The 104,631-nt window shown below is 42.4% G+C and overlaps 1 protein-coding gene across 1 annotated transcript; it reads left to right on the top strand.

The window, feature by feature from the left end:
• The first annotated feature begins 43,021 nt into the window (after positions 1-43,021).
• On the top strand, positions 43,022-104,136 carry LOC148012457 (protein ROOT HAIR DEFECTIVE 3-like). Its single transcript, XM_087669630.1, has 23 exons — positions 43,022-43,240; positions 44,082-44,234; positions 79,749-79,815; positions 79,909-80,011; positions 80,454-80,524; positions 80,624-80,687; positions 80,791-80,856; positions 80,952-80,999; positions 81,090-81,152; positions 81,256-81,312; positions 81,402-81,560; positions 81,672-81,740; positions 87,074-87,165; positions 88,158-88,236; positions 101,595-101,760; positions 101,879-102,003; positions 102,074-102,336; positions 102,415-102,511; positions 102,605-102,742; positions 102,878-102,982; positions 103,065-103,159; positions 103,390-103,486; positions 103,572-104,136. Exons 2-23 carry the CDS (start codon positions 44,084-44,086, stop codon positions 103,848-103,850), a joined length of 2,454 nt encoding a protein of 817 aa, XP_087525756.1. The 5' UTR covers positions 43,022-43,240; positions 44,082-44,083; the 3' UTR covers positions 103,851-104,136.
• Positions 104,137-104,631: the final 495 nt, after the last annotated feature.

Raw genomic sequence — 104,631 nt, 5'->3', positions numbered from 1 at the left:
CCTACACATGTTGAGGGAGGATAAGCTCATAGTCTTGGTAATTAATGTGCATATGAGGGCCTTTGTGTAGTTGAAGCACGATGGTCTTTGCATCAGGATGCATTGAGGTTGTCTCCCATGGGAGGGCAAGGAAGGCATTGAGGCATAGGTTATGCACCATGGGCTAACAAGCTCCTTATTATCTAGGGTTATATGGAAAACTCTTTTGAGGCAAAGGATGGAGGAGAGTGATGCACTTGGTGGTGAGAAATGAGTTATGGCAAGGAAATGACAAGTGTGATAGGGTGTTGGGAGCAAAGAGGGTCAAAAATAGAAGTCGGTGGGTGGTTTGAATGTGGCCAGTGCGCCTGTTTGCCATGTCAGCGGGGGCCACGAGGAATAATGAGAGAGGCACCATTCTCAATACATTGTACAGCCTCCTATGATAAAGATCATGTAATGGTATGATAAGGAGTGATTAATAAGAGCCATGCCATCGTAAGTGTTGGTATTGGAATCACTTTTAACTAGATTCTGATGATCATTGAGGATTCAAAGCTAGGTGAACAGCTTATGGAGGCTTATGCTAATTCTAGTGTGATGGGGTTAGCATGCACTTTGGAGGAAGTCGAAAGGGGCACACCAGCCTCTATCCACATAGTATTGCCACAAGTGGAATCCATTGATGGGTTGTGGAAGAATATTGACTTGCAAATCAATGATGTACAAAGAATTAGTGGGTGTTGTATGGGAGATCCAAAACAAGATACTCCACCTTGTATTCAATTTGCCAAGAAGCTTGCCTATCTGAGTGTCCAAAACTAGGATAGCTTGTCCCACTCGAAGTGCCACTTCTTGGAGAGGTGATTTGCTTAATACGTTTGCTTGGATTGGGGAGGTAGAAACTCCTAATTTGGTCCTTGTCAAGTTGTGCCAGGTTTTTAGAATGGGAGGGATTCCTAAAGACGAAGATGACCTTCAACAATAATTGAAAAACTCTGAACTACAAATTTTAGAGGCATAATTGCCTTGATGCCAAAGGTAAGTTTATATTGGGTGAGACATGTAGCCACTTTGAATAAAGTATGATAAGCCCAAGTGTTACTGGGAGCTTGGTATCCCAATCTTTTTGATGATGCTTGACTAGGTTGCTAAGTATTTTGCATAGGGTTTTGCTGATAGATTTGGCCAAGCCATTAGCTTGCAAATAGTACAATGATGATTTCTTGTAAATTACTATGAAGGTGAAAGTCATATGTTTGATTATCTTATTTACAAAATGACTTTCTTGGTTATTGATAATTCAATTGGACAACCATAGTACGTTAAGATGTCCTTGACATGGCACTTGGTGCGACGAATACCTTTGCAAAATTGTTGGGTAGTGCCCATGCTTCAACCCACTTGATGTAGCAGTCTCTTGCTATTAGGATATACATGTTTATGGTATAGGATGCCACACATTTGATAGGGCTAACAAATAGTCCCCACTTTTAAAAGGACTCTCGTGGCAAGAGTCAGTGGAAGGGTACTTGTTGGTCTCGGTATGACCAAGCCGCTATGGCAAGCATCACAGACAAATTAGTAGACATATCCATGCATAGTATGCCACCATAGTTTGGCTTATTGGATCTTCTATATTGTGACATTTGTTGCAAAGTGACCTATAGCAATGCCATAGTGAGCTTCTTTCATGATTGTATTCTTTTCCATAGGTAGAGCTACATGTTGCATCACTCTGAAAAGTGTTCTGTGGTAGAGCTGAAGATAGATTCAAAATACAGACTTTTGAGAGCCAATAGCTTGCATTGGTCCATAAATATGTGATCTAGGACTTGTCTTGAGTCAAGGAAGACCAACAATTCTTCATACCACGAGGATTGGGTGGGTCAGTTTCTTGGTTCCTCGATAGCTATATGGAATAGTTGGGCATTTAGAAAGTCATCATCTACTCCAATCAGGGCTTTACTGGAGCCAGGACAAGAAGTCAACAATCACATGTAGAAGTGGGCCTTCCATTAGCTATAGTTAGTCCCATCCAACTTATTAATATTAAAGATAGTGCTATCAGCCGAGCCACGAGCCATAATGAAGGCAAACAAGTGCACAAACTAACAAAACAAGCTACTATCATTACTACAAAGAGCCCTGAAACCACTACCAAATCAAGCTGAAAACAAAGAGTACTGACCAAGTAATGAATTTTCCACAAACTCAATGCAAAGAACTGTCAAATGAAGGTGACTACTTGCATAAAGAGTGTATCAAACTGCAATTACATCATGTTGAAAATGGAGCACATCAATAAGAAATCAATGCCAAAGAGGGGCAATCACTGATATAAGGCAAACTACAACTAGCAGTGAGTGTATGAGAAACTGGCACTAAGCACTATCAATGAATCAGTGTGTAAGATTGAGATACATCCCATAGACATAACCATCATGTAGAGAGTGGGTCTCATGGGTAACAAAAGAGACCAACCAAAGGTACAATAATGGACTGAGCAATGTAACAAAAGCTCTATACATAATCAACCAACATGCATACATCATTGAAAACATCATGAATAGAGATAGGTGCCAGCCCAAAACTAATATCAGATTAGTCCACTAGGCATCAACTATGTACATAAAGCGTGACAAGAGCATGTACATGTCACCAAGTCCCACGGTCTCATTGTAAGACCCTCAATCTCAACTACGTAACCAAATGCTCAATGTAACATCCAAGTGTTAAGTAGCATCTCCCATTGGAACAAAAAATCGAATGTCAAATGATAAAACAAAGCTCAAAACATCATGTGGAAGGCATCCATACATCCAAAATCCAAGTAGCATACATCTGGGAGCATTTGACCCAAGTATCTTGCAAAGCTCTTATTGGATCATCAAATAACCATATATAATAGTGAATGATATCTAATGTCAAGATTCAAGAGGCTTCAATCTCAGCTCAAAGGCAATCTAGAAGCATAATCAAGCATGGAACATGGGCCATAAGCATCAATATATCACCTAGAATAATCAATAAGCACATGGCAGCAATAGGCATATGCTTTCGCTGATAAAACGACATTCAACCTTGTTATAAATAACAATGAAAAACCTCTCTAAAATTGAGCAAAAGAGTGCTCAAATCATTCCAAAAGCATCCAAGACAATGTCATTACATCCCTTAAGCATCCGGGTACCATATGAGCATCGGTAAACATAAATAAGAGCTCCAAACTTTAAGAGTATGCTATCCCAGATGTTATTATAGCAAACTATCCTATATGACAATCAAGAACGGAAGAATGGAAGCTCAAATCCAATTCCACATGCTCAATATCAATATCAAAATTTTATGTCAGACCTTTGCCTACCTAATGCTTAAGAGTGTCGGAGGCTATAAGAGATGATTGGAAGCAGGCTAAGTCAGGAAGAGAAAACTAGAGGAATTCACACTAAATTTTTGCACTTGTTTTATTGATGCCTTTACTAAACACAATGCTAGTGCTATTGAGGGTTGGAAGGTTGTTGATGGTGCTTGAGATATCCCCCAAAAGGCCTCTAACAAGTGTAGAGAGGAGCATTAATGGTTACCTTAATGGGATGAAACCATGTCTGCCATGAATGAAGAGCTTAAGCATTTCAAATCTGGGCTGAAGTAAGCTAAAGAGAAAGAGATCCTCAATGTTGATGTAATGGATCTGATATCAGTTGAAGGGTTTGAGCTTTGAAGTGAGAGCATGGAGTGAAAGCAAGAGCTATGGTGAAAGGAGCAAGAGCAAGAGGGAGAGAAACACAATATGTGGAAACTCCAATAGTCACAATGTGTGACCAGCCTTCCCTTTATTCAAATGTCACTGAAAGAATAAGAATGAAGTGACAGTGATGGGCACCCACCACCTGCAATGTACAAGTGTGCAGTTATTATCAGTGTAATTAATACATGGGTGGTTGGGCACATGCACCTTTATCCCCGGTAGGCTATAAGGTGTAAGTGTCATCTATGCCAGTGGAATTGCCCTAGAAATTGTAGTATTGTAATGAGGCAATTGAAAATGGGGGCATGCATGATTGCAGGTACCTTGTTTGGGTTCATAGCAATGCCATTGCTAGAGATTATATGACCCAACAAGACACTACCTTGCATTGCAAAGACACATTTCATGGGATTCAAACTTACATTGACTTCCTAACATCTAGTAAAATATAGCTAAAGATGGTGCAAGTGAAGTAGGAGTGTTTTGAAGACATTAAAGACATCCAAGAAGACTTGCATGAATCCTATTAGGTAGGGCCCAGATATTTCTTGCATATCCCACATAAAAGAAGCAAGGGTATTCTTCACTCTAAACCACATTATTGTACATACAAACACACCCCAAGCTATGATGAAAGTAATTTTAGCTTGATCCTCTGGGGCAAGTCTAACCTAGTTGTAACCACTAAATCCATCTAGAAATGAGTACATTTCATGACCAACAAGCTCATCAGGAATATTGTCTAAGTACGAGATAGGGAACGGATTTGGAATTATTGCAGCATCAACTTCTTATAATCTACATAGATTCTGAGCCTCTTATTTTTCTTGGAAACAATGACAATGGGTTTGATCCACTGGAGCGATGAAGCCAACTTAGAGGACTCAATTTAGCTCTTTTTTACTAGTTTTGTCATGTGGAGATTCATTTGGTATCTCTACATGTGGACTGGCACAACATCTGATTTGAGAGAAATCCAACGTTGGTAAAATTGGGGATCCAATCTCTTCATTTTATAGTAATCCCAAGCCAAAATATCTTTGAATTTGGTTAGGAGGGCAACTAGTTGATTAGGAAGTTAGGAGCACTAATTTTGATTGACTTTGTTTCTTTCGGGCCAATGTAAATTGTGGTGAGAGAATCCTCAACTCTTATGACTTTTTGCATTCGGGCTTCAAATTCTCTTTCTTATTGAACATTTGAAAGTTTAGAATCGGCTATAATCTTAGCTTGAGTCGCTTGCCTTGAAGTTGGATTTTGGATTTTTGTGTCACAAGGATTCTCGTCCTAGGTTGATTCTAGCTCTTGGGCAAGGTTGAATGGGATTACAAATCCATGTATTATGACTGATCTAAAGCACATGCTCTAGATAGAAAGGTTCCAAGTGGATGTTAGCTCTACCAAGAATGCAGCCTCCTCCTCATCATCCAGGCCATCCACCACACTAAGAGTCTCTGTGACTATTGGTCGATAGATTGCTGATTGAGGTAGAATCTTGTTTAAGAAGATTTGGATTTTAGTGTGACCTCAATGTATGGTCATATGGTCACAATCTCAATTATGATTGACTTGTGCTTGTCACTTGCAATTAGGGCTATCTAAGCAAGAGGCGATAATCTTCACTTGCATGCTCCATGTTGGGAAGTACCAGGGAAATGAGAAATGAAACACTGGAAACCTCCATAAGGACTATTCAGATGATGTCAAGTGGCCGCAATCTTTGTTGGTTTGCCATTCGGACCAAGAATATGGTTGGCTCTTTTGCCTTTTGTATTCTTTGTTGACCAGTAACCATGTTGACTTCCATTTGAGGGAGCTCTTTGATTTCCATTATGTTGATAGCTAGTGACAGAGTTTGGCTCTACCACTTCTAGGCATCATATAGCTAGGGTTCAAGATATTTGGATCTCCAATGATCTTCCTACATATGAAAGAAACATTTTTTATTTGGGGGGCAATAATATCCTCCTCTACCTCCCTAATTTCTTCCTCAATCATCCTCTATGGCCTATGTAGAGAGATGGATTGTCTTATTGTATATAGGACATAGTTGGGGTCGTGACAATAGAGGGTCTAGGGTGATTCCAATTGGAGGCTATGGTCCTCCCACACCATGTAGGGACCTTGTATTTTCCATTTGAGTATGAGTACTATATCGACAAAATTTGGTATTGTGTGTGGCTGTATGGAAAATACTACACCATTACTAATTTAGATTGCATTCAATAGCCAGGTGACTTGGATTACTATACTTGGTACACCATAGGGTTTTAAAGACAGCTTTTCAATCACCCTTTGAGGGTTTACGGGCCTTGTCCTTTCTCTTGGACTTAGTTAGCTTCCGATATTCCTCTTCCTCAGAGTCCTCCTCCTCGATGCTACTTTCTTCCTCTGTGTCGGTCAAGGAATAGGTCACATATGGGGATATATTGTGGGCATAACATCCTTCTTCATTACGAGCTATGGAGGATAATGGGATGAACAACTAAGGATAGTTGAATATACCTTTTGTTCAGTGCCTTTGTTGAACGGTTACTAGATATTGGGAATGAGCCTATACCTAAAACCTTGTGGATATATCAAAAAGTGCTACAAATAGTACCACATGAGAGAGTTTTTCTAGTGCCAAGAAGGCCTTATGTTGGCATGGGATGTTTTGGTTACCCCCTAGAGCCACCATATTATGTTGTCTGCCATGTACATGAGAATCCACCAAGATATGAGAGAACTGACCCTAATAGCTTTCATGAGGAGATGATGTGTTGGTAGATCATAGTATGATCAATACATCTTTGTAAATACTTTTCATAAATATAAAGAAGAGCATGAGTTATGAGCTCATGATGATAGTTGAGTTGCTTTGACAAGTTAATGATGAAGTATCCTTTATGCGATTGATTTTTGAGATCATGTATTCCACTGCTTGCCTATCAAACATGTTGGAATTAAGAGAGAGCATAATGGCTATCTTAGACTCGTCTATGGAGTTGTTTAAGTTTACAAAGGGGCTACAATTGGAGCCCAACCTAGGGATGGGACGGCCCTTACTTTTACTTAGGCTCAACTTTGTACAAAGATGTGAAAGTCCATCTCAAGTTGTTGAAATGGCTCGAAGACCTCAAATTGATAGGAATTTATAAGTACAATACTCTTTGAAATGATAAGGCAAAATATATAGATGGAAAATTTGTAATGAGAAATAATTGGGTGTGTGAACAAGTCATCCAAATTATAGCTCTTGACTATATAGCAGTCTATGAGAGATATGCTCGAAATGGCTACTCCGTTACAGGATGCCCTCCTTTACCCTCAATTTTATAAAGCCTTAGAGACAAATAAGAAACCCCCTTACTTTGTAAATGTACCATTACATGAAGTCCATGACTAATCTCCATTGTATTTCTTCTTTTGATAAATAAAGATTACCTTATTTTCTAAAGTTGACTAAGAGAGAATAGGCACTTTAACTCTTGGAAAATCAAATCTAACATTTAGCTTGTGTGGTAATCAGAATCGTCACAACTAGTGCGAATTGATAAAACATACAAGGAACTCCAAGAGAAGAAGTCTCTTCTCAAGCAGACACCACCACCTAGGTTTAGCGGTGGGCGATGAAGGACCCAAGGTGGAGCAAGATGCATAAGCTTGGATTGAGACTATGGATGACTATTTTCTAGCCACATTGAAACTACTACTGTAAATCAGTCCATGATTGCTCGTCTTCGTCTTACTAGAGAAGATAATATTTGGTGGAAATAGTTTTGTCGAGATAGAGGGGTAACAGAAGCTTCCCAAACTTAGGAGCAGATCAAAGAAGCTATGAAAGGATGTTATCTTACCCCATCTTTTGAATCAATCAAGATGAATAAATTCTATAACTTACAACAATTAAACCTAACCTTGGAAGGATAATATTATAAGTTTGTGAGTCTGCGCAAATATGCACCCCAATGACAATGTCTCAATAGATTGCAAGGTTCTGCCAAGGACTAAATCCACCCTTGGACACTCACCTTGAATCAATGAGGCCAAAAACTCTCGAAGATGCTCTTATGAAGCAAAGCCTATGGCCAAGGAAATCGCTCAAAATGACCAAAGGAATCACCTAATAATGAATTATGGAAGGGGCTACCCAAATTGTGGTGTCGACATGGCCAATGCTAGAGGGAATGGTAGAGCTAATGCAATCACCCAAGGACCAAATGGGATAGGCAATAGGCAATGCTACTAGTGCGTACGGACTGGACACCTAAGGGCAAATTGTCCTAAGCATCCTCAAAATCCTAACCCAAACTAGGTTGGTGGAAGAGGACGAGGGAATGTCAACAACCCACGCCGTGGACGTGGAAGAGCAACTATTGCCTAGGCAAATACCATGATTGATCGCCTGAGGAATGCATAACAGGTGAAGAAATTGAAAGAGGATCCAGTTAGGCTACGATGGAAAGGAAAAGAACGGACCACCAATGTTCAATAATTTAATCTTTAGCTACTTACAATGGTACGCCATTTATAATCTTGATTGATTGTGGTAGCACTCATTCCTTTCTTGCACCCAAAATAGTTAAAAGATTTCATTTAGAATCTAGGGGGACAAGGAAAATGATAGTAGAATTGACTAGCGGGAAGGAAATTAACTCAACTAAAACTTTAGGGAAACTTCAATTTGAGTTAGATAGCCATACAACTCAAACAGAATTCTGAATCCTACCACTAGGAAGCTATGATTGCATTATGGGAATGGATTGGCTCAAGAAGAACAAAGCCCAGGTTCTATGTGATGAAGAGGAAATAATCTTTCAAGACTTGGAAGGAGAAACCGTAAAGGTATATGGGAAAGTTGGAAGAACTAGAGTCCAACTAGCCAAGGCAAGCTGACTCAGGAAAGGATTGAAGAAAGGTCAACCAATCTACATGATATGATTGAATAAGGTCGAAAAGACTAATGAAGGCACTCTATCTTCCTGGATTAATGACTTCAAGGATGTCTTTTTAGAAGAACTGACTCAATTGCCTCCAAATCATGAGGTTAATCATGACATAGAATTGGTTCTTGGAGCCGTATCAAAATGACCGTGCAAAATGTCTATTCCCGAAGCTATTGAGCTTAAGGAGCAACTGAGGCAAATGATAAAGCAAGGATTTATCCGCCCAAATAATTTACCTTGGGGAGTGGCTATCCTCTTCCAAAAAAAGAAGGATGGAACACTTAGACTCTACATTGACTTCAGAGGACTAAACCAAGTTACGGTCAAGAACAAGTACTCCATACCCAAGATAGATGAACTTTTAGATTGCCTACATGGAGCCAAGGTTTTTTCCAAGATTGATCTAAGGTCTGGATACTATCAAATCCAAATCAAGGAACAAGATACCCTAAAGACTGCCTTTAGCACTAGGTATAGTCATTATGAATTTTTGGTCATGCCATTCGGATTGACTAATGCCCCAGCCACATTCAATCGTCTAATGCAAGACATCTTTCGACCATATCTAGATGATTTTGTGCTAGTATTCTTTGACAATATACTAGTGCACTCCAAATCAATAGAGGAACATGAAGGTCACTTAAAGATCGCCCTAATAACACTCCATGAAAATCAACTCTATGCCAAGATGAGTAAATGCATATTTCTCACTGACAAGATTGAATATCTTGGATACATTGTTTCTACTAATGGAATCTTAGTAGACCCTACCAAAGTAAAAGATATCCTAGAATGGCCAATACCTAAGATAGTAAAAGAAATTCGAGGATTTTTGGGATTGATAAGATGGTACCGAATCTTCATCAAAGACTAATCCCTCATTGTTGCACCCTTGACAAATCTTTTGAAGAAAAATATTGTAATCATTTGGACCATTGAGCATCAAGAAAGCTTTGATAAGCTTAAAGAAGCTGTAACCACTGCACATGTATTAAAACTCCCTGACTTCAGCCAACCATTTGAGGTGATCACTAATGAAAGTGGACTTGCAAATCGATAGGGTGCTCGTACAAGAAGGAAGACCAATGGTCTATACTTCCAAAAAATTGAAGCCCTACGAGTCCAACTATGCCACTCATGACCTTGAGTTACTTGCAGTAATCCATGCCTTGAAACTATGGAGACACTATCTATTGGGAAGAAAATTCACTTTAGTAATAAAAGTCTTAAGTGGATCTTCACCCAAGCTGACCTAAACATGAGGCAAAGAACATGGATAGAGATACTGCAAGAGATTGATTTTGAAATCAAATATTGTCCAGGGAAGGACAACGCTATTGTAGATGCCTCAAGCCAAAATGCCTTTCTTAATAGCATTATCGAAGTTTGAAGCTTAAGAACCATATCCATACTTGATAGCCCTATACTTGAGCTTGTATGCCAAGCTATTTCTTAGGATAAGGAATATGAAGGACTCATGGCTAAGGTACTTCAAGGAGAAATATCTGATAAAGAAAGGTCTAAGATTAAGGATTATCATGCTAGCAATGGTTGTCTATATTATCGTGATTGCCTTTGTGACCCAAAAGGACCAGAAGTGAAGGCCAAGATCTTATGAAGCACATGATAGTCCCATTGCAAGACATTCAGGGTATGCCAAGACACTCAACAGAGTTCGTAAGAGCTATCACTAGCCAAGATTGAAAAGGGATGTATTAAAGTATGTAACTCAAGTGATCAATGATGCTGCCCACCAAGAGCTATCAATAGTACATCAAAATGACATGATTCAGCCCAATAAATACATAATAGTTTGCATAAAACAACTTCTTGTAATAAATGACAATAGTGAGTAAATGAGAGCAAATAATGAGCTAATAGAGATCCAATGACAACAGTGATTGCTAAGTCCAATCCTATATCAAGTGGGCATAACAGAGGCACTATGATAGCCAATGAACATGAGCCAAACACCCAAATGTGTCAAGAGAGTGCATCAATACAATCGATACATCCCTTGAGTAATAAGCAAGATGTACACACCACTAGCAAGACCTGACAAAGGTCGGTGTATGCTCAATGAAGATGGATCAAATTAGTGCATAAGCATCCAAGAGCAAACATGGAAGCATTTGCCAAGCAAATATCATAGTCAAGGACATGTAAGAGATTCCAGTCTCAAATCTCAAGTAATAGCTCAAATGCATAACCCACAAGCTCTGGGTAAATCCAAGACATAAGCATAAAGCTCCCACTGTCACAAAAGTCGATGGCAAATGAGCAACCGAGCTCAAAGATAGCATGTAAATGCATAAGACATCCCATAGCCAAGACCGTACATTATGAGAGCACCAAGAGCATGTAAGTAGTCAAGCATCTGATAGCATCCAAGTACATCATGTACGAACCCAAGTCAATCTCTAACAAGCCAAGAAAGATCCAAAAGAGGTTCCAAAGTATCCAAGTCCTAGACTGAAGTATATTAGACCCAAATATCAATGCCATCAATGAAGCATGCTCCTATGCCTCAAATGAGACCTTTGTGTAGTGCCAATTGTCTGAAGAGGTACTGGAGATGAAGGCCACATTTTTGACATGCTGAGAAAATTGTGCAACCTATTGAAATCACATTTTTTATGTTATTGAGGGAGTTGGGCACTACTTGATGGTTAGGGAGCTTCTATGGCTCCCAAATAAGCTTCATAAGAGTATAGAAGAGAGAGAGCTCAGTTCCAAACCTTCATGGGCTGAGCCATGGCTATCCAGTTCTTCAAACCATGTGGACTGAAATAACGAGTGGAATGAGAGCTCTAATACCTATAGATGAATGCCATGAGGTTGCCCAAGAAGGCCCAATGCTTGCCCAAGAAGGATGAGACGATCGAAAGCTCGAAAGGTGTGGCTATGGCTGCCAAGAGTGAAGACAAGAGTGTAGGTATTCAAATGAACATTGAAGGAGTGCCTGACCACGTTCAAGACCTTGAAGAGCCAAACTTTGATACCAGCTAAAAGGTAAGAAGAATCGAGCAAGAGAGCATGGAGGTGAGAGCTATGGCAGATGGAGCAAGAGGAAGAAAGAGAGAGACTCCAAATGTGGGAACTCCAACAGTCACAATGTGTGACACTGACCTTCCCTTTATTCAAATGTCACTGAAAGAATAAATAATGAAGTGACAGTGATGGGAGCTCACTGCATGTAGTGTGTAGGTGCGGAAACCGTTAGTGTAGCAATACACGGGTGGCTAGGCAGAGGTGCCTTTAACCCCAACAAATACTATCCAAAGTCTACAATTATAGTTTGTTGTAAATAAAGTACAATAGTAAGAAAATCAAGCCAAAATTGAGCTATTACTAATACATGGCAAATTAGAAGTGCTAGGTGATATCCTGCATCATGTAGGGTATGTGAGAAGCTCTAGCAACCAGCATACATAAGACAAGTACCCAAAGCTATCAACTGCAATTTGTCAATGTGGAATACATCAATTGGCATACCAATCATGCATGTAGTAGGTCTCAAGGTAATGGAAGAGATTAACCAAAGGCATGACTGACTGAGCAAAATCTTAATAAAGAGCCAAGATAAGTGTATGCATAACTGACAAGGACTTGACAGAGATCAATGCTAGGACAATATGAGTGTAAACTTAGATCAGCCCTCAAAGGCATAAAATACCGACATATAGCATGTAAACAAGGAATGTACATAGAGTGAATATCCACTATGTCAATAATCAAGCTCAACTGCATAACCACCAGCTCTATGTAACATCAAAGTCAATAAAGTGGCTCCCATTAGAACAAAGTCAATATTCAAGCTCGATTGCATAACCACAAGCTCTATGTAGCATCAAAGTCGATAATGTGGCTTCCATTGGAACAAAGTCATATGTGCAATGAGGAATAAAAGCTTAGATACATCATGTACATAGCATTAGACATCCTAGATTTGAGTGTAAACATTCGAAGCATCCAAGTGAAAGTAGTTAACAAAGCATCCACTGTAACATCCAAGTAGGTAACTGAGAACTAGTGTCAATGTCCAAAAGCTCCAAAATAACTCAAATGCAAGTCAAAGGTAAAGCCCAATGTCTATCAAGCATAGGCAAGACATGTAGCATCCATATCATACATAAACATCCAAGAGGAGTGCGCGAGTACCAGCCAAGGATAAGAGGGATAAACTATCTCAAATAATGCTTGTTGTAGGCAAATGACAAACAATGTCAATAAAAATGAGCTTCAATCATTTCTCAAAAGCATTCCAAAACCATGACAAATCACGTAACATGAACCATAAGCATCGGTATATCAACCCAAGTAGTCAATAAGCACTTGAGAAGAAATAGACATGTATTTCACTAACCAAATGAGCTTCAACCTTGGTTATTATAGCAACCAAATCACTGTCAAATTGAGCAAGAAAAATGCTTAAATCAGTTCCAAAATTATCTCTAATCAATGGGTAAGCTTCCCCAAATGTATGGGCATCATTTATACATCACCGTGAAGCAAGGGGCATCGATGATAGGGAGCTGCCTTGTTATGATAGCCAGTGAAATGTGTAAGCACAATCAATAGCCAAAGTATAACATTCTAATGAAGTGCTCAAGTAGCAAAGGCCAATGCCAAGTGGGACTGCCAAGGTATAGAGGGTCACCCAAATGCTAGAGGGGCTGCCAATGATTGGGGGGAGGAGATGTCCAAATTGGTGCAATCAACGCAAACCTAAAAGGAGGGGCTACTCCATGTGTGCCATGATAAAGCTAGTTGGGGAGGGTGGGGAAGCACTAAGAGGTGCCCAAGAAGCCCTCAAGCAGGCTTAAATGAGATGGAAGGCAAGCCAAGCTTCAATGAGAAGTTGTAGGTATGGCTGCCCTATTTTGCAAACTATTTGCTATGACTGAGTTGAAATGTGGAGTTAAAGATCAAGCTCAAGAGAGCTCATTGAAGTTTGTAGCATGCCCAAACAAGTGGGGAATGGGGGAGGGTCACAAATCATACCTCTTCAAGTTGAGTTATGGCTGCCATGAAAGGGACTACTGTAGGTAGCTTGAATGGAAGCTAAAGCAATGTCGGGTCAGGCTCAAGCTCTTGAGAAAAATGGATCTAATACCTATTGAAGGAAGCATAAAGCGGAAGCAATAGCTATGGTGGAAGGAGAGAGAGAGAGAGAGAGAGAGGGGGGGGGAGAGGGAGAGGGAGAGGGAGGGAGGGAGGGAGGGAGGGAGGGAGGGAGGGAGGGAGGGAGGGAGGGAGAGAAGATGTGGGAACTCCAACAATATGTAATCGGCCTTTCCTTTATTCAAGTGTCATTGAAAGAATAAAGAATTAAGTGATAGTGATCGGTGTTCACCACCTGCAATGTACATGTGTGTGAGTATGTTGTGGGTACTAACAATGTAATTAATACACAAGCAACTAGGCACAAGTGCCTTTACCCCCAACACAAAGCACCCCAAGGCTTGAATACATTGCTAATTGGCCATTCATGCCAAAATCAAGGATGGCTTCCATTCAAAAAGACCAAATTCTCAACAAATAGATATAATGGTGATATTGCCTCGCGAATCACTATCCAACAAAAGATTATTAATGACACTTCCTAAGTAGTGAATAATATTTACGGGAAAGGTTGGATTGGATTATGGTCTAGTTGGTACTAGAGCACTTTGTAGTTTTTTGCACTTCATCCATGATTGCTAGTACACACATAGTAGCCACCTAAAACACTAGAAGGCTCGATGATTAGGTTGAAGAATTTTAAGGAGATGGTCTCGGAAGGATGGGACCAAATTCAACAAACTAACCCAAATGAATATTGATTGAATATGGTGGAAAAGCCCATGCCCACCTACAAAGCACTTCCTAAGGCTTACAAACCACATTGGAGACCACTCTTACTCCTTCTTTTGCACTACAAGTGTGAAGATTTCTTGCCAAAGTTTGTCTCCTATCTAGTGGCAATGAAAATTTGTTCTCTTTTGTTGGAGATTTGGTAATGAGTTGTGGACCTATTGATTGGGTGTTTACCAACCCAAAATTCTTAGATCTTGTGGGCCACACATGAAGATAGCATTCCACTTTTTGCACATCATACGTTGTTGGCATAAGAAGGTCACCAAAATGCTTTGATTTTTACTCCCATTTAGATGTTCAAAGTCACATTACTTGATTGAACTAGCTTGATATTGAGCATCATGTAGGACTTCTCCTTGAGAGGATTTGGTCTCATGGTGTATGGCACTTTCCTCCATTGCTCTTTAGTTCATCTGTGACTATTTTACTTTTTTAATAATTAATATAATTACCGTTTATGGAGAGAGAGAGAGAGATGGATAGCCACCATATCCATAAGTTACACACACACACACACACACACACACACACACACACACACACACACACACACACACACACACACATATATATATAGAGATGGATAGCCACCATATCCATAAGTAACACATAGAAAGGAACATGGACGAGAGATGCAAATGAAAAGGCAAACATATACACACAAGAGTTGACACACAATAGGAGATCAACATAAGGGTCATACACACACACACACACACATACATACATACATACATACATACATACATACATACATACATACATACATACATACATGCATACGTACGTACTTACATATGTACATACGTACATGCATACGTACGTATGTATGTACTATGTACATACATACATACATACATATGGTATGTATAGATATATACACGCATACACACAATTACCTTGGCCCACAAATAGCTTGAGCAATATTCATTGGGCCATCCACTTTTCTTTGGAAAAGGTCTCTTTGCATGTTAGAATTTCTTGGGTTTTATGGGGCCATATTTGTACACCCAAAAGAGTGAATGAACTAAATAGCAATGGAGAATTTCGCCATACACAATGAGACCAAATCCTCCCGAGGAGAAGCCCTTCATGATGCATAATATCAAGCTACCACTGAAGAAGACCCTTCAATTGAGTAACATGACTTCGAACACCTAAACAATAATAAAAAATCAAAACATTTTGGTGACCTTCTTATTCCAACAACCCAATGTGCAAAAACTGGAATGCGATCTTCATGTGTGGCCACATGGGATCTAAAAATCTTGGCTTGCCCATCATAGGGATGCAAAATAGGTCACATCAGTCGTTGCGAAATCTCCAATAAAAGAGACCAAATCTTCATTGCCACTAGACAGGAGATGAACTTGGGCAAGAAGTCTCCACGTTGTAGTGCAAAAGAAGCAAGAGCCATAGAGATTTTGTTTTGAGAGATGGTTGAAGCAAGGGGCATGCTAGTGATCATCATTTGCCGAAGAAAAACTTTACATCTAAATGGAGTTTTATCGATCCATCCCTCCATCATGGTTTATTTCCACCATATCCTACTTCTATGAAGGCAGCCCCATATGGAATCACCCTTAGCTACCAACTCATGGATATCCTTAATAAGCAAGTGATTAATCTAATTAACAAAGGTGCACTCCAAATGCAGCCACCACATAAGTCTTCTATCCTACCATGGATTATCCAAAAAGGGTTGTCAATTATGCAATGATGAGGAAGGCATTTCCCAAAAGTCACGATATACTCAAGGAACACAAAACATTTTTCAAATCAATTGGAAGGACATTGATCCACACCATGTTGGCAAAGTTGCATAAAAAATAGAAAGTAATCCAAGTAGTGCCATTTGATTAAGTATATTGTTATCCTTCCCATGAAACTATCTTAAAATCGCAAGCAATTTAGCATATATAGAATTGGCACTCAATCAATCCTCACCTAGATGCCAATCATATTTCTAAAGTATGACTTCCCATGAAAGGACCAAACAAGCCAACAAAGACCGAGGATAGTATACTAAGAGGTTGATCAACATTGAGCACATGCCACCAATAACCAACAAAGTTGCATTAGCAATAGAAAGCAATCCAAGCTGTGCCATTCGATTAAACTTGGTTCTAGTATCTTATTTTCCCTCCCATGAAACTATCTTAAGAACCGCAAAGCAATTTAGCCTACATAGAATTGGGACGCAATTGATCCTCACCTAGGTGCCAACCTAATTTCTCATAAGCATGACTTCCCATGAAAGGATCAAATGAGTGAACAAAGACCAATGATTGTATACTAAGAGGTTGATCAACATTGAGCATGTGCCATTAAGAATCTACAAAGTTGCATCAATAATAGAAAGCAATCCAAGGCATGCCATTTGATTAAACTTGGTTCTAGCATCTTGTTTTCCTTCCCATGAAACTATCTTAGAAAACACAAGCAATTTAGCCTACATAGAATTGGCATGCAATTGATCCTCACCGAGGTGCCAATGCGATTTCTAAAGCATGACTTCCCATGAAAGGATCAAATGAGTCAACAAAGACCAAAGATTGTATACTAAGAGGTTGATCAACATTGAGCACATGCCATCAAGAACCAGAAAAGTTGCATCAGCAATAGAAAGCAATCCAAGGCATGCCATTTGATTAAATTTGGGTCTAGGATCTTATTTTCCTTCCCATGAACTATCTTAACCACAAACAGTTCAACCTCTATAGAACTGGCATGCAATTAGTCCTCATATGGATGTCAACCCGATCTCCTAAGCGTGACTTTTCCTAAAATGATAAAATGAGTCAACAAGATTGATCATTGTATACTAAGAAGTTGATCTGCATTGAGCACATGCCACCAAGAATCCTATGTTCTAGTACTCCCATGTACAATACCCCTATCTTAAAAAGAAAGCGAATACACTCACTCTCTCAAGAGCACACACAAGTAAGGAGAAGAGAAGAAGAGAAGAAGAAGAGAACTCTTGTTAGCCACACACCCAAAGAATAAGCTTCCATTCACTTTTTGAACTTTATATACAAGCCCTAAAATCCCATGGGCACCCATTCCTTTTTTACATGACTGGGCGTTGTGGCAAGGTCCTTTCTCTATTTCCCTCTTCTAGCCTTATGCCTCTAGCCTACACCCGTCTAAGATTTTACAATTAGCACAGGAGGGAGCCTTACGCTCTTTTACAAGAGTTTTTAGAGCTTTTTGAGGCGCCTTTCATTTAAAATTATGCTTTTTGCCCCAACTTAGCTTTAGAGGCTGCCTGCATGTCTTTGCTCTTTTTTCATATTCTTTCCACTTTTTCCTTCATTTCTCCGCCATCTTTCTCCGCCATCTTGACTTGGGTTAACATTACCTCCCTCCAAGACAGGTGCCAATCTCATGGCACTTGGGGAATGGTAAGTAGTTGGCAAATTGTTTAGGTGAGGGTAGGGCCACATGTAAACTCGGGTGCTTGTGGAAGCTTGGTAATGATGTTTATCGGAGAAGCCAATTGGATGCCAAGTGGATGATGGGGGCCTCCGAAGTTAGTGGTTTGTCGCTTTTTGTAATGCCTGAAAGGAGAAGGTGCGGTGCGCTACCTAAGGGGAGTGTCTACCTTATTGTGTGGTGCATTGTGCTCGTGCTAGTGGAATGGGGAGGTGGATCTAACCACAGGCAAGCCTGGGTGATGTCCCACACTTGAGGACCCCATTCGTGCAAAGGGAGGTGTGGTGCAAGTAGCTTAGGGTGACATGTCTAACCATAGGCGAGTGTTACCTCCCTAGGTATGTCCTGCCCTTGATGGGCCCTAAGCGTGAAGTGGGGGATCAAAAGGGTTGGGGGGTTAGGAGCAAAGTCGACCGACCAAAGCCACCGAGCATGCCTAACTTGAGGATCCCTAGGTGCAGTGATTGTGTTTTATGTGGTGCTAAGTGCTTCTTCAAGTGAGTCATTTTTTCCATGTCCTTGTGTGATGTTCTTCTTGCTTTTCCTTCCATGCTTTTCTTTTTCTTGTTTTGCTTCTTCTTCCTTTTTCTTTTCTAAAAAATAAGTATTACACTAGTAGGATGACAGTCAGTGCCGAATTCTCATCGTCTGAATTAGCTGGAGAAGGGGGTCAAATGGATTTGCTAAAAAATTGTCAGCTTTGCATGTATCCTTTAAGATTCATGCGAACGTGGAGTGAAGTGGTGGAGAGGAAGGGATGGTTACATCTGGTGAACTGGCTATCGTTCATGTCTTCCAAGAGAGCTACGCAAAAATAAGGGAGGAGGCTAGCCCTCATCATTAGGCGCACCATGGCACAGCTGTTGATGGCATTAGGATCAAAGAAGAGGGGAGACAGGCCACGTTCTTGCAGAGTTGGGTCATGCTTAAGTAATAATTTAAGAAGCCTAAGATAATTACATGTAGTTATGAAAGCTAGATCAGGGCAAGAGGAGAAGTCAGCGAGGAAGCGAGTCATGGAGTCATCCAAGCTTTTCGAGTTGGAGGTGAGGGCGTGTTCAAGAGAGACGACATTAGAGTTGTAGATAATGGGAAAATCATATCGCCCGTGGAGGGTGGCATCAAAATCCACTCCTATCCTACGACGATGTGCCATAAATGTGGGGTTGTTCCTCTCGTAGGGCAAGGTGTTACAAAAAGTCATCTAGGCGAGCATGCTGATGTCACACACCCGCCTCCTCCATAAGGGCTGGCAGTTATAACCTTTCATGAAATGTGACACTTCAAACACTTTATTTTGCCAGAATTCGGCTTCTTCAAATCCCCAAAGAGTGGGGTTCTTCTCTCTTTCTTCCAGCCACTTCTGTCCTAGTCGGCTACCAATCCCAATCACCTCCTCCATCACCTTGAGTGGTAAGACCCTCCGCAGGCTATTGGGCATGAGAAAGCTGAAAGTGAATGGCTCTTTTTCTCTTTCCAGCCGCTCCCAAACTACCAGTTCTGCGTGGAATCCTGTAGGAATGTCATCAGGGCATGGTGGGAGGGGCGCGAACGGCTACATGACTGGCTTGGCCCTTAGCTACTTTCTAGTTTCTTCTACTATTTTTTTCCTTCTTTTCCTGAGCGCGGCTTATCTTTCCATAGATGTGTCGATCAATTGCTGCTCTTGGAAATGCGATGTGGGCTATGAGATCACCTCTTCTCTAAACCTTCCCATATCGAATTGAAGTTCAACTTCATCTCCCTACCAGTCTCCTTGTTGTGTTCCCTCTTCAAACCCTATCGCATCACTTTCCTGGGGGGGTTAGGTTGGCCAGTAATAGGTACTTTCGTTGATCATCCAGGCTCAGCTTAACCTCCGCAGGTTAGGGTGGCATCTGCAGCCCTACATGTAGAGCTCTACGTGCGATACCGAGTTTCCTTTTAACCACCTCCAATGACTCTCCTTCTTCTAGGTGGGTGGTGTCCATCAGTGTATCTAGGAAGGCCTTTTGCTGGGTATTAAAGGCTACCTAGGTGGTGTCCATTAGTGTATCAGTGTCTTCACCCTTCTTTCATTTTGCCCTGCCCATTCCTCAGCTCTCTTCTTCATCTCTTCCATGCTCTCACCCTGCCTCTGGACTAGGGACACGAGTTTCTGCTCTTGGTCCTTTAGCTCTTTGTGATGCCAGGAGGCATATTCCACGGTGGATTCCGTGAGGTTTTACGGTGGATTCCGTAAACTTAGATGACCGGGGCTCATACACAAAGAGGATTCTTTGTGCGAGAAGTTGATGGGGACGCCTATCCTTTTCGGGCGTTTCATTAATTTAGTGTGTACATGGGTGATTCCATAGCGGGTGATTCCGCAAAATGCATATTAAATTAATAAACGTTTATGAGTTTAGAGTGCGCACTCGTAATAAATTAAGGTTAGGATTTATTTCTAACTAGTTGATTTATTTATGTAGCTGAAGACTGCTAGGTATTCACTTTTGTCGGTTTAATTGTGTTATTTTACTAACAATTGTGAATGCTTCAGTTGATGTGTAGAGATAGCAGCAGTGGCGGAGGAAAGCATTGGAGTCTAGCGGGTTTTCGACTCTTGGACTAGATTTTGATAGGCGCCACGCCTATATTTTGTTATGTCTATTGAGACATCGATTATTTATTATTATTTTGTATGCGCTTATGCGCCTGGATATGTTATTTCTATTTGGACATTGAGATTGGGCGTGCCAGACACTATGGGCACCGTCCATTAGCTTTATTTTACTATTTTTGTAGAAAGCAAACTCAAAAGCTAAAAGCTTGTCATATTTTTGTAATTGGGCTATTATTGAGCATGAAGATTGGAAATATACATAAAATACATGCTTTGTGAAGCGCTCACACAAGGCATGGGGGAGATTGAACCCAATTTGTCTCTTGCCTCTTGTCGTGCTTACTTTTACATGGGTTTTTGTGCTAAAAAGTAGAGTACTTTGTTCTTGGGGACCTTCCGGGATTCATCACGTCAGCTATCTGCGACCGATCTGCGCACCAGTGGTATCAGAGCGGAGCAGAGATCAAGAGCTTCCAATCGCTACCAATCTCGGGCGAAGGCGGAGCTCCAGGGACAAACGGGCTCTAAAGTCAATCTCGTCGCGAACCGTCGATACAGGCAGACTTCTGGCGATCAAGAACCCCTGTTTCCACTGTCAGATCGCGAAGGACTAGGCTCTGCAGGCGGAGGACCACGCATCCAACTCCTTCATCAAGTCGTGGAGTTACAGAGATAAGCTCTTCTCAAATCCAACTTAATTATTCTATTAAAGCTTAATCTTAAGCTTAGAAGCTTTAAAAAGGCTTCAAACTCTACAAATTTGAGTCGTCATATAAGGAAGTACCCCTGAAATTTCCGCGCAGGCAAAAACGGCCCCCCTCCCCCCCACGAAAATTGACGTCGTTGCTGCCCATTAATTCCTCCTTCCATAGCTTAAGCTATTAAGCTTAAGTCACTCAACTCTTATCAAGTCACACAGGGCAGAGAAGTCGATAAACTCCGGGTCTCGCACTCCTGAAGTCAAGTTCCGTAAGTCGACGGTAATCAAGTTCTGCAAGTTCTGCAAGTCGGCCTAATCCAGCAAGTCAACAACTCTGCAAGTCTGTTAAGTCTGCAACTCTGCAAGTCAGACTAAATCAGAACTGATTAGTGCTTAAAACTCATAGAAGTCTTGTTCGTATGCAAAAACTCTGAACTGGAAAGTTGTTCGCAGCAAGTTGTTCTACCTATCTACAAGTTCGTTGAAGTACTTTCAGCAAACGGAGACAGAAATATTGCAGAATTTCTGAAAATTGAAGAAGAAAATACCCAAAAATACATAGCCTTGTAACCCCAAATTTGAGCTACGCTCATCCCGCTAACTGATTTTGAGTGAGAAAGGTTTGTTGAGTTTTACAGGATGACTACCCCACATATGGATGATCCTATGGCTGAAGATGATCTACCCGAGCCTACCATGGAACAAAAGCTGGATCTTATCATGCTGCAATTGGAAGAAGAGCGAAGAGCTAGGCAAGCCTTGCAAGCGCAATTGACAAAGCTACAAGGAGTGTCCATTGACAAAGAAGAACCTCAAGCTGAAGATTTGATTCGCCGTACCATCAACGCCACTCTTGAAGCACAAACCATTCGCAAGGAATCCAAGATAAGTAAACGAAGTTTCAAGTTCCGCACTTTCAATGGCATAAGAGAAGGAAAGACTGTTTTATCATTCATTAGCCAGTTTGATGACTATTTCCATGAGGAAACGTATCCCGAGAAAGATAAAATCAAGTGTGTTACTAATCATCTGATAGACAGAGCATCACTTTGGTGGACTGTAATCCGCAAGAGCATAGAATATCCTGCTACATGGGAAGATTTCAAGAAGAAGTTCATGCAAAATTTCCTACCACCGCAATTTCATGAGAAGGCTATCAAGCAATGGGATTTACTTCAACAGCACGATCGTGAGCCTATTCCACAGTATACAGAGCGTTTTTGGAATGCACTCCTACAGCTACGCATGCTTGAAGACGTACCAGAGACGACACATAAGCGGAAGTATATGTCTGGACTTCTTGGACATTACTACGCTGAAGCGAACATGTTCAAGCCTGCTACCCTTGAAGACGCCATCTCCTTAGCCCACGACACTGAAGATAAGTTACGCGGAAGAGATCGACGACCACAGCCATTCCAAGCAAACGGTAATTATGGATCTAAACAATTCAATTCCAATTTCAGAAGGTTTAATCCAGGTCGTTTTTCATCACCATCTTTCCGCAAGAATTGGCCTAAACCACCTGCATTACCATCCACTGTCAATCCAAATTCTAAACCTATTCCACAAGCAAATCCAAATATACCCAGACTCCCAGCCATTGCAAATAATGTGACCAAAGCCAAGCCAATAGTATGCTACAAGTGTCACCAGCCAGGGCATCTCGCAGCAAATTGTCATTCGAAGAAGCCATCAGCACATATCAACTACCTTCGAGCTATGGACGAAGACGAGCATGAGGATATGCCAGATTTCACTGAAGATGAGGATGATCCTACTACTACTTCCGACACTTTACCAGGTATGCCTACTTCACATTCATTGTTGACTATGAAATGTATGGTGCATGGAAAAGAAAGAACTATATTGCATGATGACGGTAGTACCCATGACTTTATTTCAGCAAAATTAGTAAAGGAATTGAAACTGCATACTGTACCTACGCACTATCGCATAAAAGCTGCATTTTTAGGCACTAGGTACAATGGCACACAAGAAGTTCAAGATTTAGAAATTCAAATTGGTCCATATATTGAAAGAAGAAATTTCTTAGTTGTCCCATTACAGTCTAGCGACATTATTCTAGGAATGCCATGGAGACACCAACATAATCCCAATATAGATTATTCCACACACACAATGAATATAAATTTTCAAGGAAAATCTATTACATTATTTGGTATGCATGCATCTCATATGTTTCCACTGCTTTCGCATACTCAAGCAAAACGTGCACTACGCAAGAATACTAAATCATATCTCATTTGGGTAAATGAATTGCACGCAAAGGAAAATCATATGCACCCTAGGCATAAGGAATTTCTCGCATATTTTAAAGACTGTTTTGCAGAAGACCTACCACCAGGTTTACCTCCATCACGTCCAGAAGACCATAAGATTGACCTAATACCTGGCACACAACCACCTTGCAACGCCCCATATAGGCACAATCAAATAGAGCAAAAAGAAATCCAGAGTCAAGTTGAAGAATTACTAAATAGAGGCTTAATTCGACCTAGCAGTTCTCCATTCGGTGCACCTGTGCTCTTAGTCAAGAAAAAGAATAATACTTATCGGATGTGTATTGACTACCGAGCATTAAACAAGATCACTGTAAATAATAGGTATCCTATACCTAGAGTTGATGACCTTATGGACAAACTGCAAGGATCTTCTATATTTAGTAAAATTGACCTTAAGTCTGGATATCATCAGGTGAGGCTAGATAGATCCGACATATTTAAGACTGCATTCAGGACACAGTTTGGCCATTACGAATTCTTAGTCATGCCATTCGGATTAACTAATGCACCTGCCACTTTCAGTAGAATGATGAACCGTATTTTTCTAAAATATCAATATTGTGTGATTGTTTTCTTTGATGATATTTTAGTGTTCAGTCAAAGTGAAAAAGAGCATTATGAGCATTTATCATTAGTTTTTCAATTACTGAAAGAAAATCAATTGTTTGCAAATCCTGACAAGAGTGAATTCTTTAAGACAGAAATAGAATATCTAGGTCATATTGTATCAAAAGAAGGAATAAAAGTTGATCCTAAGAAAATTAACGCAATATTGCATTGGCCTGTTCCTAAAAATGTACATGAATTACGCTCATTCCTTGGTCTTGCTAGTTTCTATAGGAAGTTTGTACGTAATTTCTCATTACTTGCTTTACCATTGACCAAACTTCTTAAGAAAGGCATTGTTTATCAATGGACTGAAAATCAGCAGAAATCCTTTGACTTACTCAAACGTGCATTAACCAATGCCCCTGTTCTACAATTGTCTGACTTTAGCAGACCATTCTTTTTAGTTGTGACCGATGCTAGCGGATCAGGAATAGGAGCCGTGCTAATGCAAGACAACCATCCAATAGCATATTCTAGTTCTAAGCTGAAACCCTCTGAGCTTAAATATTCCACTTATGACAAGGAACTCTTAGCAGTTGTCCAAGCATTAAAACAATGGAAGCATTATTTAATGGGTTCAGAATTCATGATAAAGACCGACCAGCAAAGCATTAGACATCTACTTAGCCAACCTCAAATTTCTGACCGTCATATCAAATGGGCTTCATTCATTCAAAGTTTCCATCCTATCATTCAATACCAACCTGGAAAAGAAAATGTAGTTGCTGATGCATTGAGTAGAAGACCTGCAATTCATAACATTTCCATCATATCTTTTGATTCTTTGATTGCCATGAAAGACACATATCACCAGGATATTACTTTTCATTCTGATTGGTAAAAATTAGTTTAAAATAATTTCATTCCTGTTGATTCATTGTCATATAATGATGGATTCATGTTCTTTGAAAAGAGACTGTGTGTTACTATTCCATTCCGATCTTTTGTTTTGAATGAAATTCATTGTCCCCCATATCAAGGTCATAGAGGTATCATTTCTACATTACGCATGTTAACTGAAGATTTTTATTGGCCGCATATGGATGCAGATGTATCTAATTTTGTTTCTGAATGTTTGATTTGTCAAAGAATAAAGAGACATCATGGTAAACAGTATGGACTATTAATGCCTTTGTCTATTCCATCTAAACCTTGGGAACATATATCTATGGATTTCATTACTGATTTACCAAATACTAAATCTAACCATGACATGATTTGGACAATTGTAGATAGATTTAGTAAGCAAGCATATTTCATTGCATGTAAGAAAACTTTAACAGCATCACAAGCAGCACAGTTATTTTTGAAAACTGTTTTTACTAACCATGGATTGCCGAAAGTGATTATTTCAGATAGAGATTCTAGATTTTGTAATAATTTTTGGATTACACTGTTTGCAAATCTAGGCACAAAGATTGATTTCTCATCTGCATTTCATCCAGAAACAAATGGACAAACAGAAGCCACAAATAGCACCATTTTAGATCTTTTACGTGTATACACTATCTCTAAACCTCAGACATGGGATACTCATTTGCATTTATTACAGTTTGCATATAACAATACACCGCACACATCTACAAAGAAAGCACCTTTTGAAGTTATTTATGGATATAGATTATCTACACCTGTTGCATCTTTGTCTAATAGAATACAGAGTGCCGATGATATTGTTGTTATGCATAACACTATTTTTGATGAGGTAAAGGATATGATTGCTAAAGCCCAACAATCATATACCAAACAAGCCAACAAGAAAAGACAAGCCATGAATTTCAAAGTTGATGATTATGTTTGGCTTAGAATAGAAAAGCGTAGACTGCAAAGTGTAGATAGACATCCAATTGTCAAATTAGCTCCTAGATTCTATGGACCATTTAGAATCATTCATAAGATTAATGATAATGCATTCAAGTTAGAACTGCCATCTCATTGGAAAATTCATAATACATTTCATATTAGTTTATTGAGACCATTTAGAGGCCAATTACCTATCCACCCTGTCTATGAAAACCCACCTTTATTAGAAGAAGAAACTAAAATACTTGAACCAGAAGCCATTATAGACACTGACTACATGACCACTAGAACTGGCCGAAGGTATTCTAGATATCTAGTCAAATTTAAGAACCATCCTGTAGAGGAAGCACAATGGATGCACGCTAGAGACTTAAATGCTTTCCCCACTCTGTTAGCTCCACATTGAGCTAATAGCAATTGAGGTCAATTGCTATCCCACCCCGGGGGTATGATGCCAGGAGGCATATTCCACGGTGGATTCCGTGAGGTTTTACGGTGGATTCCGTAAACTTAGATGACCGGGGCTCATACACAAAGAGGATTCTTTGTGCGAGAAGTTGATGGGGACGCCTATCCTTTTCGGGCGTTTCATTAATTTAGTGTGTACATGGGTGATTCCATAGCGGGCGATTCCGCAAAATGCATATTAAATTAATAAACGTTTATGAGTTTAGAGTGCGCACTCGTAATAAATTAAGGTTAGGATTTATTTCTAACCAGTTGATTTATTTATGTAGCTGAAGACTGCTAGGTATTCACTTTTGTCGGTTTAATTGTGTTATTTTACTAACAATTGTGAATGCTTCAGTTGATGTGTAGAGATAGCAGCAGTGGCGGAGGAAAGCATTGGAGTCTAGCGGGTTTTCGACTCTTGGAATAGATTTTGATAGGCGCCACGCCTATATTTTGTTATGTCTATTGAGACATCGATTATTTATTATTATTTTGTATGCGCTTATGCGCCTGGATATGTTATTTCTATTTGGACATTGAGATTGGGCGTGCCAGACACTATGGGCACCGTCCATTAGCTTTATTTTACTATTTTTGTAGAAAGCAAACTCAAAAGCTAAAAGCTTGTCATATTTTTGTAATTGGGCTATTATTGAGCATGAAGATTGGAAATATACATAAAATACATGCTTTGTGAAGCGCTCACACAAGGCATGGGGGGAGATTGAACCCAATTTGTCTCTTGCCTCTTGTCGTGCTTGCTTTTACATGGGTTTTTGTGCTAAAAAGTAGAGTACTTTGTTCTTGGGGACCTTCCGGGATTCACCACGTGAGCTATCTGCGACCGATCTGCACACCACTTTGCTCATGATTTCATGTTCTTTCTTTCCTTTGTCCAGCTTGTCCGTCACGGTTTCGATCTCTTTCTGCTGCTGCTCTAACTCCTGCTTTCTTTCCTCATCCCTGGCGATAAACTCAACCATAAGCTTTTCGATCAGATGGGTTTTTGCAATCAACACTTCATGTTGCACGATCATGAGCTTGTATTCTCTTTGAATCTTCACGAGTTTCTGTGTTTCATCCTCCAGTTGCTACCTCCAACCCTCTTCCCTATCATCCTTAGCCTTCAGCTCTTATTTGAGATGAGAGATCTTCCTTTGTTGCATGGCTATTACTCCTGTCTTTTTGAGCTGAAATGTAGCCATCGACTCTTTTTCTACTGCCAACTCAGCCACTGCTATCTTCCTTTCCTCCTTAGCCTTCTCCAATTGAGAGAGTAGCTCGGCGACATACTTGTTGTAATTAGCTAGTGGCATCATTGTTGTGTGGATGGGAGTGGTCGAGGCCTCCACTTTCTAGTGCTTCGGATCATGCCTTGACTCGGAGTCCGTGGTCGGCCTTTTCTATGTGGTTTGCCCAGTTGGATCCAATGATCGTGAGTTAAGACATTGAAGTCTGCTCCCTCGTCGATTAAGGCATTGAAAGCGCATGTTCGATTGGCAGTGACCATGATGTGTAGGTATGCAGGTTCTACGGCTTCCTCATCCTCATCATCCATTTCAGTGATCATGGCTACTCGTACTTTGACAGGGGGTTCTAACATTGGTGACTCATGTAGAGGATGCGTGGGAGGGTAGTACTTCTTGACACGACTGCCATTGAAGGAGCCTATGCCCTCATCATCTAGAGTCTCTAGCTCAACATTGCCAGTTTGGTTGATTGCACAAACTTTGAAATGTCCAAGACCTCTAAACTTCATTTTCTGCTTATGCCCCTTAACTGAGTACATGAGTATTAAGTCTCCGTGTTCAAAATCGCGCTGCTTGATATGCTTGTCAAACTAGCTCTTGCGTCGTACCTTCTCACATATGAGTGTGTGAGTGGCTAGAAGACGAGTTTCCGAGAGGCATTCGAGCTCAACCAAGCATTGCGTCCATGAATCCTTTCCTTCCCATCATTCCTGAAGTGCTATTCTCAGGCTAGGAACGAAGAACTCTATAGGGATAATTGCTTCAGTTCTGTAAGTTAACCTAAAGGGAGTCTGGCCGATAGTCGTTTTATAAGCTGTACGGTAAGCCCAAAAGGCTGCCATTAGCTTGTTATCCCAGTCACTGCGTGAAGCAGAGACTACTTTGGTCAAAACATTTACAAGAATCTTATTCATGGATTCCGCCTGCCTGTTTACTTGAGGGTAGTATAGAGAGGATTTTCGATGAATAATTAGAAAGATGGATAGAAGATGCACTATCACTTCATTGATGAAGTATGTGCCCTAGCCATTGACTAGTTCAATGGGGCGGCCGAATTGTGAAATCACATGCTCCCACAAGAACTTGGCAGTCGTTCTAGCATCGTTCTTTCATGTCGCTCTCGCTTCTGCCCATTTCGTTAGGTAATCTATGGCCACAATGATGTATTTGACCCTGTGAATACTGTGCAGCTAGGCTGATGGGTCCTACGAAGTTAATTTTTTATTTTCTGAAGGGTTATCATGCAATGATTGGGGTCAACTCCATTTGATTCTTACAAATTGGGACCTTTGTCCGCTGACACTCGTCACAATGCTTAACGAATCGTGCTGCATCATGAAACAATGTTGACTACCATAGTTGAGACTACAGCACCTTGCGGGCTATCATGTCTCCACTAAAGTGTCCACCAACAATTCCACAGTGTGCCTCTGAGAGTACATCGTGCATCTCATGCTCGCACATGCATCTATGCAGCAGTCCATCTTGCCCTAGTCGATATAGCTGTCCTGCTATCAACTGGTAGGGTTGGATCTTGAGGATGAGTCGCCTAAGTCTTGCATTTTCTATCACTCACTTAGGCAGTCTGTGCTCAAGCACTTGGACTATGTCATCTACCCAATATGGCGTTAGATCAGCCTTAAATAAATCTCCCTCACTGGAAAGGTTAAAGAGATGGGCGTCTGGCAATTCATCGGTAATGCCTTCTCCAACGGCCTTTCCCGTGGGGATGCATGACATATGGTCAGTCATGTAGTGTTGTTTTCCTTTCTTACAAGCATGGAGAAGTCAAACTCCAAAAGTAGGAGCCACGGAGCTATGCGTCTTGTAGCGCAAGATTTATTCACTAGATATAGCAAGGCTTGATGGTCCACAAAGAAGGTAAAGGGTGTAGCCAATATATAATATCGGAATTTCTTCACAGCAAACACCATGGCCAAGCCCTCTCTCTTTGTTGTCGAGTAATTCATTTCCATCTCAGTGAGTTGTCTGCTAGCAAAGCTCATTGGGTAGTCCAGGTTGTGTTTGCCAGGTTGGCACAACACTGCCCCCACAGCAAATTTCGAGGCATCGATATGCATGTGGAAGGTAATGGTCCAATCTGGGGCTTGTAGAATTGGTGTTGTGGTTAGAGCCTTCTTCAACTTTTCATATGCTCATTGGCATGCTTCAGTCCATTCAAAGACATATTCAACAGCTTGTATAAAGGTTTGGCAATCAACACATAATTCAACACAAACCGCCAATAGTATCTTGTACGGCCTAAGAAGCATTGAACTCCCTTATAGTTGATTGGGGGCAGAATATCAACAATAACCCTGACTTTCGAGAAGTTAGTGGCAATGTCATTCTTTGACACCACGTGCCCTAGGATGCATCCATGCTTCACCCAAAACTGGCACTTTAAGGGGTTCAGGGAAAGATGATATAGGTGACACCGCTCAAAGACTGCTCGGAGTTTGTCTAAGTGTTCTCTCCAGGTCGAGTGAACACACAAGTCATCTACAAAGACTTCCAACTCTTTGCAAAGCATGTCTTTAAATATGGCACATATGAGGCATTTGAAGATGGCGGGGGCATTAGTCAATCCGAAGGGCATGACTATGTAGGCAAAGACTCCCCACTTAGTGGCAAAGGCAGTCTTATGCCTGTCGGCAGGATGCACTTGCACCTAATTGTATCTTGAGAAGTCATCCAGAAGACTATAGGCTTCCTTGCCAACCACTCTTTCAAGCATGTGCTCGGTATACGTCAATGGATAGTTGTCCCTCTTATTAGCAGCGTTCACCTTCTTGTAATTGATGCACATTCTGATTTTCCTGTTCTTCTTCATGACAATGACTATGGGGATACCTAGTCTGTGTGCTCAATTTCATAAATAAATCTTACTCTCATCAGCTTGTCAATCTCTTCCTTGACCGTGTGAGCATGTTTTGGATTCATAGAGTACAATCGTTGCTTGACCGGTGTAGCATTTGGCGTCATGGGTATGTTATGAGTCACTACACTTGAATCTACCCCCTTAAGCTCTTCTAAGGACCAAGCAAATATGTCTATGTACTCTCGCAAGAGAGCGACAAGACTCGTTTCCTCTTCCTCAGTCAAGTCATCGGCAATGAAGATTGGTTGGGATGTCTCCCCTTCCTGGGCTAGGTTCACCTCCTTGACCTTGGTTGGTCCCTCGATTGGTTCACTCATTTGCCCTTGACATTTGGCACCCAACAGGATCACTACCTTATCCCCTTTCTTAAATTTTGTAAATCTTTTAGGGAGGTCCTACAGTTTTCTCTGTTCTTCCGTTTGTGTGTCCCTAGATTGTTTTATCATTTCCTCTTTCAACCGTCTGCGCCTCAAGTGGATGGGTAGGTCCCCCCTGGTGCGTCTGGTCTTGGCCAGCCTAGGTATCTCTAGGTCGCAATCTAAACTTACCTCCGACTCAAAGTCGAACTCCTCGTCTTCGCTAGAAAAGGTGGTCTCCCTTGGTGGTCACAACTCAGATGGTGACTTTGTTCTAAACACTGGTGTCGTACTGGATTGGGCTATGCCTGCTTGATCAAAATCTATGGCTCCTACGTGTTCCAACCACGCACGATCACAATCGATGCACATGACCCCTCGCTCTATCCTGAAGGCACTCTTTTTCTGTGGCTTGGAGTCTGCCCATATTTGTTCTATTTTTCATCCCTTATCAGTGTCATATTCTACTGTATCCATCTCACCCTCGCTTTCATCACTGAAAGATAGACAGTCTTCATATTCGTCGTTGGAGTCCTCTTCATTAGACTGCTCGTCGTCTCCTAGGTCTTGGTATATCTCTTATCTTTGATCGGGGATTAGGGCCTAGTTGTACATGAGGTTCAAGTCATGCACCCTGGTCCATTGCCACTTGGATTCATCTAAGAGATCTTGGAGTGGTTTGAAGTTTACTGCTGGATTGCCAGCTAGCTTGCCCGTTAAATATTCCAGAATCTCCTGGGGTTCCCTCCTGTTATTTGGCACTTAGAAGGTGACAGGTTTAGGTCTCCCCTGAAGGGTTCCTGCCATCATGCAAATCGGTACGAAGGGTACGTCTTTAGACTTACCGATTGTCTTGATGACTTGCTCGTATGCCTCATGATCTGAGAATGGCAGGTCGATTGTAGCAAGGACATGCATCCAATCTCGCTCGTCCTCTAGGCATGGAATATACTTGGTTAAGGGTCCATAAGACTTCTTGACTTCAGCGTTCCCTTTAAGCATCGCGGAGATGGCATCCAAGTCGACTGGTGAGGTCTTCCAGGTGTCCATGTCTACCCTCACGGTATCCGTTCTATTGCCAAGGAAGATTTAAGCCATTACCCCAATCTTCAATGACTTTGGCATTGCGCATCTATGGTTGGCCTAATAGGATATTGTAGTCCACACCCTTCATTACTATAAAGTCAACCGAGAACTGGACACCTGCGATTTTCACTGGCTAGTTTTTTAGCACCCCGAATGGTTTCACTCTCATACCATTTGGTAGTGTGGCATTGAACTTAGTAGTCTCAACAGGTGGGTTTCTCCAAGTTTGAAGCATTGCGTGGCTAAGCACACTAACCCCAGCTCCCATGTCTACGATCCTCTTTCTCGTTGTGTCGCCTAGGGCTAGGACCGGTAAGACTACATTCATCTTGGTGCCCTTCTAGAAGGCATTAACGTGTAAGGACTTTGGCACAGAGTGCAACGTTAGAGTTGGTATTTGTGTCTCTGCATCATGGTCATGCAAATCAGCATCTTGCTCTCGTGAGCCTTCAACCCACTGTTTCAGGTCTTGTTCTAGGGTGGGATGCTGCTTAAGTAGGTCTCCCAGACTTAGCGTCACAAGGGTGGTCACCAGCATGGTAAGGAGGTCGTTGGTTGCTCGTCTCTCTCCTAATCCAGATTGTCCTGGTCAATGGCCGTGATTGTTTTGCGGGCTTGCAGCATCAAGACTTGGCCTAAGCCGTATTGCTTGTGGTGCGGTCGCATCCCCTAACTTTGGTCGCGGGGGTGAGACTGGTGTGCTTATGTTGGAGAGATTATCGATCTTGTCCTCTAGGATGGGCTTAGCATCCTTTAGGTGCTCTTGGGCCTCTTTCACCCATTCCTTCACTTTCTCTATGGCCTCTAGTTGTGGCGCTTTGGATGCGAGTATTCCCCTACCTTAGCACTTCCCTTTTCGGCCGTCTTAGGGGCTAAAGTTTCTGCCTCTACATCAGTGACCTTCTTTTCAAAAAGCAAAGTAGTAGCACTCTCATTTTTCAGTGTAACCTTAGCTTCAGGCCTCTTCTTTATCTGCCTACCACTCTTCTTCCCTATCGATGCTGCATCGAGGTTGCTAGGCCCTAGCAGTGATATACCGGCCTGCTTCGTCTAGGCACGAGTCATGACCTGCAATGGGATAGGTTTGGCCTCCCCATTGAGATTTTCGACCCCAAACAACCCCAATGGGACAGATGGCACATTGGCTAAACTAGAAGATGGTTTTCACTTCGGGCAATCGATGAAGAGATGAGTGATCCCGCACTCAACATACCTTAGGTCAGCTTTGTCTCTATTCTGATGCTCCCTCTCAGGGCAACGTAATGAGACATGCCCTAGGTGACCACAAGTCCAACATATGATTGGATCTTACGTCTGTCCTCCTAGGCCTCTACATCGTCCTCTTCCTAATGCCATCACTGGTATTGGTTGATAGTCCATAAGGACTGTGTTGCCCTCGTCGTCGTGTAAGATGTAAGGGTATATGTAAGTCTCTTCCTCATTTGGCTCTTGCACATAGTGGACTGGAGTGTCACTTAGTAGATGGGTCACATAGGGACCAGCCAGTCTAGGTATGCCTGTAGGGTTTATGTCCGTCCTAGGAACAACCAGCTTAACGTCGTTAGGCGTAGAAAGGGCCAATGGGGCTCCCCTTCCGAAGAATGGCTGCGGCTTATTCACTAGGTAGGGTTGGCCATATGGTTGTAAGTACGGAAATCTTCTTGGTAATCTACAATGCGCGACGTCGTGAGCGAACCTACCACAATTAGCACAAGGTCTTGACCTAGGGTCTTGACACTCAACTGGTAAGTGGTTTCCACCACAGTACATGCATTGGACGTGTGGACGCGTTGGTCATCTCAACATGTCTTGCAGCTTGGTTATCTCCATCTTTACATCAGCCAAGTCCTAGTTGTCTCGGTGGCTTTCCCCTTATCTTAGGTGGTTGGGCCTGATTGTTCGCTAGGGTTGAAGCTCTCTCTGAGCTCCATGAGTTGGTTTCTTCTGAGTTTAAGCTCCTGGAGCTTTTCTCTTTCAGTTGATCATCAACTCTACTGGCTTCCTCAAAAACCCTAGCTAGCGCGTCTCGCTGCAAGCTTGAGTTGCCTGCCAAAGCCTTATACAATTCCTCATTTTGAATTCCGCTGATGAATACAATTGACACTACTCTTTCAATTGGTTATTTACCTGTAGGGATTCTCTGGAAGAGACTCTTCACGTGGGTCACGTAATCACGAATGTCCTCCTTCCCCTTCTGCTTGACATTCATCAGTCGCACCAGCAGATTGTCGGAGTATCCAGGCTCGACAAATCTCTTGATGAAGAGACTCTTGAGGCTGTTAAAGTTGGTTTGCTCTGCGGCATCTAAACTCATATACCAAGTCCTACCCTTGTCACCTAAGCAGAGCCTGAACGCTTGAGAGCACTGAGATAGGTCAATGAGGCCATTGGCTTCACATACTTGCTCGAATTGCTCCATGAAACTGTATGGATCGTCGTGGGGCTGGTACTTGTCGAGATTCTTTACAATGATTGGGATTTTGGATTGGCTCTTGGAGCCTTGGTTTGCTCCTAATTCTGCTAGTAGTGGTGTCGCTAGTGCTACAACACTTTGCTCTACTGCTATGTTGTCTGCAGTCGCTTCATGAGAAGCTCGCTCAGTGTTAAGTCTCCTTCCAGGGCTCTCTCGTGATTAGTTTGGTTTCTACCGTCTAGCTTCAGCACCCATTGTACCTCGCGCAATTTTGTGCTTTGCCTTTTGGCTCCTAGCTTACTGGTCTCTGTTGTACTCTACTATACTTTGCAGTGCCTTGTGGGCTAGCTTCCTCTCCTCTTCTAAGTTTGTGATGATGGCATCTACTGTCCTACCACAGTGTTCATATCGGGCGTGCGCATCGTAGCTACTAATCAACTGCTAAATCGTCTCTGGGAAGGCTCCTAAGTTGACTTCCTCATTCGGCCTGCAGTCTAGGTTTTCTTCTGCCATCATCGTGTTCTCGTGCTCCACCAAGCTATCGATCAGGTTGAGTAAGTTTGTCAATCCACCTCTTTGGCGCCGCGTGCTTGGTCCTACTCTGTGTGTCGATAGTCTGTCTATGTCTTTGGGTCTTCTCCTAATGGTGGGTTCCTTGAGTTGTTTATCTAAGTGAGTTCCTTGACTTATTAAATACAATCCTCAATTTATCTCCTCTCAGTGTTTGTGTTCCTTCCCATGCAATTGTGCTCAATTAGGCTTTCAGTTTTCCTTAAGTGTACTTCAAGTGTGGAAATTCAAGGTGAGTGTGACAAACAATATCTAAGCGTCTTACGCACTCTCCCTTCGTTTTGGGCTTGATAGGCTTGTCGATCAATTCTTTAGCCATCTTGACAGGGTTTCAGCTTTCCTGCTATGTTGCCTTGCTCCAGTCAGGGTTTATGGCTCAGCAGGTTGTCTCTAGGACTCTAGGTCTCGCGACAGCCTACGCAAGCTAGTAAGCGGCTACGCCTTACGATTTTGCCTATTCCTTGCGCCAGAATTGAGTTCTGAGCGTCAGGAGGCCTTGCGACAAGTTGTGCGATTGAGCTCTAGCTGGGTCGTCAAATTTCTGGAAATTTTGGAAAATTTCACACTTGGCTCAAATTGTAGGGGCCGAGTGGGTGACTTGGACGATGAGCCAAGGGGGCCGAATGGATGACTCGGACAAGGTGGACTCGGACGGGCCAAGGTGCTGACTCGGACATGTCGAAAAGATCCACTCAGACAAGGTCACTCAGACGGGCCGAGGGAGTCTACTCGGACGGGCCAAGGCACAAGGGCCAAGGGCCGAATTAGGTTTGTCCGAGTGCCGAGTTTTACGTGGTCTGAGGGCCGAATTGGGTCCCTCAGACGGGCCGAGGGGGCTGAGCGATATGGTTGGCGGAGGGCTGAGTTTGTAAGTGGGGCCAAGTGATGTCACTTGGACGGGCCAAGTCGGCCGAAAGACAAAGGGCTGAGGGCCGATTCTGGGACTTGACCAAGAAAACGGCCGCTCGAATGGGCCGAGTTGCCTACGACGAGGCAACGCTGAGGCAATTTTGATCGAAATTGATGATTTAGCTAATCATTTCACACACAACCTTCCAGATCACAACTAGGGTGCAAGGGAAAGTGATTGATATACCTGAAGTGATCGGTAGGCTCTTCAACGACAAGATCGAATCGATTCTTCTTTCTTTCTCTCTCTCTCTCTCTCTCTCTCTCTCTCTCTCTCTCTCTCTCTCTCTCTCTCTCTCTCTCTCTCTCTCTCTCTCTCTCTCTCTCTCTCTCTCTCTCTCTCTCTCTCTCTCTCTCTCTCTCTCTCTCTCTCTCTCTCTCTGTGCAAGGGTTGCAAATGAGCTCTCCCTTGGCCTCTTGGCTCTTAAACCCCTTCCTAGGTAAGATTTGGATGCTCCCAATCACTTACTTGCCGGCATTAAGCATCCCAAGCAATCTTTTTGCCATTTTTTGCATGATTTGTGCCATGTTTTGCAATGGTAAACCCTACCCTTTTCCGATTCAATTTCCTAATCCTAATCTACGCTAAATGCAACAAGAATCGAAAGCAAAAAACTGAAATGATTTCTCCATGTTTTTCAATCATTAAACAAACAAATTAACCCAAAATACTTACTTGCTTCGAAGATCAAAAAACCCAACTTCCTACCTATCTCAAGCTCCGATTCGGGGATGAATCCCTTACTTCGATGCTTGATATGAGGCGCGGAAGTGCTCAAGCTTGAATTCGTTGGTCGTGGCAATGGAGCCAAAATGTAGAGGGAGCTTAAGCTCAACCGCCAAGACCCACGGACCCCTAGCCGACACACCGTCGATCCTACGAGTGTAGTGAGCTTACGTTGATGCTGAAATGAGTTGCCTCCTCTCTTGCACACGCCGGTAGCTCCACGATCCTAGATTCTAGCTCAAGCATCCTCAAGCTTCCTCTATCTCCAAGTTCCATCCACCATAGCCGCACACGTGAGAAAAGAGAAGAGAAGAGAAGAGAAGAAGAGAAGAGGAGATGGTGAAGAGCTTCACCCTCTTGATCCCTCACTCCCATACCCTCACTCCCTCACACTCTCAAACTCCCTCTCTTAAGAGCACACACAAGCAAGGAGAAGAGAAGAAGAGAAGAAGAAGAGAAATCTTGTTAGCCACACACCCAAAGAATGAGCTTCCATTCACTTTTTGAACTTTATATACAAGCCCTAAAATCCCATGGGCACCGATCCCTTTTTTACATGACTTCCCGTTGTGGCAAGATCCTTTCTCTATTTCCCTCTTCTAGCCTTATGCCTCTAGCCTACACCCGTCTAATATTTTAGAATTAGCACATGAGGGAGCCTTGCGCTCTTTTACAAGAGTTTTTAGAGCTTTTTGAGGTGCCTTTCATTTAAAATTGTGCTTTTTGCCCCAGCTTAGCTTTAGAGGCCACTTACATGTCGTTGCTCTTTTTCCATCTTTTTTTCACTTTTTCCTTCATTTCTCCACCATCTTGACTTGGGGTGGGTTAACTCTGTGTGTATGTGTGTGGAGAAAGATAGAGAGAGGGGGGGGGGGGGGGGGAGGGAGGGAGGGAGGAGAAGAAGGATGAGGAAAGGAAAGAGGATAACAAGGTGGTGGGAGCAAAGGATGGAACAAGTGGATTATGTGGAACAAAAATAGGGGGCTATCAAAAAAAGCTCCATCCTTGCACACACTCCTTTGTTAAGAATAAAAAGTAGTATGCATTACTTCTTAATGGTCTTGAGGATTTTTTTACAATTAAATTTACATCTAATGTCTAATCAAATTAGGTTTTATCATCATTGTCAACCTCAATGTTCTCCATTGGTGGAAAGACATCATGTAACCATTTAAAATCCATAGGTACAAAAGCATGACTATTTCTCCTTGCCATTGGTTGCTTTATTTGGATAATCCTTCACAAAAGCACACATTAAAATATAACATGTTGCATTAGTTTATGTCCCTTTGATATGGTCTAGTTGAGCATGCATATGGAGTTGAAAGATGCTATCTAGATGTGTTTATATTTGAGAGGCAAAGGGAGCATTGAAACTCTTTTTAGTTACTAATTATAGTCCAAATACATGTTGTTACTTTTTCCCTTTACTATGTAGTGTTCCCAACTTATTTATTTGCTTGGCCTTAATTATTTGATAGAATGAAAACCATTATTCTTGATATGCAACTAACTTAATTTGATGAACCTTGAGCCTCAACACATGCTTATCTCAATGACCCCCTTTAACAAGTTTGACCTATAATGCAATCTTGTAGGCCACATACATTGAAATGTATTGTGCAATCAATAGAGGTTTCATATAATCAACTCTATCATTATTACAAGGCATTAAGCATTTCTAAGTTAAGTGACCGTGCATAAAGGATCTTTCATGATTCTAATGGAGGCCAAAAGAGCGGATATAAAATCAAAAAATTCAAATTGCAAATTTCTTTAGAAAGACAATCATGTGGTTGGAATAAGTAGCATACTTCATCGTCACTTTTGATGGATGATAAATTGCTGTTAAATTTTGTTTATAGCTAAGCAATAAGCTACATCATTGCCAACTTGTAAGAGCATTATACATAGTTCTTGAAGCACATAAGTTCAAGTTATAAGGCCTATGTCAATGGAAACCTATGCAAGCATAAACATGGAAACATTCCACCACAATAAACTCTGTGCACTAACAACACAAATGAGAAAACAATCGTTTTGATGGAGCCATGCCTAGCATGTGGTCTCATTTATCACATAAGGCCCACAAACAGTACCAAACTTGCATAGGAGCCCTTATGATTGGTCCCAAAGTTAGAAATCAAAATCCCAAATCAAAGCACAATTTTATGATTTCAAGTTAGAGTTTAAAGAACTTATTGTTGTTGAGCATGTAAAGAAATGAATAGATTGTAAATTTATCTAACAAATAAAGAAGAGACCATTGTCCTTTTATTTGTAAGTGTACAAAAATAATACAAACCTATCAAGCAAACCCTAACTAACGTGAACAAAAGAAGAATCACGTAGGCAAAGCAAATAATTGTCACCTAAAAAGCTATAAAGGGTTGTACTTTGTTACCATTGCTTATAGGGGCATGCTAAAGTAATGGTTAAGGGGATCTATCTTGTCCTTCAAGGGAAGTTTACCCTAGCTACTGGCACTTTACAGTTTTATTTCTTTTTCACTTTTTAATAGCTTGATTCTTTTCCTTATCAACCATCAAAACTAGCACAAGAGAAAATGAAAAGCTAGCTCAAAGGAAATGCTCTAATATACAACGTGTGATTTTGTTCATTTCTCAATGGCGCCATGCAAATTTGACAGAAGGTTTTGAATGCCTCTAAAATTTCTGAATCTAAGTGTAGATTGGCTTGTTCAATGGTCATTCTTTGTATTCTTTTCATTAGTCCCATGACTGATCTCATATTCTACCCACCATAACAGCCTTCTCCCTTGCATGTTACGCAATTACAATGCTCTGAGAGACAACTTTTTGTTAATTGTACCCATAATTTGGTAAAATCAACATATTTATTCTCTCTACATCTTAATTCCTCTCCATTGCGATACATATTCATTTAATGCATACATGCTTGCTTGCATCTTAAGAACTAGTGGACGGATTGAGAGACAAGTTACATCGCATGAATATTTGGGAATACAACAAGAATAATCAACATTTTCTAAGTTTAATATGATATGCATTTATCAAGGACATATTATTATCATGTCTACTTCTTCCACTTTTTGTTAAGGCTACCACAATATAAGGTTGTGTTGCGAAAATTGTTGGGCAATAGATTCTACCACTTTCACATAATGTATGAAGTCCAAATTACCTAATATAAATTCACTTCCGATTATTGCTTAGTGCATGGACCATTCCCACTCATTACCATCCACTTTGTCCCTTTATATGATTGATGTCTTTCTAATAATGTGGACAAGGTGGCTTAACTTGAGAAGAATGTTATGATGTTGATCTCATAAGCAAAGTCACAATAAATATGGTGGGCTAGCAAATTGAAACTCGGGCTCATGATCATATAGTCATGGGCTCAAGTTATACTGGGTGCATCACTTGGTTTTAGCACCTATATTTACATCGTGTGTTTGTGGAAGTTTGGGCTATTGCCAACTTGAACACTTAGTCAATCCTCCTTTGTAGTAGGGTCATTGGGAAGGAGAGTCCTATTGTGCCCAAGCTCCACTATTCATTAAGGTAATGAGTTATCTTATTTGTGCATAGGAGCAATGCCATTTATATTTTCGTTTGGTTGATGATTTGGGCAGAGGCGAGGACAGGGAAGGGGGGATGGAGCATTCAAGTATGAGTTTATCTCCAAAAAAGGGTTACAATAAATACATAATTTTCTCATATGCTATGATTTGCATCGACTTAAGATCTCATTTAAACTACAAAAAGTAAATATTCATGATACTTAATCATACTTAAAAAGACCAAAATTCTAGGGGGAAGTCCAATTTAAGTAAGTGGTGATTTGTTTTTTTACATAATGCTAATATAAAAAAATGTGTTACAATCAAGTAGCATTTTGAAGTGTGACTAAACTGTGGCTTCAGTTCTATTCTTTGCACTATCTTCTTATCGTTATTTATTATTATTCTTTTGAACTAGACATGCTTGCATAATAGTACCTAAAAGTAGCTAGCCAAGGGCACAGATATCCTATGCTAAACCATGTCTAAAACAACATGGTGAATTCAAATTGGCAACGACTTTGCAATCTCTGTGAGTAATATAGGAATTCTTATATATGATAATCACTACAATGCTTGCAATCAATAAGAGCCTATTAATTTGGTTAGTACTAAAGCCATGGTGAGTTCAATCGATAGGTTTAGAATAATTTTGTTTACAAAAAAAATTGCTATAGCACATATTTGAATACAACATTGAAACTTGCAAATGGATCATGCTTCAAGTGTTATCATCACATGTGGACGGTGATGAAATCATGGGAACCATAGTGATTATAACGCTTAGGACATTGGTAAATCCTAGCTTCTTACCAATCCATTAAAAAATCATACATGACTTTAAGCAACTTTCCACAAGGAGTTTTTTTTTTTTTTTGGTTCTTAAAGTGTTGTGAACGACAATAATGTCTTTGACAAGCTCCTAGCATTGATCCCACGTGATCAACTCCCTCATCCACAACCCTAGGGCCCACTAGAGGACAGGCTCCCACCCATGACGTATTATGGGCCCACCAGCAGCAAATAGGCTCTTGCTTGTTGGTACATAGTATATATGTTACACCTAAGCAACAACATTTTTCCACAAATAAATGATTAAGGCAAAGAGAGTGTGTTCATCAATATATTCATGCAATAGCATTTTGGCCTAAAAACCCTAACCCTTCTCTCCCAAATGTTGAGCCCAAAAAATTTAACCCTAAGTTCTACTAATTGTGTCCTAAGGTTGGGACACTATAATCATATTTAAAAATCATTTTTTTCATTCATATGTTCGTATGGTCTATAGAGCATGTTTATAAATATGTAAAGCCAAATGAGATGTGCATTAGGACATGAAGTGCCCTAAATATTACAAATATCGATGTTGTGAACTTCGATGAAGCATGAAGCATAGGCAAAACACTAGCACAAAGTGTAGGGAGAACCTAGGTGTGGAGCGTCTAGTATCCATTAAGTAATAACTTCTATAAATGAAATAATGCATTCATATGCATGCTTTGTGCATGTGCTTGGATCAATGTGCCTTGAAAGCATGTATATTTCAAAACTCCTCATGCAATACACACTATTTAAAAGAAAATTAGGATTGGTGAAAAAAGACTACCAACTTTTCATGTCCATCATATTATGAAAGTTCCAAGGAAATGAACTTTAAGGAAGTCCCCTAATCCTATCTTACTTAATGCAAATTACATTTGATAGAGAGAAAACATTGACATGTATTCTAATACATTCCATAAACTTGAGGCATACACTTTCTTCAATGAACATGACAAGGGACACCTGAGCAAATATATGATGTTTCTTAGTTAGGAATATTAAAAAATGTATCCCTACACATTTGACAATAGATGTTTATTGTTAGTAAAGCTTTAATTTTTCAATTCTTTGCACTTTCACAAATAGTCTTTAAAACAACCTAAAGCTACAAGTCATTTGGACAAGTCTCGTTCAATTAAACGCTTTCAACATGTAATTCAACTCTCACACATCTTACCTAACCTTTTATTGGAAGCCTAGTTGGCTTAAAGTATACCCATGGGGCTATACTTCCTCATCCTCTTTGATAAAGATACTTCCTTTGCTTGGAAAGATGCTACTGCATATTTGGAGTAGAATTAGGAGATGCTTGATTCAATATATAATCTAAGAACATTGCACAAACCTCAATCTTTTTTCATATTAAGGTTTGGTCTTTTCGAATAAATTTTAGACCTTCTAAGTTTTTCCATTGAGATGTACTATTTACTTGAAACTTAGACATTGTAAATTAGGAAATGCTTGATTTAACATAATGTGAGAACATTTCTCAAACCTCAATCTTTTTGCATAATAAGGTTTGGCCTTTTTCCAATAAATTTAAAACCTTCTTAGTTTTTTCCTCGGAGATGTACTATTTACTTGAAACTCAGGCGACACTGCTTCTTTTCATTGTTTGTAGTGATGTGGATGTGACCTAAAGATCGAGTGACATATATGTTCTATTGAGGAGCATGAGCATATGGTTCGATGGCTGAGGCTAGTGTGAAAAAGTATGTCAAAAGCAAAACACCAAAGATACTCTTCTTCCTTTTAATTTCCTTACTTTTCGATTAGAAATTCCTCCTTCTCTCTTCTCTGTGGAGGAGAGAACAAATGCTTTCAATTTCAAGGTTAGGCATTACAAGGAGACCTTTCGGTGAGCCCTAGAGCTGACACAAAAGGACTTTTGGTTTTTTTTAAAAAGAAATTCTTTTTTGAGAAAATAGAGAGGGGAGTGCCACGCAAGCTCCACGTAATACTGTCGACGTTTTGTTTGAAAAGCTTCCTTAATTCATTGGATCATTTTAGCTCTCTCCAGCTCCATTCTCTCGATATTGTGATTTAATTGTGTTAATTCTCGTGTTTTCGGTCCGTACATTTTTTAAAACACACAGCCTACAGGTGCCAAGGAGGAGAGAGGAGGTAGAAGAAGCGGAGGAAGAAGAAGCAGAAGAATAAGAAGACGAAGAAGAGGATCAGACCTGCCTTTCTCCTCCTCCTTTCCATATCGGAAGATCATCCTCTCTAGGGTTTCCTTCCACCCGATCGTCCGCAGACAACGGATCAGGTACTTGCTTTCCTTCGCTTCTCTCTGTCCCTCTCTTTCTCTCTCTCCGTTTCTCAAGCTGCCTATTTTCGCATCCATTTTGGTATACACCAAGCTTCCGCCAGGTAATGCGCAGACGAAAATCAGTGCCCTTGGTGCACGCACCATTCTTGAGAATCGAACAAACAACATGCATCTGCTTGTTTCTTTTAGAGAGCTGTTGTAATACGTTCTGAGACTATTAGATTATTTGCTTTATACCGGTCCAGTGATTCATGTAAAAGGCAATGTGCCAAACGGCTGTTTAATTAAAGGCTACTGTAGCTGCACGATGGCCAGTGGTATCCGTCCGGGCTAAAAGTGACGCTTCACGCTTTCTGTTCGCCGTAGGATAGCTTGTATTAGTATGTTTCCGATCCTTGCCATAGTTGATCGATGCCCGTGAAATAGTTTTGATGAGAGCCTGGCAGCTATTTTTTCGAGAAGCTCTCCGTGCTTGTAGAGGGAGTAAAAGCTGCTGCAATGCGATCGTAATGTTGACAGGGGTTAAGTGGCAATTGATGACCCGTACGTGCCTTATGGTGTTTGCATTCTCCAAACGTAGGGGTGGATATCTGCCATAGACGTGTGGCCTAGTCCAGATTTGCAAAGCTGAGCGATTTATTTGGCATTGGATCAAGCAAAACAGCTTTATTCCTTTTTGTTTCAACACTATCTACTGTCGAGGGAAGAAGCATGCAGTTTTCTCTAAGCTTTACAACTGTAGATACCTTGTAGTTCAGCTGTCATTTATCTGGGTGTTTGCTTCGTGGCAGAAAGTCAAGCTGAGTATGGTGTTTGATCTTTTGATTTTTGCATGCAGTTATGGCTAGAGAAAAGACACCTTCAATTCAGCTTATTGATGGACAAGGCAATTTTAATGAACCAGATCTTGACAAGTTTGTGAAAACTGTCAAATTAGTGGAATGTGGACTATCTTATGCAGTGGTATCTATAATGGGCCCGCAAAGTAGTGGTATGTGACATTAGGCACACGAAATAAGTACTAAATTCCTGATTGTGGAGGAACTTTGAAGTTTTTCTATGTAAAGTTACGAATGAAACCAAAGTATTGATAGCTGCTTTTATATTTCCCTTTGATGGATGCTGCTCAGTACTGTTGAAAGAAAAGATATGAATATTACCATCTGTAATTTCTTAATTTTTGTGAGTGAATGACTAAGTAGTAAATATAAGAAGAAGTGATATTGTTGTTGAAGGAGCTTGTATATAGATACAGAGTATGTGCTGTAATGCAGCAGGTTTTGACTGGTCTGTCAATTGAGGGTACATGTCATATCTGATGTATCAGTTTACACTATCTACTGCAAGCACATATTTGGCTTTGAGGAACAGTTCAAAATGCTGGATGTGTGAAGTCTTTTACATGCTACCAGCCATTGCAATTGATGTCCTCTGCATCTATTGCTCTTGTGGTCCCACTACAAGGTTTAGGAAAGCCCTTGCAGTGCTCAAACAGAGATCTGGAAGTAGACGAATGGGCAATCTGCTTGTCAGAAACAAATTTGAGCACTTATGCACAAACCATGTTCTTGCATGTCCTGCAATAGTGGTGTAAGGGCCACAGCTGGAAGCCAAGTTGCATGTTTCAAGTGTCACTCTATTAGTACTCAAAGCAATGTCTATTAGTGAAGAGAATGCAAGTGTAAGTACAATTTACAATCAGGTTTGCAGCACTGCTCACCATGTACTGCAAGTGCTGCTAAATTAGCACTGTCTGCAAATGTGTTGCTAATTAACATCTACCAAATCAGAATTAGCACTTAAACTGCCAGTTACCAGTGTGAACTGAAAGTGCTTTTAAGCTGTGGTATGTAGGACTGGAACTTCACATCATGAGTTCCGACTTGCCAGCTACAATTCTCATCTTTCTATATGCACATCTGGGTGCTTAGTGGGCAAATTAGCTGTTACAACTATCTAATATTTGTGACAAGTCTGGCTAAGGATGACAAGTAAAACCAGCATACTTGTGAATCAGCAGTTACCTCCTGGTCCAAGAGGGGAGTTGCATGCCATAGAGGGTGACATATTAGATGTCAGCAGGCCCTGTAGACAATCAGTAATATTGCAAGCTTTCAAGCTTCTACCTTGTAATGAGAGGTAGGTTCAGGCAGTTTTTTTTGGTCTTTGCCTCGTAGCTTAGTTTTCACACTTGGGATAGTATCAGGTGGTTGGTCCCAAAACCAACTTTGTACGAAGCTGTCCATGTGTTAGCAGAGTATTTGTCAGCTCATGTGTAAGTTTGAGCTTGATCTGGGCTGGGCATTTTTATTAGGTATTTTAGGTATTTTCTGGTGTGGCATTTTATGCCAGTGGAGCATTTTATGCACCAGTCGGCCAGCATTAATGCTGTTCGACCAGCATTTATTGCTCCCCACTTTTCAGCCTATATATACTCAGTGGCTCCTCCTCAGTCATCATCATCATCATCATCTTCACCATCTGCAGACTCTGTGGAGAGAGGAGCTAGTGCCAGTGCCAGTGCCCACGCAGCCAATGACTCACTGTTGTATGCAATTGTCTCGTGTTCAGATATATGGATTCCATTTCCCGTGCATACATCTGAGTTCTCATCTGTATCGTGTTCTTTTCTTTTCTTTTTGTCTCGTGTTTCAGCAGTTTATTTCAGCACATGTTTATGCTTCCACCGTTGCTCCACTTTTGACATGGTATCAGTTTTCAGGATGTGTGTTTCTGCTGTGTTTTATTGCTGATTTCAAGACTGTTTTGTACCCTTGCTGATCAGACGACTGTTGTCGCAGCCAGGCGACCTGTTTTGGGGCTGTTTTCAGCTTGCGTTTTTTGCAGTTTTGCCATCGTCTGCTGCCTATGCACCTTATGCTGCTTGCGTTTTTCATCTGCAGCTGCTGGCGACAGTTTTCTACCTGTTTTCCTCCAGTTTATAGCCCTGTGTTTTGCTGATTCAGCATCTCTCATGGCTGAGTGACTATTAATTCAGGCCGTTTTGCTGTTTTTGGCAGTTTTTGATTGATTTTTTGACTTTTTGCAGCAGATTTTGTCTTCTATTGATCAGATTTTGGGTTATATTGCATGTGAACTCTCATTTTCTGCAGTTTGTGCTTGTGTTTTGGCTGTGTTTCCTCTCTCAATTCCATCTCTTCTCTACTTCTCTTCTTATCCTCTCCATATGGCTCCTCCGTGTACTTCCACTGATGATAAGTTACATGGACCTGATTATCTCACATGGAGTGCTGTCATGAAAGCTTGGTTTGTGCAGAAGCGGTTATGGTACATCGTTTGTGGAGCTATTACTCGACCTCTCCGTCCTTTTCCTCTTCCTGAAGACTTTGATGAGGATAACCATGAGGAAGTGGTGCTCACATGGGACTCAGACGATGCTTGTGCTTACTCGGCGTTGCTTCGGTGTATTTCTAAAGCGGTCTTAGTGGTGGTTATCTCCTGTAGGAAATCTCTTGAAGTATGACAGAAGTTGCAGCAGATGTACGAGGCACCTTTCACCATGCGGGCAGTCACACTTTATGGCCAGCTCCAGCAGATGAAGTTTGAGCCGAAAGATACTATTCAGTTTTTTCTTCTTTGTGTTGCGCAGATACAAGACCATCTTCGGCACATGCAATCTGCTCTTTCTAAGGCGTATCTCGTCGGACGGTTCTCTACAAGCTTCCCCCGGAGTTTGATGGAGTGGCCAATGCTTTGCGGGCGCAGACATCATCGACTCTTGTCAGTTTTATACATATGACCTCGATGCTTCTTGAGCATGAGACATCCTTGAGATTACAGGGCCGACTTCTGGCACATTATGGAGGCGAGGCTTATGTAGCTTCAGAGAGGGGTAACGGGAAGAAGAAGTCGAAGGCCCAGTGTTACCATTGTGGCAAGAAGGAACATTTGCGGAAGGACTGCAAGACGTTAGCGGCTTCCAGGAAGAAGGAGCAGAAGACGAAGCAGGATGTTGACTCTACCGATGAGTCCTCTCCTTCATCAGACTCCGACTCAGATCCTCCGACCAAGGTAAAGTCCAAGGCGCGGAAGGGATTCTCTTCCTCGGATCGCGGGAAGGGCTTGGTGGCCCCTTCCTCGGCTGCTTTCTAGTGGTGGTGATGAGGTCATCCCTCACGAATCTTGTGCCAGAGAGGGAGTGTGAGCGGGTGTTCAGATGGGACAGCCGCGTCTCATCTATACTTTTATACCGGTGCATAGGTTCCAGAGAGGGACGTCCCTGACGCATCGACTTCAGTTTGGCGGAATCAAATCCTAGAGTTGGGATTGACATCTAGGTTCATGCTGAGCTGGTTATATGACCGAGAGTGGGAGGCTTTCGTTTGGAGGTCACATGAGGGGACACTTTGGCGGTCTGGTCAAAGGCGAGGAATCCATGGTCACCTATATTCAGGGGCATTTTTGACAGGATGGTCTTGTATGCTAGTGCGAGACATTGGTGATGGATATAGAGACATGCTATGATCTTCTTTATTTTTAGGTGTTTGGTACGATCGACATCGACATCAGGTTCTCTCTGAGGCACCTTGGTGGTGGCTTGATTACCCACTGCTTGGGTATCCATGGTTCTATGTTGTATAGTTTCTGATCCCTTTTCATTATCCTATTGTATTGTATCAGATCACTCGTGATCTGAGAGAGGATGTTAGCAGAGGATTTGTCAGCTCATGTGTGAGTTTGAGCTTGATCTAGGCTGGGCATTTTTATTAGGAATTTTAGGTATTTTCTAGTGTGGCATTTTATGCCAGTGGAGCATTTTATGTACCAGTCGGCTAGCATTAATGCTATCCGACCAGCATTTATTGCTCTCCACTTTTCAGTCTATATATACTCAGTGGCTCCTCCTCAGTCATCATCGTCATCATCATCATCTTTATCATCTGCAGACCCTGTCGAGAGAGGAGCCAGTGCCAGTGCCAGTGCCCACGGAGCCAGTGACTCACTATTGTATGCGATTGTGTCGTGTTCAGATATATGGATTCCATTTTCCGTGCATACATCTGAGTTCTCATCTGTATCGTGTTCTTTTTTTTTCTTTTTGTCTCGTGTTTCAGCAGTTTATTTTAGCATATGTTTATGCTTCCACCGCTGCTCCACTTTTGATACCATGGTGATGAACAATCTCCAAACTCAGATTGAAGTTAATCTTTCTCCTTGGATAGGGTGGCAAATAACCTAATTAAGCATTTAATTACAACAATTAACGAATACAAAAAATTCAAATGTATACTTAATGATACAATCTTGGACATTGGATAGTATGTTGGCTTCAAAATTAGCGCCCCTTGCAGATATTTCTTTAACTTTTATTGCAAATGGATGGAGTACAACGGAGATTCTTTGACCTTTGCTAATCCAAGTGCCTCTTGCTGTTAAAATTGACTATCAAGCCTTCAAACCAATTTGCCCCTTGGTTTTCTTGGGGATTGGCTTTCACCTTGCTTCTTGGAAGATAAATTCTATCCCAAATTTGATATTGGTTGGTTGGCCTTTTGAATCTCCTTGAAATTCTTGAACTTTAGCTGTTGGGATTCAAGTGCTAGGCTCTTAATTTTGAGCACGCATCTTGAGGTGGCTGTCAATCCCCTTAATTTTTGTTGTAAATTAGGGTTTACAGTAGAGATCGATGGAAATCTCTTTCTCTAATGGCTCAAAATTGTTGAAAAATGTTGAGATAACTTGAGAAATGGTTGGGAAATGAGAGAGAATACTGTAAAGAGAGAAATTTCAGAGTTTCATAATGAAAAATACTGAAAAATTGTTGTTGCCCTGCTCAAACGACCATGGAAGTTGTCACCTACAACTTAGGACCACCAAAAAGATTGTTGCTTCCTCTTGCATGTTGTCACATGCACTAGAAAAAATTTGGAATTTTGTCATCTGCTCTTGGAGGGTTTTAAATTGTTGTCACTTGCTGTAGGACTGGTCTATCATGGCTGCAAATCACATCAGCAACATCTCCTTGCTCTCTTACAATGGTCGAAAATAGAATTCACTAGCCCCTTAAAACGTTTTTTTCACTTGCATGGGTAAGCTTTGTTAAGTGATGGTCTTCTAATCTCATTTTTTAGCATTATTCAGCTGATTAATTTGAAAATTAATTTAATAATTATTCTAATGTTAAAAAAATAATAATTTTACAAGCCAATAATTAATTTGGCGATGCCAATTTGTCTTTCAAGTATCCTTGAGCAGTTATTAATCCCTAGAGACTAGACATTAATTAACTAATTAATGCCTAGTTTCTAATATCACCATTGATATTAGTGGCCAATAAATTGGTCCAGGTCAAAATTTGATACTCGATACTACCTATTACTTGTTAGACATAACTTATTACAACTTTTGCCTTTGACACCCATTGTATCCTTGGGGTCCTTGGCTTGTTACTATGAAATAACTGCCATGTGTATTGCATATGGTAAATAACCTTGCACATTTGATTAATATCTTAATCAAATGTTGTCGGTAAGATTAAAGCATCCTAAAATTCACGTCCCCATGACAGACCTCCTTTTGAAAACCTTGCAATTGTCCTCAATTACACTCATTGTACCAAAGGAAAAGCTTACTACACTGGAAGTTTCATAAGGCATCATAGTTGCAACATTAGCCACTATTGTCCAACCATGCTACATGCCCCAAATCTTGTTGAATATTTTCAGCTAGTATAAACATTATATAAATCTGAAATACCGTCCGGAATTGTTGCTAGAAACCCATTGGATGTATTCGTAACTCATGTTTCTCAATTGTTCCGACTCTACAACCATAGCAAAGCATATTCTCAGCATAAGCCATAGTTGAAATTATCAATGGTATTTACTAACATGCTGTTGTCCTTGGAACTAGTTGTAAATCATGACAAAACTTTATCTCTAACTTGTCTCAAACCTCCACTAGGTTATAGGCCTTTCTTCACCTTAAGCATTGCAATGCTTTATACTTTTACATTGTTGCAATTCCAACTTAACTAATATGCAATATTGTATCCAATTGACTAGCCCCTCATGTGTACCTAGCATGCTAGAAGCACCAAATGCATAAGGAAACATTCTCGTTTGCATACTTTGAACCATTGCAATGTGACTGTGCATGGAAATTGGCGTAGTATTGGCCATATTAAGATACATTTTTCCATATGTTGTATGCATTACTAGTAGCATTTTTCCTCGTGATCAACGCTATATGGAGTATGCATTAGGGTTGTCAGATATGGTAGGTATGATACGGTATGGTTATTAGATATGGTAGGTATGATATAATATGGTAAAATATGGTTTTATAAGGTACGATAGGATATTAGTACAAAAAACCCCTTAATTAAAAAAAAAATTGTAAATGATAAGACACATGTTTAAAGTGAAGATAGACTACATCAATGCCATTACAAAATGAGATCAATGATTATATATGATACATCATACAATTATCATAGGAGTCTAGAGTCAGATGAGTCACAATGGATTGAAGAGTCGGGAGTGGAATCTGTCAATTTGGATACAATCATCAATGATATATTATATATCATAATCATCATCAGAGCGCTCATTAAGAGAGTCTAAAGATGACTCCTTGACACTAGATGATGAGACACTCTCATACTCATCCTTACTAATGAGGTTACCATCATCATCAAATGATGGCTTCCTAGGGAATGGTTGTGTAACTGTAGGCAAGGGAGGAATGCTATCATCAAGTGCGGGATGAGAGCTACTAGAGCCTTGCATTACATATGTTTGCAAACCACTCTAGCCAACCCTTGTCGATCTTGAAGGGCGCCAAATGACCATGCCCTTGCTAGCAACTGTTGCAATTTGAACTCGAACTCCTCATCGATGAGTATTGCGGGTGTCATGAGTGTTTGCTACTATGAGCTCTCTTTAGAGCTCCTCAAAGATCTGTATCAACATTCATCTATACAATGCATATAACTTGAAATAAGATTATAAATACTAAATTGTTAACTTGTATAAAATTAAAAACAACAAATTTAAATTTGACTTAACCAAAACAATCAGTGTTTACCTACTTTGGACTACCTATGGTCATCATGGCCTTCATCATCAGGTGCGGGATGAGAGCTACTAGAGCCTTGCATTACATATGTTTGCAAACCACTCTAGCCAACCCTTGTCGATCTTGAAGGGCGCCAAATGACCATGTCCTTGCTAGCAACTGTTGCAACTTGAACTCGAACTCTTCAGTGATGAGTACGTTGATTGCGGGTGTCATGAGTGTTTGTTGCTATGAGCTCTCTTTGGGGCTCCTCAAAGATCTATTCCACATCAACCTCCTGGTGTACACTTGAAAAAGTGTCGCACGTCAACTTGAATGTATCAACATTCATCTATACAATGCATATAACTTGAAATAAGATTATAAATACTAAATTGTTAACTTGTATAAAATTAAAAACAACAAATTTAAATTTGACTTAACCAAAATAATTAGTGTTTACCTACTTTGGACTACCCATGGTCATCATGGCCTTCATCATGCGCAAGTTAGTGCGGCAATAGACTAGCTTCTGATTGTCGTGTGCTAAGACAATTGCGAATCTTTGTGACTAACACCTCATGGCTCTAGCTCTTCATTTGTCAAGAATTCATTCAATGACAAGACTCATTTCAATGGGTCTAACTACACCACTTGGTCTAATTTGATGAGGTATGCCTTAGATTCCTAGAACCTATGGGATCTTGTGTAAGGGTTGGAATCCCAAGTCGATCTCGTACTTGTTCCATATGAGGTCGTTTGCCTTTGTAGCAATTGGCACTTATTGGATATCAGTAGCCTATTTTTGCCTACCCTATTTCTTATTCCCCTTCTTATTCTCCACCATCTTATTCTCCGCCATATCACATTTATTCACCTCCACCAATATTTCATGGTTCTAGCTCTGCATTTGTCAAGAATTCATTCAATGACAAGACTCATTTCAACCGGTCTAACTGCACCACTTGATCTAATTTGATGAGGCATGCCTTAGACTTGTGTAGGGGTTGGAACCCCAAGTCGATCCCGTACTTGTTCCATATGAGGTCATTTGCCATGGAAAACTTGTCATGCCTCCACTATAGTTGAGTTGATGCAGGGATTACTACTTGAGTTTCGTTCTCAGCTTCAATATTTTGACTTAGTGTTTGAGAATTGGGCACACTTGACTGATCGCTATGTGGCTCAGATAGGATCCGTCGCATTAATCTTGATCACGAGCTTCATATTTTCACCATTAATGAGAAGGATGACCTTAAGGTCAAGTTGTTTGAGTATCGATGACTCCTTGTTGAGTTCTCTACGACAGGGGTTTATAAGTGCCTTGATGACCAAGTCACGTTGTTTCTAAATAAGTTGCCAAGGAAATACTTCAACTTTGTGCAGCAGGCCATCTCATACCCCACTATGTCCATATTCTTTGAATTTGAGTGTTAGCTCTTGCATTGTGTTAGGCTATTTGATCCGTTTCATGGGGCATCTCTTGTAGCAGGGGCTCGTGTTGCCACTTCTTAGAAGGGACAACAAGGGAAGAGTAAGAAACATCAAAATTGCACTCAAGCCTCATCTAGTGAGACCCAAGGGAATAACCAGTCCTCTCTTAAACCAAGGTGGCAAAATGTACCTAAGAAGAAAAGATATTGTCAACATTGTTAGAAGGCTGGGACGACGAGTGTTGATCAAAGGCAAGAGGCACATAGCCAAAATCCAAGTCTTAGACCCCTGTGCCCCAGTAGGGTAACCCCCAACGAGGGAAGCAGGGTGGTGGCAACCAATCTCAAGGGCCATGGAAAGCTCAGTCTCACATTGCTACTAGTTAGTCATCATAGTTGACATCCTTCTCACCAGAGGGCTTGTTTGATTGGTTTGCAGAGACCCATATCGTCTCTTTAGAGGCATCAGATGCGAGTTTTGTCCATAACTCTTGCACTGTCGTTTGCATCAGATCTAGCCTTCCTTGGCTGCGTTTGCATCAGATCTAGCCTTCCTTGGCTGCGTTTGTTGGTGTTCGACATCCAAAGGTTGCCTTGCTGCGTTTTGGGATCTGTTCGGAGTATGACACACATCTCTAGCTCATTACCCTTGCCCTAATCCTCGAGATACAGGAGTTTGTTGGTACAATATTTACTCTTTGCATAGTGTGTTTGTTGCATGAGCATTGTATATTTAGCAATCATTCATTTTCTTATTATCTGTATTCATTGTCTTTGAGTTACCCTAACCCTAACTGTGTTCTGTGTTATTAGTTTGTGCTTTGTCGTATGATTGGTATTGTGTTTTTGTATTTAGAGCATCTCATCACAAGTGGGAGAAGCAAAAGCCACATGCCCTCTTTGATCCGCATAGCATCCAAGTTCCTCTAGAACTGTGTTGTGGTCATCTAGGGGACCACACAAGTGAGATATGCAAGTTAGTCAGAATGCAGCTCTCTATTGTCATAAGTGGTCCAGCAATGGAAGCATAAACAACATGCTGAAATAAATTGTTGAACACAAGACAAAAGAAAAGAAAAAGATAACACAATACATATGAGAGCTCAGATGTATACTCAGGAAATGGAATCCATATACCAAGACATGAGACAGTACAGATACAATGTGAGTCACCGGCCGTGGAGGCATTGACACCTGCTCCCTCTCTCCAAGGATTGTCCAGTGATGAATGAATAAGTGGAGGAGAGAGCCAGACAATATATAGGCCAAAATAAATGCCTACAATATGACAGGTCGGCCAACATTAAATGTTGGCCGACTAGCTGCAAATAATGTCCAAACCTTAATAAATAATGACAAATAAAATGCCTAAATAATCTATGTGCCCAGCCTATTGAACCACAAGTCTAAACTCAACCATGATCTGACTAATCTATGTGCCCAGCCTACTGAACCACAAGTCCAGACTCAACCATGAGCTGACTAATCTGCTAACACCCTCTCTCAGATCATGGGTGATCTGATACAATACAATATACAATGATAATGTCGCATCATAGTACGTACAATAATGTCCACCAGAGTAGAACCATGGATACCCAAGTAGTGGGTGCGCAAGCCACCACCAAGGTGCCTCGGAGAGAACCTGATGTCGATGTCGATCGTACGAGCTCGTGAAGATAGAGAAGATTATAGTTGCTCTCAATGTTTGTCAACAATGCTCGTGATGTAGCATACGTGACCATCCTGTCACCAATGCCGTAGTGCAAAAATGACCATGGATTCCCTATCTTTGGCAAGACCACCAAAATGTTCCCTCATGTGAGCTCCAGACAAAAGCCACCCGCTCTGTGTCAAGTAACCAGCCCATCATGAACCTGGATGTCAATCCTAGCTCCAGGATTTGTACCTGCCAGACTTCGGTTGATGCGTTAGGGATGTCCCTCTCTGGATCCTATGCATCTGTATAGAAATATAGATGAGGTGCGACTGCCCCATCTCACCACCCTCTCACACTCCCTCTTTGTCATTGGAGAGTCGTGAGGGATGACCTCATCACCACCACTAGAAAGGAGCTAAGGAAGGGGCCACTAAGCCCTTCCCACGATCTGAAGAAGAGGATCCCGTCCGCGCCTTGGACTTCGCCTTGGCCAGAGGATCCGAATCGAAATCTGAGGCAGATGATGACTCGTTAGAGGAGTCCACATCCCGCTTCATCTTTTGCTCCTTTTTCTTCTTGGAAGCCGCTAACTCTTTGCAGTCCTTCCTTAAATGACCTTCCTTGCCACAGTGGTAACACTGGGCCTTCAACTTCGTTGTCTTCAAACCCATCTTTGAAGCTGCAAAAGCCTCACGGGAATCTCCATGTAGCGTATCCACGAGCACAGATTGCAAAAAGCAAGAGTTCACAAGAAGCCAAAATTTGCTGCTCAAAGTTAAAAAATCAGTTCAAATCTGCCAGAAACAGCGAAAACGGCCTGTTTTGCTAGTCATCCAGCCCAAAATGGTGCTGAAAACAACAAAACATGGGCGGCACACTGCATAAACAGGTGTAGGGAAGTGTCGCCAGCAGCCTGATGATGAAAACACAGGCAGTAGGAGGTGTTGGACAGCAGGCGATGATAAATCTGCAGAAAACGCAGGTCAAACAGGTCGCCTGTATGGAGCAGCAGCCGCATGATCAGCAAGGGTGAAAATAGTCCTGAAATCAGCAAGAAAAAAACACAGCAGGAGCACAAATCTTGAAATCTGATACCATGTCAGAAGTGGTGCAACAATGGAAGCATAAACAACATGCTGAAATAAACTGCTGAACACAAGACAAAAGAAAAGAAAAAGATAACACAATACAGATGAGAACTCAGATGTATACTCGGGAAATGGAATCCATACACCAAGACATGAGACAATACAGATACAATGTGAGTCACCGGCTGTGGAGGCACTGGCACCTGGTCCCTCTTTCCAAGGATTGCCCAGTGATGAATAAATAAGTGGAGGAGAGAGCCAGACAATATACAGGCCAAAATAAATGTCTACAATATGACAGGTTGGCCAGCATTAAATGCTGGCCGACTGACTGTAAATAATGCCCAAACCTCAATAAATAATGACAAATAAAATGCCTAAATAATCTATGTGCCTAGCCTACTGAACCACAAGTCTAGACTCAACCATGAGTTGACTAATTTGCTAACATCTATCATCCATGATTGCTAGAGACTTGTAGGCCAAATGTAATAGTGTTGTAAATCCATGGATGGGCTTATGTATCCACGTCCATCTCTTCTCTTCTATGTCAATGATGTGTGCTTGTTTTGACTCCGTGATAAGCGTGTAAGCCCGCACCTCCACCAGTATTGCTCTAAAGAAGTGAATGAGAAGGACCATGGTGGACCCCTCGCAATTACTTGTACATAACATCCTATAAAAGGGAGTCACAACTATCATGATTCCATGGACTCTCTGCCAGAACTGTTGATCAAGGCACAAACATTGCATGGCTTTTGCCTCTTTTGCCTCTTTTGCCTCATGCTCATGCCACTCATTCCATAGAGTGGGCACAACCGTTTGTGTAAGGCAGAGAGTGCACATCATAAAGGTGCTCCAACAACCACCTCATATAAGCAAAGCGAGTTGAAGAAGGCTTCTTCAACTCAAGCATGCTATGCTTGCGATACATCGCAAGCACCTTCACCTTCACCGTGAAGAAGGTGACAATTGATGTAGCCTTATGTTCCACCCTCTTCACCCATTTGACCTTCCCAATGTCCTCCATGAGCAAGTCCAACAAACAATGACTTGCCACCAAAAGAGAGGCTTCACAAGTGACTCTCTTCTCCAACAAGTGGGAGAAACAAAAGCCACATACATGACTTCTTTGATTCATATAGCATATAAGCTTCTCTAGAATTGTGTTGTGGTCATCCGCAGGGACCACATGAGTGACATATGCAAGCTGGTTAGAATGTAGCTCTCTATCATCCATGATTGCTGGAGACTTGTAGATTGGATGTAATAGTGTTGCAAATTCATGGATGGGATTATGCATTCATGCCCATCTCTTCTCTACTATGCCAATGATGTCTCCACGTTGTGAATTTGTGATCGGTGTGTAAGCCCATGTTAGTAGATTAGTCAGCTCAGGTGCGAGTCTATGCTGTAGAGGCTACAACATTTTATGTAGTATTTATCTGGCATTTTTTCGAGTGCTGTCTAGGGCTGGGGAGCATTCAATCCTGGCTGACCAGCATTAAATGCTGGCCGACTGCATTTATTGCTCCCCCCATTTTATGCCTATATATTGTTGGGGCTCCTCCTCTTTTGTACTTCAGCCATCATTTGTGGATTCTTCTGGGGGGAGAGGAGCCAGTGCGAGGGTGCCCACACAGCCAGTGATTCATTGTTGTATGCTGCTGTCTCGTGTTCGATATTGATTTCGTTTCCCGGGCATACATCTTAGTTCTCATCTGTATTTGTGTTCATTCATTCATTCTTTCTCTTGTCTTGTGTTTCAGCAGTTTATTTCAGCATGTTGTTTATGCTTACATTGTTGCACCACTTTTGACATGGTATTAGATTTCAGGTTGTGCACACTTTGTGCTGTGTTATGTTGTTGATTTCAGGACTGATTTACCCCTTTGCTGCCTTGGCGACTGCTGTTAACTTGATTGCGACCAGATTTTGGCTTCCATACTCTGTGTTTTGATCAGCATCTGCATTGCCTGCCTGTTCAACACCTCTTGTTGCTTGTGTTTTCCTCATCAGGCTGCTAGCGATAGTTCCCTACACTTGTTTAGGCAGTGTGCGACGTGCGTTTTACTGTTTACAGCACTATTTTGGGCTGGGCGACTGGCAGAACAGGCCGTTTTTGCTGTTTCTAGCAGATTCCAATTGATTTTTTGACTTTGTGCAGCAGATTTAGGCTTATTTTGATATGGGTTATACTGCATGTGAACTCTTGCTTTTTGCAGTCTGTGCTCATGGTTTGGTTGTGTTTCCTCTCCCAATCCCTTCTTTTCTCTACTTCTTTTCTGAATCTTCACCAGATGGCTCCTCCATGCACATCCATTGATGACATGCTCCATGGACCTGATTATTACACGTGGAGTGTGGTGATGAAGGCTTGGTTTATTTAGAAGCGGTAATGGTATGTGGTTAACGGAGCTGTGGCACGTCCTCGACAACCTTCTCCTGTTCCATTTGCTTCTGATGAAGACAACCATGAGAAAGTTGTGCTTACATGGGATTCGGATGATGCCCGTGCTTATTTTGCATTACTTCAGTGTATTTCCAAAGAAGTCCTACCGGCGGTCTCCTCTTGTACAACAGCTTCAGATGTATGGTCGAAGTTACAGTTGATGTACGAGGCTCCTTTCACCACGAGGGCCGTTACTCTCTATGGCTAGCTCCAACAACTAAAGTTTAAATCCAAAGATACGATTCAATCCTTCCTACTTTGTGCTACCTACCTCCAGGACCAGTTTCGCACTATGCAGTCTGTCCTCTTAGAGGCACATCTTGTTGGTACGGTACTCTACAAGCTTCCTCGGGAATTTGATGGAGTGGCGAATGCTTTACGGGCGCAAACATCTACGACCCCTGTCATTTTTCTTCACATGTACTCCATGTTACTTGAGCATGAGGCTACTTTGCGCCTATAGGGGCGGCTTCCGTTACATTATGGAGGTTCAGGTGAGGCTCTTGCAGCCTTAGAGATGTCAGAAGTGGAGCAGTGGTGGAAGCATAAACATGTGCTGAAATAAACTGCTGAAACACAAGACAAAAAGAGAAAAGAAAAGAAGACGATACAGATGAGAACTCAGATGTATGCACGGGAAATGGAATCCATATATCTGAACATAAGACAGTCGCATACAACAGTGAGTCACTGGTTGCGTGGGCATTGGCATTGGCACTGGCTTTGACTCCTCTCTCCACAAAGTCTGCAGATGGTGAAGGTGCTGATGATGACTGAGGAGGAGCACTGAGTATAAATAGGCTAAAAAAGTGGGGAGCAATAATGCTGGTCGGACAGCAATAATGCTGGTCGGACAGCATTAATGCTGGCCAACTGGTGCATAAAATGCCACACCAGAAAAATACCTAAAATACCTAATAAAAATGCCCAGCCCAGATCAAGCTTAGACTCACACATGAGCTGACAAATACTCTGCTAACACCCTCTTTTAGATCATGAGTGATCTGATACAATACAATAGTACAATGAAAAGGGATAAAAAACTATACAACATAGAACCATCAAGTAGAACCATGGATACCCAAGCAGTGGGTGATCAAGCCACCACCAAGGTGCCTCGGAGAGAACCTGATGTCGATGTCGATTGTACCAAACACCTGAAAATAGAGAAGATCATAGCATGTCTCTATGTCCATCACCAATGTCTCGCAGTAGCATACAAGACCATCCTGTCAAAAATGCCCCTGAACATAGGTGACCATGGATTCCCCGCCTTTGGCCAGGTCGCCAAAGTGTCCCCTCATGTGAGCTCCAGATGAAAGCCTCCCGCTCTCTGTTAGATAATCAGCTCATCATGAACCCGGATGTCAATCCCAGCTCCAGGATTTGATTCCGCCAGATTGAAGTCGATGCGTCAGGGATGTTCCTCTCTAGAACCTGTGCACCGGTATAAAAGTATAGATGAGGCGCGGCTGCCCCATCTGAACACCCGCTCACACTCCCTCTTTGGCACAAGAGAGTCTTGAGGGATGACCTCATCACCACCACTAGAAAGGAGCCGAGGAAGGGGCCACCAAGCCCTTCCCGCTATTCGAAGAAGAGAATCCCTTTTGCGCCTTGGACTTCACCTTGGTTGGAGGATCGGAGTTGGAGTTTGATGAAGGAGAGGACTCATCGGTAGAGTCAACATCCCGCTTCGTCTTCTGCGCCTTCTTCGTGGAAGCTGCTAACGTCTTGCAGTCCTTCCGCAAATGCCCCTTCTTGCCACAGTGGTAACACTGGGCCTTCGACTTCTTCTTCCCGTCATCCCTCAATGAAGCGATATAAGCCTCGCCTCCATAATGTGCCAGAAGCCGGCCCTGTAATCTCAAGGATGTTTCATGCTCAAGAAGCATCGAGGTCATATGTGTAAAACTGACAGGAGTCGATGATGTCTGCGCCCGCAAAGCATTGGCCACTCCATCAAACTCCGGGGGGAGCTTGTAGAGGACCGTCCCGACGAGATGCGCCTCGGGAAGAGTAGATTGCATGTGCCGAAGCTGGTCCTGTACCTGCGTAACACGAAGAAGAAAAGACTGAATAGTATCTTTCGGCTCAAACTTCATCTGTTGGAGCTGGCCATAAAGTGTGACTGCCTGCATGGTGGAAGGCGCCTCGTACATCTGCTGTAACTTTTGCCATACTTCAGGAGATGTCCTACAGGAGATAACCGCCAGTAAGATCGCTTTAGAAATACACCGAAGCAACGCCGAGTAAGCACGGGCATCATCCGAGTCCCATGTAAGCACCGCTTTCTCATGGTTGTCCTCGTCAAAGTCTTCAGGAAGAGGAAAAGGACGGAGAGGTCGAGCAATAGCTCCACAGACGATGTACCATAACCGCTTCTGCACAAACCAAGCTTTCATGACAGCACTCCATGTGATATAATCAGGTCCATGTAACTTATCATTAGTGGAAGTGCACGGAGGAGCCATATGGAAGGTAGAGAGGAAACACAGCCAAAACACAAGCACTGACTGCAGAAAATGAGAGTTCAGATGCAATATAACCCAAAATCTGATCAATAGAAGACAAAATCAGTCAAAAACTGCCAAAAAACAACAAAAACGGCCTGAATTAACAGTCAAAAAATCAGTCAAAAACTGCCAAAAACAGCAAAAACGGCCTGAATTAACAGTCACCCAGCCACGAGAGACGCTGAATCAGCAAAATGCAAGTTGTAAACTGGAGAAAAACAGGTAGAAAGCTGTCGCCAGCAGCTGCAGATGAAAAACGCAGGCAGCAGAGGGTGCGTAGGCAGCAGGCGATGGTAAGACTGCAAAAAACGCAGGCTGAAAACAGCCCCAAAACAGGTCTCCTGGCTGCGACAGCAGTCGCCTGATCAGTAGGGTTACAAAACAGTCCTGAAATCAGCAATAAAACACAGTAGAAACACACATCCTGAAAACTGATACCATGTCAGAAGTGGAGCAGCGGTGGAAGCATAAACATGTGCTGAAATAAACTGCTGAAATACAAGACAAAAAGAGAAAAGAAAAGAACACGATACAAATGAGAACTCAAATGTATGCACGGGAAATGGAATCCATATATCTGAACACGAGACAGTCGTATACAACAATGAGTCACTAGCTGCGTGGGCACTGGCATTGGCTCTGACTCCTCTCTCCACAAAGTCTGAAGATGGTGAAGGTGATGATGATGAATGAGGAGGAGCATTGAGTATAAATAGGCTGAAAAAGTGGGGAGCAATAATACTGGTTGGACAGCATTAATGCTGGCCGATTGGTGCATAAAATGCTTCAATGGCATAAAATGTCACGCCAAAAAAATACCTAAAATACCTAATAAAAATGCCCAGCCCAGATCAAGCTCAGACTCACACATGAGCTGACAAATACTCTGCTAACAAGAGAGGGGTTCGAAGATGAAAAAGTCGAAGACCTAGTGTTACCACTATGGCAAGAAAGGTCATTTAAGAAAGGACTGCAAAGAGTTAGCGGCTTTCAAGAAGAAAAAGGAGCAGAAGATGAAGCGGGATGCGGACTTCTCCGACGAGTCATCATTTGTCTCAGCTTCCAATTTTGATCCTCCCACCAGGGCGAAGTCCAAGGCGTGGAAGGGATCCTCTTCTTCGGCTCGTGGAAAGGGCTTAGTTGTCCCTTTCTCAGTTGCTTTCTAGTGGTGGTGGTGCTGATATCCCTCACGACTCTCCAAAATTAGAGAGGGAGTGTGAGAGAGTGGTGAGATGGGGCAGTTGTGCCTCATCTATATGTCTATATAGATGCCCAAGATCCAAAGAGGGACATCCTTGACGCATCGACCGAAGTTTGGCAGGTACAAATCTTGGAGCTAGGATTGACATCTAGGTTCATGATAGGCTGGTTACTTGACAGAGAGTGGGTGGCTTTCGTCTTGAGCCCACATTAGGGGACACTTTGGAGGTTTTGGCCGAAGGCGGGGATTCCATGGTCACATGTCCAGAGACATGTTTGGCACATTGGTCTTGTATGTCCTGAGTGACATAGGTGATATAATACAGAGAGCTGGTATGATTCTTCTTTATTTTTAGGTGGTGCTGTTATGCTCGATATTGACATCAAATACTCTCCGAGGCATCTTGGTGGTGGGCTGGCCACTCATTGCTTGGATATCCATGGTTCTTCTGGTGGTTCTATGTTGTATAGTTTATGATTCCCTATCATTGTACTATTGTATTGTATCATATCACCCCTGATCTGAGAGAGGATACTAGCAGATTAGTCAGCTCAGGTGTGAGTTTGTGCTGAAGAGGCTACAACATTTTATGAAGTATTTATCTGGCATTTTTTGGAGTGCTGTCTAGGGTTGGGGAGCATTTAATGCTAGCCAACCAGCATTAAATGTTGATCGACTGCATTTATTGCTCCCCCCATTTTATGCCTATATATTGTTGGGGCTCCTCCTCCTCCTCTTCTGTACTTCAGCCATCATTTGTGGATTCTTCTGGGATGAGAGGAGCTGGTGCCAGGGTGCCCACATAGCCAATGATTCACTGTTGTATGTTGCTGTCTCGTGTTCGATATGGATTTCGTTTTTTGGGCATACATTTGAGTTCTCATCTGTATTTGTGTTTATTCATTCATTCTTTCTCTTGTCTTGTGTTTCAGCAATTTATTTCAACATGTTGTTTATGCTTCCATTGTTGCACCACTTCTGACAGGCCATGCCTCCACCAATGTTGCTCTAAAAGAGTGAACGAGAAGGCCCATGGTGGACCCCTCACAATCACTTATATGTAACACCCTATAAAAGGGAGTCATGGCTATTAGGATCCTTGAGACTCTTTGCTAGAATTTCTCATCGAGGCACAAGCATTGCATGGCTTTTGCCTCCTCTATCTCATGCTCATTCCACTCATTTCATAGTTGACACCATCGTCTAGCATAGAGTGGACTGCACCTCATAAAGGTGCTCCAACATCAACCGCATATAATCAAAGCAAGTCGAAAAAGGCTTATTCAACTCAAGCGTGCTATGCTTGCGATACATCACAAGCATCTTTACCTTCAGTGTGAAGAAGGTGACAACTAATGTAGCCTTATATACCACCCTCTTTACCCATTTGAGCCTCCCGATGTTCTCCATGAGCAAATCCAAACAATGACTTGCACATGGAGTACACACTACAAAAGGAAACTCGGCCTTAAGCAAATGGCCCATGCGCCAACAATTGGATGCATTGTTGGTAACAACTTGAATCACATTTGATGGGCCCACCTACAAGATCATACATGGCACAAATTGAAAATTATAATAAGGAAAGCTTCGAGGGACATTAATTAAAAATTATAATAATTAAAGCAACAACTTTAAAATTTTAAAAGACAATGTATACATCAATGATAGCATGTCAAATGTGGCCGTAGATGAATGTGTTGGTCTTTTTGCTTACTCTCTTGCTGTTGTTTACTACCCGTTAAAAATATGTACCAAGTGGACATGAAATGAGTATGTTGATGATGCCCTCTTTTGTACGGTCTCTACATCCGTTGATGAGAATGGAGCAATCGTATTTTGTCCATGTTGCCTGAATAGGATCAAGGGCTTTATCAATTCTCTCCTTCTCTTGATTAATCTTCTTTGTCGTTATGTCATTGTATGTAACACTGCTCCATCCTTCACATGGTCCCACATTGGCGCTAGTTGTCACCATCTTTTTCCAATGCTCAATCTTTAGAACATTGAATGCAAGATTGCACTACATCATTGTGCGTGCAATCTCAATGTTTGCTTGTCGTTGCCTTTCTCTAAGAAAGACAACCGATTCAAGCATATGACTGGGAGCTTGAGAGAGAGAGGATTGCCTCTTTGGTGTTGTACGAGCCTTAAACCTTTGCCTTTTGCGAATGCCGGAGCTAGAAGTGGACGTGGAGTTGGCACCACCAATGGTGGAGGCCTCACCCACATTGGTGGTGCCTCACCTACATTGGTTAAAGATAAACTTACATTTGAGGCTTCCTCACGAGTAGATATAGGTGCGGGTGTCGTTGATGCGCCACTTTCTCCTCCTCTAGTGGATCCCCATCTCATCTTAGCAAGAATCTCCTTAGCAATGTGTTGAGGGATCACCTTGTATGCAGCAACTTGCTCCTCCATCTTGGAAAGATATTGAAGAAGTTGGATCGCACCACTTGTGTGGCACTTCTTGCAATACTTGCATGTCCAATGGTGGGAGTTGGATTTCTTTGTGTCCTTCTCCACATGGATGGCATGCAAGTTGAAGGCCTCGTGCTTGCATGTCATGATGCCAAGGCATCAAGGCGAGTCTTGATGGAGAGAAGAGAGTCCAGACTCGTCACTCCAATTTGCGATTACTTGGCATCAAGCTTTGCATTTGGAGCGTCTTTCACTTGGCATCAACACCCTTTTCCATCAGGCTCCACCTTCATTTGCGTTTTTCAGTGTGGAGATTTTCTCCTTGCTTGGCATCATCATCTCTAGCTTGGCTTCAACATCCTAGCCTTTGGTGACCTACATCACTGAGCGTCAGTGATTTCATCACTTGTCTAATCACAGGGGCTATTGGAACTTGCGTTTTTGTAGCGTGGCTTCTCCTCCATCACTTGGCGTCACTCGTTTGTCATAGAGGTTGTTGGGATCTGCGTTTTTGCAGCTCGGCTCATCTTCCATCATCTGGTGTCATCATTATTCACGTGGTGTAAGCATTTGGGTGGCACTCCCTAGTTTGATAACTTTGATACTCTAGGATTTGTGTTTTGTTGCCCAAGTCACTCCTCAACATCAGAGGACTGCGCATCACTTCCTGGATAGTTGATGGTTATCTTCCGTATCTTCGACGGCATGAAAAAACTATGCTTCCAGTGAATACTTCAATAACCCACTTTTTGGACTTTGGAGGATTGTGTTTCGCTCCCTTCACTATGCAAATTTCCCAAAGGTGTTGCCACTTGATTTAGATAGGACAATGCAATTATCTTTTGAGCTTTAGCTCCGTCGTATTAGCTTTTTTTCTCATAGCACGATTCAATGCATCATCACTGCGTTCTTCTTGTCTTTTTGAGTTTCTCCTCTCTCAATGTTTGCCGTACACACTCTATGTTACTCCCTGCAAATCCTATTCTCTCTGCATTGTTGCTTATTTTGACATGGTATTAGAGCGTAGGAGCTCAAAGAGCTAAAGACCTTGTTCATTAGAGATGGCAAACATAGGTTGCGGGTTTGGCATCATCTATTGATTTTCCCCTTCATTTTTGTTGCATCACCAAGAGATAGAGATATCATTCTCTTCCTCTTCCACCCATCCTTCCTTTTACAGGTTGACACTCCGATGGTATGACTTCTCTATAGGCAAATGGATAGACTACTAGGTGCTCCTCTTCTGGTATCATTGGAATCCCTATCAACGCTTGCCTACATGGACCTTTGTTTCCTACCCCATTAGAGTATTATATGTGTCTATCTCGAGGCGCTCCTTGTGCCATCTCTCCCTTCTGGGCCACAAAGTTTATTTTGCATCGGCTTTCAAATTTTTATGCTCAAGGCAATAAGATGCATCCAACGTGCACTAAGCCCTTTCGAGCCACAGGAGGATCGATTGGTACTATGGCCTTCTAGCGACCACCGCAATGTGCTATGGAGGTTGCTTCTACTTTCGCTAGGGTTTCAGGAATGCCATCTCGACAATTTGTGGTTTTGCAGTCCACTCTCCCAAGAGACAATAATTACTGGTTACCGTCCCCTTGGTAGTTTGCTCCTTCAAGAGACAGTGATTGTTCGACACCTTCATTTACTTGGGCTTTGTTGAGTGCTCCACTGAGGAACAGTGACCATTGCCCACCCTTGGTTTAGTTTGAGTCTCCCTTTTTCCCACCCTCAACTACTTAGGTTCGAAAGGCCACCTCTGGGAGTTCTTCGATATCCTCAATACCCTAGATACCTTCTTCGGCACAACCATCGACATTTTCTTCGTTATCAAATAATTTGGAGTTTGTGATCCATGAGTTTTTATATTCTCTCTCTCTCTCTCTCTCGTAGAGGGAGATGTACTCTCTTTGATCTTCAAGGGGGACTTTTACTTCTTTGGATTCAAAGGGGGCACCTTCTCATCATAAAGTTTGTCAGCCTCCATTTACTCTGTGGGGATAGTTGTCTTCGAGTAGTCATTTCTTCCATTGATACCTAGGATCTTTGGAGACTGCCTAGATCGGGGCCTCGGAGGTTCATTGGTGACAAGACCTTTGAATTTCTTCCAGCATGGAGTTACAGAGCTACTGTCTTGTTTCTCTAGGTGGAGTTAGGTTCTATAGTTCATCGTGTCTACTGTTCCTTACTATAGGTTACCTTTCAGGTGGAAATCTTGGATCTTCGGGATCCTCTTTTTCTTCATTGCATCTCTCTTCGCCCTGTTTCTTCATCCCTTTTTGGGCCTGTGGGAGTGTTGAGAAATCACTTCTTTAGTTTACACACTCCATTTAGAGTTTTGCATTGATAGCCCTAGAAAAGGTGGTTGTCCACATTTTGGCCACCTTTTTAGTGGGAGTTCATAGAGTGGTGCATAACCCTAGACAACTTATGCCTATAAATAGGCAGTCACTTCATTCATTCTTAAACCACCTCTTTCTTCAGTCATTCTTCACCAACTTCTTCAGTTACCACCACCACTTCCTTTCTCTCACCAGCCTCTTCCACTGCCCTCACACCCCTTCAGGAGGACATTGCGGTTTGTGGCTTGTGGCTGCCTTTATCCTTTTTCTTCTACTTCAGGTGCCTTGTTTCAGCATTTGGCTTTGCGTTGAGAGCATCTTCCACCTGGTGTCACCATCATCTGCTTGGCATCAATATCCTTTTTCATTAGGCTCCACCTTCACTTGCGTTTTTCAGTGTGGAGATGATCTCCTTGCCTAGTGTCATCATCTTGAGCTTGGCATTGGCATCCTAGTCTCTGGCGACAATTTACATCATCGAGTGTCAGTGATTTCATTACTCCTCTGTTGTAGGGGCTGTTGGGACTTGTGTTTTTGCAGTGTGGCTTCTTCTCCATCACTTGGCATCACTCGTTCATCATAGAGGTTGTTGGGACTTGCATTTTTGGAGCTCGGCTCATCTTCCATCATCTAGTGTCATCATTATCCACTTGGCGTCAACATCTGAGCTGCACTCCTTGCGTTTGGCAGCTCCAACGCTTTGGATTTTGCATTATGTTGCCCAGGTCAATTCTCAGTACTAGAGGATTGCGGTTCGTTGCCTGATATAGCTGATGATCATCTTCCATATCTTTGACGGCATCAAAGGATTGTGGTTCACTCCCTCAATAGTTTTCCTTCACCTTCCATTGATTACTTGGATAGCCCACTACCCGGAGGATTGCGTTTTGCTCCCTTCAATGTGCAGATTTCCCACAAGTGTTGTTGCTTGATTTAGACATGATAGTGCAATTATCTTTTGAGCTTCAGCTCTGTTGTATCAGTTTTTCTTCTCATAGTATGATTCAGTGCATTGTCATTGTGTTCTTTTTGTGTTTCTCGAGTTTCTCCTTTCTCTGTGTGTTTGCTGTACATACTATGTTACTTCTCGCAAATCCTACTGTCTCTGCATTGTCACTTATTTTGACATGGTATCAGAGCATACCTATTATTTTGACTCGTGCCTTGTCCAAGATTAAGCATTGCATTTTTTCCAACACTAGTGAATTTTCAGATTGAGAGGAATCATCCTTGCTTGATCCCATCTCACTATCTGAATACATTCTTCTTGTAATGCTCAGTTGAATACAATTTCAGTACTAGAGCAAAGCTTTTGACCTTTAGTATATTGGGTCCACTAGGTCAAGGGAATTGATGGTATCTCAATGATGGAAACATAGCCTTTCTCCTCGGATAGGGTGGTTAATAACCTTATTAAGTACTTAATTGCAGCAATTAACAAATTCACAAAATTGAAATACACACTTTACCATACAATCTTGGACGTTGGACAACGTATTGGCCCCAAAATTAGCATCCCTTGCAGTTTTTTCTTAAACTTTTATTGCAAATGGATGGAGTACAATGGAGATTTTTTGACCTCGTTCGCTTATCCAAGTGCCTTTTGCTGTCAAAATTGGCCGGCAAGCCTCCAAACCAACTTGCCCCTTGGTTTTCTTGGGGATTGGCTTTCACCTTGCTCCTTGAAAAACAAATTCAATCCCAAATCTGATATTGGTTGGTTGGCCTCTTGGATCTCCTTGAAATTCCTCAATTTCAGTTGTTGGAATTCAAGTCTTAGGCCCTCAATTCCGAGCATAAATCCCAAGATAACTGTCAATACAATAGAGATTGACGGAAATCTCTTTCTCTAAGTGCTCAAACTGGTGGAAAATGTTAACATAACTTGAGAAATGGTTGGCGGATGAGAATGCTGTAGAGAGAAATTTCAAAGTTTCATTGCAAAAAATGCTGAAAAGTTGTTGTTGCTTTGTTCAAATAGCCATGGAAGCTGTCACCTATAGCCTAGGATCACTAGAAAGATTGGTGCCCCCTTTTGTATCATAGTGGTTGTAAATCACATCAGCAACATCTCCTTGCTCTCTAACAACCTCCTCTCTCACAATGGCTGGAATAAACTCCACCAGTCCCTTTAAACGTTTTTCCCACTTGCACGGGCAAGTTTTGAAGTGGTAGCCTTCTAATCCCATTTTCCAACATTATTTAGCTTATTAAATTAATTTTCAGAATATTAATTTTAAAAATTAGTTTAAAAATTATTCTAATGTTTAGAAAAATTAATTTCACTAGCCAATAATTAAATTGGCGAGACCAATTTATCTTCCAAGTATCCTTGAGTAGTTATTGACCCCTAGATCAGCATTAATTAACTAATTAATGCCTAGTTTCTAATGTCACCAGTGACATTAGTTGCTAATAAATTGATCTAGGCCAAAATCTGACACTTGGTACCACCTAGTACTTGTGAGACATACCTTATTACAACTTTTGCCTTTGGCACCCATTGTATCCTCGGGGTCCTTGGCTTGTTACCGTGAAATAATTGCCATATGCATCAGATGTGCTAAACAACCTTGCTTAATCAAATGTTATCGACAAGATTAGAGTATCTCAAACTCCACGTCCTTGTGACACAAATCCCATTAGTGCACCCCGAGTCGTCAGCCATAATCATAACCCAATGTATATTTTGATTCTGCTTGACACATTCAAGCATGATCCACAACATTTTATGATGGTATTTGTTGTGGTGCAGGTTACTTGTACTTGAAGATTGTCCAACCCACAACTGGATTATGATTGAACTGTTTGTTAGACACTTCATTTGACATGCAAATGAACTAGGAGGATGCTAAATGAAAAAAAAAAATTGTCAGCTTGTGCATGGGGGGAATGTCAGCTGGAAAGAATGGCTAAGAAATAACTGCCTATGCAGGATTATATGTTTACAAAGGAAAACCCTGATTTTGATGGAGAATTAGGGTCTCAATGTTTGGACGATTGCTTTTAGGATTCAGAAACAGCTGGGAAATACCCTGAACGACCGCAATATGCTGATGCCAGCCCAGGAATGACTGAGATTTAAAGAAACAGGCCGTGTTGGGAGGAAGTGCAGCTACTGATGGAAGAAAATATGCAATGATGACATTTCTCAGCTATCAAATGCAATACGTGGCAACAAATATGTTTGCAAATTGGCTACCGGATTCTGCGAAAATGGTTTGGGAATTGGGTGAACTAAAGCTGGTTATGCAAGGGGCCAGGGTGGTTTTACAAATTGCATGAATAGGCTTCTTGTCACCAAGATGTGTTTTTCCAAGTTTAGGACTAAACATGTAATTAACTCCTAGCTCTTTGGACAAGCAAGACATTGTATAAGTTGTGTATGAAGTGCAAGTCCGTTAGCGGCAAGGCCCCAAACTTAAGTGTGAGCTAGAGATTATTTAATTAATCAATGTGCAGTTTCTAGGTGCACATTAAATAAGCTAAAGATTATTTAATTATTTAATGTGCAGTTTCTATGTGCACATTAAATAATATGGGGCATTTTAAACCTTAATCATGGCTGAAACCTCAGTTTTTGGTTAGTGGTTGCACCTTTTTGCTATTCATGGCAAGTTGCAACAAAGAGTGTAGTCATGGCTGTTCTCTTGTGGGTAGTATCTCTCACTTCTTCACTAGTGTGTATGCTTGCAAGATTGGAAGCACATGCATTTGCTTTGTGTAGGTTGAAAATTGTGATATGTATGTTGATTTCTTGGTCTAAGATTATCATGAAAGTAGTGAATAATGAGCTTCTCTTCTCATAGCATGATTCAATGCATCATCGTGTTCTTGTGTTACTGAGTTTCTCTTTGTCAGAGTGCAGTGATGCGGAAGCGTAGGACAAAGATTGAGAGAGAATGAACACACACAGAGAGAGAGAGAGAGAGAGAGAGAGAGAGAGAGAGAGAGAGTGTAAATGCAGAAAATCTGCAATTACCAATTGGATGACCTCGATCTCCATCAGCCCGAGCATAGTCTCTCTTAGCCAACAGATCTCAAGACCAGAATTTGAATGAAATGAATGCTGGAGTGTGCCACAAAACTGGCTATAAATAGCCAAAAAATAGGAAATACCAGCACCAGGTTGGTTGCATTAAATGCAGCCGACTGCTGTAAAATAATCAGAAAAACTGACCGACTGTACTGCGGACATATCCTCTGCCGTACTGTGCTGACGTGGCACTGCCGTACCTTGCTGACGTGTCCGTCTACCTATCCATGGGATGACTCTACTGCTAACACCCCCTCTCAGATCTTGGATGAGGTATCAGACTGAGGGATTTGGAATGCTGGCGAAGAAGAGCCTTGGGAAGCGCCTTCGCGAGCAAATCTGCAAGATTATCCTCCGTCTTGCAGTACTCCACATCAATGGTCCCATCTAGAAGCTTCTCCTGAATGAAGTGATATTGGATCTCAATGTGCTTCGTCCAGGCATGGAATATAGGATTTTGTACTAAGGCAATGCAACTCTCATTGTCGCACTGCATAAGAGTAGGACGAGTTCGGGGGCAGCCAAGCTCCTCCAACAATCTCCGAAGCCATACAACCTCACGTGTGGTGGAAGATGTAGCTCGATACTCGGCCTTAGTAGAAGAAAGGGCTACTGTGGACTGCTTCTTGCTACTCCAAGAGAAAACACCTGTACCCAAGGTAAAACAGTAGCCTGTAGTAGACCGGTGGTGGTCCACATCACCAACCCATTCCGAGTCACTCCGACCTGCAAGAACAAGATCTAAAGTATCTGAACTTGTTGGATAAGAAATCCCTAAGTTAGAGGTCCCCCTCAAATACCAAGGAATCCTCAGGGCAGCTTGCCAATGCACTTGTTGGGGTTCACTCATGAACCTTGCCAAAAGACCCACAACAAAACAAAGGTCAATACCAGTGTTGAAAAGCCAAATCAAGAACCCAATCAACTGACGGTAGCGGGAAGCATCCGTCACAGGAGAATTTGAGTGTGAAGTGGCCTTCCAGTTCGGATCCGTAGGAGTAGTAATGGTCTGACAAGTCTCCATCTTAAAAGTCACCAAGAGCTCCTGAATGTACCTTTGCTGAGAGAGGAAAATTCCCCTCTGAAACTGATAAATCTGGTGATCCAAGAAGAAATGAAGAAGCCTCAAATCCGTCATCTCGAATGTCTGATGTAAAGCTGTCTTGGTCTCTCGGACCTTCTGTGCATGATTCCCTGTCAGAATCAAATCATCAACATATAACACAAATAACACACGACCAACCTCGGAGTGTGCATATAAAGCTGTGAATTGGCCTTGGAGCGTCCATATCCCAACTTCAACTGAAGAAATGAGTTTATCTTTTCGTTCCATGCACTCGGAGCTTGCTTGAGGCCATACAAGGCCTTCTTCAACTTGTAGACTTTCCTATCCGAAGACCCAAAGCTAGAGATTGCTCAACATAGATCTCCTCTTGCAAATCACCATTGAGAAAGGCCTACTTCACATCCAACTGATAGAGAGAATAGTCGTCATATGAGCAGTGGGGGCAAAAGTATCATGGAAGTCAATGCTTGGGTGTTGAGCAAAACCTTTAGCAACAAGGCAAGCCTTGTGCTTGTCCAAAGAACCATCGCTAAGGTACTTAGTCTTGAAGATCCACTTGACACCAATCACCTTCTTGTGAGAGGGACGAGGCACAAGAGACCAAGTGCCATTCCTCTCAATAGCCTTCAACTCGGTTTCCATAGCCTTTCGCCAATGATTAGATTGCAAAGCCTCCTTCATTGAAGTGGGCTCATGATCTTGTATAACACGGGTCATCAAACAATAGTTAGAGCAAACAAGCTCCGTAGAATGTGCTTGGTTTCTTCGTGACCTTCACGGTCCATCCTGCGGTTCCCACTCCTCAGGGACCCCCTCGATCCATGAATCTCGGAGTGTGTCACGGGCCCAATGAGAAGGAGGACGAACCTCTCCCCGTCGCTTTCCATCTGCTGAAGACTCGAGTACATCCACTAGCGGAAGCTCCTCATGGGTGGCTGGTGGAAGAGAAGACTTTGAATTAGAAGAAGAATCTCTATCAAGAGGCTTTGGATCCAAAGAAACTATCTCGGGAGCCCAACTCTCCCCTGGATCTCCAAGGACGGGGTGCTCCTTACCCCTCGTAGTGGCCGGAACTTCCACAAACTGCACATCTCGGCTCGTGTAGACATTCCGCTTGATGGGATCAAACAGACGATAACCTTGGGATTGGGAGTTGTAGCCAACAAAAACTTGTCGTCGGGAAGCTGCCTTGAACTTGTCATGTTGCATCTTCGGGATATGCACATAGGCGTTACACCCAAAGATCCTAAAATAAGAGACATCAGGCTTAGTCCCAAAGTAAGCCTCAAAAGGTGTCATCTTGTCAATGGCCGAAGTGGAAGATCGATTGAGGACGTGAACTGTGGTAGCCAGTGCCTCGGCCCACAAAAACTGAGGTGTCTGTTGGTGCTCCATCATGGTGCGCGCCATCTCGATCACACTTTGGTTCTTCCGCTCCAAAATGCTATTCTCTTGAGTGTTGGTGTCAATAAACTCTTGGTGAATGTCCCTATCTGCACAAAAACGAGCAAACTCATTAGACATAAATTCACCTCCCTTGTTTGAACGCAAGTTTTTCAGCCGTCGACCAGATTGGTTCTCCTAAAAAAGAAGCCAAACCTTGAAGTGAGAGAAAGCCTCCGACTTCAAAGTCAAGAAATAGGCCCATGTCATCTTGCTGTAGTCATCTACGATCAACATGAAGTACAAGCTTCCCTTCAGGGACTCGGTCCTCATCGGGCCACAAAGATCTGTAGATACAAGCTCCATGGGTGCAGTAGACCGCCTTGAAGCTTTGTTGGGAATCGCATCCCACTGCAATTTTCCACGAATGCAGGAGACACATGGTTGATGGCTCACCACTATATCGGGCAAACCTCGGACAAATGATCCTCTTGATGTCTTTCGAAGGTACTCATAGTTCAAGTGGCCAAACAGAGCATGCCATGGTGCGGATTGTGTCTGAGAGGTAAGAAGAAGAGAAGTAAGAGCTGTAGAAGACTTCAATTTGTAGATGCCATTCTTCTCATACCTTGTAGAGAGAACATTCCTCGATCCAAGATCAAGGACTCGAATAGTATCACTGTCAAACTCCACCAAGAGGCCAAGAGCACAAATCTTATGGACCGAAAGTAAATGATACCCCAAGTCTGGCACATGCAACACCTCAGAAGTGTAGGTACCACCACGTCCATTTGGAATCAGCTGCATCTCACCCCGCACAGCAATCTACATCAAAGAGCTGTTGCCAATGAGAATTTGCCCACACAAAGGTTGCAAATGGGCAACACCAACGGAGGAAGGAGTCATGTGCCGTGAGGCACTACTGTGCGCACAATCCACTCTCGAGTCTAGGGAGTTGTCATTGTAGCATCAGAAGTCTTCGATGTAGAGTCCTCAATGACTGTTAAATGTAGAAAAGCAGCTGATGAGGGTGCAGCCACCGGTCTAGAATCCTTCGTGTCCTTCTTCTTAGTGTCGTTCTTGTCTTTGTCGGGGCAATCCTTTTTCTAGTGACCGATCTTACCACAAATATGGCAAGTCGATTCCTTCTCCTCGTCGTTCTTGGATTTGTTGTCCTTCGTCTTTTGGTCGTTCCCCTTCTTCTGAGAGGCTTGACTAACCAAAGCCTCCGATTTGGAAGAATTCTATCCCTTCAACTGTTCCTCTTGGTCCAAGATCATAGGAACCAACTCTTTCCACTGAAGAGTCGATTCCCGCCTTGATGCAATAAGAGCGGAATAGAAAGTACCGAATCGTGGCGGCAATTGGGACAATAAAGTGATTGCCATGTCTTTTGAGGAAATAGGCTTCCCTACAGTTTGAACTTGCATTTGAAGCTGCCGAAGCTTGTTGATGTGTTCTCGAAGCAAAGAAGACTTATTCACGGACAAGGTCCGCATCTGCACCTCCAAAGAAACCCTCTTCATCAAGGTCATTTGGTTGTACATCTGGTCAAGCTCCAGCCATATCTCTCGAGCCACCGTCAAGTGCTCGATGTGAGCTATCACGATTGTAGTGCAAGACAGAAAAAGAAAAGAACGAATCTTGGCATTCAGTTTGTCCCAATGAGACTGGGCCTTGGTCAACTCCGCACGAGCATTGGAAGAGAGTTTGGACTCATCTAGCACCGAGGGTCGATTAATCTCCTCCAATACAAGCTCCTCCAGATCATAGGACTCTAGAATGGCCAACATCATTACCCGTCAAATGCGTTAATTGTTACCATCAAGCTTCTGATCCGATGGAAGAGCTGGTAGAACAGGCACCTTCCTATCCATGATCGTTTGGAACTCCAAATCAGCCTTTGTAGACATGTTCACTTGCAATGCTTGCACAAACACAAAATCAGCCCCCTTTGATTGTGTAAATGCAGCCTGTTAGGGCTGGTTCCTCCGCTGCCCGAACTTCTTCACCCACTGAAGGCGATGAAAAGGTAAAATCTGTAGTGGAAAGCTTAAAACGCAGCCTTCCTCCCCTTCGAACGGCAATAACCTGCAGCAAACTCAACAGTTAGACTCCTTTCCCGCATGCCCACGCTCGCTTCAGCCTTGATCTAATGCGCAGTCCTCCAGCTTGCCCTCGAATCCTGGAAACACAGCCTTGTGTCATGCTGAAATCTCCTCTTTAGGTAGGTTCAACCTCAGTCAGTCCATCTTCACCGCTCTGATACCATGTCAGAGTGCAGCGATGCGGAAGCGTAGGACAAAGACTGAGAGAGAATGAACACACAGAGAGAGAGAGAGAGAGAGAGAGAGAGAGAGAGAGAGAGAGAGAGAGAGAGAGAGAGAGAGAGAGAGGAGATAGTGTAAACACAGAAAATCTGCAGTGTAGTATGTTGAATAAGAGTGCAGAAATATACATGGGAGTAGAGGAAATATCTGCGTGTGTCTCTGACTTGATGACCTCGATCTCCGTCAGCCCGAGCACAATCTGTCTTAGCCAACGGATCTCAAGACCAGAATCTAATGAAATGAATGCTGGAGTGTGCCACAAACTGGCTATAAATAGACAAAAAATAGGAAATACCAGCACCAGGTCGGCTGCATTAAATGCAGCCGACTGCAGTAAATTAATCAGAAAAACTGTCCGACTGTATAGCTGATGTGCCCTCTGCCGTACTGTGCTGCATGGCACTGCCTTACCTTGTTGACGTGTCCGATTGCCTGTCCAGGGGATGACTCTACCACTAACACTCTTCTCTCTCAGTGTTTGCCTACACACTCCGTGTTACTTGTGTAAAACTTACTGTCTTTGCACCGTGGCTTATTTTGAGATGGTATCAAAGAATTCTTGTTATTTTGACACAAGATACTATCTACAATCAATGCCATGAATAATGTGGTTGGGCAAACACAAATTAGACCATCAACTATTAAGAGTAGGTTCAATTTGAAGGGAAGCAAGCATTGCTTTGTTAGATCAATATTGTTATTGACATGCAAGTTTCTCAAGCAATCAAGGATTAACTTGGATGTAAATGATACATAAGAGGAATACCCAAAACCAAGAGTCATTAAACTCTATGAGAAAGTATAGTGATTTTAAAGGTGGTTTTCTGCATTTAAAAAGAAGGGTTAGATGACCATCAGATGCCATTTGTGGTAGGCTTACTCCAAATATTGCATTGTGTTGTGTGAGAAGCTCTGTAGGAAGATAAAGCAAGTGAAATATCTACTTAATTGTGGCTAATTAAGGCAATTAGTTTTCCTTGCTTTTCTCTAGTTTCTCTTGTTTAGAAGGACGTTACATTCTTAGCAATTATTGGGCCTTCAACTTGATAACTATGAAGAATTTGATACTTTTGAATGACAAGGTGGCCTAAAAAAATTCTTTTGGTCTTGATAAAATTTTGGTGTTTCCTTTTGGATTGACCAATACAATAGTTGCCTTCAATAGAATGTATGGAACACACCTTTTGTGAGACACTAGATTTTAATTGCACAACTCAAGAGAAAGATAAGAGAACCCATAGGTAGAACCAATCCTCCAATCTACATCTATAATTGGGAAATACAAGGTATGGCTTTGAGAGCCCAAGGTGTGTGCTATCAATCATACTCTCATACTTTGTATGAGTAGAGCACATCCTTGCCCAATCTAGGATGCTCATGATCAACCTTCACTCAATCTTGCACGACTACAAACACTCCAATTTGCGTGCGGCACTCTTCAAAACACTCACTCATGCTCAATCTTTTCCCACTTGTGACCTTGCTAATGATTTGTTGAGAGGTCTTGATCAGTCTCAGATTAGATCTTGTTGAGAAGAAGAGAGGACTCAATGTTCATGACACCAATTCCTCAATTAAGGACCAAGGATTGCTTGAAATGGCCTAAAACTCTTGAAATAAATTTACAAAGTAGGCCAATCATTTTGGATGATTATGAGTTGGCCAAATCATTCAATCTTACTTTTTGACCATTACAATGGCTATCTAGGGCCAATTTAAATGTCTAGAACTTTGACCAATTATGTATGTATGGTCTAGATTCATTTCCGACTCTTTTTGTTGCCGAAAATTGCTTATTTTGGAAAGGAAAATGCTGCCATATCATGTATGCATTATATTCTCCCCATTAGAACTATTCATGTGCTGAGCTCCACTACACCGATTTGAATCTATGAATGTTCAGTGAGCCTCTTTGAAGGTGATTGCAATGCTTTAGCCCATGGAAACTAATAGTTGAAGTTCTTATTGTTGGCTTCTCTTTGGAGGCGTCCTTGCTCTTGAGTACTTGTCAATGCCACCATAAAGTAACCACCATGACCAAATTACCAGCCATAGATGTGGCATGCCAAGTAAGCAACTCCATGCTTGAGCTTGTCTAGAATCAGCTTCAATATATGAGAACTCCATCCATGCGATATTAATAACTAGATGCCACAAAGAAGCCTCACGACCATCAACTTGAAATTACCCAATTGGGTAAGATGCTGAGGTCCACTCTTGATAGATGCTTGCAATTGTGGACTAAAGAATTCCACCTCCAAGGCATACACTTTGTTTTGTTGACACTCCTTTTGTGGCTAGTACAAACAAAGCTTGGTTGTGTCCCCCACTAGGCTAAGTGTACTCTTCGAAAAGCAATCGACTTCATGTATCTCTATAAGAGTTGTAAATTCCATAGTAATGTCCTTGCAAACATCATAATTCTAGTGAACAAGCTGATTCTCTAGCCCAACAAATCCATCTCATAGGCAATTCTTTGCTGAAGAAGAGCCATATTGCAACACCTTGAATCCCATATTGTTGACACATTATTGTCCAACCCACCTCCTATATGGGTGCATGTATGATGACATAACTTGGACTGAAACTCTGAAGTGTTGCTTTCATTGCGACAACTCTAGGCTCCAACCTGAACCATAATGATACCACAACCATACATCTTGTAGCTTGTGGATTTCAAATTTGGTGTTGCATCTTGTAATTAGTAGAATTTGATGTCAAGTCACTATCACTTTTGTGAACTGACCAATGGCATAGTCCTATTGGTTTCAGTGAGGACACTCATGAGATGCACTTTCTCTTGTATTTGAAAGACCTGAAATCCTTCTGCAAACATTGTGTCATATCATGAGCAATTGTCTTCATATGAGTCCATTTCACTACCCTTGGACTCACCCTTTGCTTTGGTTTTTGTTGTAGCACATTGGTTAGACTATTCAGCCCTTCTTGTGCTTTTCTTACCTTTCAAAGGTTGTAGCCAATCGCATAGCCCTCTCCAAGGAATCTGAATACTACACCTCCAGATTAGTTAAAATAGACATATGCAAGCTATCCACAAGTTTGAAAATCATCATATCATCTGAGATAGAGAAAGAATATATGAGTAGGAATTTGGTGAAGTGTGTGAAGTATGAAACACTCTTTCCTTCGTTGTAGCTTGTAGTCTGTTGGAGCAAAATGGCAAGGAACAATTGAGAACAACTTGGCCCGAATGCTCACTGCATGGGTCTTGAGGTATGACTCCCACCAAAGACTTACACAAATCTTGAATCCCTCTGTTGTTACATGTAGACAAGGACACTGTCCACCCCCTTCATCCAAGTGTAGATAAGCTTCCCATCGCTTGCTGTTGAACGTCGGGATGGTAAGTTGCTTCGCTGTTGCGTCGTGTTCCTTTTTGTCGAGAGAGTATTTGAGACCCATTGCATTTGTAGGGTGCCCTCTCATGATTTGCGATTGAGGGAATGTGAGAATGCTTGGGGTGGCCTGAATAGCCCCCTTGCAAAAATGGCGAAACACGCAAAGGAGTCGGTGAGCATTCTTGCTTGGTTCCTCCACATACACCAGGAGGGGAACCATCCTTAGCCCTGCTAAATGCCTTCTTGGCATTGAATGCCTAAAATCCGAAACCATCAAATGCTTGAGGCAATTCAATGTGCATGCCATGCGCCATCCTAGGTTTATGGCCTCTCCTTAATGCTAAGAGATTGTCAACCTAGAAGAATACAATGTGATCAACCTTCATTCATCTCCCAAGGCCATCCTTGCCCAAATCAGGTCATTTGTGATAGGTCATGATCAACCTTCACTCATCTCCCGCAACCACAAACAGTTACTTGTTCATGCTCTTGCCTTCCCACAGTTGTGAACTAATCAATGGCTTACAAGGAGCAGCTGTTGATCACTCTAGATGGGATCTTTTTGAGGATAGAGGAATCCATGTTGATGATATTGATTCTTCAACCAAGGACCAAACGTTGCTTGGAATAGCTCAAAACTCTTGCGATCAGTTATGATCATCCTTCACTTGTCTCCTGCAACCATGAACAGTCCAGTTTGCGCTCCTCAAACCACTCCCTCAGGCTTGCACCTTCCCGTACTTGTGGTCTTGTCAGTGACTTGCTAGGCGAAGGTATCAACCACTCTAGATCAGATCTTGTTGAGGAGGAGAGAGGACTCAATGTTGACGATATTGATTCCTCAATTGCAGGATGTACAAATAACAGGAACTTATTTAAGTGGAGAAGTTGTACTCCTTTTTGATTGTTGTATTGTGTACTTATCAGGTGTGAACCATGAAATAGTTATTTTTTTCTGTAAGCTTGTGTTCACAGCTTGAGTCCATTAGCATCATGGCCTGGTGGTATTTCTCCCTTTTCACAAGTTCATTATATATGAGCTACTCAATCTATCTTTTCTAACTTGTACAAGTTATGTCTGGGATTTTGATTGTCTTTCTGAAATGAAACACTTATGACTTGTGTTCTCTGTCCATATTGAAAGTCAGATCCTTAGATGATAGATACTAACTAAATGTTTTGACACTTTTCAGGCAAAAGTACCTTACTAAATCATCTATTTGGAACCAATTTTAGAGAAATGGATGCATTTAAAGGAAGGTGTGTTATATCGTCAAGTTTACTTTTGTGGGCATTTGTGTCTCTGTTTGTTGCTTTTACCTCTGGTTAATTTTGTTATTCCCATGATAACAGAAGCCAAACAACGCAAGGAATTTGGCTTGCAAGGGCTGTGGATATCCATCCATTGACTCTTGTTATGGATCTTGAAGGCACAGATGGACGTGAAAGAGGAGAGGTAAATATTTGCTCACTTTTAGTTTTTTGTAGTATACCTAGTTGAACTTGATACATGTGTGTATAGATGCATATCTTGTGGATGCATGCTTATAAACAGGTGCACAGACAGAATGGATGCAAGTATGATTTAGGCATGCATATCTCCACATTAGGTATGCATAAAAAAATAGGCACAAGGGATGGAATACCAGTTCATTTTCATGTAGACATAATTAACATTGAGCAACCCCTCTAAACATGCATGGATTCAACATGGAGAATATTTGTGCGTAACTTGATGAGTGTATCAAATTACCCTTTTTAATCTCACCTAGTTGACCCCTTTGTGTTTGTGACATCGAGCTAAGTGTGTAACATGGGAATAAAGTTGACTGTCAAACTATCTTTCTTGCAAGCTTGCATGCATCTGATGAGCATCTGAAGGACTGCTCTTTGTTCAGGATGAGACTGCGTTTGAGAAGCAGAGTGCATTGTTTGCGTTGGCTGTCTCGGACATTGTGCTGATAAACATGTAAGTTCAGGTGTGTCGTGATAAACAATTTTTGCTTAGATGACTCTTATCTCTTCTCCATGAAAATTGGTGCTACTATTGTGTTTATAATGCTAACAGGTGGTGCCATGACATTGGTCGTGAACAAGCAGCTAACAAGCCACTTTTGAAAACTGTTTTCCAGGTCTGGTTACATTTTTTAAACCTTTCAAATACACAACAATCAAAATCTTCCAATGGTTCTTGCATTTTGTAACTTCTGGAATTGAGCTAGCACTGTTTTCCAGGTGATGATGCGGCTGTTTACTCCTAGGAAATCTACTTTGCTTTTTGTAATTCGAGATAAGACCAAGGTACTTGACGATTAATGGTCTACTAGCTGGCTAAATTTCAAATAAGTAGTTCCTGGGACTATCTTTGAGAAGCTCATAGTTTTTCACTGAATTAGACTCCATTGGAGGTTTTGGAACGCATTTTGCGGGAAGATGTGCAGAAGGTGAGATATGTGTGTGATTATCTGATCATACCTGCTGTGGCTTCTGACTTGCAATGTTCTATTGGAAACTAAAGAAAAGCATTGTTACAGATTTGGGACTCAGTACCAAAGCCGACAAAACACAAAGATACTCCGCTTAGCGAATTTTTCAATGTGAGGTTCTTTCCTTGTTGCATATGGGCACATTTTGCTTTTGTTCATTTTCTGGACAGAAAAAATCGAGGTGTTCTGAAGCTGGAAATTTTTGTTTGATTAGGTGGAAGTTACTGCCCTGTCTAGCTATGAAGAAAAGGAAGAACAGTTCATAGAGCAAGTAAGGTTCAAGGCTTTTCCATTTTATTCTAAACAGTCATTGCTGACAAGTAGATGGGTTCAATGAGTTAATCACTTGTCTTTGTACAGGTGTCTGAACTACGCCAATGCTTCATGAACTCAATTGCACCAGGTGGCCTTGCTGGAGACAGACGGGCTGTTGTGCCAGGGTCAGGGTTTCCTTTTAGTACACGCGAGATATGGAAAATCATTAAGGAGAACAAAGATTTAGACTTGCCAGCTCACAAGGTCAAATTGGTTTGCTTTGAAGAAAAGATCTGTGTGTTTTGAGGCCGTTGCTTATTGCCTTTCTGGTTTGCATTGTTCTCTCTCAAAACTGGGAATCTTTTGAGTCTACAGGTTATGGTTGCCACTGTACGATGTGAAGAAATTGCAAATGAGAAGTTGATGCAATTGGCATCAGATAAGGTACTTGCAGACTTTGTTTATTATATGACTGATAACATGGCATTCCTTGCAAAGTCGTGGAAGCTTATGGATATGCTATAGCAGGTTGAACTGTCAGAGTTGAACAGAATATTCTTTCTGTTGTTTCCTGCTTTATCATGAACTGTAGGGAGTGGTAATTGAGTGGAGTGTCCAAGAAAAAGTGCTTGTGATTACTTCCTTCTTTCTTTTTGGGATTTTTCTTATTCTTATCAGAACTATTTTCTGCTCAAATACAATGACAGTTCATAACATCTGATGAGATAAAATGTGATCCAAATGAGCATGCATTTGATGTCTGTCATGTATGAGACCAAGGTATGCAAGGACAATAAAACAATTCTCCACAATTCACATTGATAAGTCCTTGTTTGAATAGTTCTAGTTTTGTCCTGTTCCCCCTATTAATACATCTTAGTAAGTGTGTTATGATGAAGCTCATATGATTCTAAACATTGCGAACACAAATCTAATTGTTGATAGAGGCCTAGAATTGAGAGCCTATGCAATTATTTAACTATATGACCCCTTTTTTAAGGATGTGTTGAATGTTCTGATCTTTCAAGCCCTTGGATCAAGACTCTTATTTTCATAAAAGTTAGTGAGCCTTAATTAGAGGAGGAGAGTAGGTTGCATGGAGGTGTTATATCCTTGGGCATTCGGATGAGCGCTAGTAGCATTGGTCACAGTGGTTATGAAGTGACTTAGTGTGAATGCACTAAGGACACATCAAGGTTAGGGCAGTCGGGTCTTATTTATAGGACTCAAGGTCTAATTGTGAGATTATTGTGTGATCACCACTCTTGGACTCTTGGTGCGTTGGATGACACACTCATACATTGGGATGGCGTGGGCTAGTGATATGGGACACCAATCCTTGGAATGTGGTTGTGACTTGGAGTGCTACTAGCTTGTAGGCTCGGGGTGTGATTTTGTTTGGCTTTGGTTGGGAGGTGAGCTTAATGTCTAGTTCCTTTTATTTTTGGATATGGCTTGTGTTGTGTCTCGTGTGTGTAGGTTGGATTCTAGGGGGACATTTCATTGTTGGTATTAGAGTGCCAACTTGCAATTGGACGCAAGATTCGAAGATGTATACAAAATCACTTTTGCTCACAGAATCGCGATGGTTCACGTTTGACAAATACGTGTTTTATCTCTTTTAGGGTGGTATGGGATATTGCTAGTTAGAGGGACATGCACGAGGTACATGTGTTGCGAGCAGTGCGTACGACACTGTATGTTTCTTATCTAGTACTTGTGCTTGGGTTTTTGTGTTGCGGTGATGCGTATGCATCGAGTATTTGATGTTAATGTTATCACTAAATTAAATGCTAATGTAACACATACTTAATATTAATGCTATTATTAATTTTAATGGTAATGTACAATTAAATATCATTGTGTTTTAAGTACTTAATATTTACATTGATGTTACAATTAATCCTAATATTGACTAACATTCAATTTTGAATTTGTTATGTCAAGGGGAAAGAGAAAATGTTTTTGATGTGGAGGAGAGAGAAAGACAAAATGATGATGAGAGAGAGAGAGAGAGAGAGAGAGAGAGAGAGAGAGAGAGAGAGAGAGAGAGAGAGTATTTTCTATTGACAAAAAAGAGTTTTGTTGAAGAGAGAGCAAGTCTTCGTTTTTTCTCTTGAGAAGAGTTGTTGCTTTCTTTGCGGAGAGAGAGAGAGAGAGAGAGAGAGAGAGAGAGAGAGAGAGAGAGAGAGAGAGAGAGAGAGAGAGAGAGAGAGAGAGAGAGAGAGAGAGTTATATTAACGTCTTCTAAAGACCAAAACTGGCCTATGAGACAAACTGTGATACAACTGATGAGGTCCAGCTATCCAAAATAAAAGTGTTGAATGAAAAGCTAAAAACTGGAAACTGAAAATACGGTGCTGAGAGAGAGAGAGAGAGAGAGAGAGAGAGAGAGAGAGAGAGAGAGAGAGTTATACAGTCTAAGGTTAGGCGGCCTAAGGCGGTGATTGTGGATAAGGTGGGGGGGAGGCAACCATGAACTAGGTATGGAGATGTGAGTGTGCACACTGCTATGTGGACACTCAATGGAGTAGTGTGGATTGATCTCCAAGGGGAGAGAGGGGTGTTGTTTGTGTCGAGGGTTGGCCGAATCATTAAAATATGTTTCCTTTCGTGGCTTGTGGAGGCCACAATTAGAAGAATAAGAAGGAAGAAGTATGAGTTGAAGGCTTGTCATATTTTTTCTCATTCTTTTCTTCTCATAAACCATCTCTTAAATCTTTGATGCTTTAGAAAGTTGGTTCCTTGCTTCCTTTTATTAAAAAAAAAGGATTGTTCAGATTTGCATTTAATGCACTTAGCTTTTTTCAACCCCAAACACATGCACGGGCAACGTTTCAAAGTGTATTTTTCCATTAAATGTGATGGAGATTTATCACTAGTGGTGACTCTCCAAGCTCAAATCAAGGACATGCAATGAAAATTACCCGAGATGCGTATTCCTTATTTTCCGTTTGTGCTATTAAATTAGAATAATGAAAGCAACAACTTTAAAAAAACAATGTATACCTCAATGATAGCTTGCCGAATGTGGTGGTAGATGAATGTGCCGATCGCTTTGCTTCCCCTCTTAATGTCTACGACCCACAAAAAATATGTGTCGAGTGGACATGAAATGAGTATGTTGATGATGCCCTGTTTCTTATGGTCCTTCCATCCGTCGGTGAGAATGGAGCAATCGTATATTGTTTGTGCGGCTAGAATAAGATCAAGGGCTCTATCAATTCTCTCCTCTTTGTCAATCTTCTTCATCCTCATATCATTGTATGTAACATCGCTCCATTCTTCACATGGGCCCACATTGGTGATGGTTTTCACCATCTTTCTCCATTGCTCATGCTTTAGGACATTGAATGCAAGATTGCACTTGATCACTATGCGTGCAATCTCGATGTCCCTTTATTGTTGCCTTTCTCTAAGAAAGGCAAAATCAAGCATATGATCGAGAGTTTGAGAGAGAGTTTGAGAGAGAGAGAGAGAGAGAGAGAGAGAGAGAGAGAGAGAGAGAGAGAGAGGATTCCATCTCCGGTGTGGCATGAGCCTCCAATCTTTGCCTTTTGCCAATGGTGGAGCGAGAAGCAGATGTGGAGTCAACTCCACCAATGGTGGAGGCCTTACTTGGATCGGTTGAAGATACGTCTACATTTGAGGCTTACTTACAAGTAGATATATGTGTGGGTGCCATTGCCGATGTACCACTTTCTCCTCCTCTAGTGGAACCCCCTCTCATCTTGGTGAGAATCTTGTCTACAATGTGTTGAGGGATTGCATTGCATGTGGTAACTTGTCCCCTCGTCTTGGAAAGATGTTGAAGAAGTTGGGTTGTGCCACTTGTGTAGCACTTTCCACAATACTTGCATGTCCAATGGTGGGAGTTGGACTTCTTTGTGTCCTTCTCCACATGGATGGCATGCAAGATGAAGGCCTCATGCTTCTCGTGTGTCATGATGCTGAGGTGTCGAGGCAAGGCCCGATGGAGAGGGGAGGGTCGAGACTCGTCACTTCGATCATAATGATCCTTGAAGAGGGGGGGGATGGGAGGAAGAGGAGAGAGCGAGAGGTTTAGAGGCTTGAAGAGGGATAGGGTGGGGAGATGATGCTTGAAGAGGGAGGGGATGGGAGGTTGATGCTTGCAGATAAGAGGGAGGGGATGAGCCTCGAGGAGACATGAGCGCAGGCAATGATGAATGGATGGTGAGGTTTGAGACACGAGGACAAAGGTACATAGGTTTGGGTGCAGCAAATGGGACAAGCTAGTTGGTATGTCTTATGACCTATGTAATTGAAACTAGCCTTCTTTCTTGAAGAGGGTGGTAATGACTTGATTAATCAACAATATAGCAAGTAATTAATTACATAAAACTGAAATGTGCAATTTACCACTCAATCTTGGATAATGGATATTCGGTTAGCAGTAAAACTGGTGCCTCTTGTGGTATTTCTTTAACTTGTTTTCCAATTTGGATGGAATACAATGAGATTCCTCGAATCTCCTTTGCTCTCCAATTGCCTCTTGTTGTCAAGAATGACCAGCAAGCCTTCAAACCAAATTGCCCCTTGGTTTGCTTAGGGATTAGCCTTCAATTGTGTTATTTGGGTGACGAATGTAGCCCCAAATGTTCGCTAGCTGAATGGTCACTTGAATCTCCTGGAATTGCTTCAATTTTAGTGATTGAAATTCAAGTCTCTAGGCCTTAATTCTGAGCACACTTCTTGAGGTGGCTGTCAAGCCCTGATTTTGGATATAAATTAGGGTATATAGTAGAGATTAGTGAAAAATTTCACCTCCAAGGGCTGGTCTTGTTGGAATTTGCTGAGGAAGGATGGGAATAGGCTGAAAGATGAGAGAGAATGTTGAAGAGAGAAAATTCTGATTTAGTGGTGTTCCTATTTTTGGGGGGGCAGGGGGGGGGGGAGCTGATTTGATATGAGAGTCTTCTGATTGGTTTTGTGTGGATGTTTGGAAGGAGGGGAAGAAACATAGATAACTGAAGTATTAAATCCAAAAAAGGATCAAGTTTGACAACTCAAAAATAGAGTTCCTTGTTTGCTGTACTTGACAAGGGGACAGGTTGGGACAGTTGGATGGGGAGACAGCTGTTGGGGGTGGGATATGAGATGTCCCCCATCCCATTTTGGCAAACCCCTCCGTTATCGGATTTCTTTGGGACTGTGTCCCAGGGGGGACCGGGATGCCTACCCCCTGTTACTATGGTTCCAGTTGCCATACCTGTTTTGCATCCTATGTAGCTCTATCAGTGTGGATTCTTTGCAGGATTTTAATGCCCTAGATATTATTGACTACCTGGGAATGTTGGTAATGGTTGGTTCTTTCTGCTCCACTTCCTGGTCTATGTCTCTCAGTAGTCATAGGTAATGGCAGATACTGATGGTCCTCATTCCAGTTCTAATACTTTTTTTGCGTCCCATGTGGCTGTGTCTGTGTGTACATTCTTTGAATAAATTTGGATTCTCTGCACTTTCATGATTGGGTGAAGATTGGGAAATCCTTTTAGCTTTAGTCTTCAAATTGTGTTATTGAAAGAAAATAGTGACAGTTGAAATGCTTCCCTTCTTTAGTCTTTAAATTGTCTTATTGAAAGAAAATAGTGACAGTTGAAATGCTTCACCACATTATGAAATAAGATTTGATCTATTTCTAAGTATCTCCATCGATTTTGTTGTTACTGTTGTGTTTAGCTTATGAGTCTCTGAAGCTTCATGTATGACTCTTTAGAGTTGCAATGTAATTATATTTTTCATTGCACATTTTAAAGGAATGGCGAGTGTTGGATGAAGATGTGCGAGTTGGCATCATTCCTGGATTTGGGAAGAAGCTTAACAATGTCCTTGCTCAACATTTATCTAGGTAGGCTTACCTTTATGTTCTGGAGATTGTGTTAGCTTCTTTTCAGAGGCTTTCAGTTCTGAAGTTCTGATCTCTTAAGTCCTAGCTGACCTTTTAAGCTCTTAAAGCAGTTGGATAACTGCAAGCAGTAATAGGGACGGTCCTGTATGAAGTTCGTGCTTTCCTCATCTGTTTCCTTATTGTGTGTACTTCTTCTATGGGTAACAACAAAAAATATTTTATTTGCACATACGGGCAGTGTTGGTGTTCCAATAATGACTGCGGAACGGACCAATGGAAGATAATTTATGTCAAAAGTATAGGCATATGCATACAGACACACACATGTACCGCATACTATGATTGCTATGAATTTGTCATTATTGCAAACTTTAGAAGAGGGTGATTTCTTTTTTTTCCCTTCTGTTTGACTGTCACTTAATTTGCATGGGCTGATAATGTGTGGTCTTAACACCTAAATAGATGTGATAGATCAGTTGATCATTCATAAAGCACATGCATATGCACAGAAAAAACCACAAAACAAAGACAGACTAATATAACACACAATAAATGTGTGGTCTAAATAGATGTGATAGATCAGTTGATCATTCATAAAGCACATGCATATGCACAGAAAAAACCACAAAACAAAGACAGACTAATATAACACACAATATATGCTTACTGATATGCATATATGACTTTCTACTGCTGAAACATATGCGAGAGATCGAAGCTACCTGTGTAAGCATAGGCATTTGTACAGACACAGACGGGTAAAACTATGGCTGTTGTTAAGTAGTTCTTCATGCTTTCACAGAGGGTTTTTATTTTCTTGGGAGGCGAGAGTCATTTTATATGTTACAAGTTGTAAGCTAGTAGAAATTGTCATCTGTATTAGTTTATTCTAATGCTATAGCTACTGTTATGGCCATCTGCAAGTGGCATATGAAATGGAATGCCTACAGTGGATTGCTGGCATGATACTGAAATGCATGCTGGATAATCAGGTATGATTGTGAGGCAGCCTTTTTTGATGAAGGTGTCCGAACAGCTAAGCGACAAGCGCTGTTGAAAAAAGCTTTGGAAGTAAGTTTTTAAATTTTCATTTGTACTATATTAGGATAACCAGTGCACTTTAGTTTAAATGGTGCTTCTACAAAGTTGTGCTTATTTTAAAACAAGGGCAGTTGTAATGTTTAAGAATTAATCTCTTTGAATTGCTACATGTTTGTGGGAAGTTCTAGTGTATGCTAGAAAAAATGGGTTGGTAATTTGTTTGTAGGTTGAAGGATAGATTCTTAGAAGTGCCCCCCAGTCAAACACCTTGTCCATCATCCTCTCCGAGGAATAGCTCTTAGCCGTCCGTGCCACAGAGTTGGAGTTCAAAGAAACAACGATCTTCGGTCAGGTCGTTGGACACTTCCCATCGTCGAGGGCCCAGTTGCGGGATTGGCTTCACTCCATGCTGCGCACTGACACAACGCAGATTGTGGAGGCAGTCCTTATGGGCCGAGGGATCTTGATGGTTTGACTTACCTCTACGGATGCAACTCATGAGTTAGTGGAGAGCTTGCTCTATGCCTTCATGAAGGGGGTCATTTATATGGTTCCTTGGTTTAGGGGCTTCACAGTGGAGTCATTTGCGTTCGACAATAGATTTCTCAGATATCAGTCACCTTACTTTTCCTCGGACTGGCGGTAGAGTTTTGCCAGTTAGTGGAGGACAGTGGATTGCTCTTTAGCACAGTTCTTCTTGCCTCCTTTGCGGATGCAGTGACAGTTGTAGGAGTCCCAAAGATACGAGTGGCCGTGAAAGACACAGAGTATATCAAAGTTCTTGGAGATTGAGGCAGGAGGTCACTCCTTTAGGCAGCAGGTCATTGTGACTGGGCAACCAAGGCAGTGCTTGTGCTGCCATGACCTTGGGCATCAGGCAATAGATTGTACGCGTTTTGGAGCCAAGGCGAATTCATGGACAGGCCCGTAGGGTGACGTTGACGGCTTCACACGAGTCAAAGACGGTAGAGAGGGAGACGATATGGGGAGTCGCAACTAGCTTCTCAGATGCAGCCTCGACAGCAAGGAGTAGAAGGGCGAGCGATGCCCTCGCGGCAGAGCACTCCACAGTTTTCCCCTACCCGCCCACCTGGGAGGACCGTAGTCCCTCATAGCCACCACCTGCACCTCAAGACTACCTCACTTGAGATCCCACAGCCCCCACAACCACCCCCCTCCACCTCCCAAGCTTTTTCCATTGACCCTGGCCCATAGCCCCCCTGATTTGCACTCGGTGTAGGTGATCCCCCCCAAAACCATCCCCTTCCTTGCACAGGAGGTGATGAGCTAGACACGCCTACATCCTCCTCGCACCAGCAGTTTTCCCCTCCCACACAGTCACCAGCTTATTTGCCTCTGTCGCCTGTCGCACTTTTCTGAGACAGGCACAGTTGTTGCCACAGGAGTTCTTCCGCAGTGGCCCATGGTTCTACACGAGAGTTGTGGAGGGCTGAGAGTTCCCACTACTCAAGAGGTGGGGATCTTCGTGGTTCGTAAGTCAAGGAGGGGCAAGGTCCATTTGCTAGCACCACCGGATGGACCAAACTATGTTTTTTCCCTTCAATCCTCTCATTCAGAGGATTGGACGACGACACAGATAGAGGAGTTGAAGAGTCAGGTGGTAGACCATATGTCCCAGTGGATGGGAGGAGAAGGACTGGCACTGTTTGCACAATAGTGGCCTGGTTGCATGATGGACATTAATTGGTGGGTTGGCGCCGAGGTCCTACACTTGAGCATTATCTTTCGAGCCCTTTCATAGTGAAGAGCTCTGAGGTATGTGATTGAGTGGCCCTTGGCACAGGCGGCCCGCTTCTACCAGTGTACAGAGTTATGACTCTCAGCATGGTTGATAGATGCCTTGATAGTATCACCTGGAGGATCTATCACCCCTATGGCTCGGTCGAGGGCCACCATGGGGGATTGGAGTTCGCTGTCTAGGCCCGCGGCAAGGCGGACTTGCATGCCGCACAACTTTTCCTCCTCATCAGCAGCCTCCACACTAAATAGATGTCTATTCGGTCAGTCACAAGTTCCCCCATGAGCTTACACCTTGCATCTTGGAATGTGAATAGTCTCCACTACAGTGGGGCACATGGTTCAAGGAAGTTGATTGTACGGCAGGAGCTGCAGCCCGTCCTTGCTGGACGGATCGACATCTTATTTCTATAGGAGCACAAGCTCACTCCCAACCAAGCCCCGTGGGTAGGGAAGGTACTCCTGGGCAGCTCGCTCACTTACTGGGAGCACGCCATAGGTGCCCACGGCAGGAGTGGAGACGTATGCACCTCTATTGGCTTGAGTCTCACCACCTGTGTACGAGACCACTGTTGGGAATAAAGGGCCATCATGCCTTTTATATGTGCACGGGTGCGAACACACCCTTAGCACATTGTACTTTCATACATATATCTATCTAAAAGCCTAAAGTGGTACAGTTGTCATTGTATTGAAAAACGTGTTTACTCTCTACTTTGCTCTCTCACACTCTCTTTGTCTCTCTCATTGAGCGTAATGATTGTATACCTCCACCTCCGCGCCTAACATTTCCTTACAAACTGGTATCAAAGCTGGCAAGAGACAGCCAAGGTGCTGCAGGAGTTCGACGAGTAGCAGTTGAGAGGCAGTCGACAGGAGCAACGCGCAGTTGATGGGCTGATGAGCGTGCGACGGGCTGGGTGAACCGGCAAGGAGCTGGACAGGTCAGTCATGTGACCAAGCGGGCTACAATTGCACACGATAGGCGACAGCTGCAAGCGATGGGGCGACTGCACGGCGACCAGCTGACGGGGCATGAGGGACTGGCAAACAGGTGCCGTGTCCAGCGAGGCGACCAGCGCGTAACGGCGAACAGGTGGGCGTCATAGCGCACGACTAACGGGTCAACGGACCCGTCAGAATGTTTCCAAAAATTCAAGCTTTTTTGAAATTTCTTTCACCCATTGACGGGGTTTCGCGCGCATAAGCACAAAATCTCAGATTTGTGCAAAAGCAGCTCAAAAATTTGGGGCTTTTCTTGAATCTGGGGATCTCAACACAGAAGTGGACAATTTGACTCAGAAATTGCAAAGTCGGTGCACATTTGCTCGGGAATTTTAGGGGCTTTTCACATTTAAGTGAAATTCTTTCAATTTCACTGAGATCAGTGCACACAGGACTTGGGAAATTTGGGGATTTGTCCAGATTTGGTGCGAGCAAGATGCAACAATTATATTTGGCTCAGAAATTGCAGGAATTTGTGACATTATGCCCCTGACATTTGGGGCTTTTCATGTACATGCACAAATTGGGCTGAAATTGATCAAATTTCTCGACATTGAGGCACATTGGACCTCGTGCAATTTGGGGCTTTTGCGATTTGGGCAAAATTTGTGCAGCATTTGGTCATTTTATGTACATGTAGGTTGAATTCCGCGCAATTTGGACATCAACACTTGGTAAAATTTGGGGGTTTTGCTAAAATTGCTTTATTTTGGCAAAATTGGACAGTTCTATGCATGACAGAGGAAATGCAAATGTGTGTTTGATGCTTTGAGCACAAAATTTTGGGGATTTTGACCATTCGTGTTGAATTTTATGCCCATGGGTACATGTACAACAGAAATTGCAGCTGAACATGTACAACAGAAATTGCAGCTGAAATTTTTGGATTTCTCATGTAATGTGATGCACATGCCCTTTGTAACAGCTGTAATCAGTTGGATAATGCTGTAGCACTTGGTTTGATGCTTCTGAAAACTTAATTACAGATCTGAAATCTGTACTTCTGCGTGGTCATTTATTGCTGATTGGTACTTGTTTGTACCTTGGTCACTTGGGTGACAGTTTGGGCCTGCGTTTACTGGTTTTTTGGTCACATTTGGGCTGAAAACCATGGCTGGCAGCAATGACAGCAGTAATTTGATGCATATAAAGAAGCTTGAAGGTGCACATAATTTTGCAGTGTTGCAAAAATAGTGCTACAATATCCTGTTACAAAAGAAGCAGACAAAGCCGATCGAAACTAAAGGGGCAAAGCCTGCGGACATGGATCAGGACGATTGGGATGAGTTGAATGAGCTTGCACGCTCAACCATAGAGCTATCAATTTCTGATGCCTTGCTGTTCAACATTGAAGGTTTGGATTCTGCATATGTTATATGGACTAGATTGGAAGAACTGTATGCACAGAAAAGCGCTGCAAGCAAAGTGTATTGGCTGAAAAAGTTTATGGATTTTCGTATGAAAGAAGGTACAGCAATGTCTACTCACTTGAGTGAGTTAAACTCCATTTTCAGCCAGCTAGTTGCCTTGAAGCTCATGGTGGATGAGGAATTTAAGACTATTTTCTTGCTTTGCACTCTACTAGAGAGTTAGGATACATTCAGGACTACTATGAGCAATTCTAATGTGATCCTTTTGTATGCCGATGTAGAGAGTGCTCTACTTATGGAAGAGATGAATCGGCAGAACAATGCATCCAGTAAGTCTTCCAGTGCTTTGCATACTAGTGGCAGATCACAACAAAAGGAAAAATATGATGGCAAGGGATGGAGTAAATAATGTGGCAAAGATATTGAATGTCATCATTATGGCAAGAGGGGTCACTTTAAACGTGATTGCTACAAATGGAAGAAAGAGAAATGAAAAGACAAGAAGACAGATGATTGCAAGGAAGAGAAAAAGGACAGTCAGCCTAAGAAGAGCAGTGTAAAAATCGAAGAGGTGAATGTAGTCACTCATGACAGTGACAGTGGGAGTGATGTACTCTTTGTCTCTTCACATTTTGGTGCACATGCTCTACTTGCAGATATAGATGATGACATGCATACCTGGATTTTTGATTCAGGTGCTTCCTTTCATGTCACCCCTCATCGTGAGTGGTTTTTCACCTATACAGGGGGTTGATATGGTGTTGGAAGATATGTAAGGGATCTAGGGTTATTGCCAGAGGTTGCAAGAGTGATATGTTGTATCCACTTCATGTATCTAGTGTGCGTGACCATGTTGTTGCCGTGATTGAGCAGCCAAGTGTTTCTTTGTGGCATGGCCGGTTGGGACACATGAGTCAAACATGAATGAAAGTGCTTTCTCGTTTGGGTTACTTGCCTTGTCTTCGTTATGCTGATTTTGAGCATTGTGATCATTGGATTTATGGCAAACATGCACAAATGTCTCACAAAAAGTCTCTTTCTTTGAAATCTTCTCCTCTAGAGTTAGTACATTCGGATGTATGTCAAATGCTAGGATTATCTTTAGGGGGAAAGAAATATTTTGTCACCTTTGTTGATGATGCTACACGGAAAGTATGGGTTTACCTGATTCGCAGCAAGGATGAAGTGCTTGACAAGTTTAAAAAATTCTTGGCATTGGTTGAAAATCAGACAAATAAGATACTTAAGTGACTTCGCTCTGACAATGGTGGGGAATATGTGTCCAAAGCCTTTCAGGCATTTTGTGACAGCAAAGGGATAAAGAGGAAGTTCCCCAAGCAGCGTGGTCAGGAAAGCCACCTTCATATGCTCATCTGAAAGTGTTTGGCTGCGAGGCTTTTGTGCACATTCGTAAAGAAAAACGCAGTAAACTTGAGCCAAAGTCCTGTAAATGCATTTTCCTAGGATATGGTGACGAGGGTGAAATGGTGTATAAATTGTGGGATCCCGAGAAAAGGAAAGTAGTACGCAGCAATGACGTTATCTTCCGGGAAGGTCGCATACACAAACAGCCTGAAAAGACTGAGGAGGTTCGTAGGGTTGTATTCCGGGAAGAAATACCTTTTGGACAGCAAAATGTGTCCGTTGTACAGCAGCAAATATCTGCTGTAAATGAACTTGTAAAGGCAAGAAGTGATGCTGGAAATGATCAGCCAGCTATTGCCCATGAAAATGAGCCATTACATGTGCATGAATAGCCAGGACAACAAGCTGTTAATGCTGATTTGCAGGCTGAAATGCCAGGACAGTATGCTGAAAATGGAAATTTGCAAGAACAGCCAACAAACAATGACCATTGGGTTAGGAGATCGTCTAGGGCTACTAGACAACCTGAGAGATTTGTTCCTGGTGCAATTAATGTGACTGAGTATGTCATGTTGACAGACTGTGGTGAACCGTCTTGCTTCAAGGAAGCAATGGACAGACAGGACAACAAGAAATGGTATAAAGCCATGCCATCAGAGATGGAATCTCTTGAAAAAAATGGCACTTGGGACTTGGTGTAGTTGCCTAAAGGGCAAAAAACCTTTCCATGCAAATGGGTTTACAAAATGAAGGTCACTTCTGGTTTCTCACCAAAGTACAAAGCAAGATTGGTTGCAAAGGGGTACAAGCAGAAACATGGAATTGACTTTGATGAGATTTTCTCAACAAGAAATGGTATAAAGCCATGCCATCAGAGATGGAATCTCTTGAAAAAAATGGCACTTGGGACTTGGTGTAGTTGCCTAAAGGGCAAAAAACCTTTCCATGCAAATGGGTTTACAAAATGAAGGTCACTTCTGGTTCCTCACCAAAGTACAAAGCAAGATTGGTTGCAAAGGGGTACAAGCAGAAACATGGAATTGACTTTGATGAGATTTTCTCTCTTGTAGTCAAGATGACTACATTGAGAACCATTTTGGGCTTGGTTGCAGTTGAGGATATGGAGCTCATACAGATGGATGTAAAGACTGCATTTTTACATGGTGATTTGCATGAAGACATTTATATGCAGTAGCCTGAAGGGTTTGTTGAACAAGGGAAAGAAAAAATTGTATGTAAACTCGAAAGGAGTTTGCATGGGCTGAAACAAGCACAAAGAGAATGGTATCATAAGTTTGATACATTCATGCAGTCCCAAGGCTTTCATAGAAGTCCAGTGGATCACTGCTTGTACACCAAGAAGGCAGCAGATGACAGCTTGATTATCTTGGTTTTGTATGTTGACGACATGTTGATTGCTAGCAGGGAAACTCATGCCTTGGATTCATTGAAGCAAAGTCTTCATGGGAGCTTTAACATGAAGGATCTGGGTGATGTAAATGACATTCTTGGCATGCGAATACTCAGAGATAGATCTAAAGGCTTACTCTATCTATCTTAGCGGGAGTATATCTCCAAAGTTTTGCAGCGTTTCAATATGGAGGGGGGAAAAACAATTGGGGTTCCATTGCCTCCATATGTGAAACTCAGTGTAGAGAGTACAACCCTACATCTGATGATGAGAAGGCTGAAATGGCCAAGATACCATATGCTTTAGCTGTTGGCAGTTTGATGTATGCTATGGTAGCTACACGTCCTGACATTGCTTTTGTAGTGGGAGTGGTTAGCAGATACATGGCAACCCCTGGCAAGAAGCATTGGGATGTAGTGAAAGGTATTATGAGATACCTCAAAGGTACAAAGGAGTTGTGCATCTGCTTTGGAAAGCAAAAGACATCTGTTGTTGGCTTTACGGATGTAGACTATATTGGTCATGCGGACTGCAGGAAGTCCACTTCTGGGTATGTGTTTACTTTTACAGGAGGAGCAGTCTCTTGGATATCCAGGCTATAAAAGTGTGTTGCATTGTTTACTACAGAGGCAGAGTATGTAGCTGCCACTGAGGCATGCAAGGAGGCTTTATGGCTTTCACGTCTGGTAGGAGAACTTGGCATCACAGAGTCACCTGTTATCCATTGTGACAGTCAGAGTGCTATCATGCTAGCACGGAATCCTGTCTTTCATGCAAAGACAAAGCACATACAGGTGAAGTACCACTTCATTAGAGATGTACTTGACAACAATAGCATTGGGCTTATCAAAGTGTATACAGATGATAATCCTGCAGACCTTCTCATGAAGGGTCTTCCAACAGAGCGGTTTACTCATTGACGACAGATGATGGGAGTTGGATAGATATATTTATTTCAGCTTTGTACATACCTAGACTTAGTTGATTCTTTTCTCCTCTTAAGGCACATTGCCTTTAGGTGGGAGATTGTTGGGAATAAGGGGCCATCGTGCCTTTTATATGTGCACGGATGTGAACACACCCTTAGCACATTGTACTTTCATATATATATCTATCTAAAAACCTAAATTGGTACCATCGTCATTGTATCGAAAAATGTGTTCACTCTCTACTCTACTCTCTCGCACTCTCTTTGTCTCTCTCACTGAGCGCAATGATTGTTTGTCTCGACCTTTGTGCCTAACCTTTTCCTACAACCACGGGATGATAGGGGTAGGGAGCGTTCTATGGATCAGATTGGATGTTGGGGACTCGTGCCTTGGAGTCCTCAATGTCTATGCCTCTACGGAGGTTAGGACATGCAACAAGTTTTGGGTGGAGATCGTGGATGGACTCTTAGAGGTGGACTCCTAGATCGTTGGAGAATACTTCAACAACCTGGAGGCTTTGGAGGATCAGCAAGGCACATGCAGAAATTATCAGGGCATGGTTGGGGAGTAGCAAGAGGCATGGGAGGTCTTTCTATTGGCAGTAGGAGCACACGATGTCTGGAGAGACCTTGCCTTTCATAGTAGGGAGAGGTCGCTAGACTTCTCTTGGGAATACAGGTGGTTAGGTGGAGCCCTACTAGATCCGTTGGACAGGTTTTATGTGGGAGAGTGGAGAGGTTCTCGTGGAGTCCAGATTGGGCAGTTGGCAGACACCACATTGTTCGATCATTGCCCATTTCTCCTGACACTAGATCCCCCAACGTTTGGCCTAGACACACGATCCTGTTGGATCCCTGACTCGATGTATAAGAGGGAGGAGGTGACGAGATAGAGTAGATTTGGACAAGGGAGTGGGGCAGGAGGGATCAGATTGTAGAGGAGGTTGCAGAGGCCCAAGCCGAGTTGAGCAGAATTTGCCAAGAGGTAGTCATACATGCCAGGCAGCAGAGTCGGGAGGAGAAGAGAGCACTCCGGTGGGACCTTGTAGCCATGGAGAGATTATTACAGGAGGCACCAGGGGATCCCACCCCTCCATGCACAGGAGGTGCGCGTGCGGGTGGTCATTGCTGGCCTAGATGACAGGCGCTCAGATTTCTCCTTTTGCACCTTAGTAGTTTTCTAGGCGCGGAAGGGGGACACGATGTGTAGGGAGTTTTAGTAGGTGCACCAGCCTTGCACTTTAGGAGAGCAGATACGCAACCTTCGAGATGAGTATGGGAGGACTTGTTCTAGCCCAAACGAGGTGATGGAGATTGCCACTGACTACTACAGACGCCTTTTCGAGCAGAAGAGAGTCTCAAGTAGAGGTCAACAATGTAGACAACAGGTTTGGGATTACATCTCGTTCCTCGTCACTGAGGAGATGGAACGCTTCCTCCTAGCCCCCTTCACAAAGAAGAAACTAGAGGAGGCCATACACAGGACGGGCATAAATGCTCGGGAGAGGATGGCTTCTAAGGCTTTCTTCAATACGTATTGGGAAGTGGTAAAGGATCCCCTACTGATGGCCTTCCAGGAGATTTTTACTTTAGGAGAGATGCCAGGGAGTCTTTTGGTAGGCCTTATCAGTCTTCTCTCGAAAGGGGAAGACTGGTTGGAGCGTTCTTAGTGGAGACCGATCACCTTATTGTTAGTGGCCTATAAGGCACTGGCAAAGATGATTGGTAGGCGACTATGCCTCGTGTTTCCAGACATCATCCATGACACACATACTGGCTTTGTCCAGGATAGGAGCATCCTAGACAATGTATTCACCTTCTTTGAGGCGACAGAGTGGGCTCAACACAATGGGCAATGATTGGCCGTACTACTCTTGGATTTTGAAAAAGCATATGATGGGGTGGACTGGGATTTCCTAGAGGGCCCATGGTGAGGTTGGGGCTCCCCCAAACTTGGATTTGTGGAGTCTCCACACTTTACAGATTGGCCACGAGCAAGGTTCTCATAGGTGGTAGGCGAGGGGAGGAGTTTCGGCTAGAGAGATCGGTCCAGCAGGGTTGCCCCGTGGCCCTGTATTTGTTCCTACTCTTTACAGAGGCGATGTTTCACTTCTGCAGGTCACGTGTGAGCAGATTACACAACCTTCAACTTCCAGTGAGAGAGGAGACTGAGTTGTTAGACTCAGAGTATGTAGATGATACAACACTCTACATAGAGGACGATGAGTTGATGCTAGAGAGAGTGAGACTGGCTCTTGAGGTGTTTTGTTTTGTAGTGGGAGCAAAAGTTAACTGACAAAAGTCGGTTGGTTTCTTCACAGACCCAGACTCTAGCACGGAGTGGGGCGTCCACCTTGGATTTAGATGGGTGAGCAGAGGGCAAACCGTCCGGTACCTAAGATTCTAGGTGGGACTCAACATCACTCCCACCCAACAATTTCTTCCAGTCCTCGATTCTATTCGGAGGACACTGACCCATTGGAGCACGGCTCACCTCTCACTAGCCGGGTGAGCCTTGGTGGTTAACCAGGTCCTCCTAGTGACGACCTGGTACATTGCCTCGCGTTGGTGATTCTTCTCATCCTGTGTAGTGCAGCTTTGTTGCCTAGTGTGGAACTTTCTTTGGTCCAGGTTAGACGGCTTTAGGGATTCTAGGGCCAAGGTGGCATAGGCGACCATCATACGGCATCGGTCAGAGGGAGGGCTTGGGATCATAGACCCAGAGTATCAGAGTATGGTCCTCTTGGGAAAGCTAGTTGTGCGCGGCCTCACATCAGGAGGGTAGACCTGGAAGGCCCTATCCCTATTGCAAGAGGGTCTTCAGGATTGTAGACCGACACTTGGCGGTGAGTGGAGGCCGTCCGTGAGATGGATCTTCACATCAGCCCAGATCCCCCTTCCTCCCTCCCCAGATCACCTTTCCTACACAACTTGCTCCGTGTGTGGCAGGTCCTTCGTAAGGTCCTAATCTAGAGCCGTCGAGGCTGCTAGGAGGAGATAGACCGTCGGTTGGTGATTTGGAACCCCTAGGTTAGGGATCGAGAAGGGGCACAGATTGGCGAGCGCCCCCACATCTAGTGGACTGGTTGGGAGGCTGTCCCGACTCGTACCATCAGGACATGGCGGGAGGTGTATAGGATGGTGGACGAGGAAGTGTTGTAGGGAGTATCAGGCTGCTAGAGGGGAGTGGAGCTGAGGAGAAGGGAGATAGACGCAATAATACCTTAGGAGTGGCTTTCTCCCCTGATACGAGAGCTGATAGAGCCCGGGGAGGTATGGGCCGCTAGGTTTTCACCAGCAGGCATCCCCCTACTACAGGTGGCAGGTGGGCAGCACTCCACCTGGGACCTTCTTTGCCATACAAGAGGGGGGCGTTTGGATAGCTGTCCTTTCATGGAAGAGGATTCGGGTGATTGGCCTTCAGGGAAAGACATGGCGGTTGGACCCTTTTGTCTTTTGGCAGGAGCTTAGGGAGTGGTGCCTCTGGATTTGGGAGGGCAGGTCACTTGATGAGTTGGAGTGGGATGTGGGAGAGTGACTATGGCCGTCCATTGCGGTTGCCAAGAAGCCACCGAGGTTCCTGGAGTACACCACCAGGATTGGCAGACATGTATTGATGTAGGAGGATGTGGATTGGGCGTTGCCATATAGCAGGCATTGGGCGCAGCACAGCATCACGGAACCTTTCCGACGGACCTTTTGGTGCTGCCTATGGGATAGTTGGAGGCCGAGGAGGGTATCGTATTTTTTATGGCTCGTGGCACACGAAGGCTTGGCGGTGGGAAGCTGGCTTCCCAAGATGCAGGAGGGAGGTTGTAAGCACTGCACATTGCAGCCTTTGGAAACCCCAAAGCGCTCCCTTTGGTTGTGTGAGGCGGCGCAGCTCGTGTGGAGAGGAGCATGCCGCATCCTTCACCGTATATAGCACGCAACCTTGGATGTATCTCATGGGGAACTTTCTGTTGGCAGGCGGTCAGCCAAGGCCGTCACCTTCTTTATGAGGTTGGGATGCAGGACACGATATTCATTATTGAGGCAGGATCGTGCGCAGTGGTCGGTTTAGAGGCTCTACCCATCCGCCAGGTACTGGAGCCCAGAACAGACCGTTTTGAGGTATGGAAGATCATAGGGAGTCTTACTGGTTGGCATATCTGGAAGGCGCGGTGTCAGGAGTCTTTCGGTGGAGAGAGACTTTTAGTATAGGCGACCTTAGCAGAGCTTTGGACCTCCATCATCCACTCCCTCCACGGCCAATGGGATTAGGTGCAGGGCGAGTCCAGGGCTCGTCAGGAGCTCCAATGTCATTTCATGCGCAGTTGGGGCGGCCAGGACCTGTTTTTTGTGATGCAGGCAGGCAGCCCTAGATGGCGATACACTCCCTCTCCATGGCTTCTTGCCCCCATCCCCTCGGACCACCGTGAGCGCCTTGCATACATGATGTGTTTGTGACCTTCATCAGCTCCACCTAGTTTGTTGAGCATGAGCACTCCGTTGTAATCAGTTTTTTTTTTTTTTCTTCTTCTTTGAGTAATATAATCAGCCACATTTTACTTGCAAAAAAAAAAGATGTAAAGTCTTGCAACTTCCGACCATGGAAGACTCAACAAGTTTGGTCCTCACGTGTTTGGATGTGGAGTAGTAGAAGCAACCACTTCCAATGCAACAGAACTAGACATACAATTAACAAATGCCCTAGGCAAAGGGGAAGTGCAAAGAGCAAGAAGGCAAGGTCTAGCATTGTTCACATTTGTATCCTTGCCTGGGATTTGGGATGCCTAGAGCTGACAATGAGTAGATTTTGCAAGGATCCATGCACAGATGCGCCCACCAAAGGTGGAGAAGAGTTACATTTTAATACTACTCACTGGCCCTCATTATTGCACACACGTTCTTATGCTCTATAATGAAGTGAAGTGGGCTGCCAGTTTAGTAGAGGTCTCTTTTCTCAAGCAATATTCTCTAGTCCAAACAGTGTCAATTTTTGACATTAGGATAAGAGGTATGACTCCTGCATTCTTTGATTTATGGATCATGAAACTATCATTTTCAGTATGGGCACCCACATAATCCAGAGAAATCCAGTGTGGATGGGTGGCAGAGATTTGAAAATGCAGAAGCCTTTTTTTATAGGACAACCTCCTTTTCCCTGATCATGTGGCCTGGAGACTCATCTCTGTACAACTATGGAGGATTCACAAAACAAGTTTGGCCATTAAGGAAACAGGACACCCATCTTTTTATGCCAAAGTTTTACCTTCTTAGGTTTAAATACTGTAGGAGGTTGGAAGTGAAGGATGTGGGGTGCCTTATAACTGGTGGTTCTATATTTGAGCAATGGGCACTGATAGGGATTTTCCTCTGTCAACTGTACAGCTTGGAGCATTTGCTTTAGAAAATGACATGCCTGCCCTTATCTGTAATTCTGTTCAGAAGTGGACGGAGCTTGTTGATGATAGGAGCAAAATTTGTTATGAGGAAGTTTTTAGTCGTGTGAAACATGACCTAACCATCTCATGTGTGCACATTTGTTTTGTTTCTTTTTTCAATGTAGATGCTCTATCCTGCCTACCAAGCAATATTAGGACACCACAGAACGAAAGCTTTTAGTGGATTCAAGCAGGAGCTTGACCAAGCTGCTGATGGCGATGAAGGCTTTGCTGCAAAGCTTCGAAGGAGTAGTCAGACCTGCTTGGCAGAGTTTGATCAAGGGTGTACTGGTAAAAGGCCAAACGGAACATGTTTAGGCAGCTAAAAAGTTGATCCCATTGTTGGCTAACCTTGTTTACTAGAGGAGTGTGCATAAGTTTATGCTAACAGTCAATTAATTCTTTACAGATGCATTTGTCCAAATTGCGGACTGGGATTGCAGTAAAATTCGAGATAAACTGCAGAGAGACATTGATGCACATGCATCTGCAGTGCAAAGTGAAAAGCTAGCACAACTCTCAACCAATTTTGAGGTAAGCTGCAACATGCTACTTCCCTGATAAAGTCTATGTTCTCTGGTTTACGACTTCATTTTGTTTGCAGAAACGTCTTGAAAATGCTCTTGCTGAGCCAATTGCATCCCTACTGGATGCTGCCACACCTGAGACTTGGCCTGCTATCAAGAAGTTGCTGATACAAGAAACCCAGTCTGTGACAGCTGATTTGTCTAGAGCTCTAGCAGGTTTCGAACTAGACAAAAAGGAAGAGCAAAAAATTATTCGCTATCTTCAAGAAAGTGGGAGGCAAATATTGGAGAAGAAAGCAAGGGAAGAAGCTAATCAGGCTCTAATTCGCATGAAGGAAAGGTAATTACAAGTAATTTATTGAAATTGTAGTGGTGGAACTCTCAAAAACCGTGTGCTTGATGCATACTGCTAAAACAGGTTCACAGCAGTTTTTAGTCATGGTCCGGATTCAATGCCAAGAGTTTGGACTGGAAAGGAAGATATGAAAGCCATCATTCGTGACGCGCGTATGTCGGTAATGTTATCTTTGCCATCTGCTTGTACCCTCATTCACTCCATGCATGGCATCGTTTTTATAACTGAAGTTCTTGTTGAATATGCAATGCAGGTTGTAAGGCTGCTTGCAACTTTAGCAGCTTTGCGGTTGGAAGATACAAGAACAGACAATATAGAAACTGCATTGACTTCACTAGTGTCGGATGCTCATGAAGGGCCAGATCCTCTGGCTTCAAGCACTTGGGAAGGGGTAAACATCCAATCTTCTCTAAGTTGGACTGCTGTGCTTAGAGCTCATTTTTAAAGAAGCAATGCCTATAACATGGTCGGAACTTTGCATATCATACTGAAGTCAAAAGTCTTAACAGTTGGTTCCTTGTTTCAGTTTGGTCCACGAGAGACTTTGATTACTCCTGTCCAGTGTCGAGGTTTATGGAGGCAGTTCAATAGAGAGATTGATTACACAATCACTCAAGCTATTGCAGCTCAGGTTGGTTGCATTTCCTTTATGTATGCCTCTTATTTTCAGTTTGCATGGTGCTAACCAATTGCATATTTTGTTGTTTCAACAGGAGGCTAGCAAGAGAGGAGCTTCATGGCTTCCACCACCTTGGGCTATAGTTGCCATGATGTTTCTGGGATTCAACGAGTTCATGATGCTTTTAAGGTAGACATTGTCCCAAGTTTTTGTACTCCGAAGGATCAGATCTCTTATGAAGTTCTAGAAGTTATTTCTCTGTTGCTGATTATTAGTCTCCCTACGTCATTCATGGAGAAGTATCAAAATACATTGACAGGGTCTTATTGTGATGCTTCGGTTGCTTATCAAGCTAAGCTCTTGTTGTATTATTTATTTTTTCAAATTGAAGCTTATAGAACTGAGCTGATTTTGAACAGGAATCCGCTTTACCTTGTCATTTTCTTTGTTCTCTTTCTACTGGGGAGAGCTGTATGGGTGCAGCTGGATGTTGAAAGAGAGTTTCAGCATGGATTTGTAAGTTTTGGAGTTTTACTTGATGGCAACTGTTTGCTTGGGCATATCTTCGGTTTTTAAGAACTCACATGTTGGCTGTTGGCAGTTGACGGGAGTAATATCAGTGTCGGCAAAGCTTTTGCCAACCTTTATGAACTTTCTCAAGAAGCTTGCAGAAGAAGGGCAGCAGATGGCAAATAGCCCAAGCTTTAGTGACAGCAGTACTGTCAGCTCTGGCAATTACACAAGTGCCAATTATACAAGTCCACAGTACAAGCAAGTAGAGATGGCCACGTTTCCACTTTCTAGTGATGAATCGTCTGCCAATGGGGAAGAGCACTCTAGCTCAGTGAGGCGCCGTCAGTCCGTCAAAATGGCAACTTGACTCAACTAAAGTTCAAGATTTTTGACACCCATTGTAAATTAAGTCTTGCCTTCTTTGTCAAGCCTGCTGAGTGATTATATTTATTGAATGACCTTCCAAGTAAGGCACGGCATAGGAGCTGATGAGGTTTCTTGAGAAGATTTGTAGGCAGGCCTCTCATATGTAAGATTCTGGAATGAGCTTTGTGATCTAAAGTGTACCAACTGGTATACCTCGGGTTCTTTGTTCCCTTTTTCCAATGTAACTGCTTGCTTTTCTGGAGTGGAATCTGATCTACATTGTTTCATATTGGTTCCATGGGATACTAAGATCATGTCATATTTGGCTTGCAAAACGGTACTCTATAAGGAAAATTTGTTGTGATTGAAATCCATTGTTGGCTAGAATAGAGACAGCTGCTTTCGATGTAGGTGATGTGGAGGTATCAGTAATTTGAGCAAAAGGAGCTAGAATGACGGATTCATGTAATGCTTTCGATGTAGGTGATGTGGAGGTATCAGTAGCAAAAGGAGCTAGAATGACGGATTCATGTAATGCTGAAAAATGGATGTGCGCTTTGGGGTAATCTTTTGAACATCTCATTGTAAAGACCTCAAACTAATGAAAGGTGCACTTTAGCTGAATGTCTGGCTAAAGTCATTGATGCACTTTTAAAGCCTTCAGTTGGGAGAAACTTTGTTTAGGGAGGTCTTGAAATGGTCATGTGTGTAACGTTATGTGATGGTGCTTGTGGAACTATTGCTGTGCAGTAAAACTGATGGAGATTGCAAGTTGCTTAATT

Source organism: Lygodium microphyllum, chromosome 27, assembly GCF_053477565.2.
Source record: "Lygodium microphyllum isolate KBCC chromosome 27, Lygodium_microphyllum_v1.1.10, whole genome shotgun sequence".
Lineage (NCBI taxonomy): Eukaryota > Viridiplantae > Streptophyta > Polypodiopsida > Schizaeales > Lygodiaceae > Lygodium > Lygodium microphyllum.
Note: the sequence above shows the minus strand (reverse complement) of the source record. Positions and strands in the feature narration are given on the sequence as shown.

What these genes read in the sequence shown, in the direction of transcription:
- LOC148012457 (XM_087669630.1), top strand. Translation starts at nt 44,084, where the DNA reads ATGGCTAGAGAAAAGACACCTTCAATTCAGCTTATTGATGGACAAGGC. An exon ending in TTTTGAAAACTGTTTTCCAG is followed by an intron (nt 80,688 to 80,790) that starts GTCTGGTTACAT and finishes ACTGTTTTCCAG; the next exon opens with GTGATGATGCGGCTGTTTAC. An exon ending in CGCTTAGCGAATTTTTCAAT is followed by an intron (nt 81,153 to 81,255) that starts GTGAGGTTCTTT and finishes TTGTTTGATTAG; the next exon opens with GTGGAAGTTACTGCCCTGTC.